Source organism: Megalobrama amblycephala, linkage group LG4 (assembly GCF_018812025.1).
Source record: "Megalobrama amblycephala isolate DHTTF-2021 linkage group LG4, ASM1881202v1, whole genome shotgun sequence".
Taxonomy (NCBI): Eukaryota; Metazoa; Chordata; class Actinopteri; order Cypriniformes; family Xenocyprididae; genus Megalobrama; species Megalobrama amblycephala.
The window spans coordinates 33,268,907-33,377,391 of record NC_063047.1 but is presented as its reverse complement, the minus strand read 5'-3'; the positions used below and the strand labels follow the sequence as shown (position 1 = coordinate 33,377,391).

At 36.9% G+C, this 108,485-nt stretch overlaps 2 protein-coding genes across 3 annotated transcripts; one reads left to right on the top strand and one right to left on the bottom strand.

The window, feature by feature from the left end:
* The first annotated feature begins 3,664 nt into the window (after positions 1-3,664).
* On the top strand, positions 3,665-8,781 carry coq5 (coenzyme Q5, methyltransferase). The gene is made up of 7 exons (XM_048188948.1): positions 3,665-3,907; positions 4,341-4,490; positions 5,355-5,576; positions 5,659-5,765; positions 6,051-6,139; positions 7,489-7,600; positions 8,066-8,781. Exons 1-7 carry the CDS (start codon positions 3,706-3,708, stop codon positions 8,165-8,167), a joined length of 984 nt encoding a protein of 327 aa, XP_048044905.1. The 5' UTR covers positions 3,665-3,705; the 3' UTR covers positions 8,168-8,781.
* Positions 8,782-10,405: 1,624 nt separating this feature from the next.
* Positions 10,406-97,370, bottom strand: znrf3 (zinc and ring finger 3). Of its 2 annotated transcripts, none has more exons than XM_048188946.1 (8): positions 96,814-97,370; positions 42,476-42,598; positions 17,994-18,068; positions 15,112-15,243; positions 14,086-14,193; positions 13,740-13,907; positions 12,216-12,318; positions 10,406-12,129 (listed from the first exon to the last, which is right to left on the bottom strand). In XM_048188946.1, the coding sequence occupies exons 1-8, from the start codon at positions 97,033-97,035 to the stop codon at positions 10,463-10,465; spliced, it is 2,598 nt and encodes an 865-aa protein (XP_048044903.1). In that variant the 5' UTR covers positions 97,036-97,370; the 3' UTR covers positions 10,406-10,462. The 2 variants fall into 2 exon arrangements, with proteins under 2 accessions (XP_048044903.1, XP_048044904.1); XM_048188947.1 differs by lacking the exon at positions 96,814-97,370 and adding an exon at positions 59,631-59,674.
* Positions 97,371-108,485: the final 11,115 nt, after the last annotated feature.

The window sequence follows — 108,485 nt, the reverse complement described above, 5'->3', positions numbered from 1 at the left end:
GACTTTTTAAGGAGTTTAAATCTGAGTAGAACTTGCAATTGCGAGTTTAAATCTCACAATTCTGAGACATAAAGTCAGAATTGTGTGATAAAAAGTCACAATTACATTTATTTAGTGGTGGAAACAAGCTTCCATACAAATGACTTTCATTGTTTGGACAAAAAAAGTATTTGAAAACAGAAATGTAATTTTTGAGCAAGCTGTTCAGTTAGCTTGTGATTTACAGCACTTGTACAGCCATCAGTCACAGGTCAACCATTTTGTACTTAGTTCTGTGAGTAGTACTTAATGTAAGTTTTAGTGATATTGTAAAGGCCCTTCATTTAAAAATCCTTTTGAGAACAATTCAGTATGTTATCTGGCACACGGTGATCAGCATTGCATTTTTTGTGGGTATGTCACTAAATGCTGCACTTACCAACAAAAACGAATTAACAAAATCACTACATTTTGCACTTTATTACCGAAGTACTTATCTTGTGTAATGTTTTAGGGGCAACTTTTAAAAAAAAAATATGATTATATCACAACTTGCATCTTTTGAAAATCAATATCTTGTGTAGGAAGACAAATAACGAGACCTCCGTTAAGCAGGCCTCCCACCCAATTCGAGTGCAAAGATCTAGTTTTTCCTCAATCTAAGTGTATTTGTCTGCACTCTGTTAATTATTGCAAACTTCATCATAACCTTAGCTCTGCAGTGCCTGAGGCTGCCCATGCATACTAAAGTGTCACCGGTCACAGAGCGAGAGAGAGAGACAAACCCAAAGTGACAGGTTAAATCCAACAAGGTCATATTCATCTGGAAAGGCTGGTGAATAATGCAGAATCCAGACATCCATTTAGATCGCAAAGCTGAACGCCATAGCACTTTTAGGAGTGGAAAAAAGTGTCATATCCTTCTGTGGTTTATCACAATGTCAGCGGGCCTTCCTTCTGACAAACCAACATAGGAATCCCTACAATTTTGGGAAAGGGTGCTTCCAGGGATAATAAAAAAAGATGTTGTTTTCATGGAATTGTAAATAAAATAGTGATAATTTTAATTTATACCATAAATTATTGTTATTTTGGATGTAAAATGGGATATAATCTATCTTTTGTATAAGTTACCTTTGTAGTTTTTATTTAATGTGTCCCGAGTGCAAAAATAAATATGCATGTTTCGTATGCCTGTCGTGTTTGCTTTGTACACCATGGGTTTGTCACTAATGCCCTTTTTATTAATGATGCCATGCAATAATTTACACAGAGGTAAGAAGAGAGCAAGAGAGCGGGAATTTACAATGCAAATTAGATCATTCGGGAGACTCCAAAATTTGCTTGTAAAATTACCAAAGTTTCACACACAACCACAGCGTTTTATTAAACAGATATGACAAAGGGGAAATATGCAAACAAGCATGTATTTGAAAACTAGACAGACCTCCAAAACAACATCTGCTGAAGAGGAAAAAAGTGAAGGACGGAAGAAATTCGGCTCTGATGTTTTCTGCGTTGCTTAAATGCTTATCAGATAAAATGACTACCAGACGCAGAGTGGATGCACAAACAAAGCCTGTATTACAGGCCCCATGTGTAAGCCATTTCCCCTGTGTATGTATGTGTGTATGTGTGTGTGAGGCCCGCCTGCCCACCTGCAGATGTTCATGGTATGTGAGGTGAACACATTCACCGAGTATTACAATGCAACACAAAAATGAATGGCAAAATAAATACAGTTTATCAATGAGGTTTGTTACTGATCTGAATAAGTGATGCACTAATAATAAGTTAATGCATCTAATAAATTCATGGTGATTTGTTTGATTGGCCAATAAACGCAATCAGCCTTTACTCATTAAATAACCACATATAATAAAATCCACTCAGAAAGGCAAACAAGCAGTTCGACATTCATTTACATAATGCTGCTTTAGTCAGAACAGAAGCACTGCCGTATTCAACAAGCATGACTATGAATCCTATAGTGCCCCCTACTGGTATGGGTTATTAAATACATATTATAATTTTTTCTCCAGTATGACAATACAAAAGTAGTTGCATTGTTGTATTGAGTAAATGCACTGTTGAGTATTGAAGTTTTATTGAGGTAATTCAAACAACAGATTGTTAGATATCATGGTATCATGGTTTCAGTAGTGTTAGAAGACAAAACATTGAAATACACACCTACTTTCAGTTCATGTGTTGTCTTTAAAGGGTTAACAGTTAGTTCACCCAAAAATGAAAATAATGTCATTAATTACTCACCCTCATGTCGTTCTACACCCGTAAGACCGTTCATCTTCGGAAAACAAATTAAGATATTTTTGATTAAATCCGATGGCTCAGTGAGGCCTCCATAGACAGAATGGTACTTTCTCAAGATCTATAAAGGTACTAAAAACATATTTAAATCAGTTCATGTGAGTTCAGTGGTTCTATCTTAATATTATAAAGCGACGAGAATATTTTTGTGCGACAAAAACACCCAAAAACGACTTTTTAACAATATCTAGTGATGGCCAAATTACAAAATTCAAAACACTGCTTCAGAGCGTTATGAATCTTTTGAGTCGAATCAGTGATTCGGATCGCGTATCAAACCGCCAAACTCCTGAAATCACGTGACTTTGACGCTCCGATTCACTGATTCGATTCGTAAAGCTCCGAAGCTTCATGAAGCAGTGTTATGAATCAGCCATCACTAGATATTGTTAAAAAGTCGTTATTTTGTTTTTTTTGGGCGCACAAAAATATTTTCATCGCTTTATAATATTAAGATAGAACCACTGTACTCACATGAACTGATTTAAATATGTTTTTAGTACCTTTTTGGATCTTGAGAAAGGAAGTACCATTTCTCTCTATGCAGGCCTCACTGAGCCATCGGATTTAATCAAAAATATCTTAATTTGTGTTCCGAAGATGAACGAAGGTGGGTGTAGAACGACATTAGGGTGAGTAATTACATAATTTTCATTTTTGGGTGAACTAACCCTTTAACTTCATTTGCAAAGCATAAACATGTTTCAGTTAGCTATGACACAATAAAAACAAAATAGTAAGTAAATGAAGGGAAATAATTAAAGAATATACATAATAATAAAAACAAAATAAACATAATTAAATATATAAAAAAAAATAATAATAATCAACAATTATTTATGGCTAATTAATCTTTCTAACGTATTAGAAATGATTAAATAAAATTTTATAGATTTCCCCTTCATTTGTGTGACATGATTAGACAACAACAGATGGCGTTCTCCTTTAAATGACAATGACAATGTATCTACATTTTTTGTAAATCTACACAATATAGTGAACAATCCTTTTCCCACAAACAAGCTTCCACAGACACATACAAAATGGCTCAGACACACATATGGGCTTTAAGAGGCCAATAAAGAACACAATGTGCTTTAAAAGAGGGTAATAACAAACGTTTATCAAGACATCATTAACTTAAGGTTCTTTTATGCAAGTCAATGCCAGCTGTCAAGCTCCATAAGTTTTTTTTTTTTTTTTTTGGTGGCTGTTACATTTACTGAAAAAATCCAGTGTAAGATGATGCACGAGGTCTCTAATCTGGTGTGCAAAAGTTGGTGGAGTTTAAATATATCTACATTTTTGTAGTCCAACATAGATCCGCCGGAACTACAACTCGTCGCGTTACTGGTTTATGACGCAAGTGCTTTCGCAACTGAACTTGAGAGAAACATGGCGGTCTCCATCAGGACACTTGCCCTTAGATTTTTCTCCGATTCTACGCGAAATATTCAGCATGTTTCAGGGTGTCGAATCAAACATTTACGCTGTCGTGCTGGGATCACAGGCTGTCGCGGATATAGCGATAGCACAGAGGGCAGAAGTACGCACTTTGGTTTCCAAACAGTCCCAGAGGAGGAGAAAGCAGAGAAAGGTAACGTTAAGTGACATACATTAGTTTACATTAGAATTGTTTGACTACTCAAACGAGAATATAGGACAGTATTACATGATTAATTTATGTTTCCTGCTGGCTAAATTTCACATACATAAACAAAAATGTACTGGCTCTTTCTTTATTTAAAGTTTATGAAGACAAGTATAAGGAAACTTTCCAAAGCTATGTTTTTATATCAATCCTTTGTGTCCTTATAATGTGTAAAGTTATTACATTATTTCTTTTTTGTTACTCTGGCTACACGTTTTTATTTGCCTTAAATTGAATTTGCCTTTGAATTGTTGTTTACGTTTAATAATAAAAAAATAAATAAATTAAATTTAAATTTAGTCTATGATATTAGTGTGTGCTAAAACCTTTTCCACTAGCCATTATATTTCCATTTCTCTCGTTATTTTTCATCTGTCAGTGTATAAGGTGTTTGAAAGTGTGGCCAAAAAGTATGATGTGATGAATGACGCCATGAGTTTGGGAATACACAGACTGTGGAAAGACACACTGCTGCACATCATGAACCCTCAGCCGGGGCTACGGCTACTAGACACTGCTGGTGGCACAGGTAAATTACAACTATGACTTGTTCTTCATTTTATTTAGTTTCATTCATTTTACATCTATTTATCTAGAGCTTTATACAATACAGATTGTTTTAAAGCAGCTTCACAGTAACAAACTAGAAAATAACAGCAGTAATGCTGCCAAGTTCATCAATTATGAAACAAATAGGCCTATAATTTCAGCTGTAAAGCAGCCCTAAAAGACAATAGTGTCATTATTCAGCTCAGTTAAGTTCAGTGTTAATTTAATGTACTAATTGCTGTCTAAAAAGTGTTGTATTACTTATTACTAATTACTTTCTAAATCCCATATCAACCTCAACCAGTTGGAACAATACAAGGGTAGACTCGAAACTGCTCTTTTAATACAATCAAATAAATCATATAAAATTGCATGAATAAGAACTGACCAAGGTATTTAAAGCGAAAAGGTTACATTAAAAAATATACATTTTAACATTAGATGTTAAACCCACTATTGTTTTATATAGAATTGTTCTATAGTCTATACAGTATTTAAAGGGATGGTTCACCCAAAAATGATGTTCCAAACCTGTATGAATTTCTTTCTTCTGCTGAACACAAAGAAGATATTTTGAAGTATGACGGTAACCAAACAGTTGACGGACCTCATTGTCGCCTGTCAAGAAACATAATGTCATGCAGTGGAATCGAAATGTTTTCCAAAATAATATTTTACACATTTTACACATAATAATGATTTTTCACAAAATAAATTGTGTCCTCACCCATGAAAATATATAGCTGCCTTTTAAATTTTAGGATTGGGATGATCATATTTTGGGTCCGTGGCATCTGAAAGATTGAAAGCCCCAGATTTTCAGATATGTGCTATTTTGCTGTAGGTGACATCTCTTTTCGCTTCCTGGAGTACACTCGCTCAATGTATGATCGTCAGCAGCGGCTAAGAGCGAAATCCCATCAGACACCATCGTGGCAGGACATCACCGATCATTATGTGTCCGACGATGCAGGGCCTCCACGGTCATGTGCTGTGGTGTGTGACATCAATAAAGAAATGCTCAAAGTTGGAAAACAAAGAGCGGAGAAAGCAGGAATCACTACAGGTACGGTCATCTTTAACCAGTGACATCTATCATGCATTTTGTTTAGTGAAAATAAGGTTGATTTCATTTCACATGTTTGCAGGTCTGTCATGGGTTGTAGGCAATGCAGAAGAGCTTCCATTCGATGACGATCAGTTTGACATATACACTATTGCGTTCGGCATCAGAAATGTCACCCACATAGAGCAAGTAAATACTCTGCACTTCACATCAGTTTGATGAACAGGTTAAAACTAGCCACTGAAATAAATAACACTACTGAAAGTCATTTCTGTCCTAATCAAAACTTGGAAATGTGGCCAATATTGCTCTGCTACTTGATCTGTATGTCTCGATATCTAATCTAAAACATTACTGCATTTTATGTTGTTTTCATTTATTCATTTCCATATTTGAAGAATTATGTGTTTGAAGTCTGTTGGCTAGTTATTGATGTGATGATGATGAGATATTGAGTTGATGTCTCTGTTGCAGGCTCTACAAGAGGCTTTTCGTGTCCTTAAGCCAGGTGGAAGGTTCATGTGTCTAGAATTCAGCAAAGTGACCAACCCTCTTCTCGCAAGGTCATTGAACCAGTGTTGTTTTAGTATCATTGAGATACTATTACAGTTTTTATTAATATTTTTAATTCATTTTCATATTTCCATTTTAATTAAAATTTTTATTTATTTTGTTGTGCGTTTGTCAGTTTTATTAGCTTTTGTTTATTTGTTTTTCAGTTTGAGTTATTTTTGTACATCAAGTTAAACTGAATTAAAATGAGAAATGTTGCCTTGGAAGCTAGCTGAAATAAAATAAGCTAGAAAGGTTTCATAAGAATGAACAATAATTCCTCAGCATTTATTATTTTAGTTAATGTTAATTTCAACATTTACTAATACATTATTAAAATCAAATGTTGTATTTCTTAACATTAGTTAATGCACTGTGAGCTAACATGAACAAACAGTGAACGACTATTTTTATTAACTAACATTAACATATTAATAAATACTGGAACAAATGTATTTCTCATTGTATGTTCATGTTAGTGCATTAACTAATGTTAGCAAATGAAAGCTTAAGGTGACGATACATAAGGCAATTTTTTGAGCAAATGTTGTAGAGCAATGTTTTGGGCACTTTCCCATTGAGAATGGGCAACAAATTTCGATTTGAAGTATCCAGATAGAAATTTGTTGCCCATTCTCAACAATCGGAAAGTGCCCAAGCAATATTGCCTGGTAACATTGGCCAAAAAGTTGCCTGGTGTATCATCACCTTTATGTAAAGTGTTACCAACGTTTTTTTTATATTTTCAGTTATCGTTGGCTTTTATGGAGCCCCTAAAGGGACATGATGGTGGAAAAAAATATGAGATGAGAGGAAAAATAACAAGTCAATGCTTACGAAAATACTTTGCGTTCCCCCGAGAAACTTCGATCGCAAACCCTTTGACTCCTTTGCAGGCAAACTCAAATCTTCTTTGGGGAAAGCAAAGGTTTTTGCCAAGGAAAGCAAAGGTTTTTGCAAGGGGATGCAAAGTTTCTTGGGGAACACAAAACTTTTCTCATTTTTTCCATCACCATATCCCTTAAGGCTAGGGCTCTGTATATATTTTGTAATGAAAATAAGTAATGAAAATGTTTTATTATTATTATTGTTGTTGTAGTTTTAGTTAACTATAATAACCCTGCATTGAACATTGTTACAGTCTATAACACTGTTGTCTTTGAGGCACTATTCTTTGAAAACGCTTTAGAATAATGTATTGTATATTGTGCTATACCAATAATGTTGATATTACAAATTTTGGTTATCATAATTAATTAATTCATTTTTTAAATGTAATCTTTTTTATGTTTTAGAGAGGGTATACACAATGTGTAGTATGTGAATTACTCCATGAATTTTTATTTATTTATTTTTGCAGGCTGTACGATACATATAGTTTTCAGATGATCCCTGTGTTGGGTGAAGTGATCGCTGGAGACTGGAAATCATATCAGTATTTGGTGGAAAGCATCCGAAAGTTCCCAGACCAGGTAACAAAAACAAAACCCACAGTCCTGAGTGATACAGCTATTTTATAGGCATGAGAGACATTGCACAATAAGTGCAATAGCAATAATTTCCTTGTAGCTAAAACCCAGTCTTTGATGCAAAGTTTACATGTCTATCTTCATTTTGCCTAAAATAAAACCATGTTGGGTCTTGGTGTCCTATAAGGGTGTTGTTTCATCACCTAGGGGCTTCATTTTTATATTACTTTAAGATTTCATTGTTTTTCTTTATGTGAAAGCCACACTGAAACCTTGTCCATGCCTATATTTTTTGCAACTTTTAAAAGACTTTTGTAGTGATTTTCCAATACTTAAATTACAAAAAAAAAAGAAAAAAGAAAAAATGAACTATGGTAATTTTGCTAAAGCAAAGAGTGAAATAAACCATTTTCAGTATTGTATGAAAATGAATTATGAGAAACCTCTATAATACTATGTCTTCCATAGGAAACATTCAAGGAAATGATTGAGGATGCTGGCTTCTTCTGTGTCCAGTATTTTAACCTGACCGGAGGAATCGTTGCCATTCATTCAGGATTCAAGCTCTGAGTGTCTACCACACATACACAATGAGTATCGCTTTCTCTCCAAATGAACTCTGACAAGAAAGAGTGCTGTTCTACAAACAAAGTGAGGACAGTAAAATCAGAACACTTGTGCAACAGGCACTGGGTCTTAGGAAACTCAGCATGAAAAGTCCTTTGTTCTGTTGGTATATGGAAACACATTTCACCCTTTGAAGTGAAAATGGAAGAGATTAAAATGTTCTTTAAAGTGTTGTGGGTTTGAGTGATATGTTTATCCAAGATATTGAAAATGTTTAAAGCTGATGAAATGTGAGCACTCTTTTTATTTGTTCAAGCTGGACAATGTGTTTGGTTTTTGGTCACTGGGAAGCACATGCTGACCTAATAAAACAAAAAAAGACTAAATGTTTTATTTTATATTACAAAATGTAAACTTTGTAATGAACACTCCCAACGAATTAATCAGCATTATATGAATGATGTGCGAGTTCTAGCGCTGGTCTCAATCTGATCCACACACTTTATTAATGGAATTGGTCCATAACATGAAAAATATCCCTGTGATGTGTTTGTGTGTGCTTGGTGAAAATGAAACAGTCAGTTGTTTTTACTTTAATAAAACCATATATTTTTTAAGATCTTTGTACACTTTGTTACAAAACTGTACTAAAATTTTAAAATCAGTTTTTGGTCAGAGAATATTTAATCGTCTTGTGTGCAATTACCATGTATTTACAAAGTCTCTTATTAGTGATCTCAAAAAAAAAAAAAAAAAACCTCAGACACTCTGAACATAAGACATGGCTTAAAGATAAATATATTAGTCAATAAATATTCAGAGAACATATTTCCATTTATGAAATGTGCTGCTATACAGATACAGAAATATACACAGATCAAACTCTAACCTTTAACATTTGTAAAATGATAATGGAGAAAATAATTATATCTTTAAAAAAATTAAAAAATATTAATTTTTGTACACATTTTCTTTTATACAATCTTAAGTGCTACAAACAATACGAAATATTAAATAGTGACTCAAGTACCCAGAAAAAATGCTATATTTGCAGTACATATTTCTATGCAAGGCAAGAGTAGATTCTCATGTTACGGCACTGTTTTAGTCTATGTATAAATAAAGTTATTTTAAAATGACCGCCTGTGTAAGCTGTATGGGTACATTTCATAGAAACAGTATAAAATACTCTGTAAAAACAGAAAGGCATGATGATATGATGGTGTATGTGTAAAGCATGAGTGCAATGTGTAGTTATTAAAGGTGATTATGCGATTTTTGATGCATATAAATATATATACCACTGCATTCCAATCTCTTTAAACCATTATACTTTGGTGTCTTTCTGACAAACTGCTAGCTTAAAAAAAGGAAAAAGAAAAAAAAAAGAGCAACTTATTAGGGGTCAAACACTAGACATCCTACACCTCTAACCCTAGAGTAGTCAGGTACTAATTCAACCAGTGGTGTTTTGACTGTACCCTGGAGACAAACTAAACTTTGGTGTGATATACATGTAGCTCAGTAGTCTCCACTGACAAGTATTTAAAAAAAAAAAAAAAAGAAAAAAAAGGAAGCTTTTTTTTTTTTTAAATGGTCTGTTCCTGTACTATAAAGATAAAGGCCCTGAGAGAGGAAGAGAAAGAGGGAGATGTACATATTCAAGTCCGATTTACACCTAGCTAAGTTGTCGGTGAGAAATGACCTCAGCACCTGATGTGCACTCCCTCCACGTGAAGTGTTCCATTTTGGTTTTTATTTCTCTAAATGAAATAATTTAGTTTACTGAGATGTACGTACATGCTGTATGACTTCTTACTGCTCGCATGCAATTCTGAATGAAATATACGTGTAAAAAGAGCATTCAAATCATCTTAGCGCTAATAACGTGGAACTTAGACAATCTAAATTGTCGTAAAAACGTAAAAGTTAGTCATATACATTTAAAGACATTTTCCCTGGTCCTAGTCCAATCAAGAAAGCATTCATGTAATGATGCTCCGTATGACTCACATTTTTGAGTTTGTGTTGCATGAGGAAGTATGTGAAATTCAAATATAGCTGTTATTTAGCTTTTGCCTTCTTAGCTTCTATAACCATTGTGTTGATGTGACAGATTCTGAAGGCCACAGGAATGAACAAGATCAACACTGGAAAAAAAAATAAAAAATTGTACAATTGTAATTTCTTAAAACGCAAACCATTTCTGATAAGTACACTCCAGAGTTTTGACAACAACTATTAAAAAGTTTAAAATTTATTGATTTTCAAGAGCCTGTGCTGTTTTAGGGTCTCCTATCAGAGCCCTGATCTATCATAAGATGCTTTGCTGCCCCCTTGTGTTTCAGACACGCCAGTACACTGTGAGGGAAACAGTGCTCTCGCCTCTTCGTCTTGAGGCTGCTGATAAACTTGACCTCTACATTGTCCTGAGGTGAAAAATAAGTCACAATTCTCCTCAGAAGTCCTCTCTTCCCTCTCTACGGTAAGTCTAGGAGGGAGCAAACATGTTTGTGGTTCTGGACCCAAGCCTAATTCACAGTCTGTATCCTCAGGAATTATGGGTATTCGCTGTGCTAGCTCACAGCAACCCTGTCCCATGCAGCCGTCACTGTCTGTCTGGGCGTACTGTACGTTAACTGAACAATCTTCAGCGTAATTACTAGCACTTCCCCGGTGTACAGTCATCTCTGTGTAAAAGCAGCATGGCAGTCCGTCATAGCTAACATGATCTGGCGACGGTAGCTGCTCAGTGCTAACGCTATAAAAGTTCTGTGGGGAAGCGACCGCTTGAGACTCTGCGGCCCACCTGCAGCGTCCTCGGTCTTCTCCTTCCTTACCTTTACGTTCTAAGTTTAATTTAGGTACCTCAAAACAGCAGTTGCAAGCTACCCCTTGCTCTCCACAAGGCTTCACAGAGCTGTGGCTCCTTTCTGGCACAGAGCCCTCTAGGGGCCCGGCTGAGGTAGTGCTAGTAAGTTCCCTGGTTTCCACTGAAGAGTGGCTACTACAGTTGGGCTCCAGGCTGCAGTTAGACAATTGGTCCCCAGAAATGTAACAAGCTCCAACTGGAGGTTGTAGACAGTCCATCATCCCTGATACTGGGGCCGAAGTGTCATCAGCTGGAGGGGCGGCAGAAAACACTGTCCCAGCCTCCCCAGCCGATCCCCGACACGGACTCTTACTGCGGTACACGTAGGGATCATAGTCACTGCTTAGCGAACTCCGGAACGTCGAGCAGCTTCCATACACGCCCTGGTTGCTGACTTCCGTACAATCCAACATGGAGTCACTTGAGGAGCAGTGGCATTGACCCGAACTGCTGCTGCTGTCACTTCCAGGACAGTCCGCAAGGTAACCGCTACACACGGACCGGTGCCCGTGGTAACAACTAAGTCCTGAGGTGCTTCCGGAGTCACCCAGACGGGAAGAGGAAGCCGGTGCCATGTGCACCACAGTAGGATACAAAAGTCCTGGCTGGAAGGGTCGACTGTGACCTTTGTGGAGTCCATTACCAGGCTGGCCTTCAGGTTGTGGAAAGGTCAAGCCCTGAAAATAGTAGTGCTGGTACATGGTCTCGTACTGGGAAAAGCAGGCAGCACGAGAAAAGTTGCGTCCATGGAATTTGGGTCGTTTGAATGTATGGGTTTGTGGGTAAGCAGGGCCACGATGCTCCAGGCCACAATGGTGCGGGTTTAGCGTGTGGTCCAAATGGAGGGCAGGGTAACCCCGTATAAAGGAAGATTGTGAAGGATAGAGGCCCTGCTCAGGGTGCTGGTCCACTGTTAAAACAGTGATGGGGTTGCCATGGGGGTCCATGCTGGTCCTTGTAGGGTAGGCCGTCACCTGCCCAGCTCTGTGCACCCTTCCTGGATAATGAACAGGGAGGACGACTCTCTGCTGGCGGCTGTGGACTGGGTTTCCTGGATCAAGGCAAACAGCGCCTGGGTTTCCCTTTTTTTGTTCTGGTAGAAAATACAAATGCACAGTTCAAATGATTTATTATTTATTTAGACATATTTGTCAGTTTGAGTCAGTTTCTGATGCTCACCAATAATGTTGTGCCTGCAGTGTGGACAAGTGTGGTGCTGAAGTAGCCAAGGGTCCACACATTTCTTGTGAAATCGGTGTGCACAAGGGATCACCCTCAACTCCTGCAAGTGTGGAGAAGATTTGTGAGGTCAATAGGTCTCGTCTTAACATTGTTGTGGGCCTTCCAGTTATTGCAGTGACATTTTGAAGCTTCCTGGAATGCAATATTTGCAAACCCCAAAAAACAGGGTACCATTTTATGCTTTTACCAAGTCACAGAGCTGTTTTCAAGTAACCCATGCTTTAGATCAGGGGTGTCCAATCCTGCTTCTGGAGGGTCCTGGAGAATTTAGCTCCAACCTACACCAACACACCAGCCAGGAAGGTTTCAGTAATCTGGAAGACCTTGATTAGCTTCAAGCTTGTGTTTAATTAGGGTTGGAACTAAACTTTACAGCAGGGATGTCTAAACTCTGTCCAGGAGGGCCACTGTCCTGCAGAGTTTAGATCCAACTTAACTCAATAAACCTGCCTGGAAGTTTCTATTATGTCTAGTAAGACATTGATTAGTTCAGGTGTGTTTACTTGGGATTGGAGTTACACCTTGCAGGACAGTGGCCCACCAGGAGCAGGATTGGACACCCTTCTTTACAGGAAGGTGGCCCTCCAAAAGCAGGATTTGACACCCCTGCTTTAGACATTTATGCTAAAACACCACATTGTGCAATGTGAACTGTAGATGGCGCCACCGTCACACAGCTTGTCAGTGCTCAAGATGCTAAAAACTCTCATACTAGTGCTCACGGGACTTTACAATTGCAATCAGCTAATGACTTATAAATGATTCTCAGCCTTAAACCTAAAGCTACTTCCAATGCTTCGAACTCAGCTAAAGTGTCTCAAAATCAAAACATTCTCAACCCCTTTCTAAGAGATGAACTCCTGTGCTTTCATATAGAAAGCCTAACTTCACAGATCTCACCCACAGAAGTCATTCTCTGTCCCCAAGCATGACTCATCCCCCCCTCCCTCTGCCTTTCCACCCTGCTTTTGTTGCCTTTCTTAATCATCACAGACAAACCCTTTGATGCCATTGAGCCTTTTATATCGCCACTTCCTCTGTGCATCTCAGACGCCTTGATTTCTTTGTTGTGTGCTTTTTTTTTTTTTTTAGCATGACACATAACCGCAAAGGCGAATAAAAAAAATGTCACCAGTGTTAGTCTTCATATACTTTCAGACAAAATAAGCACAGGGAGGCCAAAACAAGGATGTTTAAGACAACAATATCAAGAACCTCAGAAAGGTCCATTACTGAATAAACCAAATCAACCAAAATAAATAAACTAGAAAGCATGACTAATTTTCCAGGGTCATGCAATAGTGGTTTGGCATATTCCTTTAATCTGTTAGCCTGTAATTTGGTTTTGGAATAGATATTAAAGGACCAACAAAGTGAGTAAATTTGGCCAGTGTGCAACACCTTTTTAAATTGTTTTTTTTCCCCTTCTACAAGCTTTTGAACATTTCTGAGAATAATTACCTCGCCATCGATGTATTTCTCAAGGCATATGGCACAGTCTGATGTGGAACTACTGCTCACTGAGTCTGATGCTCCACAGCTGGCCTCACGTTGACCCTTGACCTTAGCCTTGAACTTGCGTGTTTCCATCTTCTCCAGGGCCTGAATTGCCATCCGGTTCATGGAACTCTGACAGGTGGGGAAACAATTATGTACAGAAAGCATGTCAGGAATGGCATGAAACAAACATCTTAAAATTATACATTGACATGAAACAAGACAAATTGCATGAGGTCAACTTTTAGACCTCAAATTGAATTGTTACCGTGTAATTGAACCCGTATCAAACTGCATTGTAGAGCCTCACCTGGCTGCGTCTTTGCTTGAGCTTTATCTTGATGAGGAGGATGAGGCAAACCAGAGACACCACAACGAAGAACGCCAGGAAGATTCCCATATCAAAATACTCTGTGGGCTGTAGTAGACAACAACAGGAAAATGTCAGAACATTTTGAAGATAAGGTGTCAGCGAAAAAGCTTACATACAATTAAATTACAAACGTTACATGCCATAGTAAAATACAACTTTCTTTGTGGGACGCTCAGATGTGATAACACAACAGCCAAGCACAACATGCCATTGAAGGCGTACTTTAAAGGAGATTTAGAAGACTTAAAGGGATAGTTCACTCAAAAAATGAAAATAATCCCATGATTTACTCACCCTCAAGCCATCCTAGGTGTATATGATTTTCTTCTTTCAGATGAACAGAATCTGAGTTATATTAAAAATATCCTGGCTTTTCCAAGCTTTATAATGGTAGTGAATGGAGCTCGAGATTTTGAAGTCCAAAAAAGGGCATCCATTCATCATAAAAGTAATCCATACGGCTCCAGGGGGTTAATAAAGGCCTTCTGAAGCAAACCAATGGGTTTTTGTAAGAAAAATATCCATATTTAAAACTTTATAAACTATAATAACTGGCTTCCACCATACTCAAGTCTAGTTCTGGCGAAAGAGTGACCTCTGACACGACGCATTATGTATTGATGAATGCGAAAGTGCAGAGGATAGAGCAAAAATATTTTTTACAAAAGCCGAGTTTTTCTTACAACTCCGACTGTGTTAGTTTGAAAGAAGATAGTCATATACACCTAGGATAGCTTGAGGGCGAGTAAATCATGGGATAATTTTCATTTTTGGGTGAACTTTTCCTTTAACTTTTTACATAGTTTTATACCATGCAAAACCTGTAATGCTAATTAAAGCACTGCTTAAAAATTTATATAATTTTTTATTAAGTATTATATAATTAAGAAAAAAAATCAACTTTGTGACACAAAGTTCACTAATGTATGTTTTATTGCATGCAATATAAGTGTGAACTCTCACCCTTGGTGGTCGATGTTGGATTCTGGCTCGTGCAACTTTTTGCTTATTGACTATGTTCATCAGTTTAACCGCATCTGCTCCTTTGACATAGACCACCGGCCTCTTTAAGGGGTCTTCTGAAACCTGGTTCAGCTAGCGGAAAATAATGAGAGAAAAGACAGTATGAACTTGAGAGAAAGATTTCAAGCTCTCATGCCAGACCACTTAATTAAATGACACAGTTATTTAGAGTAAAAACTCAAAAAAGCAGCAACAGCACCAAAACCCATTACACTGCTATGGCTTTACATCTAAAGATGCACTTAAAAAATACATGTAATTATTTTAATGAATAACGTTTCCAATCATTATTCAATCTGCCCAATCAACATGAACTCGGTTGCTGGGGAAAAGCTCTCCCCGACAACATACACCCATGTGAAAAAGCAACCTATAGAGTCCAGACATGGAAACTGTGGTTGGCCTTTTTTCTCTATAGAAGGGGAAAGTAGCAGTAAACCAATTGCATGTTGCAAATGTAGATGCTCAATTTAGCCTTGTAGCTCCCTCAGACTACAGCTCCAGTCTGTAATTTGAAAAACCTGAGGGAAATACCAGGGATATTCAAGCCTCTATTTCTCCCTCTGTCGTCATGTCTCTCATGTGAAATATGGGAAGTTGAAAGATAGTCATTTAAGCGTTCTTTCCCCCCTCTTATTTTTCAGGTCTGTTGGGTTTTCATTCAAGAAAAGAGGCACAGACTCAGGGAAAACCTCCCGCTTTCTCTGTTTACACATTACAATACGATAGAAATACAGGCTCTAACAGCACACACACATTGTAGAGACGTCTTTACAGTTTGTGCATTTTTATCTTGACAATTTACAGCATTCACTCGTCTGCAATACATGGAATAGAATAATGTTTCACAGACGTTGTGACTTTAAAAAAATCAAAGACATTTATTAAACGTTTGTACACAAATATAACAAAAGAAAAACTTGTCGCCATGATCCTAAGGTGTTTCTGTGGTAGCTGTTAGCTATATGTGCGGTTTCTAGGGTGTTGGTTACTGGCCCAACCTCAAGTCTCTGAAAAAAAATCTAATTTAAGTCTATGGGATTTTCAACACACTTAGTCATCTACCAGGCAAAAATCAGATCAGTTAAATTAATAGCATACATTTTTCATTTGAGGTATCACAGATGTCTTTGGCAATGAACATATGCTTACTGGGGGAGAAAAGAAAGAGAGACAGAGAGAGAAAAAAATGAATAAGGACTGAACTAGGTTAGGATCTGGGGTAGGGAACTAGGATCTAGCAGGTGATGATGAAAGCTTTTCCCTTAATGCTTTGCCCCGTGATTAAAACTCTCCTCGTCCTCCCCAAAGCCTTGAGGCTTTAAACTGTAATCTGTGCAACCGAGGAAGCCGAATGAGTCTGGACAGAGGTGCTGGCACTGGAATGTACTGCGCTGACTCTTTTCATGTGGTCTACACAGAAGCTCTTTTATCTCGTCTGTACACCGTTTACAACTGAACGAGGGAGAGGGGGAAAAAGCAAGTCTGGGCCTGGTTTGGAAGAGAAAAATACCACAGTGAAAGAGAGGGGAGTGGAAAAAAAGACCCTTGCTCTCTCAAAAGCAGAGACAAAGAAAAGGACTTCCGCAGATCAGCCTTTTCCACAGACAGTGGTGAGAATAGGTGCTGCACCACGGTAGTGATTCCATTAAGTAAATGGAAATAAAGTGGTAGTGGACAACACACTGCTTTCAATTACCACTGAATATCTTTAACTACATTTGCCTTTCTTAAAGAAAATACCAATACATCCCATCCGTCCTAAATAGTATGAGGTACTAGAATTAGTCCGCAGGTTGAAAACCGTGTTTGTCCAAATTATATACTTTTTCAGAATCTACTTTTTTTTAATTTGTATTTTTATTTAAAATTTCCACAGTTTAGCTATAATTTATTTAGAATTTATATGGAAACAGTACATTGCAAGTACATATGCTAGCAAGATGTAAACTGTATATGATGTGGTATGACACAGGCCCAAATACTGATGTACCATCTTAATATATCCCTCTGTACTTTCAAAAGTATTATATTTTCCCCCCCATCAACATCAAAAGTACATATAATACAATACAAAAGTGTGGGGTCTGTAAGATTTTTTTATACAAATACACAGTAATAACAGTAACAATTCGATTAACAAACCACATTACAAACCTATGAGTTCTTTGAACACTAATGAGAGTTTTGAAATTCAAAATGTGAGATTTTAAACCTTCAATCTTTAAATTTAAAGTTTTTCCTTTCAGATTTCCTTTTTTCCATACAGACGACAACGTTGTCAAAAAGATTCCCGTTCACACGGATCCGCAAAAACAGGTCAGGCCGGTAGTTGGAAATGTCACTAGACCAAACACGTAATATACAAGTGCATGACGTCACCGTTTTCACAAATTCGCATTTTTGTAGTTTACTTGGAGACGATAACGGTATTGGTATCGTTTTCAAAAGCCTGCACTCTGAATCCTGTTTTCAAAGGATTGCGTTTTCTGAACCCCAAAATGCCATTGTTGTGTAAATGAACGGCCAAAACAAATAAAAAGTTTTCAGTTTTTAGTTGAAAACTGTGTCGTGTATACGGCCCCTAAGGCTGAAATTATCTACAAAAGCTTGGCATAATTAACTAAATGTTTAGTCACATTCCACATCCATTTATAATAACAGATCCAATTAACATTTATGTTTTCATACATTATGCATGTAATGCACAGGTGTTACTCTTGAAAATGCTAATATCAAAACTGGATGTTTTGCTGATAAAGATCAAATTAGGTTGAAGTTGTAATGACATTCAGCACATCACTGATGTTAGAGACACTCACCTGGTCGATGGCATCTGGATTTTCAGAGACGTCAAAGATAACAGCTGTGGCACCTCTCTGAACGGCTCTCTTCGCCTGTGAGGACGGTGACAAAGAAAAAAAAAAGTTATTCTTCTACAGTTGAAGGGCCGAAATCTCATCTAAAAGTGTCAATGCAGTGCTGAAAGTAAACAGTGGAAAAAAAGAATAAAACACTGAAGTGCAATATATATTATATATATTCTAGTACTATAATAGTAGCATACTAGTACTTGTATTATTATATACTAGTATTTATTAATATTTGATATTAGCTTTTATTTTTATATGTTCCGTTTTTATTTTCATTTTAGTTTAAGTTTCAATAATTTTATAATGTGCTTTTGTAATTTTATTCAATAGTTTTTTTATTTTTTCCATTTTATTTTTAATTCAGTTTTAGAAGTAATTTTAGTACTTTAAAGTTTTTTAAAGTTTTTCAACAAAATATTTAGATTTTATTTAAATTACTGATTACTTTTAATAGTTTGTTTTCATTTTAGTTAACTGTAACAACACTGGTAATTACTGCATTTATAGAAAAAGACAACAATTCAAAATACAAGAAACCGTAAGACCACAAACCCCAAATGCTTAAATTAGGAACAACAGTAGGCTCCACATCAAAGTTTCTTAATTTAAAAGATTTGGATTCATTTAAAAGCAGCCCATTTTAAAAAACACACTGCAGTAATGTGACTCTTTTCTCGAGGCTTAAGTAAATATTTCCACACCATGTTAAACATTCAACCTGTTTCTCTCCCAACCAATAGAGGTCGCTCTTACACTTCAGCTTGATGGCACACAAGAGTCAGTATGCAGAAGTACTTTGTGATGATTACAGTGGCTTTCTGTACATAACTGCAGTTCAAAGCTTTGATCAATGCGTTTAATTGTGCTATCATTGTTTCATTTGTTCACCAATTTATTGCCATCTTGATGTTCATTGTTTTATTATTTTAATAGATGATCAACATCACATAGCCAGAATCACATTTTGTTTACACACTGATGGCTGGGTATGTTCCAACTCCTCTCATGCGAAAGAAAAAAGAACAGGCTGAAACAAAAAAGGAAAATAAAGAGATCAAAGTGACAATGCGCAGCTCTATAACTCTGTTATCAGAGTTGCAAAGGGATGGCACCCTTCCAAGCCCAAGGCATTCTGGGTACTATGAGAGAAAGCATGGCCTCTCCACACACTTATGCATGTGTCTTATGTATGTGTGTGTGTGGTAGAGACATCGCCAGTGACTGTTCAACAAACAATACATGTACCCGCAGTTCACCATTCATTTATGTCAAAGTGATTTCTCTCGAAATCTCACGTAAAAGGTCTGAACGAGAAAGATGGTTTAGGTTGGGATTTCGTAGCTATAAAAGCAAAAAAATTACAGAGCGTATGATCATCTGAGAGTATTTCTCAACTTTTTTTTTTTGGTCCACCACTGCACCATCAGTAATTAAAATACGTACATATTTCTTATAACTATACAGACAGACAGACAGACAGAATTTCTGTTTTAGAGGTTTAAAGAAGCAAAATCTAACTAAACCCTAGCTCAAAAGTTGACATATTAACCATGTAATTTTATATTTTGATGTCTACCACACAACGATGAGTCTAGTGATGTGGTAAGCTGATCTTGGTAAATAGTAACTTGCAAGTCCAAATAAAATAAAACATTGGAACATTGTTAAAAATGTTGACGGCAACATTCATTATCAAATCTCAAATGTTTTTTCAACACGAGCCGCGCTGAATCCCACAGGAAAATGACAGTGAAACCAATTCCCATTCTGACTTCTGTTAAAGCTTGAGCAAGAAAGTGCAAGAGAACAAAAACAACCCAGAGAAAACTCATGGGACTGCAGGCGTATAGTACGGAGGGGTTGGGTGAGAGGTTATGCAGCAATATTACCACACTCAAAATCAAAATGAAAGGACAAAGGAAACATTTTGCACATTGACTGAACCCATTTTCCACCTTGTTCTGGCATCAAAAAAATAAACTAAACTAAAATAAATAATAAAAAAAAAAATCAAATAAAAAGGCATTGTAAGAGATAAGCCACACAATATTCTTATTTCATTTTTGGCAAAAATCTCTTATGGCCATAGACATACTTTACGGTCTTTGATGAGATGTTATTTTCATTTAAAAGTGAATATGCTCAGTAAACATCGGAACGAGGACGACGTGAGAGAATCCAATGGAATCCATTGGACACTGAATGAGGGAACACCTCGAGAGATGAAAACGAAGTGGAAGTTAATGACTGTTTATGTCTTGTCAACGTTTAGATTCATACTACCATTTCGCTGATTGACTGATCCAAAGGAATGCGGAAACAGACTGAACTCTCTCGCTCTACCTTGTTTGCTTCACATCAATGTGCTTCGAACGGTTCAGCTGTGTTTCGGCTCTTTTGAAGATGGCAATTTCAGTTAATTATTAATAGCGCTTGATAAAAGAGTTTTAGGAGTAAAATGAGGGGTTGGAAAGAGGGGTAGCTGACTGAAAGAACAAGAGAGAGAAAGAGAGAGAGCAAAAGAATAAGAGAGTGTGCACGTGTGGAACAGGCCAGAAGAAAGAGAGAGAATCTACTTTGAGCAAGCGATGTAACAACTTGCCTTACGACAGCAAAAAAAAGCTTCTTAAGACAAACCAAAGACCACCACGCAACCTCCCCCACACACACACCTTGTTCAGGTGTCCTGCACACAATGGCCACCAGCAGTGTTGAGGAATCTACCTTGAAACTGCAGCTACTCTTTTGAATAAGTAGTTAGCTACACAATAAGCTATTTACAAAAAGTAGCTAACTACATTCAAGCTAATTAATCTTTTTAAATATAAAACTATCTGAACATATCATTTATAATTTGATAACCAGAGTCGTACAGTATTTTTCTCGTCCATTGAAAAGTGTTTTGAACAAAAGACAAAGTTCCCTCAACATTTAACCAATGTATTTCCATGACTGTTTTGGTCATTAAAAACATTTTTTTTTTTTGTGTTCCAGACTATTGAACAGATACATTTACATTTAAATGCAACTAATTTGTTATAATTAAGAATACTTAAAATACTGCACAAGGATTTGTGCACACTGCAAAGAGACTGAAATACGTGAATCCTTTTAATGGAACCATCCAAACAAACAATTCATTAGAATTAACTGACCAGACTGAATTTCACGATTCCATCCACATAAGAAGTTAATATTATTGTACCTTTACTGTAGCAAAAATAAATAATATTGGATGCAAAATACATAGTTGAAATTGCAATGAACTTGCTAGAAAGCACTACATCTTGTACAAAAGTGACTGTGATCTCCAGGTGGGCTACAATCAATTTATAGACACTTGAAGCAATCATCTCTCCAATTTTTCTGCAATTTATCCTCTCGATTTTGACTCCTCGCCCCTTTTTATATTCCAGCAATCCTACACACTCACTTACTCACTGTGCATTGCTATAATTAAAGTAATTAAGTCCTCAGAAAGCAAAGCTTTGCCGTTACACTGTAATTTCAGGTTGCCTTCTGGCCGTTGGGATTCCTCAAAGATAAAGGCAAACTTTCCTCTTTTAGAGTTTACTAACATGTGGTATGATTTTTTTTATTTTTTTTTTAATCACCCTTCATCTTCTCTAAAAGTGCCAAGACATTACTTAGGCAAGTCCTAGATTCTTCAAGGGAAAAATAGCAAAAAAAAAAAAAAAAAAAGGGAAAATAAAATAAGCATCCAAAAGTCAGCAAAGTACAAAAGGTTGCCTACTTGGTTTCTCACAGTCTCTTCACTCTTTTGCCAGGGCTACACTTAACACGAAAATCCAAACAACTCACTTAGCTTAAGTTTACACTGAGGTCCTTACAAGAACCACAGCACTTAACGCTAAATAGACAGGCTAGAAGCTGCTCTTTTGCTTTCATTTTAGGTTATATATCTACTGTTGACTTGCGTCAATGCACGGGTTGAAAAGCAAAGAGAAAAATAAGAATTTTACATACAATTTACCAACAAATGTTAGGAAAACTAAATAAAAAAGGTGACTTTATTGGCTGCCCGAGGTTACTTTCTTTACAAACAAAACTACTTGGGTACCAAGTTGCAGTACTGTACACGCTTAAAAATAAAGGTTCCTAAAGGAGGTTTTACACAGCGATGCCATAGAAGAACCATTTTTGGGTCCCCAAAGAACCTTTCAGTGAACAGTTCTTAAAAGAACTATTTTTTTCTTAATGTGAAAAACATTTGAATAATCTAAAGAACCTTTTTCCACTATTTTTGTGGAATGGTTCCATGGAAGTTTAAAGTTCTTTATGGAACTATAGATGCCAAAAGACTCCACATAAAAATAATTTTCGCCTTTAAAAATATAACAGTAAGCATACAAAATTACATTTTAATATCACTGAGGTAAAGTCCAACTTCAGAAATTATATACAATACATATGGTTAAGGAGCAAAATTACTCAAATATTTTACACCACTGCAAAAAGTACTGTGGTAATAATGTGTTAATGATATCTGATGGCATTGCATTCAGATTGATCACTATATTGTTCTGTAATATGTTACTCCAAAGTACTTTAGAGAATACCGTGGAATTATCATTATACATGTCAAAAAAGGTACTTTTTTTGTTAATAACTGATGTACCATTTACTTGTATGTTTCAGTACCGCACCAAAACGTAGCCTACTTCTTAGAAGCTGCGTAATTGTGCCACACAAAACTTGCTGGAACCCTTAACCAGAACACACTTACACTTATGGGTTAATATTTGTCTTATGGACAAAAGAGTCCATTAAGCAACAATGGCTGAATTTTACAGCAACCATGAGTACAGAGTGTTACAATTTAAAACTATTTTTATGGGTGAAAAATGTTTATGAAGCTTGTAAAAGTCATGTAGTAACACAAATCACAGCACAAACCTAGTGCTAAATTAAACTTCCTTTCTCTCAGCAACTCTGCCTGGAAGTACATATAAAATCATTCAAAACAAACAAGGGATTTGGACTGGAAAATAGCTTTGTTTTAATAATAAATTTGATTTAATAATTATTTAAATTTCCTCCATTCATTTACACTAATAGTTCATTAAATAAACATGCACTACTATTCAAGTCTTTTATTCTCTAAAGGCTGCATTTATTTTATCAAACGTCTAGTAAAAACAGTAATATTGTGAAACGGTATTACAGTTTAAAATGACTATTTGCTATTTTTATTTATTATAATATGTAATTTATTCCTGATGCGAAGCTGAATTTTCAGCATCATTGCTCCAGGCTTCAGTGTCACATGAACATTTCTAATTATTATCAACGTTGAAATGCTGCTTAAATTTTAGAATTTATGTGCACCATGGCATTTCCATCCAGTGATTTTTTTTATCTGATATCCCAAAATGTGCATTAAAAACAGGTCGATGGAAACATAGCGAATGAACAATATCCAATATGCAACTGTACTAAGTGTCAGCATGCACATCTTAAAAGGTAAATCAGCAAATAAGAATTTTTCTATAAGAAATAAAATGTATGCACATCCAACAATTCTTTATTCACAAGCAGAGGAGAACTGGCCCCCCGACTAAGCCTGGTTTCTCCCAAGGTTTTTTTTTTTCTTCTCCATTTTAACACCTATTTGCCACTTGTTTGCCACCTGATGTCACCTGATGGAGTTTGGGTTCCTTGCCGCGGTCGCCTTTGGCTTGCTTAGTTGGGGACACTTGACATTTGATATTCAATAGTATTCTTGACATTTATTCAACAGTGCTTCTGATCTGCCTGCATTGACACTATTATTTAAGAGCTGCTGTGCAGCCAAATTATTTACCAGTTATCAATGTAAAGCTGCTTTGACACAATCTGCATTGTAAAAAGCGCTATATATAAATAAAGGTGACAAGCATCCTTTATTATCCAAGAAAAAGTCTAATTCCCTGACTTCTCTGTCACTTATTAAACTGCTCACATCACTTAGAGTTCACGCAGGAGCAGTAAACTAGCTTTGACGTGACTGAACTACTGCAAACAGATGGACACCTCTGAGACCAAAGTCACTAAAGTTTGAACTAAAGCTTGCCTTTACTTTAAATTGACATTTATTTTAGAGCATTCTCTCTAAAGATGAGAGGTAAATGGGTCTTAATAACATGCCATCACATAGTCAATGGTTATTTACTGAAAAACAGGTCTTGATTTTGGCCCAGTCCGTGGATGCAGCGACCTAACTGAGATGCCAGTCTCATTGGAGGCCCCTGTTAAGTAGTGCAGAACTAATATAGGATAATTTGAGGGAAGGCACCAGAAGACCCTGGACTACAGGTCAGCTTCTTGTTCAGACCTGTTCTGAGTTCAGTTTCATGCTGTAAGCAATAACAGTTTAAAGGACTGAAAAGATGAGGCTAGGTTCAGGTAAGTGGTATAGATTGGGCTAAATAACTTCAAAATAACCTTATAATGACAACGCTTTTTTACAGCTAATTAACAATGTTTTATGAAGCTGTTTAACAGAGGGAACATTCACCTGTTAATTAGCTAACTTTAGGGGTGTGCTGCTTATAAAATGCACACGCTAGTTCAGGTGAATAAAGCTGCCATTCATTTAGTTTACTGCTAGTTTGACTCACTGGATTACATCAGTTCAAAAATAAATCCAAATTTCTTTTCATTCTGTGCAATGCATTGATTTCTTCAAAATCGCCATACCACCAACCTTTTTATATCCAGTCAGCCTTTCAATTTCTCTCTTCTAACAAAATCTCTCATCACTCCCAGCTCCTGTTGCATAACCAGAAAACACACTTGCGCTTGATGTGCGTGCGTGTGTGTGTGTGTGTGTGTGTGTGTGTGTGTATGTGTGCGAGGGGCACCTAGCAAAGGGACTGACTCTGTCACGAGGCAAATACAAGGCTCTGAAAATGCATCCAAAGAATAACTCACAGAACAGAAAGACTGGTGTTTCATGTTTCCTGCAACTCACAAATGGATATAACATTTACAGTGTATAGTATATTTCTAAACAGGGCTTGATATTAAAGGATTAGTCCACTTTCAAATGAAAACTACCCCAAGCTTTACTCACCCTCAAGCCATCTTTAATTGTATATGACTTTCTTCTTTCTGATGAACACAATCTGAGATATATTAATAAATATCCTGACGCAGCAGAGCTTTATAATGGCAGTGAGCGGGATCAACGAGTATGAGCTGAAGAAAGTGCATCCATCCACATCCATCCATCATAAACTTACTCCACCTGGCTACGGGGGGGGGTTCATAAAGGCCTTCTAAAGCGAAGCGATGCGTTTGTGTACGAACTTACGAAGAAAGTATAAACTGGTGTCACGTCAGTTAAGCTTTTTCCGTAAGCTGAATAGGGAAGGCTTAGGATGTAGCAAAAGCTTTTTGAACTGCAAGAGTTTTACATTTTCTTCATACGCTGAATACTGAAGTCAGTCTGGCGGAAGCTAAATATTTTACTTGTTAAATATGGATTTTTTTTTTTTTTTACACAAATGCATCGCTTCACTTCAGAAGGCCTTTATTAACCCCCCGGAGCCGTGTGAAGTACACGTTTATGATGGATAGATGTGGATGGATGCACTTTCTTCAGCTCATACTCATGAAGCCTGTTCACTGCCATTATAAAGTTTGGATGCGTCAGGATATTTATTAACATTTCTCTGATTGTGTTCATCAGAAAGAAGAAAGTCATATACACCTAGGATGGCTTGAGGGTGAGTAAAGCTTGGGGTAATTTTCATTTGAAAGTGAACTAATCCTTTAAATTTTTTTCTCACCAGCCACTTTGGCTAGTGGTTTTCAAAGTTACTAGCCCCGATGGATGGATGGATGGACTACTTTGCCTTCACATTCAAGTAACAGACAGACTTATCAGTCTATACTAGTCCATTGAATTGGTTTTAAACCCTATTTTCCAGTCTCTAAAATTCCATATTTCACTAGAATATTAGTTCTTGTGGATGTGGATTTCTTCCCATTCAAGAGCTCCATGTGGATGTATTAAATCAAATGGTGTTGATTTGGAAAAACGAAATGTTCCTCTCCAGATGATACCCACTAGATCCATCAGCGGCACCTCAATGACAAGACACAGTGACGACGAGGCTGGTGATGGCCTCGGACGTTCTGTGGAAGAATCTCTGTTCATTATTTCATCATTAATAGAATGAACTCCAGCTTTGGTTCCCAGCTATGGCAGCAACTTCCTGAGGGGTCGTAAAATTGCCCTCTTCTCCATTTATCATTCTCAAGGCTCTTACCCCCACCCCCCCTTTCCTTTCCCTGCACTCAACGATCAGTCAAAAAACGCAGCCACTAATTTAAAGCCCATCGGCTTCCCGCTAACTCTGGTAACTGCAAACCCTGCGCCTCAGGATGGACAACCGCTAATTAAATTTCCCCCTCTTTTTTTTTGCTTTCCTCTCGCTCTCTTTTTGGGTGTATGTTTTGTTTTTATACCGGTTTTCCAGCCTTAACCATGCACAGGAAAAGTAAACAATCCTGTCTTTTCTTTCTCCTCTCCATACCAAATTTGAGGTAAGGTATGTTGCAAGAGTTTTGAAAGAAAACACATTTTAAAGCAAGTTTAAAGTCAATGTGAAGTGCAGTTTCTAACCCACTGTACTTACATAATCTGATAAATTTCTGAGTAAACAAGATAGTCACCAAAAAACAATTTACAATGGGAGTTTTTTCCATTGATTGAACTGACTGAATCATAAAAAAGTGGAAAAAGCTAGAATTCAGTCAGACCGAATGATAGTTTACTAAAACAACGCCTAAATAACTGTTTGGCTATTGGTTAACCATCCAATAGTTAACCCATTTTGACTAAAGAACATGAATATAATAAATATTGTGCATATACATTTATTTATTATTATTTATAATATGTGTTTATGAATCATTCACAATGTCGTTATCAAAAAGGTCTGTTTTGATTTCATGTTGACTTTAAAGAGCCTGTAAAGAAGATCTAACATCTTTAAACTCACAAACACAAAGAGATTTGTTTTAATTATAAAGCGAGAAAGTAGCGTTTGAAATGCTGTCATCACAATTTTGCCAGCATAGCCTATCCTTGTAGATGTACAGGGGAAAAGTGAAGCTAATTGCAATTCTGAGAGGCTCAACAATGTCACGTACACCATTCAGAAACTTTCTTTTAAATGGATGTGAAACGCTCTTGCTCAGTACAGTGGAGCATTCAGAGCTTTCACCAAAGAAGTCATTATAAATTAAGTGTGCGGTGGATTCCCCGTCAATGATAACTCAATCCAGGCGCGTTTAGATTTAATTACCGCAGCACGAGGCAAACAAACACACACATAAGTTATCTTTAATAAAGTTAACACTGCAGGGAGACGCTCTGCTGACACTGTCTTAAGACACAAAGGGCTGCCCAGGGTCACAGAGAGTTTAAAAATCTGGTGTCCCAAAGAGGTCAGCATCTACACTATCTTTACAACCAGCAGAACTATGCTAAAAACCTGCCTACATAATCTTTTTATTATAGTCATTCCACTGAAATAAAATTACACACAAATGAATTACCACAGAACCCAAACAAAAGTCAAGATGTCAATATTAAAATGAAATTAAACAAATGCATTTACACATTACCTTCTTAATAAGCTGGCATGATAACACACACACACATATATATATATTTTTTTTTTTACTACTGGGTGCAGGCCACTATAATTCATTTATGTAAGTGAGGATAGCAAAATAAAATAAACTGACAAATTATACCCAAAAATTCTTCATACAGTGGACTACCAGTAAAAATTTGGGATCAAAATGTATTCAGACACTTTGACCTGACCATGTTTTGCTGACATAATTAAGATTAATTTTTTTTTTCTGACAGTTTAACTCTGAGATCTTGTCATATTTTATTACCATTTTTTAAACTACAGTGAATAAACTGTAATTAATGAAATGTTCAAGGTGTCTGAATACATTTTGATTTGGCTGTATATATACACGCATATCTTCTACTTTCTACATATACATGCATACATACGTAATAGTAGTAGTAATTATCCTTTTTATACACATTATGTACATATACATCTTATTCATTATGCTTCTCAGTCATATATACATGCAAGCAGGCAGTTAATCGATGTGATTAATTATTCATTAAATGAAATGCAACTGATTTGGGTCTCTGATTGAAGAGTATCAGCCAGCGCGGAGTCGTCAGATCAGAGCTGCTCGTGCACTGCGGTGAATGAGGGCAGCTGAATGCGAATGACTTTAATTAAAGGAGCATGAGCTCTCTGCCTTCATACCTCTCTAATCTAACCTTCCCTTGAAGTGGCTCTCTGTGTGTGGGGTATATTTGAGCTAAGCTTCGTGTGTGCGTGTGTGTGTGTGTGTTGTGTGTCAGCGAGGGAGACACTTTGTGTGTGTGTCTGCGTCTTTGTAATGGGATCTGCATTTGGCGAGCTGCGTTTCTCCCCGGGCAAACAGAACAGCAGGTTTAGACCCGGCCTATACAAGACCACAACGACTTTCCAGCACTTAGATTAACCCTTGCAGCGGGGGGATTTACCAGAAGACTTCAATGATTTCGAGCAGGGGGGCAGCACTTTGATACAAGCACAAAAAACGAGGTGTCTCTCTTTCAGCGAACGAAGAAATCTGATGGAAACTCCTCGCTTCCTCTCACACGTTCATTCCGTTTTTTCCACTTCGGCCTCTCATTCATTCATCTTTCTCAAGGCTGTTCTGAGAGCAGGAAACAGGAGAAGAACTCTCCCTCTTGCTCTATTGTCCCTTCTACTCCAGAGAGCTGTAATTCAACCACCCACAATCCCTCCCTGCGCTCACACGTCTCACACTTTAACAAGCGTATCTTTACCTGACACACAAGCCGGTGGCTTCGTGCACCTGAGGCTACCAGGTGTGTTAGCCAGTCCCGTTCTCAGTTTCCTACCTCCAGTTCCCCCCTGCCACAGGAAAGACAAATCGCACATGAGATCTGTTTAACATCTCAATTGTTTCTCCTAGATGGCAATGAGATTAAATGGAGTGCAAATGGAGACTTAAGGCTCCAGCAGAGATTCCCAGAGGCCCTAGTAATCTCGCACGTCCCGTCTAGAGTTTCAGAAGAGATCTCAGTGTCACAAACCATGCTCAAATTTGCAAAGCTACAAATGTCTGCAAGATTCTGCATAACCATTTCTCATCAAATTCTTCCAAGGCCAAATTATCCGAGCTATGCTGTCCACATTCGTTTTTATAGCTCTATATTTTTAATGACGGCAATTAGCTTCTGTTTTATTTCTCCTCAGGAATTTTAGGAGAAACATCTGAGACAAAGTTACAAGGATAGTTCACTCATCATTCACTTCATAATGGAAGCTTGTTTCCGCCATGGAATAAAACAATTTAAGATAATTGCGACTTTTTATCTTTTTATCTCACAATTCTAACTTGTTTTCCTCATAATTGCGAGATATAAACTTTATGAGAAAAAGATAGATATAAAAATCGCAATTACGATTTTTCTCGCATATCTGACCTTTCTCGCAATTCTGAATTTTTTTTCTTGCAATTGCAAGTTTATATCTAGAAATTCTAACTTATATTCTCAGAATTGAGAAATGTAAACTCACAATTGCAAGTTATAAAGCAGCGGTCTCAAACTGCCGGCCCGCGGTCCATTTGCGGCCCCCCTCTCCCTCCACCCGGCCCGCAACTGATCTCTAAAATAAAACATAAAACGGCCCGCTAAATTATTATTATGCAAAGAAAAAGTCACAGTTCTAAGGGGCCATTCACATATCGCGTCACATAAGCGGCCGCGCCACTTTCTCCTTCTTTCCAAAGCGCTTTTGCTATGCAATCATGAGCTGTGCTCTCCACGATAACGAGGAAGTTTCAGCAAAAGAAAAATAGATTTCTAGTCCTTGCATTAGCTCTACTATTATTATATATTTATGGAGATGAGAAATAAAAACCAGCCCTGTTCAGCTATGATCAGCTGTTCGGCTGAGCTTTCGATGTTGTTATGGAAAGGCCGAAGCTCATCGGTTGGTCCTTGTCACATGACCTTCGGTGCGCTTGTGGCATTCTAAAAAAAAAAGCTGAGATGTTTTCATATAGCTGTGGCACAGGCACCTGGAAAAACGAGCGCGCCGCGCCGCTTCTATTATGAGTGCGCTTGCCTAAATTACAGCACTCACACAAGTCGCAAGCGTCAATTTAAACCACCGAAATGTGTCCATTTGGACAAATGTGGCTCAGCTGTCAGGTGTCTGGCAAGAAATAGTGTACAAATGTATTCAGGGATTGCATTTCTTCAGTACAGGTGTTATTCAGTGCAAGATTATGATGTTGTTAAAGCTAAAATAAAGTAAGGGAAAATATTTGCACCAATTATTAAAAACTAATACTGTATGTAACAATGATAGAGACACTGCTGCATTTTTTTTTTTTTTAAGTACGGCAAAAATATTTTAGTAATGAAATTTGAAGTAAATGAGAAATAATGCAAAGGAAAGTAAATTTTCTGAAATGCTGCGCTTTCTTGTGCTTGGATGTTAAAATGGCCCTCTTATGAGGTGTCAATCACATCAACGGCCCCCAGCCAATTTGAGTTTGAGACCCCTATTATAAAGACCAATTCTTAGGGGGGAAAAAGACTGACTTTTCTTCTCAGAATTGAGTTTATATCTCACAATTCTGACTTTATAAGAAAAAAGTCAGAATTGCAAGATGTAAACTCGCAATTCCATATTTTCTCAAAAAATTTTAGCTAATTAGAAGTTAATTCACAAATCAAGCAAAGTTAGAGTTCATCAAATATTAAACAAAGTCAACAGAAGTCAACAGAAGCTATATGTAGCTGTGTTGATCGTTGTTTATGTGAATAAAATCCTAAAATAAATCTGCTCAAAGTGACCATGTCTCTTCAGAAGACTTAAATCAAATAGTTTGATTCATATGGATCTCTTTATGAACTTTAAGTTTTGGTGGAATGGACTTTCAATGGAGGGACAGAAATCTTTGAGATTTAATTAAAAACACCTTCATTTGTGTTTCAACAAAAGTTTGAACAAAAGGTTTTTGGGTTTGAAACAACAGTCACTGATGACAGAATTTTCATTTTTGGGTAAATCGTAGAGTCTCCCTTTAATTTTTAATCAAGTAAAGCTTTTTATAACCCATTTTACTTCAGTAATGTGAAGCATTTCTAAGTGAAACAGGACATTGAACCAAAAAATAAATGGACAGGAGTGCGCTCGATTTTAAGAACAAGGCACTAGCGACACTATAGTCAGTTATTTGAATCTCTGGCAAAACACATGCTGACAAACTGAATGCAATGCAGACAAAAACATCTGCTAAATGTATAAATGTAAATTATTTAATAATGAAAATGTGAATGGGGTCAATTTTGATTTCGAGCTACACAAAAAATGTCCTCTAGGCTGTTTTTTCTGCATCTTTTATCTGTCCTCTCCCTCACTCCTTTTCCCTCGACCCCCCTCTGTCAAGTCCTCAACTTCCTCTCAATTAGCAGGTGTGCTAAAGCTTTCTTCTCCCTTCTCTCTTTCTGTAGCCCTCCAAGTCACTCACAGCTGACCCCCTTACACAAGCCCTCCTCACACGCACGTACGCACACACAGATACCACCCCCCTCCGGAGTATAAAAGAGTCTTAAAACTTGGGATGGAACTTAATCCATGAAAGGAAAAGCGAAAAGAGGAAAAAAAAAAAAAAGCCCGCCAAGTGGCCCGGCCCATCCCAGCATGGCACAGCGTTCAAAGAGAAACACACACATACTATTACCGCATCTGGCAGACACAACATTACATGCTCTGTTCGCCGCAACACCCTAAAGTGACGCGCTTTGCGTATTCTGCTCCATTCTCTTTGGAAGGGCAGCCTGGAAAAATCCACAGGTGATTTGCGAAGTCTTTGATTTTCATTCTCTTGTAAACACTAAAACAAAATACTTCCTGGGGGAGCTCTTTGAACTGAGATACCACCATGACATTTTCTCTGGCGGCTTATCCGTCTCCCTCTCTTGCGCACTCTCGTTCCCCTCCTTTCGCTTTTCCTCGAGCTCTTGTCTTAAGCTCCCCGGGTTTCTTTTCTTCTCTCTTTAAATAGAGGGCCAGGACTGTGAAGTCTAATAATGGTCATTTTGCCTCCCATTGAAGGCTGGGTAATTCTGCCAGGCCTCGGTTCACTTTGAAACACATGACACAGGGAGCTTCCCAGTGGCCATGGCAACTCACTCAGTGGGTTCCAAAGCCATGATTTCATACTTGTGGAGGGACAGAAACCTGCCGGCCAATCGGAAGAAGCTCCGCCCACTGGGAGAGAACCTTTGACACCAAGTAAAGGAAAACCCAGTGAGATAATATCAGCAAGTTGAGGCATACACAAACATAAAAGAGAAACCCCAGAGCTAGGGCCCCATCAGTGCTCGGCGCTTCAAAAACGCCAACCGTCCCCCCTCGCCCCACCCGTTCCAGCTACTTCTGTATGTTGTGTGTGTGCGCATATTAATAATGAACGAGTTTTCATTAAAACCCAATACGTCACAATCAAAAGACGTACATTAAAGCAATAGTTCACCCAAAAATGAAAATTATGTCATCATTTAACTTCATGCTGTTCCAAACCCGTGTATGAATTTCTTTCTTTGCTGAACACAAAAGAAGATATTTTGAAGAATATAGGTAAACAAACAGTTGATGGGACCCAATGACTTCCATATAAGGAAAAAAAAATAAAAAAAAATACTATCAATAGGGCCTATCAACTGTTTGTTTACTGACATTTTTTTTTTTCCATATAATGAAAATCAGTGAGATCCAATGTTGTTTTGGACCCCATTGACTTTAATTGTAAGAAACATGCTTCAAAACATCTTTTGAGTGCCACTGAAGTAAGTCATACATATTGGTAATGACATGAAAGTAACTTTTGGTTCTTGTTTTTGGTTTAACTATCCCTTTAGAGAAGTTAATTCACACATCTATTGTCAACAGAAGCTCGATGTCGGGGCGCTGATCAACGTTCATGTGAGTAAAAGCATAAAAAAATAAATGTTAAACTACAAAAGACTATTAAAGATGGGATATTTTTTCCTAATGAAAGCATGCTCTGACATAACAGCTCACTTTCAGAAGTTATTTTAACTATGGTTCGTAACATTTCTTACATACTTCTGATGTGCAGCTACTGTCTATATGAGTGTTCGTGTGCCACAATGCAGCTGCGCGAGCACGGTGGCTCAATATAACATACATCCGATGGTCTAAAATCGCATGAATGGCCAAACTGGCAAGCCTTAAAACACATACCTGTGTTGACATAGTAAAGATGCAAGTGAAAGTGATCTCACTTCGGGGCTCGCCGCTCGCACGCTGTCTGTGTGTGTTGACTCAGCGTTTGAGTTTGCACTTCGCCTTCATGTTGCTTCCATGCCGCTGACTGGAAGGGGCATAGTCACGTGACTACACACGCGGTAGTATGTTTTTAAGGGGAAAGTATTAAGATAAAAAAAAAACGAAATAATGGGAAAATTACGTCGGTTGGAGATTCTGAATTTCGGTTTCAATTACTTTTCGATTAATCGTCCAGCCCTATTGACTTTCATAGTACGAAAAAAAATATATGGGGACCCCGTCAACTGTTTGGTTATTGACATTCTTCAAAATATCTTCTTGTGTTCAGCAGAAGAAAGAAATTCATACAGGGTTTGGAACAACTGACAGAATTTTCATTTTTGGGTAAACCATCCCTTTAAAGGGTACCTATTATGCAAAATTCACTTTTACATGGTGTTTGACCATAAATGTGTGTTGGCAGTATGTGAGCAAAACCACCCTAGAATGAGAAAAATCCACCCAGTGTTTTTTTTACAATCTCAATAATTCATAAGCACTGTCTCAGAACGCCCTGTTCTAAGATTGCTCTCACTGTGACGTAGAATTGCGCTAAGCCCCACCCACGTGGTTTGATTGACAATCTGGTTTTGGCATAGACCCCGACCTCGGTGATCTGTTAACCATCCTCCATTGTTTCAACGACAGCTGGTAATGTCTCCTAAGAAACATAAGTGTTCTGTTGTGGGATGTAATAATGAACATAGTAGTTTTCACTTACTTCCGACATCAGAGCCACTGAAAACGCAGTGGATGGATTTTATTTACGAAGGAAAGGCGCCACTCAAAATTCCAAAATACGTTTATGTTTGCGCGAATCATTTTTTGACTGACTGTTTTGAGAACGAGGGTCAATTCAAAGCAGGTCTTGCTTCAAAGTTAATCCTCAAGTGTGGATCGTTGCCTACTGTTCGTGATCCAACGTCACCTCCAGAAGAAGTAAGTGTATTTAATGTTTTTTGAGCAAATAGTCATTTCAGTCGATGTCAGCCAATTCAATAACAAATGCGTCTAAAGTTGTTGTCGTCGTCGTAGAATGTCTGTGTATATAATTTAAACCTTGTTTGTATAGTGTGTATCCACACGTATATATATATATATATATATATATATATATATATATATATATATATATATATATATATATATATATATATATATATATATATATATATATATATATATATATATATATTTTTTTTTTTTTTTTTTTTTTTTTTTTAAAGATATTGTATTAAAAACTGTGTATGTTTACTTAGCAAACGTTATCACAGTATTTGTGTTTGTAGTTTCAAAAAATTGCGCGAACGTTATCACAGTGTGTGTGTGTGTGTGTGTGTTGCACATCCATAATTGCAAAGGGGGCGCGATTAAAACTCTATAAGTACATAAATGTATCAAATAACCATTCAGAGACGTCCTGCTCCATTCTCAATTGTGTTTCTTCTGCCGGAGTCTCTTCATCATCTGGGTCTGATTCCGGTTCAAACATGTACGGCTGAATGCCATACAAAACAGCGGGTCTCTCACTCTCAGCCATTCTGCTTCTACTGACTGTTTATTGCCATAGGTATGCAAGTTACGCCCTCATCCAAAGGCAGGGCGGGGATATGCAGCTCATTTATATTTAAGGTGGTACACACCAAAACAGCTCTTTTTAAAACAGGCCCCAAAAATGACATTTTCAAATGGTTATAATAAATTAACTGTGGGGTATTTTGTGCTGAAACTTCACAAATACATTCTGGGGACACCCAAGACCAATATTACATCTTGTAAAAAGGGGCATAATAGGTGCCCTTTAATATTTCTAATAGTGTTGTTATCCTCAACTAAAACTAAAACTATTCAAAATCATTTTTGTTAATTAAAATAAAACAAACAAGTTAAAATACAAATATTAGATGAAAAACTTAAATGGAAATTTGAAAAATACCAAAGCAAAAAATGAAAAAAATAAATAAATAATTAGAAATATAAAAAAAAACACACTAATAAAAATGACAAAAGCACATAATATAAAACATGAAAATAATAAGATAATTTAAATATTAATAAATGCTATAATAGTATTTAAATAATACTAAAATAAAGAATTAAAGCTATTTAGAAATATTTAAAAAAAAAAAAAAAAAAAAAAAATGAAAGCACATAAAATTACGAAAACTTAAAATTAAAACCGAAAATAATAAAAGCTAGTTCAAAATATGAATAAATGCTATAAATGACACTAAAATAGCACTGATTTTGACAAGACAAAGTTTGAGTTTCAAAATCAAAACATTTCTGCATCAAACTCTTTGCTCTAGCGGTGCAGCTTCATCTCCCTCTGGTTTTTAATCGAAGTGACTCAAGCACCGTGCAGTCAAGCAGCAGGTGGGTGGAGGTGCTTCAAGCCGCCTCCGGCCTGCATCAGGATTTAGCTTCCTTTCTAGAGCAATTACGGGACATAAAAAGCAATGTTCCAGCTCATCAAAGAGGAGTTCATCAAACGGTGATGTACGTGGAAAACGCACATACGTGGACACCTGTAAGCTGATCCAATCACTTTCCCTTAGAAACTTCTACAAATTAAAACCATAATAAGTGTTTTTGAGCACCAAATCAGCATATTAAAGTGATTTGTAAAAGATCACGTGACACTGAAAACTGGAGTTCCATGGGAACAAGATACATTTCCACCAAGTTAAAGAACTTAAATCAGAGGAAAAAACGATACTATTTGGATTGTTGTTTCTCTCACTCTCTCTCACACACAGACACAGACACACACAGACACACACAGACACAGAGAGAGAGAGAGAGAGAGAGAGAGAGAGAGAGAGAGAGAGAGAGAGAGAGAGAGAGAGAGAGAGAGAGAGAGAGAGAGAGAGAGAGAGAGAGAGAGAGAGAGAGAGAGAGAGCCATGTGGACTGATGCAATGGGAACGGGAAGACTCAGTAATGCAGTCGGGAGATGAAAGGACAGAACCCCTAGGCTGATTTTGCATGTGTCAGAGCAGAGCACTGTTTGGGGAAAAAAAGGATATCATGCTGGCAAGGAGACAAAAAAAGAGAAAAAAAAAGAGAGAGACCAACAAACAGATCAAAACGGCCTTCGAAAGAGAAGGAACCTGCTGGGAATGTATGAAGTATATTCACCACAGGAGAGACAACAAGATCTGTGTAAGATACACAAATAGGAGACAAGTTTTAATGCATTTGAAGATTAAAGGTTTGAGAAATAAAAGCTATGCCACAGATGTAACTGGAGTTAAAATGGTACATAACTAAATATTTGTAAGAACATTTGTCAATTTCTTTTTAAAACTTGGGGAAAGTAAAAAATAAGGAAAATAAAACATTCTTCCACTAATATTTTCTGCCTTACAAGCAAATATGGCAAAAAAAAAAAAAAAAAAACATAGCTCACTTGAGCTCAAAGTATACTTCGGCCGTCTGCGTTCCGTGGCGGTTCGCGCACTGTCCTTGTGAAGTAAACAATGTAACAGACCAATTTTTGTGAACGCACAAACGGTGCGCGTACAATAGCGCATTTGTAAGGTGAATGCTGAGACAGAAGAGTCCACTAGGTGGCAATATGCACAGCTGTGATGTACTGTGCAGTAGTTGAAGAAGAGTGTGTAATGAGTGATACAAAACAGTAAACAAAGCAGCATAATCCTTCTCCATAGTTTTTGTTTTGGTTCTTGTTATAAACTTTGCATGCAATGGCGGAGCCTCTACTTTTCTTCTTCTATCCTTCCGTGCGAATGTCTTATAAACGACACGACTCAGCGCTGTCCTCTGACGTCTGTTAGAGTATAAAAAAGCAAGTGTACTACGCTTGTGTCAAACGCATCTATCCGCACTCATCCACAGTTGTGCGGACACGACTGTACGTGAGACGGAGCGGACTAGGCCTTAAAGGTATCATGGGTTCCCTTATAACATCACATCCTTGCAGTTCAAAACCAGCTTCTTATTGGCTACTGAGGGAATCAGTGCACAAGGCATTAGACTCCAGGTCAGACATTCACACTGTACGTGAAAAATCACTTTAAACTAGTTTTCTGAAGATTCCCGATGAGAACAATGTGCACGATCCAATGATAGGTGAGAAATAATGGTGCAACAGAACAAAAGAATGAGCAGGAAAAAGAGAGGAAGCTGGAGAGGTGGGAGGTGAGCAGAGCGATGGCTCTCTGCGGACAGAGACAGGAAATGAAGGAAGAAACTGTGTACATATACATGTCAGTGGGGTAGCTCCGTCAAGACCTTACACAAATCGGTGAAACCTACATGACCTTTTCTCAAATATACACAGAGGGCAGGGTGTGACGAACCTGAGCCAATCACATCTTTAAAGGTGCCCTAGAATTAAAAATTGAATTTATATTGGCATAGTTGAATAACAAGAGTTCAGTACATGGAAATGACATACAGTGAGTTTCAAACTCCATTGTTTCCTCCTTCTTATATAAATCTCATTTGTTTAAAAGACCTCAGAAGAACAGGTGAATCTCAACATAACACCGACTGTTACGTAACAGTTGGGGTGTACGCCCCCAATATTTGCATATGCCAGCTCATGTTCCTAACATTATGAAAGGCATTTGACAAGGGCAGCCAGTAACGTCTGGATCAGTGCACAGCCGAATCATCAGACTTGGTAAGCAAGCAATAACAACAGCAAAAAATGGCAGATGGAGCAATAATAACTGACATGATCCATGATATCATGATATTTTTAGTGATATTTGTAAACTGTCTTTCTAAATGTTTCGTTAGCATGTTGCTAATGTACTGTTAAATGTGGTTAAAGTTACCATCGTTTCTTACTGTATTCACGGAGACAAGAGCCGTCGCTATTTTCATTTTTAAACACTTGCAGTCTGTATAATTCATAAACAACTTCATTCTTTATAAATCTCTCCAACAGTGTGTAATGTTAGCTTTAGCCACGGAGCATAGCCTCAAACTCATTCAGAATCAAATGTAAACATCCAAATAAATACTATACTCACATGACCCGAAGCATGCATGCAGCATACATGACGAACATCTTGTAAAGATCCATTTGAGGGTTATATTAGCTGTGTGAACTTTGTAAATGCACTGTATTATAGAGTCGCGAGCTCGATGGGCAGGGAGCACGAGATTTAAAGGGCCAGCAGCCCTGAATCGGTGCATAGTTAATTATGCCCCAAAATAGGCAGTTAAAAAAATTAATAAAAAAAAAAAAAAAATCTATGGGGTATTTTGAGCTGAAACTTCACAGACACATTCAGGGGACACCTTAGACTTATATTACATCTTGTAAAAAAACATTCGATGGCACCTTTAAAGTAAAGACAAACCATTCATTCGACCCACTGCACGTTACATATCATTTTGGGTATGCAGCTCTGATTTGCATCAAATTGTGTTGTTGATCAGAACAGATTTGTTTTGCTTTTTAGCTTAAAGTTATTTTTTGGAATGATATCATTGAGGGTTTCAAACCAGCATACACTTACATAAAGGGATAGTTCACCCAAAAATGAAAATTATGTCATCATTTACTCATGTCATTTCAAACTTGAATTTTTTTGTTTGGAAAACAAAAGAAGATATTTTGAAGAATGTTGACAACCAAAGCATTTCAGTTCCCATTAACTTCCATTGAACTTTTTTGTTCTTACAATGTAAGTCAATGGGAAACTAAACTGTTTGGTCTTCCACAGAATAAAGTTAGTCATACAGGTTTGGAACAACATGAGGGCGAGTAAATTATGACAGAATATAAAAATAACTCAAATAATAAAAAAATAAATAATAAAATAAAATGAAAATAAAAATAAAAATGAAATAATATAAAATAAAATACAATTAAAAATAAACACAATTAAATTAAAAAAATAAATACAATTAAATTCAAAATAAAATAAAATAAAATAAAAACAAATCACTATCAAAATGCATCTGCATTCTACATCATGTGGTCACTCACTTCGACCAAACAATCATTTGATTACCAGAGAGAGACCTCTGAAAAGGATGCTTTGTGGAAACTTAGACTTTTTTTTTTTTTTTTTTTTTTTTTTTTTTTTTTTTCAGGATTATTTGATAAAATAGATTTCATTTATTTCTTCTGTAACATTATAAATGTCATTACTGTACTGTCACTTTTGATCAGTTTAATGCATCCTTGCCGAATTAAATGAATAATTTCTATAAACAGCGGACAACAGCGGAAAGATAAAAGAGACAGTGAAAGGAAAAGAAAAACAAAAATAAGGGCAGGGGTGGCACAGCAGGGACAGACTGGCACAAGCGGGTCAAGGGGACACTGGTGAGACTGGACAGACACTGATGCTGGGACTAGAATGAGAACCCCAGCTGAGCGCGGGCCTATATCAGAGGCCCGATTATGACAGCCGACTCTCTAATTATAGCACTGGCACAAAGGAAGGGGAGGATGTTTTTCTACCCCATTATTATGAAAGAAAAAGAGTTGGAATGTGTTTACCCCTGTTCACCTAACATGAACTTTCCGGAAATCATATCTGTTGATATTCGGAATTTATTTTTCAAATGCTATTTGTGTTGGTTTTATGATAAGCTGAAATCTTAACTGATGCAGGTGTGGGTCACAGAACAAAGAAGTGTACGTGCACTTTATTTATGTTACTTGGCAAATGTTGTCTTATAAAAGCAACAAGATAAATTAGTATACTGACATATTCTTCAAAAACTAAATCTGCCTTAACCCTATAAAGACTACTGTGGAAATGCAAATGTCTAAAAAAGCCTCTAAATTATCAGCATGATCAAAATGTTTTGCTGAGAAACCTGTTGTACACAATCTTCTATATGCCTTCTGTCATCTTGATGGTTCAAGTAAAATTACTGTACTTAAGAAATTTAGGTCTTCCTGATTATCCATACAATTTTTTTTTTTTTTTTTTTTAGAAAAATCATGTTAAAATGTATCAAACCAGGCATATATTTGATCTCTCAATCATCAATATATTGTATTGCATTATATATTTGGCCCCCACAATAAAAACTACAGAGCTTTGATCATAATACGAATTATTTAAATACCTTACTATGACATGTTATTGAGAGATACAGAGTGACAAACAATATTTCTATGCATGAAGTAGTCTGCTATAATGTTATAAAGATGATCTCACGGATTTATATTACAGGCCTTTTAGAATTTCATCCAGATAAATATTCAATTGCATCAAATTGCATATTTATATGCAATACCATGAATAAAATTGGTGTTTTTTTCCCTCAAGTATGAGCTCCATATTCTCTTATATCACTATATGAGCCATAAAAGCCTGATGTATCAAACATGACACTCAACAAAAACACATGCAAACGTTTTTTTGTCTAAAAGGTTCATTTTATGAAGACTATTATTTGATATATCAGGCATTTCAAGGTTAAGACAACAAAATCATTGATAAAAATCGCAAAGACTCAGTAATTCCCAGTAAGTATTCCCATATGCCAATAAGAAAGCAGTAGAAACTTGAATTAATATGCTTATTATTTAAGAACATCTCAATGAGAATCCAAAAGGGAGAATGTATTATGTGTAACGTTAAGCCCATTCCAGCATTAGGCATGGGAAAATATTTAGCCGTTTTTCAGCATGAGTGTCCTGCTGAGTATAAATGTGTGGAAATCCTCAAATTTCCACATAAAAAGATCAAACATGCAAATAGATACTGGTGTCTTGAGACTGCAGAAAGCTCAGCCAATTAGGAAACGCTTCATCTGCGTCTGGAATTGTTCATTTTATCTAAAGAGCACACATGGTAGCCAACACCACACTTAAAGTATTCTACCATGTGACATCACAGCAGTTCAACAAATCAGGTGACACTGTCTGGGTAGCATGTCAGTCTTGAACAACACAACCATTCAACAGTTCCTGCAAAACTATATGAAACCAGTTATTGCTGTCTGGTTTTGCCAAAATTGCCTTGACCAGTGGGCAATGCAACATGAAAATCTGTTCAAAAAAATGATGGAATGATACTATAGATATACTCAGGGCTTGACAGTAACTTTTTTTGCTCACCACCCACTGGTTTTGCAAAGTCACTAGCCAGTTAACATTTTCACTGGCCACAATTTTTACATCAATACCATGGGGGAAAACTGCCATATAGATGTTTTTAATATCTCATAATTTGGCAGCAGGTATTTTAGACCTGACACATGGATCCATTATACTGTTGCACATGTGTTTTCTTTCTAAACTGTTTAGTGTTGAGGTTCACTTAAAACATAACTGACTGTGTTTGAGTAAAATTTTCGCCAAGACCGGCATTTTGACATTATTTTGTGTGTATTTGTCCTGTTTAAGCGGCGAAAAAGAACTTCATTTAGAACTGAGAGGTGGCTTTATGTGCGCGCACTTTGGGTGTGAGCACAAAATCTGTGGGAATGAGTAAAATTCCACGCAATACACGCAATCCCACTCCGAAATTCAAGCCCTGTAGCACCAACAATATTCATCCGGAGCAAATGAAATGAGTGAGTGAGAGGAGGCGGGTTTGTGTGACAACTCATTGTCGGAGAGAATGAAAGCACAGCTGATTTTCTGTATCTATTCTGTGGAAAATGAGTATCGGAAGCATTTCAGATATTTCAGTATCGGTATGTATCGAAAAATCTATATTTTTGACAACACTACATTGCACTTAGTTTATTATTTCAGAAAACTTTTTAAAAGACTACAATTGAAAAATGTATATATTATATATAAAATTCAACCCGCCAAAGTGGCTAGTAGGCGCAACTGCTGAAATCCACCCGCATTTGGCAGGTTGGCGGGTGTTAATGTCAAGCCCTGGATATTCTATAAAGATACAATAGATATATAGGGAAATGTAACTTCAAATACACCTTTTTAAACAATAGATTTCAAATGCCTAGAAACCGATAACATTTAAGAACAGAACTTCGTTCAGTGTTTACTCACAGTAATCGATTACGTAAGTGTCCTTACCTTGCCCAGTACAGTAAGACAGCTGGGGTCCAACTCGGGCTGCTCCAGTTTGACCACTCCAACCCAGCCATATTCGTACAAGTCTTCTTCATCGTTATTGTTACACAGGCCCAAAGGGTGCATCTGCAAGACAAAAGAAAATCTCCTTCAATATCTCCTTCCAAATTCTGGCCACATTCTCTCAAATTCCAAACTAAATAGATTGCAAATTGTTACAAAGATTCACTGAAAGTAAGTCAAATGAATTTTTTAAAATAAAATTAAAGAGAAGAGTTTAATATCGCAATATACAATGCAGTGCACCTTTAAGTGATAAGCATTATCCCGAACATGTTATTGCACCATAACTCCACTTCCTTTATAAACTGCCCTACATTGACGTACCACGCCACACCCACAACCGAGCAAAGGTGTGGAAACTCTAAAAGGTATGAGTGGAGCAGACATAATAATTACCATCATTAGATGTGCACCAAACCATCAAAACAGTGGACAGTTTAGATATCTTGCAGATTCTCTCCTCTTGGCTCAAATCCCATCTTTAAGTTATCCTAAGTGTGAAATTTAGTGCTTTTGATGTGTTGAAAATTGACAACATGAATGTTTATCAAATGAAAATCTTCAAGGAGATAAAACTCTCCTAAAATGAGAAAACTAGGTTAAATATTATATAGCAATTACATAACTGCTGAATGAGGCCACTCACTGTTTGAGGATGGCGGTTTATTACTTTATTAGTGCTATTAGCTTCAGTAGACGATCATTTCACGGACATGCTGTTGGATTTTATATTAAATGAATGATAGCTTAAGCTTTGCCGGCCTTGAACTGCAAAAGAGGAGAATTTCAACAAAAGATAGAAATCTGAAATGTATAATAATATATATATTTTTTCTGTTTTATATAGGGCTGCAACAAACAATTATTTTGATAGTCGATTAATCTATCGATTATTAGAACGATTAATCGACTAATCATCGATTATTGCACTGATTAATCAGTAAGCTTTGTTTGATTATTCCACTTTATCAATTAGTTAAAATACTGAGTTATACTGCACTTTAACTAGTAAATAAAAAAAGGAAATCACTTCAGCTTTTGAAAGTGTATTTTTAATGATTTTCACGCCAACTAAATAGACCAATATCCTTTAGGTTTTCTTTCCCCCTCAGAAGTCATCAATAGTCCAACTGTTACAATGACTGGTACTGTGTTTTTAAGTCTGGGAATTGTAATAACTTTTTAATAACAGTAAAAATATTAATGTATTTATATAAAAATTTAATGTAACGTTAATTATGTGTTGTTGTTGTTGTTGTTTTTTTTGTAAAAATGTCCCTCTCTAGAGATATATATATATATATATATATATATATATATATATATATATATATATATATATATATATATATATATATATATATATATATATTCACTAACTATCGAGTTTATGGTCATTGAATGGCTTTCCTGAGGTAAATGTTACATTTTGTGTGATATATTTGTTTGCAAGTTTTATTGACTTCTTTCTGCGGTTAAAACTCTTATTAGGTGATTACGTTAGAGATGGATTCATTTCAGTAAATTCAGTAAGTACTTTTTGATGTTCATTCATGTCTATTTCGTGCTGTAATAGAGAGGAATAGGTTCACATACCGCTTGAACTGAGGTGTTACAGCGATCTGCCACTCCACGTTAAACAGCGTCACAACCACAAGTATTGTTTGAATCCCGTAGTAAAATTGACAGAATTTAAAAGCTGAGACTTAGTTTTATATCATAAGTAACCTGATCTGTCTTATCTGTCGGCGCGTTGTCTGTGTCCTCTTTGCTCTGCGATGCATCTTTCACTGTGTGGGACGTGTGGCGTGAGAACAGTGAGTTTGAATGAGAGTTGGTGGCCCTGCATGACAGTATTCTGTAGCTATGCTAAACGTTATGTTTGTTATGTTTATGCTATGTTAATCTCCCACATTTCACGGGTTAGACTTCGTTTGCACTATGTACTCCAAAGCGCTGACTTCTTTTATTAGATTGGATCCGGGAGAGCAGCATTACAGTAATGCGCTACAGCGCCCCACTGGTTACACCGCGTTATTGCAGGCAAGAGACTATTCGACAACAAAAATATTTGTCGACAATTTTTTATTGTCGACGTTGTCGATAATGTCGACTAATCGTTTCAGCCCTAGTTTTATATATCCCTTTGACAGATTATAAAATAATATAAATTCACATGCTGAAATCTGATATGTATATGAGAGAATACAAATATTACAGGAAGTATAACACCTTGAGCCTGCATTCAAAAGGTAAAACCCACGGTAAACCTGATTAAAACTCCATGACAACAACTAATTCAACTGGTTTGACCTTAGTGACCCGTTTCCTACCCAGATAGCTTCTGGGCAAAAATGAACAAACTGGATTAACACTCTGAAAAAGCTGATTATCATCTTAACTCTAGGATCAAAAGCCACATCAGCTCCCAAGACGCCTCGGATTCCACATTTGCAAAAAAGTTTGCTGATGTTGTGGCATTTTATCTCATTAGACTGGCAACATTTTAAAGTAGCACTGTAGGGTGACTACTGATAAACTAATTCCTCATCCAAAAATTCAAGATTATGTACAGATACTCTGGTTAAACGATGCCTTTTCTAATCAGTGACCATCTACAATGCATTCCTTTAATGCCTTGGGAACCTTGAATTTCAATGAGGATTGTTCATTGGGTTTAATTGCGGTGGCTTGTCAGGAGAAGACAATGGTGGCAAAAAAACAAAAACAAAACAGGCTGCTGGATATGGCTTGTTTTCTGCAAACACGTTTACTGACATCTTTCAGAATTTCTCCAGCTTAGTCTACTTTTCTGGTAAGCACTGAGATTCCTTCCCAAGCAACTACCTAAATGATGCTTTTTTGCATAATATGTGGAATTGTGGATGAGATGGGCTAATTTGCAATCAAAAATGTAACAGAATTCAACTACACCTGCAACCATATGCACTCCGCACACCTATTTTAAACCAATGCTCATGTTAACACACAAAGACCAGCATTTCCCTCCAGTTCGCCCCAACAAATTTCCCCAGTAGGCCCCTAAGACTGGGCGAATGCCCAGTTGCACACTTTTCTCCAACCCAGGGTCCCCCATCTCTCCCTCTCCTTTTTCTGTCCATCATTCTGCGCTGCACCCAGCCATCTCTTCTTTTACCATGAAAAGAGGTGTCCCTTGTTCAGCTCCGCCACCCTCAGCGCCTCTCATCTATCCATCTCATGTACAGCCGTTCACATATGTATCTCCTTTCATGGGCAATACTCTCAACGAAATCACAGTGGAAATCACCATAACAACAGGCAACCAAACTTCTCATGCCCATTTCTACCTTAAGCATCAGCAGAATAATAAAAAAAGTGGTCAGATTTGCGCAGTACATAAAGTGCTGCAATGGCGTAAGTGATTCTCAATGGAGCTAGCCATGCAAGTTATCTCTGTATACATGGAATATGGAGGGCTGCCAACATGACGCTTTTCTCCCCCTTTATTTGTTTGTTTGTCTTTCGCTTGCACTAACTGTTGATGATAATTATAAAGGGATATGCGCAAAAAAAGAGTATGTCCTGCTTAATAATAGCAATACTAACGCTTTGCAAAATTTCTCAGAACATCGTTTGAAAACCGCAAATTGATAGACGGAAAAACACAGACTGTTTATTTCCTCCTCGCCTTCAAATGAGGGTTGACCTGATTTGCAGTTGGTGAGGGGATCGGAACAGGATGGCCAGTTGAGGCCTTTCCCATCTCAAAGAAAATCAAAACGCCACTCACACCACAAACTTTGTCAGGCACTCAATTCACTGGTGCTTTGATCATCACGTGTTTCAGCCTACTCAGCAGAATCAGTCCAGGTAGCAGAGTTTCTATTGAACCGTCATTTTTAGGGTTTTTGTCTGATGTGTTGACGGTGTTTGATAAAACTCTTAGGGGGTTTAGAGAGTCCTGCAAAATCGAAATAAAGCAGTATGTGTGCATGCATCTGCCTGGGGCCAAAACAATGGGGGCCAGTTTCAACAAACCGAAACTTCTAAAAATATTTTAGACCACACTTGCTTTCTTTCATTGCACCAAATAGTAGGGCTGGGTAAAATAGATTTTTCATCTAATCACGATCTTCATTTGAATAAATGAACAATTTAAATATTGTTTCTTAAAATCCTGAGATCAATTTTTTATTCTGTAGGCTATACTAATGTGAATGAGAAGACACAAATCTTTTGAATGGAAATGTTATTTTAGTATTGTAGTATTTATACATTTTAGTAATAATGGCTTTTATTTTTATAATTTCAGTTTTCATTTTAGATTTTTAATATTCATATTTAGCTTAAATGTATTTTTATTTCAGTTTTAGTAATTTTTGTACATCAGCTTAAACTTACTGTATTTCAGTTAGTTTCTAATATTCAAATATATAGCTCTATTTGAAAAGAATTAATCCTTCTAGAATGATTGTGGTGATTTTGTAGGGGAGTGAATCTGCATAGAAAATATTAAACAAATTGCAAGCATAGATAAATACAACAGAACAAAGATACAAATGAAATAAACAGTGCTTTATGTTTTTCAGTCTAACAGTATTCAGGTATAGAAATTAAATAATCAAATGTAAAATAACACTGCATAGTTTTCACTGGATAAATAAAATAAAATTACTGTTCGTTAAAGCTACAAAAGTGATTTTCACTTTTGTATTTTGTCATTTGATTAACATTAATGACACAGACAGCAGCAGGAATATTAGGCTGCTGTCACTTTAAGATCGAAAGCACATAAGCATCCGTATTCTTTCTCAATTGTTCATGTTCACATAAGCGACTGTGTTTATGAGGATACTCACCGAGACGGACATTGACATAATTTTGTGTGTACGTTCATTCGAGCACAAATAGACTCAGAGAACTGAATTCGTTATACGAAGTGTGCGCACAGAAACCAGTGTGCGAGTTCCGAATTGAGTCGTCTTTTGAGTCTTCTTGCGCTAGAACGGTATAAATCACTTGAATATTTAAACTGACAGGACCTAAAACGTGCAAACGATGAATTTTCGCTTTTACGATGAATAAACATTGCAATTAATCCGAGAATTAAATGCGCTTTGAACCATGGTGCCTTGGTCTGTACGGATCAACTACGACCCCTATACTTGACATCGCACATCCTGCAATGTGACCATCGTGGATGCGCACACAGCGATATTGATGCTAAAACTAGGCTATATATCGCACAGCCTTAGCAGGTACTCATTATTTCTGACAACGTGGTGATTGGTAGAGACATTCGTTTATTTAAGGGTTGTAATTCAATCAAAATCATCAAGTAATTACAGTTTTCATCTTTTAAAATCAATGTGAAGGGAGAGCCAGGAGCCATTACCGACATGCAATCCTTTATTACATAAGGAAAACTGCTTCAATGAGATGATGAATGACCAAGTGCATTTAAATAAAAAGCCAGTTGACTCAAAGGCTGCAAGACTCAAGGACACTAAACAGAGCTGCTCTAAAATCAAACCAGCAGATAGTAGTCTAAACATTTTAAAAACACACCCCCTCTTATCGGCAAAGCTGACCTAAACGTGTTGGTACACACAGAGCAAGCGTTCATGGATTGTGGCTGTGGTCCAGTAGTAGAGAACACAGAACAGATGAGTCGCAGCCACAGGCATGGCATTTAGGTCAAGGCCAGTATCAATTTCACCCACAACAATCAAAAAGCCCAGCTAGCCTGAGGGTACGCTCTGCTATCAAACTCCACTCCATAACCCACACTACAACCACTTTCACTGGCTTCAACTGCATGTAACCCGATACCAAGATTTTTCATAGCTAATTTATGTCCTCTGATTAGGGAGTATAAAACTAACAAACCTACTTAACCACAACTATAATCTGACACGGAACACATATATCATTCACGCCAACAAGGCCACAAATCCATGGACTTCAAGCTGAGAAAGTTTCATGGAAAAAAAAAATCTTTCCTTCAGCAAGGGGCAATTTCTCTCCTTCCTCATGCCGCTGGTCTCACCAACCTCCCCCCTTTCCAAGTTCTGACCCTGTGCCCGTCACCCAGCCCCCACCCCCTGCCGCGGGAGTGCGGAATAGTTCCTGGAATAACAGACCATCCTGCCAGGAGAGGTGGGGGAATATTTGATCAAAGCCACAAGCGGGCTTCAGAACCCCCCCTCTTCCCGGGCCCGCAGCCACTTAGAGAAACTCTGTCCTCGGCTGTGGCTCTCAGGGCAGCTTTTCAAACAAGGCCAAGAGCCTTTCAAACAAGCAAGAGTGCTGGGAGTTCTCAGTGCCGAGATGAGCTAGCAAACGCCATGTGCATGGGAGCCTCGGACGGCTGCTGGCTTCCCTCTCGGTTTGTATTTTGGCGGTTGACAGAGATAGAGTGGGATACTTCTGACATACAGGGTTTACAAGAGGCACTAAAGATATCGAGATCAATAATAAACCAATGTTTTCAAGTACTAGAAGCAGCTAAAACAGTTTAACTGACACACACAAAAAATTGTTTTAGAATTATCAGATCACGATAGGAAAAAAAATAACTTCTTGAACGTTAAAAGAAAATCTAGCCCGTTTAGCCCAGAAACATTCTTTACGTACAGATGTGAGTGAACAAGTTGAACAAGTTGTTTGTCCAGTTTTTAAAAAACATTTGGTCAACAAACATCAAGAAATGAACAATAGAAAAATTTTAGAAAAATTTAGAAAAAAAAAAAAATAATCGGGAAACTGAATTAAACCCAGTAAAATAAAGGCTGGAATACACTACACGAATTTTGCCCAGATTTTTGCCCCGATTTACAGTCTGGACAAGTTGATGCTAATTGCTAAAAATAGGATATCAAACATTGTTTTCATCTGTCACGTGTCTCCTAGGCACATGACAAATGAAACAAGGCACATGTTTCTGCGTGAGTTTGTTGTGTTCGTATAATCTGGTAGAGTGTGATCCTCAGTCGTTTAGTGTATGATGCTCAGTTTTTCCTCTGTTTTTCCTCAGTTCCAATTTTAAAAGCCATGTAGAGTATTTCAGCCTTAAACTGATTCGCTAGCGGATTAATAAATTCTAACACATTATATTCATACTGTACATAGGAGATTAGATCATAAATATGCACAAATATATATATATATATATATATATATATATATATATATATATATATATATATATATATATATATATATATATATGTATATGTATATGTATATTAGAGCTGCACGATTAATCATATCGCAATCGCAATCGCGATGTCAAGCTTGTGCGATTATATGACGCAAAATGCTGCGATTTTACGAAATAAAATAATAATAAGTTAATAAATAAAAAAAAAAAATACATGTGTGGACACAACAACCCATTATCTGAGAGCTGTTTGCCCATTTTATACACCGCTAATAAAAAGAAGACCAGTCAGTTTCAGTTTAGGCAGTGGCATGTGTGGCGCGCGTGGTCATGACTTTTCCGGTGTGCAGCGCAGAGAACGGGTAAAGATGGATGCGGAGCAAACGGTCACTGAACTGGTGGCAAGAAAAAAACGCTACCTCTGTTATATGGCGATATTTTGGCTATAAGATTATAAACCCAGATTAGTAGTGGTTGAAGAGGAAAGAGGATTTAATTCGGTATCGCACACAGCGCTGTTATAGGTGCGTACATGACGCACATACATACAAGGCTCGCGCGCGCACAGAGAGAGAGAGAGAGAGAGAGAGAGAGAGAGAGAGAGAGAGAGGCGCGTTATAGCTCGCGAACTCCAAATTGATTTCTCTTTCGCGTCCTCAGTGCACTTGGATGGTCACATACACGCATTATGTCAGTCAAAATACCCCTCTCAGCAAGTATTCATGTAAACACATTCAGTTATGTCTTAATTGCACGAGGTGAGAATTCGGATGTGTATCTATCTGATGTGTGCGTGCATGTCTTACTCTTAAAGTGACAGCAACCTATAAATACCTGCAGTTGTCTGTCATGTAAATCAAACAACAAAACACAGCTTTAACAAAAGATTAATCTATATTAAATTTATACAATGAAGTGTCATTTTACATTTAATTATTACATTTCTGTGCATGAAAATTAATACTACAGTTAGACCTTATACTTTATTTGTAACTTTATGTAGTATTTATCTATGCTTGTTGTAATTGGTGTACAGTATTTGTTCTTTTTACAGTCTGTTCACTTGCCTTTAATAATGTATTATTTAGGCTAGCAGTTTATGCTATGGTATCAGAATAGTTTAAGTGGGCTAAGTAATAAATGCAAAGTTAAGTTACCCCCATCCAATTTAAAAAAAAAATTTTTGTGCTGATCCGAAAAATGATCCTATCTGTGACGTCATAACCTTGATGTGATCCGAACCATGAGTTTTGTGATCCGTTGAACCACTACAGATTAGTAAAGAAACAAATATCTTAAATGGGATTATAACAAGTTTGCAGTAATGCAAAGATGTTATTTAATTTCATAAAATATTTTAATTTGAAAACGCTGTGCATTTGTTTGCTGTTGTTGCTAGTTTGAGTTGAGAAATACATTTCAGCATTATCAGTAATCTGTGTGTGTATTTTCATTGAGAACCAAGCAAGATGACTCATGATACTATTTGTTTATTATATCGCTATCGCAAATCGCTATCGCAAATCGCAATATTGACCTCAATAATCGCAATATGACATTTTCCCCAAATCGTGCAGCCCTAATGTATATGTATGTGTGTGTGTTACACATGTTTATGATGTAATCTCCTATGTGTATGTTTATGATGTATATACACACATACATATATAGACATACACACACACATATATATACACACATATACATATATATACACATACATATACACACACATACATACACACACATATACATATACACACACAATTATTTAAAACACGCATTATGCTCAGAATGATACCGTTTGCAAAAGTGAACTACGCTGCTTCAGTCAGGATGTGTAAATTTGGAATACAGTCTTTCTATAACAACGCACAAAAACACGAACAAAGAATAACTAAATCAAAAACATATATTAGTTTCATATTTTTATATGAATTATTTTAATTTAGATTAGACAAATATAATATAAATTAATTCAAAACATTTTACATTAGTAAATTAATATTAAAAATGTAATATTTGGTTTAATTTTGCATTTTCTTCACTAAAATTAATGATTATTTCATGACAAAATATTGACTAAATTGCTTATTACCACCAAAACAAAAAACACTGTGATAATGAACACTGTTTTCATGCCAAGCAACCTCATCCATACAGGACCTGTTTTTGCACTACAAGAGAAAAGGGATGGAAAGCATTTGACGCCAGCAATCGTAGCTTAACGCCGTCCATCAGTTGTGCAGCCGTGCCCTCTGGCGTAGACTGGGAGGTCATTTTCTCTTTAACCCTACGTGGATCCCTGCTGTAGCCGTCGGTCCCTCTCAGCTGTTACATATCTCTAACATTTCCTCATCTATAAAACTGGAAGGCCATCTTGTAATCAAATGCCCACACATAGCGGGAAGAGCTTTGCATTGGGTACACAAGGCAACCCGGCCAGTTTCCTTTTGGCGCTGGTCGTCTGAACTCCCACCTACTATCCAAACAGAGGATGTACTCACAGACTCCAACGCTATTCTGGTTTGTCTATCGGAAGAGTGTGAAATACTGGAATGGGACAGATGCCTACAGCTTCTCCTCTACTTGCCCTGGACTATTTATCTTTCGCCTTCTCCCTCTTCGCTTTCATCTCACAGCCATAAAGCTGTCGAACATTTATAATATCACACTCCGATAGCAACGTGTTTCTGATCTGCAAAAGAAGCAATAATCAAAAAAAAAACATTATAAAAAGGGAAGGAATTCAAAAAAAAAAAAAAATGCAATTGCAAAACCTTGGAAACATCTGAAGTTAAAGCATGCAGAAGTCAAAACATATTTAAATATATTTAAAAAGAAAGCTAGAGGGAGAGAAGAGGAGGAGCTTGCCGCTCTGATTGCTTGTGTCTTCTCGTTTCCCAAGCACTGGAAATAACTTCAAAGGGGATCGCAGCCTTGAAGAGAGCACAGATAGAGTTACAGTGTGGCAGCTGGAGAAGCCTTGCAGGTGGGGCCTGCTCTGACGGTGTAATATTATCTCATAAAGGGAGACTGGGCCCTTTTTCAAAGGAGGCGACTTCCTCTCCTTTGTCGTCTAGACAAAAACGATGGAACGACAGTTGCAAAAGTCACCTCTGGCCAACAAAGACTGCAACAACTCTTGCCCAGAAACCATGTACGTACCCAAGAAGCAAAGCACATAGTGCAAATTAGATGACATCATTAAGCACTAACCACAAGCATCTCAGAATTGCTCAAAGTTTGGAGAGAACAGGTTGTGCATTGGTGGCTTTTCAAGGACAATTTGCTTTTATTATCTTTACAACCAACCAAGACATCTGCACACTTCAAGAATTTGGCAGCAACTTTTTATCAGGTACAAATTGTATTAGTTTAGGAGTTTCTTGGGAATCAAATCCATGACCTTAGTGTTACCAGCATGTTTGAGCCACAGGAACGTCTCGAGACCTCTTATGCCATCTCACCGAAAACCATTCACACACTGTCCCCTTGACGACGACATAAGCAAACACATGGTACAATTCAGACCGGAGCGAACACTTAATATCATGTAAATACTCAAATATGCATCATCGAGCCACCAGGGAGGACAGCTTTAGCAGAGGGGAAGTGACTGGTGAGTCTATTATAAGACTGTGAGTAGAGACTGAAACCATCAATGGTGTGAGAAAGATTATGGAGTTGACTACCACTTATAAAAACAAAATAAAAACTACTGAATAGGAACATGATGATTATGAGAAAAGACAGTGGCCGCATCCCTACAATATACAGTAGGCGAGAAATAGTATGTGACAAGAATAGTATGTCTGAATTCATAGTATTCATAAAAGGCATAGGCAAAAAGTACCCGGATGACCAACTTTTTCTGGCGAGATTCTGAAGTGAATCTCTATTTACTAGTGAATCATACTATTTTAGCAGTGGCAAATAAGTACTTATTTTAAATAAGTACCTATTCAAGAGAGTATGCGATTTCGGACGCAGCCAACAAGTTGGGAGCTAAAACATAATCATGTTAATAGTTTAAACAATACTGAATTCAGAAAATGGAATAATTTTCAGTGCTTAGTCGAGCTATGCCACTGGTAGTTCATGATGTTTAAAATTCTATACAAGTTCAATTAAACAAGCAATAGTAGAGCATGATATTGAAAAATATTTGAATGCTTTTGCATTCTCTAGCACTTACAAAGTTGGGTAATTATATTGTATATAATTTGCCGGCATCAGGGAGCCACTATCAATATGTGGGGTATTGAAATTGCTTTTGAATGCACGTTCGCTTTTTACTTTAGCTTTCCAATTCGCAATCTCACATACTCTGTGTAAAGGGAGTGGTGGTATTGACCACACATATTACCAGATAAGATATTTGTCAATGATGCTCAGGATCTGTTGCGCACCAAATCCTCCAACATTGTCTCGTCAGTCATCTCTCCTTACGATCTTCACGATGATGTACTGTAATGTAACCGATTACCACGGCAAGCCTAACCATGTCCCTTTGGGGGCTCCGTAGGATGCGTTATTCATTTTCTGCACTTTTCCGAATTCGGAATTAGGCTTCAGACACATACCTAGTCTTTACAGACACTTTTGATCAATTTAATGCATCTTCACTGAATAAAAGTATTAATTTCTTGCCAAACAAACAAAAAAAAAACTCACAGACTCTTAAGTTTTGAACAGTTCGATAAACGCGTCTCCCAAATGCATAGACATAAATCAATATTAAACTATAATAACATAAACAATTGTCATAAACATTAAAACATTAATTTTGTTCACAATGGAGGTGTTTTTCACCATGCAACAACTTTATCTGTTCACAGCCGCTTTAAACTAATCAATCTGAAGTGCCACATCAGGGAAGTAAGAAAGCCTCATGACAATAATATTCACACTTCAGCCTGTCATACTCCGACCTCTAAGTGCAAAAAAAAGAAAATCCAGCATACGTCAAGAGTTAACGTGACATGATTTATGGACAAGGAAGGCAAAAGTGCATGCCAGAATACTACCACAACTGCTCTTGAAGTTCAGGAGGCGGGTAAATCTGTACCCGGGAGGATTGTAGTCATCAACACCTAGCCTCACCAATGCCTTTGAAGTCCCTCCCTCGCTTTGAAGGTCCCGGCAAAGAGGAATGCCTGCACAGGGCTCTTGGAAAGCCCCCAGAGTTGTGGAATGCGGAGCAAGCCGCTGCCCGGCCTGCTGGAATGCGATTAGAGCGCTGGAACAGACGAGGGCTCTCGCGCCAAGGAATGGCTGCTGCCGCCACCACCAATGGCATAGCACTGGCCCACTCATCACAAAAAAATATTTCATAGAAAGAAAAAATGGGCGAGACAGTGGTAGAGGTGGGTGGAAGTTTGAGCGAGAAGAAGCAAAGAGTCACCAAAAAAAAAAAAAAAAAGGCAGAACATTAAAGGACTTTGATCAGCCACTTTCTGGATTAAAAACATTTCATTATGGAATTAAAGACAATTTGTGCCTTTGAAAACAGAGACAAAGAGTTGACTGAAAATTACAGACTAAGAAATGATGTATTTATAAAATATTATAATCTGGTAATAAAAGTTTAAATGGCCATTAAATGGTAAATATTAAAATTCTATATTATTTTGTCGAAAATTAAGAATTAAATTGTAAAACCTAGAAATCAATCATTTTAAATGTTTCTAGTATATTTAGGCATCACAACATTATAATGTACAGTATTGAACTCTACATGAGTTCATATTGATATTGTGCATCTCTAGTATATTGTGCATCTCTAGTAACAGTCCCAGAAACAACATACAGTTTTTTCAAAGTCCTTTTGGTACAAACATCTGCTAAGAACATAAATAATAAATGAGAAAACTGTGTCACTATAAAAGCAAGTAATACACCTCCATATTTCCACTGGCACAGTAACATCAGGCCAGACTCGAGCTGATCCTTCCCAGAATGAGTAGACTCACTAATCATATTTCCATAGCACTTGGGTTTTACGTGCATTATGAAACAAGTTTCTAGTGTCTTGTTGTCAGTCAAACATTCCAGCAGAACGAGTACCTGTGCTTATCAAGTGCTTGTTTGTGTGGAAAACAAAAGAACTATGCCTTTAAAAACTGATGCGTATATATAGTCTGGACAATTCTATTTATATACACGTCCTCTCCTTCACAAACATACCACACTGAGCGTAACGTCTTACCACTTAAACAAGTGCTGAGACATTGGGTCGGCTCTTGAAAGAGGGAAAGAAAAGCTGGAGATGACTGGGCTGATCCAGGGAGCTCTCTCTTTAAAGGTCACCACCATATAGACCATCTCCAACTGTCTCTTCCGCATCTCATCACAGTAATGACCTTATGAGATCAACGGCATGGATGGCTCAACATGAGCAGGGAATTTTGACGCATGGCCAAGAGATGAAAGGGCTTAAACATTTTTTATGGGATAGTTCAACCAAAAATTTTAATTCTGTCATCGTTTACTCACCCTCAAGTTGTTCCAAACCTGTATGTGCTTCTGTCTTCTGCAGGACGCAATGAAGATAAAGAGTGCAACAGTCAGGTTCCGGAAGTAAAAACATTCACTTTTTTTTCCCTTAAGTAAATGGATTTTTAACAACTTGTAAAGACAAATGATCGCCTTCCAAGTGGTTCCGCACTTTCGTATTCTTCAAAAAGCTTATGCTGTATGTCCTATGCGTTCCCTATTCTAATGGAACTGGCACTGCGTTCATTCCGAATAGGGAAGGCGTAGGACATACAGCATAAGCTTTTTGAAGAATACGAAAGTGCGGTTTTGGCGGAAGCACTTGGAAGGCGATCATTTGTTTATATAAAGCATAAACATTTAAATTTTTTTTAGAAAATGACAGATCGTTTCACTAGACAAGACCCTTATTCCTCGTCTGGTATCGTTTGAGGCCCTTTGAAGCTGCACTGAAACTGTAATTTTGACCTTCAACCGTCTGGAGGCCATTGAAGTCCACTATAAGGAGAATAATCCTGGAATGTTTTCATCAAAAACCTTAATTTCTTTTTGACTGAAGAAAGAAAGACATGGACATCTTGGATGATATGGGGATGAGTAAATTATCAGGAAAATTTTATTTGAAAGTGAACTAATCCTTTAAATATATATGCATATTTTGCATTAAACTTAAAATATATTGTTAATATAAATACAAATCAACAACTTTAAATGAATAGTTTAATAATTTATCATTTATATATTTTGTCATTCGCAGTGCTTCATGGGACTGAAGTTCTTTTCCTCACTAAAGCAGTTGAGTTCCTTTGTCTTTTTGTCCGATTTTCAAATATTTTTTGCTTCCAATAAGTTTGTAATGTTGTTATTCACCTCATAGCTAGTTGGCTTGGTTCACGGCTTATTAAAAGCTTTAACGAAGAGGTCTTGAAGAAACATGAATGAAAAATGAAAAAAAAAAAAAAAAACTTCCAGAACAAATGCAGCTGAAAAAGTGGGCGGGCTCTATTCAGAAGAACACTCTTTGAAAAAAAAACAAACAAACAACAACAAAAAAACAACAGCAACACATTTTTCATAATATCGTCTTATGTGTTCCATGTACAGATTTGGAAAGACATGAGTAAATGATGACTGTTTTCATTTTTAGGTGAGCTACCCCTTTAAACAATGAATAAACTTATAATAAGATGGCAGTACATTACATTCCCTTCACAATTATGACAGCACCGATGCAATTTCACTGGAAAACAGATGAGCTCTTGCTCATGCACAACCTGTTTTCAAAGAAAGCAAAAACATGGTTCCCAAGAGACAAACCAGTCAAAATATCCACCCATTCCCTGACAACCTCACACATACATAACTCGACCGCAAGCATCACCCTCCACCCCTCCACACACACATAACATTTGGCTCAGCTGCAATGCAACCGGCTGAGGTAATTCAGCCCACCGTCAACCAGAGGATCGCAACAAGCAACCCCTGTGCCAATGCCACTTGTCAATCAAAACAACAACCCCAACATGGGCCAGTCATGGAAAAGGGGGTGGAGACTCCATCCAATCACTGGAAGATCCTTCAAAGCTTACTCTAGCCTCTGGACTCAGTCTCAAGTTACAAAGATAAATGCCGGTTGAATGATAGGACTCGAGAATGTGCGGCAATGGAAAACTGCACACTGTACAATCAGAATGTGTATTCTGCACCTCCACAGACTGTGGTTCTCGCTAACCAGCCCCTCCGCCTTTCTTCACTATGCCACTAGGTTAGATCAAGTTTCTGTTGCCTTAGATTTGTTTTCTTAACGAGATTGCCTTATAGAAGAAAACACTTAATTTCCAGGTCAAAGCCTATGGTCTGATTATACACATGGGACTGGACTGAAGAGACGGCTGGATGGAGAGATTCAAAGCCACATGTGGATTGAATTGAAGGTCACGCCCAATTTCATTATGCATGCATTCAAAGTATGCGAGGACATAAGGCAATAATCAATTAATGAGGCATGACATGCAGACTTCAGTCTGTTTTACAGTTTCTAGAATTTCCATAAGACTCCAGAGCACTGACGACACATGATCTCTACACCAGACACAAGCGACGCAATGCGACACAATGAGACAATACGACAAAAGCAAATAGATCCCATTGTAATCAATGATGTTGTCTACACTGGATGCGGAGCGATGCGACAACAAATACCAGTCAGTAAACTGATGTCCTGTTCTTTTTCTGATGCACTTCTCGCTCTACTTCTGATACGAAAGACAAATGGTTTTGCAACGGTCCGTTTGTCGCACCTAGCTATTGCGCTGCGACAGTGATGATGGTCACGTCCGGTGTAGACACAGTGTCAGTATGGATGCTCGATATACACTACTGAAAAGTGTTTGGGGGTTTTAATGTTGAAAAGTTTCTTATTCTCACCAAGGCTGCATTTATTTGATCAAACACACAGTAAAAACAGAAATATTGTGAAATATTACCATTTAAAATATACATTTTTATTTTAATATATTTTAAAATGTCATTTATTCCTGTGATAGCAAAACTTAATAAATATTTAAATATCTTAAATAAATAAATAAATAAATAAATAAATAATAAATAAAACTTAAATATCTTTACTGTCATTTTATCCACATAACTTATATACTTACTTATGGAAAAAAAACAAAAAAACTTTTGAGCCAAAACCAAAATACTGAATGGTAGTATATGGAGATTTTTTTAATCATATCAGTAACTATTGGATATTACATCTTACATGCCAATTTCCCCTATTTCACATTTAGATTAAAGGTGCCCTAGAACTTTTTAAAAAAAGATGTAATATAAGTCTAAGGTGTCCCCTGAATGTGTCTGTGAAGTTTCAGCTCAAAATACCCCATAGATTTTTTTTTTTATTATTTTTTTTAACTGCCTGTTTTGGGGCATCATTATAAATGAGCCGACTCAGGGCTACTGGCCCTTTAATTCTCGTGCTCCACGCCCACGGAGCTCGCGCTTGCCTCAAACAGCATAAACAAAGTTTACACAGCTAATATAACCCTCAAATGGATCTTTACAACGTGTTCGTCATGCATGCGGCACGCATGCATCGGATTATGTGAGTATTGTATGCTGTTATATTGTTTACATTTGATTCTGAATGAGTTTGATAGTGCTCCGTGGCTAACGGCTAATGCTACACTGTTGGAGAGATTTATAAAGAATGAAGTTGTGTTTATGAATTATACAGACTGCAAGTGTTTAATAATGAAAATAGCGACGGCTCTTGTCTCCGTGAATTCAGTAAGAAACGATGGTAACTTTAACCACATTTAACAGTACATTAGCAACATGCTAACGAAACATTTAGAAATACAATTTACAAATATCACTAAAAATATCAAATGTCATGGTTATTATTGCTCCATCTGCCATTTTTCGCTGTTGTCCTTGCTTGCTTACCTAGTCTGATGATTCGCCTGTGCAGATCCAGACGTTACTGGCTGCCCTTGTCTAATGCCTTTCATAATGTTGGGAACATGGGCTGGCATATGCAAATATTGGGGGCGTACACCCCAACTGTTACGTAACAGTCGGTGTTGTGTTGAGATTCGCCTGTTCTTCGGAGGTCTTTTAAACAAATGAGATTTATATAAGAAGGAGGAAACAATGGTGTTTGAGACTCACTGTATGTCATTTCCATCTACTGAACCCTTGTTATTTGACTATGCCAAGATAAATTCAATTTTTAATTCGAGGACACCTTTAAAAATGTACTAAAATGTTTGAAGAGTTTGGTTTCAAAACACTGGTTTAAATTTTTTTTTTTTTAAATGTGTTTCCGCCAAAATCAGTATTGTATCTGGTCGGTATTGAAAAGTAATTCATTAATTTTGCGCAAAATGCAATTTCCGTTGTGTTATTCTGTCATGTTTTCTCCCTTTCTTTCCAAAATGCGACAAACGCCAGTCTCCCTTCTCTGCAGAATGCGATATATCCTCTCAACCAATCACAGCGCACCATTCCACACACTGTAAACAGTAATGGCAGCGCTCTGAATACACCCGGCATCCTAGTTTTCCTTATCTACTTTGTATTTTGTGATCAACCAAAACAGAAAAATGAATGATTTTGAAGGCATTAATGAACCTGTGGTGGTTTCTGCGGTGGGGAAGAAACGTAAGTCATGGAAATGTAATCATTTACGTGAGGAGATTAAGAAGACGAGGCACTCGGGAGGAGGAAAAATGCCGGCTGTTGCTTGTTCCACGACAGCATCAAACTTCTGTCACGGTCCCCAAAACTGAATCACGAACAGTTTTTAAGAGCTGTTTTTAATACCAATGTACTCGGCAAACGTGTTTATTTTAACCGTGCGGTGGCGTCAGATACTCTTTAATCGGTAATGACAAACAGATACATAATTAATTAACATTAACAAGATGACCCGTTGAATTCATTTTGGGAGCGACGACTGAATGTATTTTTAGTCAAATGCCTGTATATGAGATTAGTATCGACAAAGTTCAGAGGCTGTCATATATGTGAATCAACGTACTTTGTTGTGTATTTTCAATATGAAAAATAACTTTTATATTGATGGATTAATTGCAAAAAAAAAAAAAAACGTGTCATGGATTTATTGCATTTTGGAGAAAAAATAATCCGTTTTTATAACAAACCTGTATTAAATATGTAAAACCTTTGAAAGACCAAATCTAGATTTGAATTTTTAAATGTTTTTATAACCAAAAGATACGAAAGTTTGAAACGGTTTTCATCTTGCCGCTTTCTTGGTAAAGAAAACACATTTTTACTCAAATTAATCAAAATGGATTTATAGCGTTTTGTAACCAAACTCTTCATTTATAAATTAACTAACATTAACTAATGTTTGAGAATTGAAGAAATTTTAGTTTGTAGCATTTTATTTTTTTTAAATGTATGGAATTTGAATATTGGCTATATGTGAAAACAATTACTTGGCTTAGCAGTATTATCTAAAGTTGTATTAGTGCATCCCTACTTTTCAGCTTTAGTCTTTGACTGAAGAAGCCAGCTTTTAGGGTTTTTTTTAATTTCTTCCATGTAGCTCCTTTCCAGAAAACTTGAAGGAAACATGGCTTGATGATATTCCAGAGGAAACAAGTGTTATCAAAAAAAAAAAAAAAAAAGCCATTTCCTGGCGTTATGAGAGCAGGACAAGGAAAGGCAGGTAGAATTTAGGAACAGCCGTGGCTTCTGGTATATTCCTTAAGGGAGAATCTTGGACGCCATACATAGCAGAACCGGAAGCTATTTGGAAGCACATCAAAACAAGAATTGTTGTATCAATGCCATGGGTGGAAAGGAACAAAGCGGCTAAGAAAGAGACACGCTCTCATTCTACAGCAGGAAAAATGCAGATTTTAGTAGTCACTGCTTCATTTGATCATAAATACAGTCATTTTAAGGTTAAAGGCAAATAAATCATGTTCAACTGAGCTTTCCCACTGGGAGGAAGTGTAAAATGCCCTCAATCTATTCAGTTACTCATGTAAGGGTGTATATAGAGATCAGGTTGGACAAGTCTCTCTATGCAGGCTAATACAGTTACACCAATATTTCTCCATGAGAAGAGAGATTTGTGGAGAAAAAAAAAACTTCTAAGAGATTAACTCAGACTCAGTGGGGCTGAACTCGACAGTCTGTGTTGAGTTCACTGGTTTGCTCACACCCATCCTACCCATGCATGTCTTTGATACTTGACTATAAGGAATCTGGAGGCGTTGCGTTCACTACAAAAGAAACCTGCACTGCTGGGAGAACAAAAAAGGAGTGAGAACCATGTACGGGTGCCAAGGCTGAGATTTCTCTTCTTCATTCTCCTCCCCACATCCTTTTCCCTCGTCTTCCCTCCCCCATACCAAACACCACCAAACCACTGAATCAGAAACTTCACTCCCCCCCCCCCAATGTTTCCACTTCACCAGCTATCTTATGGGCTCTCTCTCTCTCAGAGTGGCATTAGCATCTGATCTGAGATGGCAAAGGAGAAGAACCACCAATGAAATATTCAACACATCCATATTTGGCTGTTGCTGATGGAGGGATCTAGAGTGGTTAAAGGAGAAGTCTTGGGGGTGGTGAGGAGGTTTTACACCCCTTGGAGAGTTTCTTAAACCCATTACATCAGCTTTTTTTCTGCTTCACAGATTCAGAGGCCTGAGCTTTTGTGAAACCAGAAAATGACCTAAATGGACATTCACTTGGTTGCTGGTGGTTTAACATTTTTTCCAAAAAGTAAGTAAAAGTTCTCTCCTTGGTCCATGGAAACTTATGCAACTTAAGATTAAGTTAATTTGGAGCCACAAGCGTATCAAACAATAAAAGGGAAAATGGAAAACAAAATTCCATTTTGTCAATTCACAAAAGAACAACATAATGTAGACAAAGTAATCAGCAGCAATTACTCCAGTGTTCACTGTCACATGATCCTTCAGAAATCATTCTGATATGCTGATTTGATGCTCAAGAAACATTTCTTACCATTATCAATAATAAAAACGTTTGTGCTGGTTAATAGTGGTGTGGAAACTGATACATGATTTATGATTCTTTGATGAAATGGAAAGTTTGAAAGAACAGCATTTATTTAAAGCTGCGGTCTGTAACTTTTTTTGGTTAAAAATGATCCAAAATCAATTTTTGAGCAACCAGCCAGTGTTCAAAACTATCTCCTTACCTTAACTCGATTCACAACAGTAAGCTAGTAATAATGTTTTATAATAAATCGATACTGGTGGATTTCCGCAGGAAATTCGAGCATGCAGCAGTTAGTCTTTGCGTCATTACGTCACGTCTGTAAACAGAAAGAAAGGAGTCCTAGCTAGACTATGAATATAGGATGCTGTGGGTAGTGCATCATTTATAGCCTTTTCTCACAGCAGCTGCAATAATTAAACTTATCATTTTGATGGTGGACTGTAATCCAGAATGGTCCAAATGACAATCAGTGACAAGTGGAGATTCAGCCTTGGTCAGAAGCGAAAAACTTCAGACTGCGGAGTGGCTACAGAACTAAATGTGTGTATTAGCGTCATGCAATGCTGATGTTGTTAACATTAACAATTTGAGAACAAAGTATAACAACAATAATAACTTGCACGGTTTGATGTGATATGAGCTAAGCGATTGTTAGATTTAGTCACTATTGGCAGCGCGATTTATTGTAGGCTAATGCTTTTCCCCTCATTTGGTCAGAACAAAAGTGGCAGACATGTTACTTGTTCAGATGACATTTTCCGGTGAAAATTCCTACTTTGGTCATACTTCAAGACTACAATCTGTGATTCCGAAGTACAGTATCCACACCGTTATGGTGACTAGGGCTGGGTAAAAAAATTTCGATTTCTCGATATTAATCGATTCTCATATTTACGAACCGATATTGATTCTTAAATCCCTAGAATCGATTAGTCTAGTCTGTTTTCAGTTGATGAATGAGCAGAATATGTAGAATATGTAGCGCCTCCCATCCAATAAATGTTACTTTTGATATGAAGCAAAGTCTCAGATTTCAAATGATGTCCATCTTATGAGATTCAAAAAATAAATACCGTTTTGGCGCTGTTTAATGTGACATGACAGATCGCTTTAGCGCCTCAGTTAAAGAGAAGCGGCAGCACGGAGCGCATGTGAACATTCTCTCCTCCGATTTAATACCAATTACTGTGCGAAATAAACATGACTAAACATCTGAAAGGATGTTAAAATATACAGTACAACTTACCGAAATCCGTATCATGTCTCGTGTAATAGCTCAATCAGCGTTTCAACCTCGGAAAGACGTCAATAAAACAGTTTGTAAACAATGTCACAATGTTACATTTACCTCAGAAAAACATTCAGTGACCATAAACATACATACATATATACATATTCATTATAATTTTTAATGTTCTTCAATATTTAATGCATGTTTGAATAAATTAGTTATGACAGCAGCGATTTAAATGTTTATATTTAAAAAAAAACAAATTGGAGTAGAAATATGATTATGTCATTCTAAACTTTATTTATAATAAAAACATCATTGAGTGCAATTTAAGTGTTTGTATATAAATAAGTTAATTTAACCTTCAATATTATTAGTAGTACCAACTGACTTAAATGTGTAGTTTACAGCATTAGTTGAGATTTTTTTCATCTAGAAAATTTGCCATGTACTGTAACTGAAATACTACATCCAAAATAATCGATATCGAATCGAAATCGTAATCGAAAGCATGTGAATAGTAATCGAATCGAATCGTGAAAATTGTGTCAATAACCAGCCCTAATGGTGACTTACAGCAAACATTAGATTCATCCGAGCTGAGGAGCTGTGCCGATGCACAATGCGCGTAAAGATAATAATTCCGCATATAACTGCAATTGCAGGTTTCAAACAGAGATGGCGACTAAGAAGCAAATCTTACGGACAGCAGTTTTAAATCATAATCTTCTGCAAAATGATAAATGTCACGGTCACATTTGTATTCATTTCTTTCCAAAAAAACCCCCAAAAAACATGAATAGTAATGTATATGTAATATCGTCCTATAAAATCATATGAATATATTGCACATCCCTAGCTAATATCAGATTGATATGGTCAGAAATGGTTAAAACAGACTCAGCTCTGTTAAACACACTGTACATGTTTAAGTCCAATCCAAATTCCGAATGCCTTTCCCAAAAATCACAACAGAAAATGTGGAAAAAGTCTGCAGAAAAGCCTTGCTCATAACGGGACCTCTTTAAAAGCAAATAAAAACCATATCATACACCGGGCCAATGAGACATGAATCAGGACCATTCAAACAAACAAACATCTAAACCTCTTTTCCACTGTGTGCCAACGAATCCCGATCCCTCCATTATGCGCTACAGCTGCCCAGGCAGTCAGACCCCCGCTATCAGTCTTAGGCAGCATTATGGAAACATTGTTGAGGAATGGGATGAATGGTATGGCTTTGATCTCTGGCCGTTGACCTGGCAGGCCCTGGTCCCTCCTCCACGTATGCGGCGGCCCACATCAAAACCCTTCGCTCAGGGAGATCAGCTGCACAGCCAGACCTAATCCCTGCACGAATTTAATCAGCCATCTCAACGACTCACATTACGCTTTTTAATTAGGAAGGAGTCATTGCTTCGGAATCACACCCAGCCGGAGTACTCGCACTGTGTGGACCTCTAAGTCCCTGTGAGCTTATGTCAAATATAAGATTTCACCTTAGGGAGAATAGAGAGGTTTTTTTCTTTGACTCACTTTTTAATAGACTGCAACTCCCTTCCGCCGTAGAATAGGTTAGGCAAAGTCCAAGTCTACATTCCCACCAATTCTTGATTAAGAAGTAGGCTAAATAGCAATTAGATTTTTTTTTTTTTTTCTCCAAATCATGCAGTCCTAAGGACCAAATGACACAGATTCTCAAATTTTGGAAGTTTTTGGTTGCTTCTTGAACTAATACAGATCTTTTGTATCTCTTTTAGTCGCCTTCCACCCTTTGAACAAAGCTGCAGCGGCAGCTATTTGCAGCAACAAGCAAAATCTGTTCCAACACAAGCCTCTATTCACAGGGCCAGCATCCATCAAAGGAGTGTGGGGGGGGGGATCCCATCCTTTCCAACCCATCCAGAAATACTGGAGGAAAAAAGAAAAAAAAAAAAAAAGAAAAAAAAAAAAAAAAAAATCAAAGGCCTCTACAACACCCAAGGCCAGTCATTTTAGTGGATGCCGGATGGAGTGGCCAGTGCCAAAGTGACCATATCAAAAGCCCCCGGGGCCCTGAGTCACCCCCTACAGTGATCAAACAGGGACCATCCCCATAGAGAAAGGAGGGGGGTGTGGGACCAATGACGAGTCAAAGAAAGACACAAACTGATAGAGAGACCAGCAGAGAGGGAGAGCGGGACAGAGAAAACAAATGAGGCCCAGGGACGAGAAACCGACCCAAGGCAAACAGCGAGGGGTAGAACACAAAGACAGCGGTTGCCTGGGAGAGAGGGACTCGCAGCAGAAACTATGTCCAGATCAAGACGCTCGCCGCTGGGCAGGACTGAGTGAGGTGAGCCCTTACTGAGCCCCCGGAGGTCACGGAGAACAAAAGAGCGGAGCACTGGAAAAACAGCTGGCCAGAGCACATCACAAATGAATAAGGAGGAAGGCATGAAAAGAAAGATCAAAAAGAGGGAGGGTTGGAGCAAGCGAGAGAGAAAGGAAAGAACGGACATGGAAGGAAATGGTAAAAAAAAAAAAAAAAAAAAAAAAAAAAAAAAAAGAAGAAACTGAAACCACTTCTCTTAAATGAAAAGCAATTAAACTCCAAACAGATTTTCAAAAATAGCTTTAGTGAAAAAAAAAAAAAAAAAAAAAAAAAAAATCACTCAAACATTGGCCATTTTGATATTTTTGGCATTAGCATCAGCTAATAACATGCCAAAAAACGGCTTTCAAATGTTTTTGGTGAATTCTGAGGAAATATTGTGTAAAATAAGCATTGCTGACATTAAAGGGTTAGTTCATTCAAAAATGAAAATTCTGTCATTAATTTCTCACCCTCATGTCATTCCACACCAGTAAGACCACAAATTAAGATATTTTTGATGAAATCCGAGAGGCATATGACTCGTCCATAGACAGCAATATAATCACAAGTTTCAAGGGCCAGAAAGGTACTAAAGACATCATCAAAACAGTCGACGTGACTGCAGTGGTTCAACTTTAATTTTATGAAGCGACGAGAATACTTTTTGAGTTCAAAAGCAAAACAAAAATAATGACTTTATTCAACAATATCTTCTCTTCCTTGTCATTGTTCTTACGCAGTTGCTGCAGTAAGCACAGTGAAGGCTTCCGTGTTTACGTCCAAATGCCAGCTCAGTATTGGCCAAAGCTGATCACGTGAGCAGCACGACGCATGCGTGTGATGTTGACGCAGGAGCCGACCAATAATGAGTCGCCATTCTGACATTGAACCTGTAAGCGCTGGAGGTAAACTATGTATGAGAATGACACAGAAGACAAGATATTGTTGAATAAAGTTGTTATTTTTGTTTTGTTTTTGCGCACAAAAAGTATTAGGTTTGAACCACTGCAGTCACTTCGACTGTTTTAACTATGTATTTAGTACCTTTCTGGACCTTGAAAGTGGTGATTATATTGCCGTCTATGGACGAGTCATATACCTCTCAGATTTCATCAAAAATCTCTTAATTTGTCTTCCGAAGATAAATGAAGGTCTTACAGGGGTGTGGAATTAATGACAGAATTTTCATTTTTCGGTGAACTAACCCTTTAATATTATTGGTCAACAACTCAAAAAAAATTAAAAAAGATGGATACAAGATGCTTTATGAGCTTTGAAAGGTCAAAAACACTAGGTAACTGATATTATAAAAAGCTTTTATATTTTTATTATATGTTTATAAATTGTGATTATAGATATATAATATTTGCCAAAATTGTGCAACCATACAAACAAGCACAATAAAAATAAAAATAAATAAATAAATATATATATATATATATATGCTTTTTATAATATCAATTACTACCTAGTGTTTTGACCTTTCAAAGCTCATAAAGCATCTTGTATCCATCTTTTTTTTTGTGTGAGTTGTTGACCTATATATATATATATATATATATATATATATATATATATATATATATATATATATATATATATATATATATATATATATATATATATATATATATATATATATATATATATATATACCAAATTATCACAATTTTTATCAATATGACTATAATAAACAACAAATATTATTATTATTATTTTTATTATTATTATTATTATTATTAAATATAAACAAAATAATATATATTACTATTTTTATAAAAAAAAAAAAAATCATACCACTATTACTATTGTAATATTTTACTTTAAAAAAAAAAAAAAAAAAAAAAAAAAAAAGTATTTCTTACTACTACTACTACTACTACTACTACTACTACTACTTTTTTATATATATATAGTACAACTGTACAATAAAGGCAACACTTAAAACAAGATGGCAGCAGTTTGATCTAGACTGTGTTCTGGAGATGTCCATGTAGTGGAGCTTTACCACATGTGCATCCACTCATATGGGTGAGGTGAGCAAACAAAGCTTACGGGAAGCGGACACCACAATAACAAACTGACTTACACTTGAACACACACCACAACTTCAAGCATTGAGCACATCTTAGTAACAAACACTACAAACATACACACACAATATCATACAGATGTAAAGCAGATTCTTTTTGGGATAAATTTAAACAAATTATTGATAATTTTCACCTTGTGTTCAATGTGTTCACTCCAAAAATATTTACTCTATATGGGTCACTATTTATTCATTTTGGATTAAATAAAATTGCATTATGTTGGTCAGAATTCACAAAAACAGACGGGTATGGTTTTAGTCAGACTAAAGTAGAGGTATCCAAAGTCAGTCCTGGAGGGCCACTGTCCTGCAGCGTGTAGCTTCAACCAGGAGCAGGATAAAACACCCCTAGACTAAAGTGTTTAAATGCCATTTTTAAAAGACAAATCACTGCTTTAGTCTTACTGAAACAGAACTTTTAAAGTGCATGTAAACGCTAAAAGGTTTAAAAGAAAAAGGCAGCTTAAATCCCAGAGTTTGTGGAGATACCGAAAAGATGAAAAGACACCAAGAAATCTACCACAAACATAAACCAGAGCAGATACAATTCACAATCCTCAACCACCACAGTTCCTTTACGAAACAGGCCTTTACTCCTAAGGAAGGTAGAAGGTCTTCTCAGGTTAGCAGTGGGCTGGACACGGTCGGTCCACTGAATTCCACCAAACATTTGTATAGCAGCAAAGAGAGCAGGCTACACAAACAGTGCTTTGTTCAGATCCAGAATGCTACAGAACCCCCTGCCAAAGGTAAGCCAAGTATGTCTGCTTGGCAAACACAGAGAGCACCGAGAGGTCTGGGGAAGAGAAGCGCTTCAAATGCTCAAGAGTTAAACATCAATCTTCTCAACAATGTTCACATACATACACACACTAAACGCAGGAAGGATCAGAGGGGGCCGTTTTCTAAAGGTGGGCTAATGGTCAACTACCTCTGAAGGTGATATGGCCGGAAAATGGGTTTTTCAACTTTAAAGCTAATTTACTCTTTGTAATGAGCAACTCATTCTCTGGACTTGCAGGTTGAAGGCAATTATGTCCCATTTGTGGACAAATCGTTCTTTTGATCAGGTTCTTGATAATGATTTGCTTGAACCGATTTGTAGAGCATTTGCAAGTCGCTTGACTGTATGGGAGAACTTGATTATGTCAACCACCTTACAGTTTTACTCTCAAACAACACTGGCCTTACAAATGATTCGCCATTGCAATCAGACCTCACTATGTTGAACAACGACCAATAATATTTTTTAAAATAAAAATATATATTTTTTAAAAATACACTTATTAAATCAAAATTCTGCAGCAAGTTTGTTTGTGTAATTTCAAGTAACTAGGGTTGTAACGGTACAAAGTAGTCATGGTTCAGTACGTACCTCAGTTTTGGGGTCACGGTTTGATACGAGTTCGGTAAAACAGGAAAACGCAACAAATCCCCCCTAGGTTTCTTTTCATTTATTCTTTTCACTTTCATTTATTTACAGTTTGTTACACTTAGCGGCATTTAGTCCCCCCTGAGGTCGTTGGTACAGTACGGCCTCCTTTAGTGTATTAAAGGGTTAGTTCACCCAAAAATGAAAATAATGTCATTTATTACTCATCCTCATGTTGTTCTACACCCGTAAGACATTTTCGGGATACGCATATTTCATCACTGGACTGTAGTAGTGAGACTTCCACTAGTCATGACACAAATTGGCAACTTAAAAGCAACTTAAAATACTCAAATTTATGGCCATACAGATGAGAGTAAGACACCATTCAAAATTGTCTATTTGTATTTGCGTAAACTAGGGCTGGGCGATTTTTCCGATTTTTCAGATTAATTCGAATTTAATGTTTTGACTCAATTTTATTTTACTAAATTTTAAATCGCGATTTTGAATGAAAATGTTAGCAAGTGTTACAATTAGACATGTTGACAATACAGCAATGATAACCGTATTAGAAGAAAATGATCCGACCTCATGATGGCGCCGGCACGCCTGATTAACCGCTCTCATGTGACGCTCTATGAACGTAGAACACATCACTATTCTTAAGCGGCTGTTCATTCAGAAATGCGTTATTGCGTTATAGAAATGAGAAAAAAGTCAAAGTTATTAAACGCGAGTTGAGCTTTTTTTTTTTTTACCGCCGTGTTTTTAGAATGCCATTTCATGGGTGAGACGCTGCAAAAGACGAGAGACAGGACTACTACTGTAAAGGACTACTACTGTATGTTTGATATTTCATGTTTGCATGATGATGACAGGCTGAAAGCTGCTGTTGTTTTCTGTTTTTACAAAGCATTTGCTGTTAATAATAGCCTAATACTGGTGTTATTTATTGCTTTTTGGCTAAGAAATATTTAGCATTTTCTTATTTTATATTATTTCTGAGTATATAGAATGAGTAAATTTGTACAACATTTTCCTTCATATTTCAGGCATATTTCTGCAAAGATATTTAACAAATTGTTTTACATTTACACCATGTTGATCACTTCATCTGTTGTGCACTTGGAATGGAACTTTTTTTAACCAGATTGTTAATAAAGAGAATGTTACTTAAAGCATATTGTAGTTAAGTTTTTAAGTTGACTAGTTAAACAGTAAAAAATAAAATTGAAATCAAAATCGTAAATCGGTCAATCGTTCTGAAATTTATTTTTAAATTTTTTTGCCATATCGCCCAGCCCTAGCGTAAACTCACAATAAAAACAAAACATTTTGCTTTTGTAAAATAAAGAAGACAAACAGAATCCTGCTTTAGGACTTCCCAGTTTCCTTTCCGTGAATTTTGTGGAGCGTGTCACAAAAATTAATCGATACTCAGTGTATAGGCTACTAGGAAGCTCTTGCGTGCCATCTGAACTCTTGTGTTGGGGTGGTGCATAGATTGTCTCTTCTACTCTTTATCCTGTTGTGACAGTTAGCAAACAGTGTTGCATTACCGCGTGCGCCCCTTTCTGGATTGAAATGTGGATCGCCAGTGACTGACTGTATTCGTCGTCTGACTATATGCACTAAACTGTGACCTCCGTACCATGACGGTACAGAACGAATACATGTACCATTACACCCCTACAAGCAACGGTTCCCTTTTTAATCAGACTTAAACAAAAAATTATTCTGTACGATTCACTGGGTGAGTGAGTCTGATGATTCAAACAAGTCTATCTGAAAGATTCATGAAAACACTCACATTTGGGCTGCACGATTAATCGGACAAAAAAACAAACAAACAAAAAAAAACATTGAAATCGCACTTAAATGATTTGGCTTAGAGCTATTATGAAATCACAAAGCTGCGATTATTTTTTTTATGCGTGAGATGATTTTTTTATCTGTGAGATGATGTGGCTTCTTACACAGAATAAGCATATACATCACTCTAGAAGTGACTTTTGATCTATATCTTTACCACAAAACATCTTACCAAGTCATCCAGAAGAAATCACAAACCACTAAATGTCACACGTCCTGTGCCATGTTAACATTGGCCAATGTTTCAATCATATTTTATTCATGAAAGCATGTGAAGCCATTAATAAACCCTGAGGGACAACACAAGCTGAAATCGACCATCTGTCTGTCACTTTCACATATACCTTTTGACATCTTGCCATCAACTCCACCCCAGCCTTGATGACAATCGTATCTGACAGATGTTTGTATTTAGCCCCCAGCACTTGCCTAGGTGAGCAATGCATCATGGGAGCTCAACAATGGAAAACAGAACAGGTTTCTTGCTAATGAATTTCTACCAACATACCCCATGATGTGGTTTTAACAAAACGCAGTAAGAACATTTATCTGTTGAAAAAGTTCAACTGTTATTTACAGTTGTTCAATGTATTTCAATGAAATTCCAAGGCGAATTTTTGCGCAAGCAAGAAGCAATGCTGCTCATTAGCAAAACTAACTAACGGATGAACCTGGTTGTCAAGGCAGTAGTCAAGCACACCAAATACATTAGTGTATGAAACAAGGAATCTAAAATATAATGTGACAAGTTCTGATATCAAGTCCATATCAACAATAACAATGTTTCCATCCAAACTGTGAATTTATGTGAAAAATCAATCAAACATCGCAAAATCACGGACCTGGTGGTTGGAAATATATGAGATAGGCAAAAAAAAATTTGAATTTAAATTCTTTCGCGTTCATTTGCAAAACGTTTGCATTTTCTTGCAAATGTATTGCGTTCCTTTGATTCGCAAAAGTATTGTGTTCCCCTGAAATATATAAATGCGATTCAAGGGAATTATTTAGTAACAAACAAACAAATCAGTTTGGTGTATCCATCAGAAGCAAAACATTGCATACTTTATGACTAACCAGTAAATGGTACCTTACAATACTCTAACACCTTTGACCTTTTGGAGAAACCCATAAAAATACTAAGATATTCATTACCTGTAGTCACATGACCTGCTGTATTTGTTATTAGTGCAGTTTACCTGATGCTTCACAGCCATACTTGAAGTGTGAAAATAAAAACGCAGACAGCTACACAAAGAACAGACTAGCTATTGTAGTCACTACCATCATCCTGTATCCCTTACACCCATGAGCTCATTTTCCTCCCTGGCCTCACGTCTCTATCAGCGTCTGTACAGAAGACTCTGTTCATACTCACACAAAGAAAGAAGTGAGAGACAACCATCCTCGGCATCTCAGGCATTCTGATATTCTTTAGCGATACCGGCTTAGTGGCCTGCGCACCCTTCGTCTACCCTCTTAAATCCTCCATCCACATTTTCTCCTGGGATAGGTGGTACTCAAACTGGTCCTTGCTAAGTTTCATTTGGGAGATGTGACTGATTCAAGTGGACAAAACTTATGGAAATTTATTTCCACCAAAATAAACTTGACAACTGCAAGTTTGTATTTTTGCAATTGCAAGTTATAAATTCATAATTGTGAGTTTACATCTCACAAATTTTTCCCTTTTTCCCCCTCGTAACTCTGGGTATATATCTCGCAATTTGACTTTTTTCCTCAGAATTCTGAGTTTACATCTTGCAATTTTTACTTTTTTTCCTCAAAATTCTTGGTTTACTTCTCGCAATTTAGATTTTTTTTCCTAATTCTGGATTTACATCTCGCAATTTACTTTTCTCCTCAGAATTCTGAGTTTACATGCTTAAATTTTGACCTTTTCTCAAAATTCTGGGTTTACATCTCCCAATTTTGATTTTTTTTCCTTGTAATTCTGGGTTTACATCTCCCAATTTTGACTTTTTTTCCTTGTAATTCTGGGTTTACATGTTGCAATTTTGATTTTTCTTCTTCTTCTCGCAATTCTCGGTTAACATTTCGCAATTTACTTTTTCCTCAGAATTCTGGGTTTACATCTTGCAATTTTTAACTTTTCCCGAAATTCTGGGATTACATCTCGCAAGTTTGAATTTTTTTCCTAGTATTTCTGGGTTTACATCTCGCAATTTTGACTTTCTGGTAATTCTGGGTTCGCATCTTGAAATTTTTACTTTTTTTCTCAATTTTGGGTTTACATCTCGCAATTTTGACTTTTTTCTCCCAAGAATTTTGACTTTTTTTCTCCTCAGAATTCGGAGCTTATATCTCGCAAGTTTGACTTTTTTGCTCAGAGTTCTTTTACATCTCACAATTCATTTTTTTTTTGTTTGTTTCCACGACATAAAAGTAAAAAAAGGTAACTAATTTTTTCATCTCAATTCAGACTTTCTTTCACACAATTCTGAGTTTATATCTCAAAATTCAGAATTGCAAGAAAAAGTCAGAATTGAGAGATGAAAACAGCTCATTATTCTTTGGTGGAAACAAGCTTCCATATAAATGAATATATGTGTGGATGCTAAAGTATACTAGAATTGCAAAAGCAAAAGTCTGTGATCTAAAGCATACAAATTCAACCTCTTCCCCCTCCCACTCGCCATTCAGCTTATCAGAGGCTGATCTCCGGCATGCCAAGAGGGGCACATACCATTCGCTTTGGCCCATCCTGTGAGCTCTCTCGTTGGCAAGAGTGGCCCTCTCAGCCGCTTTGATGTGCTGATGGTTCGGTGGCTTGCTCTGCAGCTGGTGATAGCATCAGAGCAGGCCTCTCTTGGGCCTGTGTGCCATGCTATGATAACAGGAGGGTTGATAAGAGGAAATACAAGCTGTCATGAGGAACACATTGAGTTGGATGCCAAGCTGACAAATCAGAGGGGCAGCAAAAGATGCAGAGAAAAACAAAGATAGAAGACAATGCAGGGGTGACAAAGCAATGCAAATGAGGAAAAAAGACCCATGAAAATGTTTGTCTGACACGTCAACGTGTGTTGCTTATGCAGTGGGTAATTTTTCAGACTACGCCACAAATCTATTCAACAACCGATGCATAGACACTACATTTTTCCATTACAATCCATTACACCTAGATGTACATTACAATCAATCAATCTTTATGGGACTTGAACCAGCAACCATCCAGGCACCAAATCTGAGCTTTACCTACTACCTCAAACCACCCAAATAGGCTCGCAAGCATTAAGACTAACAAGCTAACATGAGGCAAAAAGAAACGCCAGTTTTAACGTCGCTCCAGAGATTTTCTCCCCAATGTCCACAGCAGTTCAGCTTTTCAAGCTAAATCTAAAAGGACACCGAGGTAACCTGAATTTGCAATAAAGTCATAAATTAAGTAGGAAAATTCACTTTGGTGGTGTAACTGGGTCACCACAACCTTCTACCCTCTAATGGTCCAAAATATTCAAGCAAAGACTTACGTACCTTGAAAGTCACATTCTAAATTCAGTTGGAAGAGCTAGACACAGGGCCAACCTCAAAGCATCAACATAATAAAATATGCTATAAAAAATACATTAAATATGCAAATAATACAAGCATTCTAAAACAATCCTTGCATGTTAGTCTAATTCTGAACGAGTTAGGCCTATACAGAATAATATTATGTGACACAGCTGGCAAGAGAAGCGGCACAGATACATAAAAGCACTAAGAAAAATAATGTGCAAATGTTTAACTCTGTAAAATAACCATTTAAATATCTACAGCCTCGCGTGTCAACTCAAGCAAGTGGTGACCGATGCATAGACAAATATATGGATAATGATACAATGGAAAAACTATATGACGCATTTAAAAAATTATAGAGCAAAAAGTATATAGAGCAAACATCTGGAACAACAAGAAGCATATCGCTGATGCTTAAAGTTGGCATAAAATGGAAATTGTGATTGTCTTATGTTCTCTATTATGACATATACACACTGCATCAAGAAACTGCATCAAGAAGAAAAAAAAAAAAAAAGTAGAACGGAACTTGATTTTGTCCATTGGGAATTGATTGGATCGTTGGGCTGTTGTTTGCTAACTGCACATCATTAGAGAAGAGATGTCATTGTGAGGGGAGGGGAAGTTAATTATTTGTAATAAACACTGCAATATTCCATAAAAAAATAAAAACTGTCAACTCTGATTTCATGGCGACTTTAAAGAGAAACTCCAACTATACTAAATATAGGCTACATATCTCAGACACATTAGCACTACCTGACAGATCCAAAAAAAAAAAAAAAAAAAAAAAAAAACATACAAAGCCATGTTTAAAAAAAAAACAAAAAAAAAAAACAAATTGCACTTCACAGATCAGTAAATCGCAAAGCCAAAATACATATAATCATATCCTGCAATACTGCAGAAAAGGGACACGAAATTGATCAAATTAAACCTAATCACTTTAATACAAAATCTAATTCCACCCTACCAACTGGAAACCATATCAAAGTCAATGCCATGATGTTCCTATCCTGAGTCATCATCTTGTATTATTCCACTGAAAACGGATTCCTCATGTGTGGTCTGGACCATCAGGATCTTGAGGTCTATCAAGAGAATAAGCGTGTACCTTAGATCCTTCCGAAATCCCACCTCCCGTGTGGAGCACAGAACAATAAATAAATAAAATATAGGGGTTCAAATCCTGCCAATAAAAGCTGTAAAGAGTGTTATATACATACACTCAGTTACAGGCACCAAAGGAAACAGTGAGAGAGGGATTTTTATAACCTTTAGAAACTGTTGTATCAACAAACAGCAGATCTCTAAAGCATTCAGAGTCCTGTAAGCCCCTTTGGGTTGAAACGCTAGCTCCATTCATACCAGCTACACACTGAGCGATTGTGTTTGAAGGTTTCTGAATAAACCTGTTTGAGGTTTGATCCACACACACATGTAGCTATCCTAATTCCACCATAATCCATGTTCATGAAATAAACCTCTATTAAAAAGAGATGCTCAAGCTCTACAGTGACACCAAGTCATTTTAACTATTACTAGTAGTTTCATGATCATAGAATTCATACATTTAATCAGCTAAAACTCCAGGAATCAGAGCACAAAAGTGCACATTTATGTGTTCACAAAGACTTATGCAAGTTTTTAGGACTGCACCAATATTGAAATTCTGACCAATAATTATTTTCATGATATGGCCAATAACCAGTAAATTTATTGTTAACTCAGGATATTATAAACCTACTTTGTCTAAAAAAATAAATATTAAAATAAATAAATACATTTTACAAGTTAATTTAGGCATCACAAATCTACTCACAATCTATTATGGGGTGGAGAAAAAAAAAAGAAAAAAAAAAAAAAACTGAAACCATTGGGATAATGGTTACACATTGTACCTGAAAATAAACTACTATACAAAAGTTTGGGATCAATAAGATTTGTACTTTTTTTTTATTGATACTTTTTTGAAGAAAGAACACATTAAAGGGGTTCTGCAAATCTCATGTTAATCTTGAGTACCTATAGAGTAGTAGTGCATCGGCTGCATCCTTCATATCTCTGAAAAGTCTTTAGTTTTATCATATTTATAAGATACATACGCTGTACCAAGTCTTTCTGAAAACAGCCGAGCGCCTGGAGGCGTGCGCGCGCGCAGCTTTTGCATCGCGATCGTCTGCAAGCTATCAATGGTCAGCTTAACAAATGTATTTAAACACAATACACCATCGCATTATCCATGGATAACTTTTGAATCACTATAATGAATATAGTGTATAGTGAATGATGAATAATGAATTTATGAATTCACTACATTCCTGTTGTTTACTAGGGGTTAGGGCTGGGCGATATATCGCATGCGATTGTCACGCGCATTTCGTCAGTAAAGCCGGTTCCCTGATTACCGCGAAATCACCATCACCTGCTTTCAAATGTAGCGGCATTTAATAGACAGAGCCATAGTTCACTGACAAGCCACGCAATATCGCGTTCATTATCGAAGGCGATTCATCTGCGATATGAACGCGATATTGCGTAGCTTGTCAGTGATCTACGGTTCTTTATATTAAATGCCACTCCATTTGAAAGCAGGTGATGGCGATTTAGCGGTAATCAGGGAACCGGCTTTACTGACGAAATGCGCGTGACAATCGCATGCGATATATCGCCCAGCCCTACTAGGGGTGTAACGATACGCTCAGGTCACGATACGGTACGTATCTCGATACAGAGTTCACGATACGATACGTATCACGATATTTTGAACAAAATGAAACTGAAATTCAAACAAGATTTATTAAAAAAACATGAACAAATTTCAATAATTTTCCTTGTTGTACATACAAGATCACATTTCAATAAAATAAATAAATATAAAATTTTAATAAAAACCTTCTGTATTCAAATTAACAGTTGAATAGGGCTGTCTGTCACTGAAAAAAAATGTTAAATTTAACATGAACTTAGAATTATGAATAGGGGCCGTTCACATATCGCGTCTAAAAATGCGTGGAAGGCGCGGCCGCACCGCTTCTCCTTCTTTCCAAAGCGCTTGCGCTCATGTGGCGTCGGTCGTTGCTATGCAACCATGAACTGAGCTCTCCAAGAGGATCAGGATGTTTCTGCAAAGGATAAATGATTTCTAGCCCTTGCATTAGTTTTACTACGAGATATATTGATGGAGATAAGATATAAAAACCACCATGAACAGCTATGATCAGCTGTACGGCTGAGCTTTTGATGTTTTGTTACGGAAAGGCCATAGCTGATCGGTTGATTCTTGTCACACGACCTGCGGTGCGCTTGCGGCATTCTGAGAAGTTGAGAATTGCATGCGCGTCGCGACCGCGTTGATTCGATTATGAGCGCGCCTGCCACGCGGTTACATTTGAAAATAATAACTGATTTGCACGCGGAAAAGACGCAATATGTGAACTGCCCCTAACTTAAAGCAAAGCATCGCAAGCGTCTTTTGCTTTTCTGTGAGCACAGCTGTTGCTGTGCACTGCGGTGAAAGAAAGCCACGACTTTTCTCACGCGACCATGCAAGAGACTGACGCGAGAAACCTGCTTGCAAGATTCAATGTGTGCCCGAAACAGTTACTGAACTAGAGAGCTGATTGAGACACACCGTCTACGATAAATCGTTACAGCCCTAATACTTATAGTAATTTAAAAATGTGGTAGCATTGGATCTGGACAGGAAGGATAAATCTGGGAGTTGAAAGGGGTGTGTCGCGATTCTGCCTTCTCACATCGCGATACAGGTTCGTGGACCTGCGTATCGCGATTTCGGTTTCATATCGCATATCGTTACAGCCCTATTGTTTACATTATATGCACTTAGGTGCCTATTGGCAAAAAAAAAAAAAAAAAAACAGACATTTGAAGCAGTTTTACTCGGACTCATGACCGGGATCATTATCGACATTATGTAACCGCTCCATCTTTCAGTTTAAAATGATGTGTAAATCCAGCATGGAACTGGGTCTTGTTTACGAAACCATAAGCACCGATCCTGAGGGCTCGAGCAGCCACGGAAAAACACGAGATATTCTCCATTCATTTTAACCAATAAAAAGTGATTGCAACTATCAGTTTCTATGGCTATTTTAAAAACAAATATCGAGAGCGCATCAATGTAATGCGTGAGCACAAAACACTCAGCTCCACTTAACGCTGGAGCAAGATTATCTTTCCCTCACAACCAAAAACACACTTCTTTGGTGACATTGTTGATTTCGTGAAGTCCCGTGACCTGTGCAGCACTGCCGACGACTTATAGTTTCTACAACATTATGAAGCAGCACAACTGTTTACAACATTGATAATAATAATAAATGTTTTTTGAGCACCAAATCAGCATATAAAAATGTGACGCTTTGAGCGCTGTTGAGCGGATTCGTAAACACCTCTGATTGGCCGATGTGTTCAAAGCTCATCAGATATGTCTGTGATTGGCTTCAATGATCAACACTGTAAAAACGTTGTAAATAGTCATCAATGAAGCTCTTGACCAAGCGCTTACACAGATACACAAGGGAGCGCTCCGCAGTGAAAAGTTCAAAGCACAAAGTGAAGATATATTGATGCGTATTGTATTACCGGTATCTTGATTAAGTATAATAATAGAAACATTGATTCATCTTGGAGAGAGTTTCATTGTGTTGACTGTCGTAACCGAATGCGACACGCAGTCTGAATGCTGAGAATGACTGACAGCCGCAGCGGAGGAAGGCATTTACGTTTAACAACTAAAATATTTATCTGTACCTCAAATTAAACTATGGAATGGCTTTAGAACACTTGGAATATAGTGCACAGAAACTTTATGGTGCTTTTTAATGTTTTTGTGCCTTTTGTAGAGCTTAACAATAACACAGAATAGTACACGCACAGTATCGGATTTTGGATCGGTCCCGTCTGGCCGATACCCGATCCGGCAAAAATGGCAGTATCGGAGCCGATACCGGTCTGAATATCGGATCGGTGCATCCCTAATCAGGGGTGTTTACGAATCTGTTCGTCAGCGCTCGAAGTGTCACTTTTTTAAAATTTCAGTACCGACAGGTTCCGAAGTCTGTACTTTTGACAACTTGTATATTTTATTTTATTTTAGCATGTTACACAGCTAATATGCACTTTACACAGCATGTTACACCTTCTGAAAATAAGACTTCCAACACAACAGGCAAGATGTTCTCTCAGTGAGGTGTAAAAACACATTTTCTACTTCTACCTCTACTACTACTACTACTACTACTACTACTACAACAAATTCTCATTTCCCATTCTTGTAATGGTGTGTTTAGTCATGGGAGCTGTCAAAAATTGATCTGGTCGTCTGTTTGAGCACCACCATTTTCCTTGCGCCCACTTCAAAGAGTATGCATGCACGTAGATGAACACACACACACACACACACACACACACACACAGACACAGACACACACACACACACACACACACACACACACACACACACACACACACACACACACACACACACACACACACACACACACACACACACACACACACACACACACACACAATGCTGTTCCTGTATAAACTTTACAAAGCACAGAGTCAACTCTGTTCCACCTGTTGTGTACTTTAGGAACGCCCAATGGATTAACCGAATGTGATAAAAACCCCCACACTCAGGTGTCTTCAGTAGGTTTAAAAATGTTATCAATTCCACCATGCGATGTGATGTGTGCGTGTGTACAGATATAATGAGAGACAGTGATAACAAAAACAAAACATAGGAAGAGAAACAGGACTTAATCATACGTTAGGTTTATATCATAAAATGAGAACCCCAAAATCCATATGCCTAAAATTAGACTTCAAGCTTTTATTCTTTACCCGACTTCTCCAACGAACACCTCCACCTTTATTTGTGCAGGGGTGGATTTCGCTGCAGGCCTGTGATTACATCACCAGCCGTTTGTGGTGCAGCTTTATCAGTCAGGCATTGCTCAGCCAGCCCTTTGAAGAGCCCGCCGGGGCCTTTGATCTGAGCGTGCTCAGTGGCCTCCCAGCCGGCCGATCCTATCAGCTCAGGCGGCACATTTGTGCTCAACCCAGAACTAGATTCCAAAGCCACCTCTCTCTCTCTCAGGTCTGACTGGTTATGTGTAATGAGGTAAAAGGAGAGGGAAGGGCCTCCGCGCAGGCAGTAAATCCAGAGAAAACTGTGTGAAAAATACCACATAAATAGACAAGGTGTTGAAAGTCATCTTAACTCAACATGGAACTGCCTGCGGGTAGCACAACCAAAATGTTTTTCCTTTCCTGAGATTACCAACACACAAATACAACTTTAAAAGCAAGAGACTGTCTGTTTTTAATATGTATGGATAGATAAACAGTGTATTAATAACAACTAGGAATTGATCACAAAAAACCACTATATTTTTAAATATTAAGGTATTTAAATATATAATAATAATAATAATAATAATAATAATAATAATATCACTGTAAAACCAAATAAATTGGTAAAACTCAAAAATTGAGGCAATCAGTTAAGTAATTCAAATTTTAAGTAAGCAGAACTGGCAGATTTTTATGTATGAACTCCTACATTTTAATTTTTCTTAACTTGAAAGTATACAATTTCATACATTTAACTTAAAATGATCACGTAACCTCAATGTAAAAAAATTTATTAGTGTAAACTTAGCTAGTTACAAAAAGCTAATTCAGAAAATGCTCACTTGCTAATTTGCATGTTAACAATAGCTTGGTATAGCACTTGCTGAATGAGTAACAATATAAAGCATACTTTAACATACTTCCTCTCAAACCAAGCCGCATGTACCACTTGTCACCATGATGGCAACTCTCCAAAAACCCACAGAAACTCTTCTAAATTAACATAACAAAACATTAATCAATACTAAATCTCTGACTTAATATTAAAATTGCACAAAAAGAACATTATATAACACTTAATTTTAGTATTTACTCTCCCTTTTGAGTTCCATGGGCAAGGCATGCTGGGAAATAGAAATCCCAGCCCAGTTTCAGTTAAACTTAAGTTCATCTAAATTAAAAGAAACCAGTTCATACAATTCAAAACAATGAAAAAGTTCAGTTTACTTAAAATATATCAGTTCTGTGAACTTGAAAGAAAAGAGCGTTAAATTCTCATAAAAGTTAAATTTGACTGAACTAATTTGTTTAATTTAAGTTTGTCCTACTCAAACCACTTAATTATTTTGAGCATTATGGTTTTATAATATTATATTTAAAATAAAAAGTAAAAATATTTTTAAGATTTTAAAAATAAAAGCAAAAACAAACAAAACACTGATTTAAAAAAATAAATAAATAAATAAATAAATAAATAAATAAATAAATAAATAAATAAATAAATAAATAAATTATATATATATATATATATATGATTATAATATTACACATTCACATTTTAAATATTTTAATATATTTAAAAACAAAACACAACCAGGCTGTTCCACCACTATGTGAACCTGAGAAGAACAATCCAAAGTAAGCAAATCTACATCTCTTACCTTAAAAAAAAAAAACAACACTGCCAAGGGGGGAATTCTATTCAAGTAGAGATAAATCTACCTCCTTTATACAGCACAGACCAGTTGAAAACATTAACTAAAAAGACAACTCTGCCGCTTGGACCAGACAACCTAATCTTTCAAAGCTGAAAGCCGCTATACCGAAGGGACCGTGAGTATCTCATTAAAAGGGAGCCAGGAGACAGTTGTCAGGCATTGTAGTCTATTTCGGAAGCCACAGAGAATCAACGGCTTGGATGAGATGTGTGCATCCATTCGTCTATGACAAAATGAACACCTGGTGACCATGGGAAACAACAGGGGAGCAATTATACAGAAGCCATGTGGAGTGAACAAAGGAACAAACGAAAATGATGATCCATCATGGAGAGAGGACTTTCTTAATTTAACAAAGACACAAATAAGTGCCTTCATAAGCCAACTGGGTTGCAACACATAATTCAGAGGAAGTTAAGGAAACTTATCTGTACTTCCCCTTCTTTAGACACATTACAATCAGTTCACAACATACAAAATACAGTGAACTTCGTACAAGCACGATACAATGCCAGTATCTAATGGAATAGCTAAAATGAAATGACAATGAGAAATAATTTATTTGATTATTTATTAATTTTAATTTTTTTTATAAATATCCTATATACTATGTGTGTATAAATAGTTAAAAATGTATTACATGTGGAAATTAACATTAAACCTTTATCAACAAATGCTGTTAAGCATCGTTCATTCATTGTTATTTCATGTTAACATAAAAAAAAAAAAACTTTATTGTAAATGATGGAAATGAACAAGTGTTTGTTTTGAAATGTATGTGTAAATCTTAAAGCTTATGTAATTCTCTACTAGTGTGTGCTACGGTATACTTTGAACCCAGTGTTCTTGAACCAAAGAAGGTGGTAGCATAAATGATAAAGTCTTAAGACTCTATGATTTCATGACTAGGTAAATATTACAATACTAGTGCGAAGCTTGGACTTTGCTGCAGTTGTTTGTTTGGCTGATAACAACATAAGAATACTCTTCAAACACAATAACTTCAATCGGAACCTACCTGCGAGGACTATCAAAAAACAATTAGCAATGCAAAAGGTAATTAGGATGACAACATTTCTAAATGTGCTATAAACCAATAAAAGACAAAACCGTAAGGCAAACAGAGATACACATTCTGTTATATCCTGTTAGTGCATTAAGCCCATGACATTTCTGCTATTGCTTAAAAGCAATCTGCCAACTGACCCCAAAATTTAAAATGAACATTTCACCATAAAACACAAAAGAAAATAATAAAGGTATCATATTGTACACTAATGTTCAAATGTTTGAGGTTGGTAAGATTTTTACATTTTTAAAAAATGTATGTACATTATGTACAGTAATGTACATTATGATACCGTGGGCTACCTTATCAGCTTCTTACGTGTAGATCTAAAAATCGACAATATCCATCAACAGCGTCTATCAATTAAAAAAAAATTAAAAATTAAAAATCACATACCTACTCAAATACTGCCATGTAAACATGAATTAACAAAAAAAATAATCATTGTTCATTTTCTCAAATAAAATCAAATAAAAAGAACCACCACTCTACAAAAAACAACAGTAATTCACATCTTGTGCAGTCTAGTGAGCATTTATCAATTATTTTTCTTAAATCAACCCTCTACGGACACATTGAAGCTTGATTTGCCATTGGCTAGTAATTTTTTTTTTTTTTTTTTTTTTTACTCGCCAGACTTTTTACATGGAACACAAGAACAATACAAATTGTAAATTCTAAAAAAAAAAAAATCTACATAAATATAATATAAATATAAAATATTAATTTCAAACACTATTAAAGACAAGAAAATAATGAAACTACAAGCAATAGCACAAATAAACAATAGAACAAAGATACAAATTTAAATAAACAGTGCTTTTCAGGTTAATCTAACAGTAGTTAGATACAGATTAGGTAGATTAGGTACAGAAATGGAATAATCAAATGTAAAATAACACTGCAGTGCATAGTCTTCACTGTATAAATTAAATATAGATGAATCCTTATTAAAGTTACAAAAATCATTAAGTCAAGAGTGATTTTTTTTTTTTTTTTTTGCAGTGAGTCATTTGTTGTTTGATTAACATTAAAAAACGGACAGCAGCAAGAATATTAGGCTGCTGTCACTTTAAGACTTAACGCATGGATACAATATACCAATACTGTTACACACTCGTTTTCTTTCTTGACTGTTTACGTTCACTTAAGACTAACCGACTGTGTTTACTAGGATACTCGCCAAGATGAGCATTTTGACAATTTTGTGTGAAGACAAAAAAAAACAAAAAACAAAAAAAAGCTCAATTCAGTAATCGCGTGCTGTCAGACGCAGCTTTCTGGGCGCGCTCTTCGGAAGTGCGAGTTATTTTCGCGGCGTCTTGCGCTTAAATGTTTAAACTGGTAAGGCTTAAAACGTGCTAATGATAAACTTTAATGACGATGCAGCACTGGCCCGATCGGGACAGCGTCAATTCTCTCTACAAGTCACGTGTAAGCCTCTCTCTTTCGGTTACTTTGAGACTACGCGAGTGTAAGAGAAAGCAACAGAGGGCGCTCTCAGCCAAGCGACGGCACGTAAAGCTCAGCAGGCAATGATATTATATCTGCGCTAAACTTATTTTTTGCCTCTAACTCAATCACAGGTGACTGAAATCATACAATTTACTAGCCATTGGCTAATTAAAGTCGCCCAGTGTGAAATTTGGTCGCATATGCAAGTGATTCACTCACATTGCAGAGGGCTGTTAAATGTTTAAGAACATTTAAACCATCTAATGTGTCCAGCAACTATCCAAGAACAAAACAATAACTGGTAAATCAATCATGTTAGAAACTTAAATCTTGAATCCAAGATGTAACTTAAACTCTGAAACGTAAGACTGTATTTAAGCGTTTTCCATCATGACCTATACTTGACTTGAGACTTGAAATCTTGAATGAAAATTTGAATCAAGTCTCAAGTCAAGTCTAGGTCATGATGGAAAACACTTGAATCAAGTCTTAAATTGCATGGTTTGAGACGTATTGCAGATTATTGAAGTCCCAAATCAAGTCTCTTTCATCACAACTTGGACATCATTCCAGACTTGAAGTCTAAGACTTGACAATAACTTGAAGCCTTTTTCTGAGACCCCTCATCTTCATGATTTAAAAACAAGAGTCCCTGGAGTACGAAGAGGAAAAGGAAACGTATGAACAAGCGCTGAGGAAAACCATCAAGTCTGTGCTAACTGGTTAAGCAGAAGGGCAAAAACAGAGAGAAAGACAAAGGAAGAAAAGAAGGCAAGTACCATAGAGAGTCAGGGCATGACAGAGTGTCTAATGGCGTGACAGACAGCGATAAGTACAAGGGCACGACAGACAGGCAGACAGTCAGGCACTGAATGCGGGAAAGACCGAAAACCAGAGCTTGAAGGAAACAATGGGTCTGCATTTTGGACTTCAGCCGTTCGTCAGCACATTCCTGAACAACAACAAAGCATGCCTGAGCCCCTGTGTGCCCCCAGAGCATTGTCATTTCATAACCCTCTGCCCCCACTGCTGCTTTTGGAGAAGTAGAGACTAAATGAAGTGAATACAAGCACATCAGCCATACGATTGTGTCAGTCAACATCAATAATAGCTTATTTATTGGATTCAGAGTCTGTCCTCCAAAAATCCCCACATTGCAACTCTCGGAACTGAGATTCTTGAGGTGTAACCATAGCAACTGGAATGATGAGCTGTGATAAGCTAATCAATCTGTGTTGTCAGTCACCGTCAGGACGGCACTTGCCTCTCAAGTGAACATCCAGTCCTTGTAAATGAGCTTTGATGGGCAAATCAATAGGGGGTTCAAGGAGAGAGCGGAACGATCGCTCGAGCCTTTGCAGGAAGCAAGAATAGGAAAGTCTCTTCATGGAAAACAATAAAAGAATCCGTACACAGATCTTTCTTTAGTGTGCGCCAGGTAAAATAGAGCCGACGGTCTGAATTTTCTATTCATTTCTGCCTTAACTATTTGCCTCTTAAGAAAAACAAACAAACAAAAAAAAATTTCTCAAGTGCATCAGAGTGAGGCAGACAGTGGTAAAAGAAGAAAGGAGGAGACAAAAACAGTTTCATCTTTTCTACACTGACAGAGAGAGAAAAAAAACAGCCTCAAATTACTTTGGCAAGGGAATGAAAGGCCGACGGGTTAGCGGTTTGAGTAGATAGGTCTTAAAATACAGCTGCCACCACAAAACCAATAAATGGAAAAGTAGTCGTGCAGCACTTTAACCTTTTAAACCCACGGTTGTTGAATATTGCTACTGTTGCTGTGGACAGGGAGGGGCCCGTGTTTTCGGGTACCCACTGTCTCGTGGAGGGCCGTTCTGGACTCCCATGGTTTCAGTCTGTGGGAAAAGCATGCAGACTCTTTAGGCCAAACCAAGCTCTCATTATAGTCCTAATTTAGGCTCACAACTACAGTGAGCTTTGAGGAAAGACACTGTATCAATCGCGCCACAGATCGTGGGCTGACTTTAACAGATTTTGTAAGATAAAATGAAAAAAATATAGTCCTAAATTGCAGTTTATGCATCTAGGAATGAACCCAGACCACAAATTCTCAACATGGCAAATAAGGAAAGTCGCCTCCTGGTCTATTAAAGGAATAGTAGTAGTAGTAGTAGTTGCTGTTCATTGACAATCTTCCACTCCTGTTAAAGGAATAGTTCTGTCAAAACGAAAATTGTCATCATTTACTCACCTTTGTGTTGTTCCAAACCTATTCGAGTTTCTTTTTTTCTGTGGAAAACACAAAAGAAGATATTCTAAAAAAAATATTGTGGTCCAAAACAACATTGGACTTCACTGACTGTTTTATATATATATATATATATATATAAATTTTTGTTTGTGTTCCACAGAAAAAAGAATGTACATACAATAATTTTCATTTTTGAGTGAACTATCCCTTCAAAGGGGTCATATAATGCCATTTTTACAAGATGTAAAATAACTCCCCGATGTCCCCAGAGTGTGTATGTGAAATTTTAGCTCAAAATACCCCACAAATTATTTTTTATAGCACATTAAATGTCACTTTTTGAGGGTGAGCAAAAACACTCCGATTTTGTGTGTCCCTTTAAATGCAAATGAGCTGCTGCGGGGGTTTCAAGAGCTTGTGTTAGCACAAAGTGTTAGCAGCGCCGATTACCTCATGAAGACTTACTGAAAATGTCAAACTTTTCAGCCTTTTATGTTCAAAATGGAGTCAGACAATGATGGAGAGACTCAAGAAGTGACAACATGTAGAATGCAACAGGACGTTTCTGAATGGTTAGTTGATGAATTTTTGTAATAGCTGATATGGGATCTATTAAAAGTTATTAATTAGCATATTCTGTCATGATAATCTATAAATCGCTCATGTGGGAACTGTTGTAAGATGCCTACAGAGCCAGAGAATATGTGCTGCATAGTTTAGTTTAATTACGGTTATAACTTAGGTTGTCATCTTGCTTTTATGACATGCTATTACATGTGTTATGTTCTGTATTGCAATAACATGGCCTCACCCCTTTGTTTGCTTGTTCTCAGGAGCAGGGTTTATATAAATTTTAGGGTTAGTGATGTCACCAACCCCGGGAAGAAGCTCACTGTAGTCCCTACCAGCCGTTTGTTGTAGTCCTTAAACAGAATTCTTTAAAAGAAAATATCTCCCTTCGCTTTGAAGTTTGAGCATAGTAACTTTGCAGATGTTGTTTATGCTCTAACAGCAACTTTAAAGTAAAAAAGTGAAATCATAATGAACGAATGAATGAGTTACATAATGAATGAATTTAACCTCTGTGATTATTGAGTCAGTGAGTTGAACTCATGACAAGTGGTGCTCACTGCAGAGCCAACTGACGTCCAGCTCCACCTTTCTGGACGCCATGGACTGAGCTTGACCTAGTCCAGCTCCACTTCTGTGGATCTAATGGGTGGAGGGATAGAGTTATGGGTAAGGTCAGGGTGTGGTTGGACCTTTTAGCCCCACCCATTATGCCCAAATTAAATCCAGAAAGGGGGAGCTGGACTTCACTCTCCACCCATGGCACTGCAGTGAACAGCCGAATCATAAATGAATCATTCAGACCAGTTTTGTGAACGGAATTAATCAATTCATTTGAAAAGAATGATTCATTCACGAAGTGGTCATCGCCACTTCTCTCACAAACTAATGAATATGCCAAAGAGTGCTACAGGGCGGATGTCAAGATTACAACACAAGTCATACTGACCAATTATTTGACACTATTTCTGAAGTTTTGAAGCCTCAGTTCCCATTCAGTGTGACGGCACTGGAAAAGAGTGACCAGAATAAGTCTTCAGAAATTCTACTTGTGTGTTCCACAGAAAGTCAAATGGTTCAGAAATGGCATGAGGATAAATAAATAATTACAGAATTTTTTTTTTCTCAAAATCAGTAAAACTTACTGGGACCTTTGATAGTTAGGATAGTTTACCCAACAATGAAAATTCTGTCATTTACTCACCCTTAAGTCCATTTTTTTTTTCTCCATACTATGGAAGTCAATGGGGCCTATCAACTGTTTGGTTACCCATATTCTTCATAATATCTTGTTTTGTGTTCAGCAGAAGAAAGAAATTCATACATGTTTGGAACAATTTGTTTGTTAAGAGTAAATGATGACAGAATTTTCATTGTTGGGTGGACTATCCCTTTAATAATAATAATAATAATAATAATAATACATGACATGTTTATGCATGAAAAGTGATGAGTGAATCAGAACCAATCACCCATCTCTCTGTTCTCAGAACTTTAAAGGGAAGTTGACCTTTCTGTGGAATGAAGCCTTGAATTTCATATGATCAGAACGTCCATGGTTCAGTGTCATGTGTCAGTGTCCCTTAAAAATCCCAAAAATCAAAGTCAGACGTGCTAAGCATTTGAAATTGAAAGCAATTGCAGTACGGCAACGTAAAACAAGACACCATAGAGCCATGATGAGCAAAACTCATATCCCAACTATAAACATTCCACTCAAATATAAACACTGAGTCAATTTCCAACACATTTCAATTTCACTCCAACAGTTATCAGCCTCAACAAACAAGTAAGAGCACAGTTAAAAGAGGAAGTACCATCTTACTTTCCCACATCCCGTTCTTAATGAGAACAGAGTCTAAAAACCACCTGCACTGTTCTAGTTCTGCTGCAGGAGGTGATAAGGCGAGTCATCCATCAAGGTATTTTAGGTCAGTCATCTGTAGATATGACACTACAGTTCTGCCTGAGAGAATGTGGAGATGGCATCATTCTAATCCCGCCATGACAACATGTCATCGCCTGTACCGCCATCGTTCACACAGACCATTTCATTTCACTTCTGTTTATATAAGGGACTTTCAGCAGTAACGGTCATGAACTACAAACAATGATGCACTAGTTATGATGGTAGATGAAAGATAAATCTAAACTAGTCTGATGCAACACTGAGAACAGTAGGTGTGACAGTCATTATCTCCCTGAAAAACAAAAGACAGGTGCAACTTATGACAATAACACCTGGCAAACTTATTTTTTAGAATCTGTTCAACTAATTCATGGTTTCCCAATTTTTTGTGTTAATCCCATCAAACTAAAAAGCATATCGTAACATTATTGCCATTTCCGGATAGCCATTATTATACTAATAAAAATACACTTACATTTAAAATTGAGGTTGGTAACATTTTTAATGTTTTTGAAAGTCTCTTATGCTCACCAAGGCTGCATTTATTTGATCAAAAAATACAGTAAAAATTGTAATATTGTGAAATGTTATTACAATTAAAAGTAGCTGTGTTCTAATTTAATATATTTTTAATTTTAGCTTATTCATGTGATGGCAAAGATTAATTACTCCAGTCTTCAGTGTCACGTGATCCTTCAGAAATCATTCTAATATAATGATTTGCTGCTCAAGAAACATTTCATTTATTATCAATGTTAAAAACAGACGTGCTGCTTAATATTGTAGTGAAGACTGATAGATTTTTTTTTTCTTCAGAATTTTGTGATGAACAAAGTTAATCAAAAACATTTATTTTAAACAGAAATATTCTGTAACATTAGAAATGTCTTCACTGTCAATTTTGATCAATGTAATGCATCCTTGCTGTATAAAAGTACTAGGCTTAAAAAAAAAAAAAAAAAAAAAAAAATTGTACTGACCCCAAACTTTTGAACAGTAGTATATCCTATTAAAACTTATATTATTCGGAATACTATTCAGCATTACAATCAATAATATTAGTCATTTTTAAACCAAAAGGTGAAAAATAGACTCACCAAGATGCACGTAATGTTAAAAGGTATCACACACACATTAAAGGTGCCATAGAATTGAAAATTGAATTTACCTTGGCATAGTTGAATAACAAGAGTTCAGTACATGGAAATGACATAAAGTGAGTCTCAAACACCATTGCTTCCTCCTTCTTGTATAAATCTCATTTGTTTAAAAGACCTCCGAAGAACAGGCAAATCTCAACATAACACAGACTGTGACGCAACAGTCGGCATCATTAATATGTACGCCCCCAATATTTGCATATACCAGCCCATGTTCAAGGCATTAGACAAGCCAGTATTAATGTCTGGAGCAGCACAGCCGAATCAACATACTTTATGCAGGTAAGCAAGCAAGGACAACAGCGAAAAATGGAAGATGATATCATGATATTTTTAGTGATATTTGTAAATTGTCTTTCTAAATGTTTCGTTAGCATGATGCTAATGCTAGTGTTAAATGTGTTAAAGTTACCATCGTTTATTACTGTATTCACGGAGATCAGAGTCATGTCGTTATTTTCATTATTAAACACTTGCAATCTGTATAATTCATAAACACATCTTCATTCTTTATAAATCTCTCCAACAGTGTGTAATGTTAGCTTTAGCCACAGAGCACTATCAAACTCATTTAGAATCAAATGTAAACATCCAAATAAATACCATACTTACATAATCGGATATGCTGCATGACGAACACATTGTAAAGATCCATTTTGAGGGTTATATTAGCTGTGTGAACTTTGTTTATGCAATGTATTATATAGTCGCGAGCTCGGGGGCGGGGAGCGCGAGCATTTAAATGGGAAGCACGCTGAACCGGCGCATATTTAATTATGCCCCAAAATGGGCAGTTAAGAAAATTAATAAAAAAAAAAAATCAATCTATGGGGTATTTTGAGCTGAAACTTCACAGACACATTCAGGGGACACCTTAGACTTATATTACATCTTGTGAAAAAGCGTTCTAGGGGACCTTTAAACTCATTATGTTTTCTTCCCTTAAAAAGGAACTGGGAAAAAAAAGTTGTTTGATAAAGTAAAATTCAAGGTTTAACAAAGCAAAATAAAAATCCAAGTACCCCTGGTTGGGAGTCACTATACAACTAGAAGGAAAAAAAGAAGAAAAGAGTAGAGTATAAAGGAAAAAGCTATCAAAACATTCAGCAGACTTTTATTGTTTGAACGAGCAATGTTGCACGCATAATGATCCGGGACAAAACTTTGTGACAAAACCTTCAATCATTAACCTTCCCATTTTACAATCAAATGTAGTAGTAAGTGACGCATCAGTATATTAGACTGATAACCACCATGTCAGCTATAGGATTGCCAAAATCATCACAGTCCAAACACTGGATGTAACAGCATTTCAGCTTAAATATTTGAACCTTTCAACCTATTTATTTTATAAATAAATAAAATAAAATAAAATAAAATAAAAGTATAAAGTATAAAGTATAAACTAAAAGCTAAAGCAATTGTGATAATTGTATGTAAAAACCAACAGCTAGCAAGTCTCTACTGGAGACAAGGCCATGAAACTGGCAGTAGGAACGTAACACTATATTCAAAACATCATCAGCAAGACCTTTCCAAGAGAAAAGCCACAAATACAGTATGTAAGAATTATTTAAAAAGACACTGATTTTCATGCTATGAGAGGACAAAATTGAGGCAATTGAGGTTCTAGCCAAGGAGAACATTGGTTTTGTGTATTAGCCAAGAAAAGTCACTTTGCTTCCTGCCCCATAAGGTAGAGTATGTAGCAAATTGAGTTAATTTGTTTGCTTTGGCCCTGGTGGTACTCCAGGCTCTCCTTTTCACTCAAGGGAAATCTGACAAGGATGTACCAGGGCTATAGTTTTCTTAAAGTGCTTGAAATTTACGTCCTACAGTACAAAATCCACACTTATTAACTTAATTGGATTCTCAACACCCAACAACAAACCTTCTTTATAATTAGCCAATCCAAGAGGTTAAAATGCAACCATGGCCTAAACGGAAATCGCGGACAACATCTGTGGTTTGCAGGAAAACCTTTACCATGTTTAAAAGCAATTGACAAATAGGCACAAGAAAATGCAGAACAAGCATAAAGGCCCATTCACACCAAGGACGAATTCTATAAACATTGATAGCCAATCAGAATCAATCCCACTTTAAAGAGTTTGAGCATTTAATGTGGCAAGCGACAAACCTGCAGAGCACTTGGAATAAACAGAACGATATTATTTGCTGGTGTGGAAACTAATATAGTTATTGTTCTTGGTGTGAACGGGCCTTAAGACTCCGAGAATGGTGCAACAAACTTTTTTTTGCATGCAAACTGAATTACACACCTATTTTGTCCAACATAAGTCAGAAGTCAAACATTTGAGTTAGATAAATATCTTCATAAGGGGCTTTCGCACCGAATAGTTCAAGGAACTTACAAGGATAGTTCCCCGGAAACTAATTCCTAGGGCTGGACGATTAATCGAAAAGTAATCGAAACCGAAATTCAGAACCTCTAACCGACGTAATTTTCCCATGTCGGTTATTTCGGTTTTTTAATCCTGTTAATACTTCCCCCTTAAAAACATAACTGTGTGTGTAGCCACGTGACTCCGCCCCGTCCAGTCAGTGGCATAAAAGCAAAACACGGAGGTGAACGCCGGTTCAACACATAGTGATGGCGCGCGAGCGGTGAGCCTTGCGCCTTGCGTCTTCACTAAACTTTGTCAGTTGTATTTGTTTTATGGTTTGGACATTCGAGCGATTAGACGATCGGATGTGTATTATTATATCGAGCTACCGCGCTCGCATAGATATTTACATATATCTATGCCGCGCTCGCGCAGCTGCATGTGGCACGAACACTCATACAAACAGCTGGGCAACACAGCTTCACAATTAATAGAGAGACGGTATGACTAACAACGAGAAATGTTACAAACCATAGATAAAATAGCCTAACTGCTGATAGTGAGCTATGATGTCAGATCACTCTTTCAACAGGGGAAAAAAAAAAAAAAAATCACACCTTAATAGTCAATCATAGGCTATTTACAGTACAAACCTTGTCAGTGAACTATGACGGCAAAAATAAAAAAATAATAATAAAATAATCGTTCATTAATCGTAATCGAGGTAAAATGTTCAATTAATCGAGGTTTTGATTTTAGGCCATAATCGTCCAGCCCTACTAATTCCTGGTTGCGTTCCCACTGGGAATAAGAACTCTGAAGCGGCCGACAGCAGTGTCTTTAAGCGCGGAATGAACGGAGGATGCCGTGATCAGAGCTGTTTGTTGTGTGTCGTGGGTTTCTTGATAACGGAGATGGAATGTAAACGCATAATTTACGCGACTGAAAGAGCAAAAAGTGGGGCTAAGAGACGAAATCTCATATGAAAACTTTTAGTATTGAGGCGGAGAAAAGAACACAACCCTGCAGACATCAGGTAAATGCTGTAAATCGCTGTTTTCCATGTTTGTGAGGTAAATGTGTGTACACGGCCTTTTTAAAAATGCCCGGTGCCAGTGTTTGACATGCGTTTGACCAATCAACGTACACTCTCGTCACTGATAGTTCCTATAGTGCTGGTTTAGACCCTACTCTGAAGTAGGAGCTAATTTAGCTCCCCCAAAAGGAGTTCCTAGAACTAAAATAGTTCCAAAATCCGGGTACTTCAGCCAATAGTTCTAGGAACTATGAAAAGGTTCCTCCAGTGCGAAAGCCCCTATATGGTTTATCAACCATTCAATCAGCTTCGCAACAAAACTCACATCTTCTCAACACCTTTCAAAGCCACATGAAATTATGACATCGCAAAGAAGTTGACATGAAATTACGGCACTGCTAAGAAGAACATCGTGATGGCATAGCATTTCGTAAAATGAGAGAGAACAAACCGTGAAGGAAAAGATCTAAAACATTGTGCGCACAACGATTACAACGTTAGCATGAACACTATCCCAATAGGAATCCTAACTTGGCCTCTGTGATAAAAACGATGGTAAACTATGTCTGAAAATATGGCAAACCTCAAAAGCTTCTCAACGTAAAGCTGAGGTCCGGCATCTCAGCAGGGTTTAAAGATAGAGCCAAATGGCCCATGCTTCATTTAGGCCGGTCAAAATATCTAAACCACTAAATCTCTCATTTCACCCCACTACAGAGAAAGCAATCTCCTCTGCCATCTCTGAAAAATGATGATCACCACTTGCCATTTTGAAGAATGTGATACTTACTAATCCTATACATGCGAACATTCTAACATTACTAAGTACACAACTGTAAACACATAGTAGCGAATGATGTGGGATGGACACGGTAGACCTGGATGTAAAAAAGCCTGTATTTTTCATTTTTCTACACTAAAACCACAAGGAGGAATGTAAAGGAAAACACAGAAATAGTAGGAGCTTGTGAAAGATGAACTACTGCATGCAGCTAGAGTATTGTTTCATTCAAAAAAAAATTTTTTTTTTTTTTTTTTTCTCTGTATCAATCAAAACAGTAAAGCATTTACAGTGTGTTGCATGCATGATGAGATGCGGCATAAAGCATCAGGCATTTGCTTTGATCTGAAGGAAGATCATTGCATCCACTTTCATAGTGTTCACATTACAGTCGCCATAACTTCCCACAGTGCACTTCTGCCAGCAGTGTTAAACTCTAAGCAAGTGTTTAAGGGACAGATTATACCTCTTGGCATGGCATTCAATAACGTCTCGCTCTTTGATGCCTGTTCTCTGTTTTCACAAGAGGAGAGGGAAGAATTACAAACTTTCAACAAATCATGAAAATGGGCGCTCTTTAGAAGCATTGCAAAACCTTCCCTAGAGAATACAAAACCGCTAGTGTGCAATATGAAGAATAAATCACACCGAGGTGTGATGGTTCATAAACAATATATATCAAATAGCACAGGTCCCTGTGGAGATATTATTTAAGCAGAGTGGTCATCTGGACAGCATTATGGAGAAGATTTCTCACAGCCTTCAATGAACTACTTCAAACAAATGACATTTATATGACAGGTGTCATGGACATATGTAAACCATACCATTATTATTATGTAAGAGTAATCTCAAGTCTCTTAAAATTCTCATCGCATGCACTGATTTCAACAGGAAATCAAAACTCTATTCATTAACTATGGAAATGAATCAAAGTTATGGGAAAGTCCTGGAACTTTTGAGATTGTAGGCACATAAAGAGATGAGCATGAACAGAAAATATACTTTTTTTTTTCACGAGTTATTAAATGCCTGGAAATCCTATATTTATCATTCTTTTATCTTTCCAGGATTTCACCGACTGTGGGAATCCTGTTACTATGAGTCAAGATTGACAGTTGGCATTTTAACACTGCAAAAGATCTAGGAAATGCTGTTATTAAAATTGATAACCTCTGACATATGTTTACTGCTGTCATCTGCGCTACAAAGTTTACACCATGTTTGTTTCTGCACGTCCCTAGTGCGTTTCTGCAACATACTACACCATTCATGCAAGTTATGCATCAAAGTAACTTTTTTTGCAAGTACGTTTTCATGTTTTGCGAGACAAGAGGCCATTTTGCGACCGCATAGTTCTCTGGTCTTGTACCATCCTCACGTAGTGAAGTGCAACCCCACACCCCCTTGAAAAGAAAGAGAAAAACAAAGTTGCGGAGAGCGAATGCACCGCACAGAAATGAAGTTGTTAAGAGTGTAAAATTCCCATGCAAGTGCACCGATAGAGACGGAAACGTACTTGCACGATCTCGCCCTCTGCGCTGATAGTGGCTCCGGCTCTGGAGAAGCGCCCTTGCAGACCTGTCGTGTAAGTGGTATAATCACCATTTGGGCTCGACTCAAAAAGCACAACTTCCACAAAGGCAGTATCCTTGGCTACGACGCTTCCCAAGACCCAAAACAGCACCAAGACCACCGAATCAGCACCACGACCGAACCCACTCCTCGGTAAAATCATCATCTTGCCGGTTGGATCAGCGCCGATCGGAACATAATTTCCAAGGGTCTTCAAAAAAGTGTTGATTCAGAATCAAATTTGAGAGGCTAGAGCTCCCTCCCAAAATACAAACTACAACAGAAAAAGAAGAAGAAAAAAAAAAAAAACGCAATGGATGGTGCAAAATGAGAATAGCGATCATTAAAAATAAAAGTTTGTCCTTGGAAAGAATGTCGTGGCTTATTTCACCATTGCTGCCCGGACTATCGCATTGCTCGCGCGCTCGCTTATGCCTCGCTGGCTGCTGCTCGCGCTCTCTGTACAAAGCGGATCTCCTTTGATCTGGGAACACGTGATTCCTTAATTTTTTTTTCCACAAAGGGTTAACCCCACCCACCGATCTTTCTGACCCTCTCTATTCTAGTGGTGGCGTTTTTGATTCACCCAAGTGATTCGATTCTTTTGAATCAGCTCATTTAAAAGATTCATTCAGTAACTCCTGTATTATTCCCAGCTAATAGGGAACGTTCTCAGAACTTTTGCTAGGCGGTAATGCACCATAAACTGGTTTGCCAAACGCCAATAAACATCACAAGAAGAACTTTTGCTAACGTTCTGGCTAGGTTTCTCAAAGTTATTATGAACAGACATTCTTCAATAGTGCTCTTTCAAAGTTATCTGGTCTTTAATAATAGGCTAATGTTGCACAAAAAACGTCATTTATAGGAACTTTCTTTTCCTGAAATGTTTTAGTTGGGTGCTAACGTTTTTTTCATAGAACATTCAAAAGTAACGTTCTCGTAATGTTTGCAGAATGATAAAATGGACGTTTGTAGAAAAATGTTTTAAAACATTTAATAAGCTTGATGATTTGAACGTTCAGACAACATTTAGAACGTGTTCATATCTTAATGTGAATGTTTGAACGTTTTAGAACATATTGTGTTAGCTTAATGTCAAGTTATCTTTATTATTCTTCAATTTGCATATCTACAAATCTAGAGGAGACACCATAAACAGTATTCAAATATAATAAGCCTTTCCCCATAGGTCACAACTAAGCAGATCTATAATTATTTGTCAGCTGCTGGACATAGCTTTTTGTCAAGCTTCTAATAGCCTTTTTTGGTAGCGTTACTTCATTGAAGTTGGTCAGTTTTACACAGTCATAATTCTTATTATGAAAAAAAATATGTACGTTTCAAAAGCGGAAACTTTAGCAAACTAAAATATGAGTTGCATCGAAGTGAAAAAGAAGGATTCGTTCTTTTAAAAGACTCGTTCAAAACAACCGATTCGCTAACTTCAATTCCACTCCCCTGCTCCTCTCCGCATTGAATCGTTAAGGAGGAGCGACACTGTTTGGATGATTCATACTCAGAAATGTGCATGTGTAGTAATAACTTTGAAGTTAATAGCTGGGATTGTCCTTTCGTTTATATTGCAGTCACAAAACCGTTTTATTACTTTTGCTGGAAGATTGGTAAACGTTTCCTTAAGTTGTAATTTTAGCCGACTGTGAGGGACTTGTTGAACTTTGGGTGGACTACCTTAAAAAGAACTAAACCTTCTTAAAATTATTAAGCGTTAATTTTACTCGTTTTCTCTATAGTAACAGGACTTTCTAATGCACTTTACACTCTATATTGTGTAAAGTTTTTCAAGCAGGCCTATTTTCATATGTCTTTCTGAGAGAATTTATTTCAGTAGGCCTATGTTTGATAATGTGTAGTAGCTAAAAGTTTTAAAAGTTTACACTTTTAAAGTCACCATGAAATGGTCCAGATCACTAGTAGTTCTTGAAGATTGTCCTTTTTTACTCTCAACGTGGTCATAAAATGAATCACTAATTACTCAAGTACATTCTTCAAGAACTACTAGTGATCTGGACCATTATTTTAAAGTGAAAAAGATGTTTTTCACTTTACAATAGTGGTACTGATCACTAGTAGTTCCTGTATAGTGACTAGGTAACACTTGAGTAATTAATGATGCATTCCATGACTGTATTCAGAGTACAAATGATGACTGATTACGTCTCAGACACACGATAATGTTCTTTACAATTTGTCCGTTAGTTAATGATGGTAATCTCATTAGGTAATTATTGATTAGCTAAAAAGGAATTATCTTCTAAATTTGATATTACTTACGGATTAGTTAAGCTTGTTTCTATATTAGTTAATAGAAGTAGCTGAAGTGTTAATGTTGTATTGCTCATTAGTCCTGCATTACTTCCTGCATAGTTATTAATGACGGACCATTATTCTAAAGTGTTACCGATATTTTATGTGCTTTCATAATCTTTAATCAAAATAACTCACCCTCCCTTTAGCAGTGACGACTCTTCTCTGATGACGTGTTTACTGGTGTGAGGGCGGGACAACCTGTCACTCACATGAGATCACATGACAGCAATAGCAAACCACAACCATCCAATCCGATGGACAAAATCAAGTCCCGCCCTACATTTTTTCTTGTTTGAGAAGCTGTTTTACTATCGCAACTTCCATTTAGTGATGAATTCAAAGTCTAGGGTTTTTGTAATACAGAAGAAAGGTTAATATTCATCTGTCATATGGGTTTTTGATGAGGTCAGATGAACATAAAATAAGGTAGCCAAATTTTGAAATTACTATTAGTATTTTAACACTAAGCATTGAAACCAATAAGACAAGTCAATCTCAAAAGAAAATAATGGTTAAAGGATTAGTCCACTTTCAAATGAAAATTACCCAAGCTTTACTCACTCTCAAGCTATCTTTGATGAACACAATCAGAGTTATATTAATAAATATCCTGACGCATCCAAACTTTATAACAGCAGTGAACGGGACCAACGAGTATGAGCTGAAGAAAGTACATCCATCATCATAAACTTACTCCACATGGCTCCGGGGGGATAATAAAGGCCTTCTTAAGCGGAGCAATGCATTTGTGTAAGAAAAATATCCATATTTAACAAGTTATGAAGTAAAATATCTAGCTTCCGCCAGAACACCTTCCATATTCAACTTTTGAAGAAAGTGTAAACTGCGTCGCATCAGTTAAGCTTTTTCCGTAAATTGAATAGGGAAGGCGTAGGACGTAGCGTAAGCTTTGTGAACTACAAGAGTTTTACACTTCCATCGTACGTTGAATGTGGAAGGCGGTCTGGCTGAAGCTAGATATTTTACTTCATAACTTGTTAAATATGGATATTTTTTTACACAAACGCATCGCTTTGCTTCAGAAGGACTTTATTAACCCCCTGGAGCCGTGTGGAGGATGTTTATGATGGATGGATGTGGATGGATGCACTTTCTTCAGCCTTGCACTCACTGATCCCGTTCACTGTCATTATAAAGCTTGGATGCGTCAGGATATTTATTAACATTTCTCTGATTGTGTTCATCAGAAAGAAGAGAGTCATATACACCTTGAATGGCTTGAGGGCAAGTAAAGCCTGAGCTAATTTTCATTTGAAAGTGAATTAATCCTTTAAGGTTTCTTTTTTTTATGTGCAGAACTTTTCGATTAGCCAAATTACCCCATACGTTAAAACAAGTTAAAGGGTTTGATCTCTCCTTTGATTCTCATGAGGAATGAGACAAAATCAAAGACCCTTTGCGTTCAGATATTCCGCAACTCTTCAAAAATAAAAGAACCTTTGAAGTATTCAAAGATTTGACCTTGGACTGACAGCAAAGAGCCCTCGTTGTAATCACTTTCAACTGGACACATTTCATCTGAGGAAGCTCAAGTTTACATTGAAAATCTGTTTATTTTACAGAGCATGCCTTGGTGAAGTGTGCATTTTGAAAGTAAACTTTGGCAAGATGACCATTTAACACGGAAAAAATAAAACACTGGAATTTGTTTTTGCAAATAATGTGTATGTAATCATGTTTAAGCCTCATTATGTGCTAAATAACCTGGGTAAACTTGAGGTGTCAGATCTTTTACCCAGCTTGGGGAAGTAGTAAAACATTGCATTTAATACTCAGAAAGGCATAAAAATAAAGGCTCAAAGACATCATATTAGTGTGCAGAAGTCAAACACACACACACACACACACACACACACACACACACACACACACACACACACATATCATCATCATTTCTAGGCCTACCCTTCTGATAAATAATGCATGTTTATTCTACATTTTTGTGTTGTCACATCAAAGTTGGACTTTATTGAATTTACTGTGTTTGCTCAACCAGTGTAAACTATATTCAGACAATCAAAGATTACGAATTCACATTTGCATGCAATAATACCCCAAGATATTCAAAAGTCTTTAGAGTCTTTTTGAAGACATTCGCTTTATGAAAACCAACTGCACAGCTCCTCAAGGTCAGGAATGTATCAGGAAGAAACAACGGATTCCAAAATGGCCAACATGTGTTCTGATTCAACACAGGAAACCCAAAAGAGCTTGCAGAATGCTAAAAAGCCTGGTTTGCCTACAGCATGACAATTATTTACAGATCGACTCTCGGCTGATGATGTCATTGAAGCTGTACGCTAATGATCATGAGGACGAGGAGGAGAATGGCACTCCATCTGTTTTTGAAGAAGACCCTCAGCTGTGATCTATAAAACTACCACATGATGAGGAAAACTGACGTCTTAGTTTTCTCTTCTGCGCTCTCTGGTCCTTAAAGTTTCATAGTTGGCATGCACAGTCACTTGTTCATCATAATAACATTGCATCATTTTAGTCAAAGAAGTGCTTAGAATCTCATTTTCGTTGGCAGGGTGGAGTATCAACATCTGTGAACAGACTGTTGTAACTGTTAGGAGACAAGACAAGAGAATAATGACTGACTGAAGAGTGTAAAAGGTGCCATAAGTCAAACAATAGTTGCTTCAGTTCAGCGTTTAAGTGGCTGTAACGTTAAACAATCATAAAAATGCCATGTTTACTATCTCTCCCAGTGTCATTTCCATTTGAAATTGAATGCAGGCCCTGAAGGGTTGATAAACAAAGAACCTCTTCTGTTTTCATTGATCCATGTCCTGTGAGAGAAATATAAACGGCGGCTGAAATACTCTGATACGCAGAAAACTGCTATTGTTTTGGACAAAAAAAAAAGATGTGTGTTTGCTGTCAAAAATAAAAGCAAAATATGGATGATTATTTAAAACAAAGAACGAAAGAAAAATAAATAAACAAGCAGCAGAACAAAGCAGAATTTCCAAAGCTTGGAATCATAGGTCATGTGACTGAGAATACATTTAATTCGATTTAAAAAGACATTCAAAAAGAAGACAGACGCTTGTTTCTGTGTGTCTAAGTACAAAAGATACATTTACAAGTTCATCACTTAAAGTGTAAAGAGTATCTCTTCAGCTATGGGCACGTCTTTACAAGAACTTTTGCACAATAAACTCTCACATAACACACTTTTCACACTTACGTTGCAAATAGTTACATTTGTCTAATACACTGTAAAAAAGAATTGTTGGTTTAACTTAAAAAGTAATTTACCTGGTTGCCTTAAAATTTGAGTTAATTGAAATTAACAGTTTAATCAACAGAGACTCAAAATATTATGTTATCTGAACAACATTATTTAACATTATTAAGTTGATTTGATAAAAGAAAAAACGTTGTGATAACAAATCATGAAAATATATATATTTTTTTTTACTGTGTAGCAATGTCCAATAGTGTAAATACATTACCATTCAAAAGTTTGGGGTCGGCAAGATTTTTTAATATTTTGGTAAAAGGTAAGAACAGTAAAAATACAGTTAAAAAACAGTAATATTGTAAAATATCGTTTCAATTTAAAATAACTGTATATTTTAATATATTTTACAATGTAATTTATACCTGTGACGTCAAAGCTGGATTTTCTGCATCATTACTCCAGTCTTCAGTGTCACATGATCCTTCAGAAATCATTCTAATATACTGATTTGCTGCTCATGAAACATTTCGTGCATTTGCTTGCTGTTTAATATTTTTGTGGAAAGCTTGATACATTTTTTGCAAGTCTTTACTCTCACTTTTGATCAGTGTTCTTGTTGAATAAAAGCATTAATTTCTTTAAATAAAAAAACAAAAAAAACAAACAAACAAAAAAAAAAACAATATGACCATGCGTCATAGGACAATTTTGTCTTTTGAAAAAGGTTTTTTATTATTAGTTGTGGAAACTAATAATAAGTTATAGTAGTCAAAAAAAAAAAAAAATATATATATATATATATATATATATATATATACATAGATTGCATACATATACATTTAAATACTTTTCACACAATGAATGTTGAAATGTTTATTTCACTTCTTATTTAGATCATCATAGATTTAAACGTAATAATTCATAGTTTTATGATGAATTTTCATAGTCAAAATGATCTATATGCATTTGCATTTGAAAAATGCATTTGAAAACATAAATGATTATAGCAAACATAAATGATTCAGACAGTGTAAAAGCTTCCAAGTCAGTTAATGTGCCATAGCAAAAATAAACATCTGTTAATTTGCCTCAACCCCTTTAATGTTAGAGCTTACGAATTTCAAGAAACATTCAACCTAGAAAGAAGCTGAAATGTTGTGCAAAAACAATTACAAATGAAGAAATGTTGTAATTCTTTGTGGTTCATCTGGTGTACATACACCATACAAACCACAAGCAGCACTTCTCCATATATTTGTTTGTGTATTGTGTGTTTGAAAGAGAAAGAGTGAGGATGAAAGTGGTTCTGAAAGTCCCCTCATGCAGTTAATTCAATTCAACTCTGCCCTCTGGTGGTGTTTGTGAAAAACATGTTTATTCTGGATGCCACAGGCTGATCACCTGTGGATCTGATAACTAAAGCCATCTGTGAGAGAGGTTTTGCTATACACTCACTCTCTTGGAAGTGTGTGTGTGTGTGTGTATTTTGTGAGGCAGATGTTTGGGAGCAATAGATACCTTATGGTTTATTGATTATAAAGCACAAATTAATTATTAATTTCTTTGATAAAACCAACTTTTTCTGTATTTCCCTTAATATAGGTGCACTTCTTGAAAGTTTGTGTGAATCTCATAAAATGTTTTACTGTTAGTGCCTTTTAAGGAGGCTTATTGATCCTTAGATTTAGTATTTTATGAATTAAAGCATGTATACTTGTAGGGGCCGAATCAAAACACAAAGCACTGACATCATCTCACGAATACATCGGCTGACTAACTTCCTCTCTATCTCCCGGAGTCAGTGGGAGAAAACATTTCCATCTGTGGGTGTCCAGGGGCCTCTTAATTGCTTTATGTAATAATACACTCCAGTGTTGTCAGTTACAGATGCAAAATTAGGGCCTCCTCATCATCTCTTTTCTTCATTAGAGGATAACGTCAGCAGGGCCCCATCAAAGGCACGATTCACCGTGGGGACGTCTGATTTATGAGCACAGTTCCCAGAGCATTGTGAGGTTCGCACACATGCAAAATGGCTTCTCTGGTATTTATAGTAACTCAACTGGCATTGTGCTGGAGAGAGGGATGAGAACATGTACGAAGAAGAAAGAGAGAGAGAGAGAGAGAGAGAGAGAGAGAGAGTGTGTGTTGACAACCACTCTGCTTTGATCTTTGGCCCCTCCTCTCAGATAAAACTCTCTCAGGACAAGAGCTTTGAACAGAAGTCACACAGTTGTTCTGTAATACTGCACCACACAATTATGTTTTAAATATGTGAATGTGTATGGATGCTCTGCATGTTTATTTATCTGTTCAACTGCATTTACTATATTTTATCTAGTATGAATAGCAGGACATTGTCCAAGTTTCATTAAGACACGATTAACAGTAAACCGTCTACAGGGGGAGTTATTACAGGCAGGTTATTGTTTCTCAAACTGTTAGATCAGATGGATCTCCAAATGAAGTGACAAATGACTTAATTTTGGATTCTGATGCTGAATCTCCTACTATTATTCTCTTAGACATTAGTGCCGCATTTGACACTGTGGATCATAATGTTTTTCTTAATCACCTTGAAACTGTTTTCTGGCACCGTTTAGAGCTTATTTGACCGGATGCAAACAGTTTGTTGTTTTAGGGGAATACAGGTCTGATATTGGTCCAGTTTCTACATGGCATCCCTCGGGGCTCAATTTTAGGACCCTTACTTTTCAGTCTTTATTTGTTCCACACTGTAAAAAATGACTGTGATTTTAACGGTAAAAGACTGTAAAAATGCTACAGTGAAAAACAGTTAATTGGTTTACAGAAAGTTTCTGTACTATATATGGTGAATAACTGTAATAGATCTAACAGTAAATATAATTTTACGGTAAAATACTGTTAAAGTTACAGTTTTTTTTGGAAGTGAAAAATAACAATCCATTGTATAATTTACAGTGAAAAAATGTAAATTGACATTCCCAGAATTCCCTGTGACACTTCGCATTTGATTTCATTGAAATAACTGTTTCTTAGTTTCTAATCAGTTATCTTCATCAGGGTTTTATGTTACATCTAATGTTGTTAAATTGATGTTTATTGCATTTTTAAAATTTCATGTGTGTTACCATGATGGTGTTTAGTGTGTGTGTGAATGACACGGTGTGCACCTTCTCTATTAGTATTGTCCTTCTCAGTTTGTGGAAAAGCTGCTTGTGATGAACTTAATCATGTGACTCTCATCACCACTGTGTTTGGTGGTTGTCAGTGTATTACAAAGGTATAGATATTAGTACTTCATTAGGTTGGTAAATTAATATCATATCAGTTAATGAAATATGTTTTTTTACCGTAAATTTTTACGGTAAAGTTCTGGTAACCACAGCTGCCGTTTTTAACAGGGATTTTTTTCCAGTGCAGCTTGGCCAGCCTTTGTTAAAGGATTAGTTCACTTTTAAATAAACTTTTGCTGATAATTTACTCACCCCCATGTCATCCAAGATGTCCATGTCCTTCTTTCTTCTTTCTTCGAAAAGAAATGGTTTTTGATGAAAACATTCCAGGATTTTTCTCCTTATAATGGGCTTCAATGGGCACCCGACGGTTCAAGGTCCAAATGACAGTTTCAATGCAGCTTCAAAGGGCTTTAAACGATACCAGACGATGAATAAGGGTCTTATCTAGCGAAACGATCGGTCATTTAAAAAATGTTTTAAAAAAGTTTACGTTTTATAAGCACAAATGCTCTCCTTGCTCTGTTCTGGGATGCGCGTTCGTGACGTCACGTATTACGCAATTACGTTAAAAAGGTCACGCTTGACATAGGCGGAAGTACAGAGTCGGTGTTTACAACTTGAACGTGCAAATACTAACCCTGCGTCTTAATCAGCTCCCTAGTTCCCTAGGTCGTGAATCAGTATAATGTTATCATGAAAGTGAATGTGGCTGATTCCCTGATCAGTGCCGTGACTACTGAACTAGGGAGCTGATTGAGACACACGGTAGGGTAGACCAGGTACAGTTGGTTATAGGGTACAGTTGAACTGTACTAGGGTACTGTTTCAACTGTACCTGACTGTTTTCGTCATGGGTAGCAAAAAAGCTTCTTTTGTTTATGAGCTAATTGTGTCGCTGCAGCAGTCTCTTCCGCCTAATTTCTTCCTCTGTGTATTCCGGTTCAAAAAGGTAGGGCAGGGTGAAAAACTCATCTTCTCCTCGTCCGACATTGTTGTATATATATATATATATATTTGACATTTGACCCCAATGTACAAGAAGCTGTAAAAGTTAATACCACCATCCCCCCCCCCACACACACACACATTGATTACTGTAATGCGCTTCTTTCTGGGGATTCTACGCACACTCAAAATAAGTAAAGTTTAAAATTCTGCAGCTAGACTTTTACAAGGTTAGTTCACCCAAAAATGAAAATAATATCATTTATTACTCACACTCATGCCGTTCCACACCCGTAAGACTTCGGAGCATTATGAATCTTTTGTGTCGAATTATGATTCGGATCACGTGTCAAAACGCCAAACTGCTGAAATCATGTGACTTTGGCGCTCTGAACCGCTGATTCAACACACAAGATTCATAACACTCCGAAGCTTCCTGAAGCATTGTTTTGAAATCGGCCATCACTATATAAGTCCTTATTTTTTATTTTTTTTTGGTGCATAAAAATTATTCTTGTCGCTTTATAATATTAAAGGGTTAGTTCACCCAAAAATGAAAATTCTGTCATTTATTACTTATCCTCATGCCGTTCCACACCCGTAAGACCTTTGTTAATCTTCGGAACACAAATTAAGATATTTTAGTTGAAATCCGATGGCTCAGTGAGGCCTCCATAGGGAGCAATGACATTTCCTCTCTCAAGATCCATAAAGGTACTAAAAGCATATTTAAATCAGTTCATGTGAGTACAGTGGTTCAATATTAATATTATAAAGCGACGAGAATATTTTTGGTGCGCCAAAAAAACCCCAAAATAACGACTTATTTACCATACCATTTATTTATGATGGCTGATTTCAAAACACTGATTCAGGGAGATTCGAAGCACAAATGAATCAGTGTGTCGAATCATGATTCAGATCGCGTGTCAAACTGCCAACGGCTGAAATCACGTGACTTTGGCGCTCCAAACAGCAGATTCGATACACTGATTCATTTGCGCTCCGAATCTTCCTGAAGCAGTTCTGCTCCCAGGTTGTGGAACCAACTTCCAGTTGAAATTCTTGAAGTCAAAGTTTTTAAGATTGGCTTATTGTTGATTGTGGTAAACGTAGTTGATTTCTTTTTGTAGTTTTAATACACCAATGTACTATTTATTTTGTATTTTCTTTGTATTCTACCTTGTTAAGTGCTTTGAGAAGCTCCTTTTAAAGATGCTATAGAAAATAAAGTTATTATTTTATTATTGTGACGTGTATCTGAGTAAAACAGCTTCTGGAATGAGAAAAAAAATGTAGGGCGGGACTGGATTTTGTCCTTGGGAATTGATTGGATATAGGAAGTTGGGCGTTGCTAACTAAATTGAGGCAGATCTGAATGCCAGTTTGTGGTCCAGTCAGTTGTGGAGGATGTTTAGTCAATTATTCATAATAAACATTCTGCAACGTTCCGGAAAAAAATAAGAATTGTCCATTTTTAACTTCAATTAATGGTGCTTTCTACTTTTCTAAGTGCTATAAGGGCTAGTAAGCAAACACCACTAACTTTTTTTTCTTCAGAATAATGTGAAAATCTAGTTAAAATAAGATTATTCAAGTCCACTTTAGAATCACATCACTGTATTATACAACAGATTTTGGTCAAGACCAAACTTTAAAAAGTCTATTTTATCCTAGACACTATAGAAATAGAGCTTGTGAAGATGGATTTTTGTATAGGGGAAGGGTGCCTTGAAATGTAGATTGCTAAAAATGACTGTAAATGATCTCAAATCACTCACAGACTCAATCTGCACACTCGGGGCAGAACTAAAAACTACAAACCCAGAGACAAATAGAGAGAAGAAAGAGTTTGTGTGGATCAAAGACAGAGATTTTGACCTTTTAGGTTTTTTTTGTGACCAA

Bases quoted from the DNA above. Each gene is read 5' to 3' on its own strand.
- coq5 (XM_048188948.1), top strand. From the start codon at position 3,706: ATGGCGGTCTCCATCAGGACACTTGCCCTTAGATTTTTCTCCGATTCT. The intron at 4,491-5,354 runs GTAAATTACAAC...ATTTTGCTGTAG, and splicing joins AGACACTGCTGGTGGCACAG to GTGACATCTCTTTTCGCTTC. The intron at 7,601-8,065 runs GTAACAAAAACA...TGTCTTCCATAG, and splicing joins TCCGAAAGTTCCCAGACCAG to GAAACATTCAAGGAAATGAT.
- znrf3 (XM_048188946.1), bottom strand. From the start codon at position 97,035: ATGATGATTTTACCGAGGAGTGGGTTCGGTCGTGGTGCTGATTCGGTG. The intron at 13,908-14,085 runs GTGAGGCTCTAC...CCCACCTGTCAG, and splicing joins TCAAGCAAAGACGCAGCCAG to AGTTCCATGAACCGGATGGC. The intron at 12,319-13,739 runs GTAATTATTCTC...CCACACTTGCAG, and splicing joins AGAAATACATCGATGGCGAG to GAGTTGAGGGTGATCCCTTG.